Source organism: Tachypleus tridentatus, chromosome 13 (assembly GCF_004210375.1).
Source record: "Tachypleus tridentatus isolate NWPU-2018 chromosome 13, ASM421037v1, whole genome shotgun sequence".
Taxonomy (NCBI): domain Eukaryota; kingdom Metazoa; phylum Arthropoda; class Merostomata; order Xiphosura; family Limulidae; genus Tachypleus; species Tachypleus tridentatus.
In genome coordinates this window covers 269,215,362-269,337,257 of record NC_134837.1, presented here as the reverse complement: position 1 = coordinate 269,337,257, position 121,896 = coordinate 269,215,362, and the positions used below count along the sequence as shown (strand labels likewise).

General features: G+C 31.4%; 5 protein-coding genes across 5 annotated transcripts; all 5 read left to right on the top strand.

Moving 5' to 3' along the window:
• The first annotated feature begins 412 nt into the window (after positions 1 to 412).
• On the top strand, positions 413 to 55,107 carry LOC143236557 (uncharacterized). Its single transcript, XM_076474860.1, has 13 exons — positions 413 to 803; positions 15,631 to 15,779; positions 27,846 to 27,979; positions 33,731 to 34,019; positions 34,584 to 34,788; positions 43,101 to 43,188; positions 43,817 to 43,947; positions 44,547 to 44,631; positions 47,362 to 47,480; positions 49,490 to 49,639; positions 51,033 to 51,613; positions 51,925 to 52,727; positions 52,816 to 55,107. The coding sequence occupies exons 2-13, from the start codon at positions 15,701 to 15,703 to the stop codon at positions 55,105 to 55,107; spliced, it is 4,956 nt and encodes a 1,651-aa protein (XP_076330975.1). The 5' UTR covers positions 413 to 803; positions 15,631 to 15,700.
• Positions 55,108 to 55,159: 52 nt separating this feature from the next.
• LOC143236556 (uncharacterized) lies at positions 55,160 to 71,444 on the top strand. The gene is made up of 5 exons (XM_076474859.1): positions 55,160 to 55,375; positions 55,426 to 58,398; positions 66,772 to 66,886; positions 68,992 to 69,117; positions 70,459 to 71,444. Exons 1-5 carry the CDS (start codon positions 55,160 to 55,162, stop codon positions 71,442 to 71,444), a joined length of 4,416 nt encoding a protein of 1,471 aa, XP_076330974.1.
• A 2,122-nt stretch (positions 71,445 to 73,566) lies between these two features.
• LOC143236555 (uncharacterized) lies at positions 73,567 to 75,629 on the top strand. The gene has a single exon (XM_076474858.1). It carries the CDS (start codon positions 73,701 to 73,703, stop codon positions 75,627 to 75,629), a length of 1,929 nt encoding a protein of 642 aa, XP_076330973.1. The 5' UTR covers positions 73,567 to 73,700.
• A 1-nt stretch (position 75,630) lies between these two features.
• LOC143237649 (uncharacterized) lies at positions 75,631 to 79,735 on the top strand. The gene has a single exon (XM_076477139.1). The coding sequence runs from the start codon at positions 75,719 to 75,721 to the stop codon at positions 79,706 to 79,708; it is 3,990 nt and encodes a 1,329-aa protein (XP_076333254.1). The 5' UTR covers positions 75,631 to 75,718; the 3' UTR covers positions 79,709 to 79,735.
• A 15-nt stretch (positions 79,736 to 79,750) lies between these two features.
• On the top strand, positions 79,751 to 84,489 carry LOC143237650 (uncharacterized). Its single transcript, XM_076477140.1, has one exon. The coding sequence runs from the start codon at positions 79,762 to 79,764 to the stop codon at positions 83,704 to 83,706; it is 3,945 nt and encodes a 1,314-aa protein (XP_076333255.1). The 5' UTR covers positions 79,751 to 79,761; the 3' UTR covers positions 83,707 to 84,489.
• Positions 84,490 to 121,896: the final 37,407 nt, after the last annotated feature.

Genomic DNA, 121,896 nt, shown 5'->3' with positions numbered 1-121,896 from the left:
TGATTTTGTGCATAATAACGTTTGTTGTATTTGTAAATTCAAAGATTAAGTATAATGTTTATCCAATTGATTACCTAATATTAGAACTAAAAAATGTATCATTGTGAACATAAAGTATCATGTCCAACGATTTAATCAGATATTACGTATACATCTTGAACTAATTTATGCATTTTATTAACTGTATTTTTATGTATGTATGCGTTCAGTTATGAGTGTAATGTGAATAGCTACGAAATAATCTTATTTTTATTCGGTTATTAACAGAAAAAACACCAGCTGTCTGTTTTTCAAATCACGTCGGCGCTTTCATTCTTAGTTGTATGTATAGAGGGAGTTGTGTGAGTTTAGGGCGTTTGAATCAATACCAAAGAAGTGCGTGACATTTAAGAAGCTGCGTAGAATTCCGTCCAATACAAATAGTCGTTTGTGAAATGTATGTGCTATTGTGAATTTTGAGGTGCTCTTAAATGTTAAGTATTATGGTTATCTATATGCCATAACAAAGTAACAATAATAATTATTATATTCCAAAATGTGCTGAGTGAAAATTCTAATTTACCAGAATTAATAAAAATACTTGTGTAAAAGCAGGCAACGACAGCTAAGACTATATGCAACAAGAACAGTGGTAACCGTTACTATCTAGTTGTGTATCTAACTTGCAGTTACATTAAATGTTTGTGTTTGAAGTTTACGATTGAATTAAATATAGCACTTTAGCCACCGCTAAGTGGCTAGACAATTTTCAAATTTAAATGTTTAAATAATACACTTTGACATTCGTTCATCATAAAACAGAGGTAAGTACTAATACTTATCGTAAACAGTATCATAAGTAAATAAATGGTTGATTGTAGGGTTACGTCGATAACATACTTTCATTGTCACGGTTTCATAAACAGATAAAGAAATTAAGTTAACAAAAGTGTCGGTTTTAAATAAAATGTTTAAGTGAAAATAATTAGAATAAGTTTATAACTGTTCATTTTCATGATACATAATCTAGTCTTTATTAACCTTATAAGTAAAGTTTAAACTTGAGTATGTGACTGTCTCCAAACATCATTGGTGGTAACTAGCAGTGTTTACATCGTGCTTGTTACCATAGTTTCCAAAATAATTCGATGTGTGTAAGGTTTGTTTTTGTCGTATTATGAAAATTGTATGTGTATTAAAACTAAAACATTTGGGCCTAAGACTGTGCTTATTATATCTAAACTTGATGACGAGGAACCCACGTTTTAGAAAATAAAAGATTGAAAACGGGTTAAGAAGAAAACGACATTATAAATGTTCAACGTTTCGATAAGAATATGTCATAACCACGTACTTGTTTAATGGAGCACATGGTAATATTTCAACTTACCATTTTCGAAACGTGTGATTAAGTAGATATGCATTTTGTTTTATGAGGCAAAATGTTTACTCAACTTTTGTGCTACAGAATAAAACAAAATAATTTACTTTATTTGGGATAAAAGGTTCCAATGTTAACTACCAGATCTGATATATCCCTGTGTACTTGAAATCGTGATTGAGATTCGGTCCTAACATCCACGCCTGAGAAATATAGTGTGAACTTAAAAAACTGATTGGATTTTAGTCCTAACATCTATTTATGAGAAACCCAGTGTAAAGTTAATACATCAATTGGATTTCAGGCCTAACATCAAGTCTGAGAAGACCAGTATAACACAGTAATGAACGGATTTCAATCATAATATCAATTTCTAAGGGACCCATTGTTATTTCAACACACTGATTGAATTTCAGTCCTAAAATTCATGTCTGAAAAACCAATTGTATTTCATAAGAGTCTCAGAAACTAAATGAAACTTAACACAATGATTGGGTTTTAGTTCTAATATTCACATTTGAGAAACCTTGTGTGAACGTAAAACGCTGATTGAATTTTAGTCCTAACTTACATGTCTGAGAAACCCAATGCAAACTTAACACTGATTCATTTTTAGTCCTAACATCAATATGTCAGAAATCTACTATGAACGTAATACACTGACTGGGCCCGGCATGGCCAAGCGTGTTAAGGCGTGCGACTCGTAATCTGAGGGTCGCGGGTTCGCATCCCGGTGGCGCCAAACATGCTTGCCCATCAGCCGTGGGGGCGTTATAATGTGACGATCAATCCCACTATTCGTTGGTAAAAGAGTAGCCCAAGAGTTGGCGGTGGGTGGTGATGACTAGCTGCCTTCCCTCTAGTCTTACACTGCTAAATTAGGGACGGCTAGCACAGATAGCCCTCGAGTAGCTTTGTGCGAAATTCAAAAACAAACAAACAAACAAATACACTGACTGAGTTTCAATTACAAAATCCCAGCCTGAGAAAACAAATGTTAACTTAAAAGTTAATTTTATTTCAGTTCTGACATCCACGTCTAAAAACCCCACTGTGAAGTTAATACAGTGATTGGATTTCATTCGTAACATCCATGTCTAAGAAACCCAGTGTGACCTTAACATACTGATTGTTTTACAGTAATTATATTAGAGTTTCAGAAACCGAATGTGAATTTAACGCATTGACGGGGTTTCTGTCCTTACATCCGTGCCTGAAAAATCCAGTATAAACTTTAACAAACTGATTGTATTCCAGCCCTTAATATCTGGGCCTGAGAAATCCAGTGTAGACGTAATACATTTATTGGATTTCAATTCTAACAACCATGTTTGAGAAACTCATTGTGAACATAATAAGCTGATTGGATTTCAGCTCTAACATATATTTCGGATAAACCCAGTGTAACATAACACAAACTGATTGGGTTTCAAACCTAACATTAGGGTCTGAAAAAACCAAATATAAACTAAACACAGTATTTGTGTTTCAGTCTTCTCATCCACGACTGAAATCCAGCGTGAACTTAACACTGATTGAGATGTAGTCTCAACATCAATGTTTCAGAAGCTTGCTATGAGTTTAACACAATGATTGAGTTTCAATTAAAACATCAGTGTCTGAGAAACCTAACGTGAACTTAAGGAACTGATTGAATTTATGTCATAACATCCATGTCTTAATATCCCAGTGTGAACTAATCCAATGAATGAGTTTCAATTTTAATATTTGTGTCTGACATTCCCAGTGTAAACCTAATACACTGATATTATTTGAGTCCTGACAAACCCACTGTGAACTTAATAAACTGATTGAGTTTCATTCCTAATATCCATGTCTGAGAAACCCAGTGTGAACTTGACACAATGTTTGGGTTTCAGTCCTAACATCCATGTCTTAATATCCCAGTGTGAATTTAACACATTTATTAAATTTCAGTTACAATACCCATTTCTTATAAACCCAGTGTAAACTTAACACACCAATTGATTTCAGTTTTAATATCCATCTCTGAGAAACTCAGGATGAATTTAACAAACTGATTGGGTTTTAGTTCTGACATTCGAAGTTTTAGTTCTGAAGTTAACAAACATACTGAATGTCAAACATAACATCCGCTTCTGAGAAAACAAAAACGAACTTAATTCGCTGATTGGCTTTCATTTCTAACATCCCTATTTGAGAATCTCAGTGTGATATTAAGACACTGATTGGTCTGTATATTAAAATGTTAAAGGTAACAGATTTAAGCTAGTAAAAAGTAAATTAAAACCTTTGTTAGATAACATAAATAGTACATTGTTTCAGACAAAATGGGATATGTTGGTCTATCTCGACTTTTCCACAGTCTAAACTAAATTAACAGTCCGTCATGGCCAGGTGGGCTTAGGCGTTCGACTCATAATCTGAAGGTCGCGGGTTCGAATTCCAGTCGCACCAAACATGCTCGCCCTTTCAGCTGTAGGGGCGTTATAATGTTACGGTCAATTCTACTATTCGTTGGTAAAAGAGTAGCCAAAGAGTTGGCGGTGGGTGGTGACGACTAGCTGCCTTTCCTCTAGTCTTACACTGCTAAATTAGGGACGGCTAGCGCAGGTAGCCCTCGAGTAGCTTTGCGCGAAATTCTAAATTCTGTAATTATAAACTAAATTAACTTAAAAAACACAAAACTCAAAGCCATACCTTACCGATCTTATAGTTATCAGGATTTTGTTAAACTCATTTAAATTTACTTCCTCTACAACACCTGAAGGAAACCCATTCCAAAAGTCAACTAGCATGCTAGAAAAATAAAAATGTTTTAGGTAAAGACGAGTCCTACCCTACCAAAATGTATACTTGTGTTCTCCAGTCCTAATGTTCTCACTGCTAAGTATGAAACAAGTGATACATCAACACTATCAATTCCTTTTACCATCTAAGACATCTCAATCAAATCCAACTATTTACTTTTTACAAGATAAAGCAAGTTGAGATATTTCAGCCTCTCTTTATATGAAAACTTTTCTGTTTCAGGCACCTACAGTTTGATGTCTTTCCTAAAGTAAAGACCCAAAGACTGAACATAATATTTCAAATGTGGCCTAACCAATGGAATTTTAACCTCTTTAGGCTTGTATTCGGTATTTCTGTACATACAAACTGAAATCCTGTTTGACATACCACTAACAACAGCACACTGCTTCAATAGCTTTAGACACTCATTGACTCTTACACCGTAAGTTAAATCTGTAAACTTGTGTGACGTGCCTGATATTATATGTAAATGTGTACAAGACTTCCTTAACCTCTGGTTAGATCTATAAACTTGTAAGACTTGCCTGAGGTTGTATATAGTTGCTCACCAGTGGCGCAGCGGTATGTCTGCGGACTTATAATGCTAGAATCCGGATTTCGACACTCGTAGTGGGCAGAGCCCAGGTAGCCCTTTGTATAACTTTGTGCTGAATTAAAAGACAATTACATACATATATTTACGTATACACAATACTTGATCTTTAAATTGTAGTTAGATCTTTAAACTTGAGTGGCTCGTGTTACACGCTATCATTTATCTCGAACGAGTCTCCGATCTGTATTACGATTTCAAATAACCGGAAACTTTAATTTTAATTTAGAAGTTAATTACATATCGATATGTATTAAATATATGATACTTACCGACAAGATTGATACACAGTTTTCTTTCTTAACACATATATATTTTAATATACAAAAACAATACAATTTATAATATCGGTTATTACTAATAATGATTTATATACAAAAGTTTTACAAATTTAGAAACTATGCTGAGTCTTCTATCTGTTCTGGAACGTAATATTTTATCGACGGTTTAGGGAGAATGAATTAAACCTAATTTATATGGAAAAGTTTCACAAGCTTACACACAATATTAAGTCCTTTATTCAGTCTGAAACTGATTATTTTGTCAACGGTTCACGAGGTGCAGATTACATTTATGTGAATACACTTCATTTGACAGGAATACTAGCTAGCTATGTTCTTCGCACGTAAGTGTTTTCCCGACGAAAATATCTCATGTCTTCGTAGAAATACTTACGTCCGAAGTTAATTCACTGAAGTTTATAATATTCGAATCCTGTAAAAGTTCCTGGTTAGATAACTGTAGTTTTCCGATCATTAAGCGTTTATAGCAATTACGGCTTCCGAGGCTAATAGTAGTATATTGACTGTAGCGACCCAATACTATTATTTAACTGGATCTCCGTGTGTTGCGATTTATAAACTTTAAGGCGAGGTTCTAGAAAATTCATGTGATCCAACAATACTGATATTTATGTAGATATCTATATCTATATATATATTTGATTCTTACAATCTAGAAACTTGCACAAATTTAGAGGACAGGTTGGATTTTCGCGACACACATTTAACAATATTACTTAACATGCGTTTCTAATATATGTTAAACTGAAACATAGATATAAAATGAATACATAACAATAAATACGTTATGCCCCGCTCCTTAGAGAATTAAACATTGGCGTTAAAAATTTAAACTAAGATATTGAAATCAATGTATTAAATATAATTTAAAAATCGTAACAAATAACCTGACGATCACAAAATAACAGCACATGAAAGTGTTTCAACACAAAAGTTATCTTTTTGTGTTTAACACAATAATTACACGAGTGACATATTCTTTGAAAACTGGTATAGGTTTCAAAGGAGTAACAGGATTGTTTTGGTTAGGTTTTACAACCAGTTGACAAGTTTCACAAAACTGAGAATCGTCTTGTCTAATTTTAGGCCAAAAAATGTCTCGTAATTTTTTCACACTTACTCTTGATACTGAAATGAACGATATGCCTTTCAAACAACGATTTGATAAACTAAACTACAGCCCAGTCCTCGGAGGCTTGCAAATGTGGTTGTCCCCATTTTCTCATGACCATAACATTTTTAAAAGGTAACTATTTGAAACTTTCTCCAATTCATCTTTTGACGGTGCATATTTGAATAGTGAAGAGATTTGCAAACCCTTTTCTTGCTCAGCGATCAGTTTATTTCTAGCACATGGAACTTCGCTACGTGGACTATATCTCTCACGTTCATCATTGGCTCTTACCAATGAATTGTCATTAGGACTGTTATCCAGAAGATCCCAATCAGACCCCAAAATATCTGAGACAAATCCATAATATCGTCCTCTGAACAGTATCGTTTGTTTTTGGTTTAATTTCTAAGACGGAGTTCTGGTCACAATACACGAGGGAAGCACATCAGGATTCTCCTCAACAGCAATGCTATCATTAGATGAAACATTCATTAGCTTGCTAACCACCTTCGGTTCATAAACAACATTTCCACCAGCTAAATCATATCCCAACAGTAGTGATACACCCTTAATTGGCAGAGTAGGTTCTACTACAACAATAATTACATAGATACATTGAAAACATTACATAAACAATAATACCAAAATAATGACAGAATATAACATTCAACGCAAATAAACTAATGATCACAAAATACACAGCACGTTAAAGTTCTTAAACACAAATGTTATCATTTTTGGCTTAACACGGTCAATAATCACACGATCAAGGTGTGTGTATATATATACACACAATACTTTCTTTTAACCAATGTTTACATCTGCAGAGTTGTGTGAGTTTCATGATGATTTGTATATATAGAAATGTTCTTTATCAATATTTGGCTAGATCTATAAACTTGTGTGACTTTTTCTGATGTTTTGAGTATATATATATATATATATATAAGTCTTTCTTATTACTATTTATTTAGATATATAAACTTGTGTTGGTAACCAAGTACCATCAGTTCTAGCCAGAATTATTATGACACAAGTTGAAACACAGGCAATTACAGCATTACATCCACCACTATATTGGTACAGATATGTAGATGACACGATTGCGGGATTCACATCTACAGAACACACCCTTAATTTTTTCAATCACATTAACTCTATACATCCCAACATTAACTTCACATGTGAACAGGAAGAAAGCAATCAAATATCATTTCTTAACCTCAAAATTACAAGAACTGACACACAATTCAAAACAGAAATCCACCGAAAAATCACCCATACTGTACTATACATTCCTTGGGACTCAGCACACGAAACAAAATAAAATCTCAACATACTAAGAAACCAAATAAACACAGCCATAAAACTATGCTAACCAGATAAAATTAACGATGAATTAGACAAAATAAAACAATACTTCATCAACACCAATAAGTTTCTTTCACAAACCGTAGAAAACATTATATGCACACACCTAGACAGAAAGCAAAATGAACTAACAAAAGTAAATATATCCCATAAATTAAAACATCACGAGACCATATACTTCTGAATACCATATATTCCCGACATCAGCAGAAAAATAACCAATATTTGGCAAAAACTGGTAACAAAATATGACATTCCAGTTAATACAAAATTTATTCAAAAACCAGGCACAAAACTGAGGTCTATACTGTGTAAAAACTACATTGACAAACACCACACCAACATTATTTATAAAATACAATGTGATAACTACCACAACTTCTACATTGGAGAAACAAGTAGAAAAATAGAAACCAGATTTAAAGAACATAAAAAGTCACCTTCACACGTTTTCGAACACTGCAAATAAAATAAACACAACATAACCATAGAAAACACTCAAATACTAAATAAAGAAACAAATATAAACATATGTAAAATTAAGGAAGCCTTACTTATACAACAACTCAAGCCCAAAATAAACCAATACAAAGGAACACCTTTATACCTATATTAAGCATGCTCTCTACGTTCCTACACTCAATTACACAACCGCCTTCAAACGTGTGGTCAGCTAACGGTCAGTTTCCTCTTTCTTTCTTTGTGAACCTGACGATGACCGAAGAAGGTTTGTTTTGTTTTTATTGAATTTCCGCAAAGCTACTCAAGGGCTGTCTGCACTAGCCGTCCCTAATTTTGCAGTGTAAGACTAGAGGGAAGACAGCTAGTCATCACCACCCACCGCCAACTCTTGGGCTGCTCCTTTACCAACGAATAGTGGGATTGACCGCACATTATAACGCCCCCACGGCTGAAAAGTCGAGCATGTTTGGTGTGAGGGGGATGCGAACGCGCGACCCTCAGATTATGAGTCGCACCCCTTAAACCACCTGGCCATGCCGGGCCGACCAAAGAAGGTCGAAACGTTGTTTGCTTCTCTACATAGAGTTTTCTTTATCCATACCAACTGTTTTTACATATATAAAAGTTTTCTTCATTAACATTTGGCTAGATCTATAAACTTGTGTGACTCTCCTGATGCCTTCTGTATATAAAAGTTTTCTTTATTAATATTTTCTTACAAACGTGTGACTTTCCTCATGTTTTGTGTATATAAGTCTTCTTCATTAATATTTAGCTAGGTCTATAAACATCTACTACTTTCCTGATGTTTTGTATATATAAAAGTCTTCTTCATTAATATTTAACTAGGTCTATAAACATCTACTACTTTCCTGACGTTTTGTATATATAAAAGTCTTCTTCATTAATATTTAGCTAGGTCTATAAACATCTACTACTTTCCTGACGTTTTGTATATATAAAAGTCTTCTTCATTAATATTTCCTCAGATCTATAAACTTGTGTGACTTTCCTGATGTTTTGTATATATAAAAGTCTTCGTTAATATTTGGTTAGATCTATAAACTTGTGTGACTTTACTGACGTTTTCTATATATATATATAGAAGAATTCCTCATTAATATGTGATTAGATCTATAATCTTCTGTGACTTTCCTGAAGATTTGTATATATACAAATCTTCATGATTAGTATTTGTTTAGATCTATAAACTGCTGCGACTTTCCCGATGTTTTTTATATATATGTACAAGTCTTCTTCATTAATATTTGGTTTGATCTCTAAATTTGTGTGACTTTCCTGATGTTTTCTGCATATGAAAGTCTTCTTGATTAATATTTTGTTAGATCTATACACTTGTGTGACTTTCTGATGTTTTGTATAAAAATATTTAAAAGTCTTCCTTTTTAATATTTGGTTAGATCTACAATCTTGTATGACTTTCCAAGTGTTTTATATACACTTCATTAATATTTGGTTTGATCTATAAACTTTTGTGATGTTCCTAATGTATTATACACATAACGGTCTTCTTCGTTAATATCACTGCACAACAAAGTTTTTGCTTTTTGAACACTGTTGGATGTTCCTTATAGATTTTAGGCTGTTGGTCACGTAAATCACATACAAATTTGCCCATCACGTGCCGTTCCATCGAAATCTTCAGTTTTGTCATGTTTTTTCGTATATTTGTGTCCAAAACTTTTCGTTTCTGTAAGAGATCTGTGAACAATGTTTTGTGCAGTCTGAGCATGTCTAGGCATGAAATCAGGCCAGGTTGGAAGCTGTTCTGTGGAAGTATGCTGCCCTGGCAGGCCGGAGCCAGCTTTACACTGTCTCAGCAGGCTATAAAAGTGGCTTGCATACATAGATGCTGTTCATTGGATTAATATAGACCTTATAGTGTGTACGTATTGTTCCAGAATATAGCATTGCCTCAGTAGCATTGTAACAAGTAAGTTAGATGTTATAGACGTTTTACAGGACGACTGGTGTCGGTCAATATGTCTCGTCAATGTTGTAACAGCCGCGATACATCTGCTGTATTTGTGGCGAGTATACGCTTGTTCTTTAGAGACGCTCAATGACTGTTCTTGTGGAGAAAGCATATCATCTGTACTTCGGCTGTAAAATTGGTGATCAAGACCAAGAATGGGCGCCTCACATTTGTTGTGCGACATGTGCTGTCTGTCTGGGAGCTTGGCTCAGAGGCACTCGAAAGACAATGCCATTTGCTGTCCCAATGATATGGCTAGAACAGAAAGACCATGTGACGGACTGTTACTTCTGTTTGACTAATGTGTCTAGTTTCTCTGCCAAAAACAAGAAGTCAGTTGAATACCCTAATCTGCCTTCAGCAATGAGACCCTTGCCACATAACGGCAGTCTTCCAATTCCGAAACCACCAGAAGAATGGACCTTAGACGAACCAGATGAATAAACTGCAATGCAGAGAACTGGCAGTGACAATGATTCGGATTTTGAACCATGCTCCTCAGGTGATCCACATCTCATAACACAGTGATAATTAAACGGTCTGGTTAGAGATTTGAGACTGCAGGAATGGTGTTTGCTGTCACCAAGTATGAAAATTTCTGTTTTTTGAAGCCACCAAGATGATATAACCAAATTCTTTGCACAAGTTGACAGTCTCTGTTTCTGTATTGACATCGAAGGATTATTCTCTGCTTTGGGTTGTGACCATGACCCGCAAGAGTGGCGTCTCTTTATTGATTTATCAATGTTAAGCCTCAAAACTGTTCTGTTACACAATGACAACGTTTACCCTTCAATACCTGTTGGCTATGCAGCACACATGAAAGAAACCTACGAGAACATGGAAATGTTGCTGAAGCATATCCAGTACAACTGGAATATCTGTGGAGTTCTGAAAATCGTTGCTTTGTTATTGGGACTGCAGCTCGGCTATATAAAGTACTGTTGTTTCATCTGTGAATGGAATAATTGTGCCAGAGAGTTAGATTATTCTAGACAGAGCTGGCCAATCCGTAAAAAGTTAGTTCCAGGACAGAAAAATGTGGTGGATGAACCGCTTGTCGACCGGGCAAAGATTTTTTTGTCTCCTCTTCAAATAAAATTGGGACTTATGAAGAATTTCGTGAAAGCAATGAACAAAGAAGGCAAAGATTTTCATTATTTAAGACAGATGTTCCCAAGAATAACTGAGGCCAAGATCAAAGAGGGCATTTTTGTTAGCCCTCAGATCAGACATGTTAAAAGTGACAAGCGGTTTGAAGATCTGTTAGTTGGGTTGGAAAAGATTGCTTGGAAAGCCTTCAAAGACGTTGTTGACAATTTTCTTGGCAATTACAGAGCCCCACATTACTTTTAGTTGGTAGACAAACTTCTCAAAGCATACAAAACAATGCTATCAGTGACAAACACGGTGAAAGGTTTCACCAGGACATTGCTACAATGGGAAAACGATATCAGAGCAACTGGAATCCATCAATGCTTGCTGACTACTGTTGGACATTGCAATGTGATACACCGGACATTGAATACAAACGAAAATCAGGAGCAAACCACTTTTATTTATATTGAACTTAATAGCGTACTAGAAACATAAACGCAATTGAATACGTTATTGCCGGTAAACAGTTAACTGCCTATTTCTTAGAATTCCTACGTGATGAAGCAAAACCAAAACTATATTTGTGCATACCCACCAGGTACCTGTCACAATCAGCAAAAACTTTTCAGGAAGCAACATTCTTCAAAACATTGTTGTGCAGTGTATTTGGTTACATCTATAAACTTGTGTGGCTACATAAAATTTTGAATATATAAAGTTCTTATCCATCAATATTTGCTTAGATCTATAAACTTGTGTAATTTTCACGATGTTTTCTTCTATGAAAATCTTCGTCATTAATCTTTTGTTAGATCTGTAAACTTTTGTGACATTCATGTGGTTTTCTGTGTGTATGAAATTCTTCATTAATCATTGTCTCGATATACAAACTTGTGTGACATTCCTGTTGTTTTCTATGTATAAAAGGTCTTCATTAACATTTGCTTAGATCTATAAACTTTTGTGATTTCTTGATGTTTTCTGTTGATATACGTCTTCTTCATTAATATTTGGTTAGATGTATAAAGTTTTCTGACTTTCCTCATGTTCTGTATATATATACCAGTCTACTTCATTAATATTTAGTTAGACCTATAAACTTGTGTGACTTTCCTGATGTGTTCTATATATATATTTAAAAGTCTTCAATAATATCTCATCAGATCTATAAACTTTTGTGATTTTCCTTAGTTTCTCTCTCTATATATATACAAGTCTTCTTCATTAATATTTAGTGAGATGTATAAACTTGTGTGACTTTCCTGAAGTTTTGTGTGTGTGTGTGTGTGTGTGTATATAAGTATATATACAGAATATTCTTCAATAATATTTCGTTAGATCTATAAACTTTTGTGACATTCCTGATGTTTTGTATATATATATAGAACTCTTTCTTATTAATATTTGGTTAGATCTATAATCTTATGAGACCTTCCTGATGTTTTGTATATAAAAAGTCTTCTTCATTAATATGTGGTTAGATCTATAACCTTGTGTGACTTTCCTGACGTTTTGTACATATAAAAGTCTTCTTGATTAATATATATATATAGTAAAGACCTTATATATATATAAAAGTTTTCTTCATCAATATTTGGTCAGATCTATGAACTTGTGTTTTGTATATTTAAAAGTTTTCTCCGTTATTATTGGTTATGATCTATAAAATCGTTTGAATTTCCCGATGTTTTCTGCACATGAATGTCTTCTTCATTAATATTTGAATATATTTCTAAACATGTGACTTTCCTGTTGTTTTGTATTTATATACAAGTCTTCATTAATAGTTGGTTAGATCTATAAACTTGTGTGATTTTCCCGATGTTTTCTTCCATGAAAGTCTTAAACATTAACATTTCGTTAGACTTTCCTCAATTTTTCTTTCTCTATGTGTTTTCTTCATTAATATTAGGTTAGACCTATAAATTTGTCTGACTTTCCTCATGTTTTGTATATATACCAGTCTTTTTCATTAATATTTCTTTAGATCTATAGACTTCTGTGACTTTCCTTAGGTGTTATATATATACATACAAATCTTCTTCATTAAAAATTGCTTAGATCAATAAACTTGTGTGACTTCATAAAAATTTGTATATATAAAAGTCTTCATTAATATTTTGTTAGATCTATAAACTTGTGTGACATTCCTGTGGTTTTCTATGCATATAAAATTCTTTTTCATTATGTGACATTCCTGGTGTTTTGTGTATATATATATAGAAGTATTCTTAATTAATATTTTGTTAGATCAGTAAACTTTTCTGACATTCCTGAAGTTTTGTATGTATATAAAAGTCTTCTTCATTAATATTTGGTTAGACCTATAAACTTGTGTGACTTTCCTTATGTTTTATATATATACATACAATTCTTCTTCATTAATATTTGGTATGATCTATAAACTTGTGTGACTTTTCTGATTTTTGTATGTATATGTAGAAATCTTCTTTAATACTTCATTAGATCTATAAACTTATGTGACTTTTCTGATTTTTGTATGTATATGTAGAAACCTTCTTTAATACTTCATTAGATCTATAAACTTATGTGACTTTTCTGATTTTTGTATGTATATATAGAAATCTTCTTTAATACTTCATATAGATTTATAAACTTATGTGACTTTTCTGATTTTTGTATGTATATGTAGAAATCTTCTTTAATACTTCATTAGATCTATAAACTTGTGTGACTTTTCTGATTTTTGTATGTATATGTAGAAACCTTCTTTAATACTTCATTAGATCTATAAACTTATGTGACTTTTCTGATTTTTGTATGTATATATAGAAATCTTCTTTAATACTTCATTAGATCTATAAACTTGTGTGACTTTTCTGATTTTTGTATGTATATGTAGAAATCTTCTTTAATACTTCATATAGATTTATAAACTTATGTGACTTTTCTGATTTTTGTATGTATATGTAGAAACCTTCTTTAATACTTCATTAGATCTATAAACTTATGTGACTTTTCTGATTTTTGTATGTATATGTAGAAATCTTCTTTAATACTTCATTAGATCTATAAACTTATATGACTTTTCTGATTTTTGTATGTATATGTAGAAACCTTCTTTAATACTTCATTAGATCTATAAACTTATGTGACTTTTCTGATTTTTGTATGTATATGTAGAAACTTTCTTTAATACTTCATTAGATCTATAAACTTATGTGACTTTTCTGATTTTTGTATGTATATGTAGAAACCTTCTTTAATACTTCATTAGATCTATAAACTTATGTGACTTTTCTGATTTTATGTAGAAATCTTCTTTAATACTTCATATAGATTTATAAACTTGTGTGTCTTTCCTGAATTCTTCTATATATATATATATACAAGTCTTCTTAATTAATATTTGGTTCGATCTATAATCTTGTGTGACTTTCTTCATGTTTTATACATATATAACTTTTTCATCAATATTTCGTTAGATCTATGAAGTTGTTTGAATTTTCCGATGTTTTGTATGTATACAAGTCTTCTTGATTAATAATTGGTTAGATCTATAAACTTGTGTTATCTTCCTGATGTTTTTTATATATAGAAATCTTCTTCATTAATATTTGCTTAGAACTATAAACTTGTGTGACTTTCTTGATGTTTAGTATATATATTCAAGTCTTCTTCATTAATATTTGGTTAGATCTGTAAACTTCTGTGAGTTTCCTGATGTTTTGCACATATTCAATTTTTCATTAATATTTAGTTAGACCTATAAACTTCTGTGACTTTCATGATGATTTGTATATATACAGTTTGGTTTGATCTTAAAACTTGTATGACTTTTGAAATGTTTGATATATATAAAAGTTGTGAGTATTTAGTTACAACCAAAATGCTATTGGGTGTGTTACGTTACATCGAAAACCCTTTTTGGGGATATTATGTAATATGTTTTCCATCATATCTCTTTGTGGTGTTTCCTTTTCAAATTATCAAATAGATCACCTTGAGATTACAACCCTATGTGTACTATGTTCATTACAATAAAAAACACAAGTTATGTATGGTGCAGAAGATTTATCGAAGTATAAATCATTGATAAATATGTCAGATGTGAATCAAGTACTGGTCGTTATCTTGTATGTTCAAGTACACCAATACTCATTCTCCTGTCATTACTAGAGCAGAGAACCCATTTTTATCACAAATCCTTCATCCAAGTATGTTTGTTTTTCTTTAGGTTATCAATGCTCTGTGTGATAAGTAGATCACTTTATTGATGTGTATGTCTCTAGCTGCATTATTTAGTGTATATTGTATCTTTCAACAGTGAATGTTAATACATTTATTATACTGGGAATATACAAAGAAGTTTCATATCTCTTGAGATACATATACAGATATGATGCTTTTGGGTAGTTAAAGTCATGCTTTTTCTTGCTGTTATTTGTAGAGTTGACTGTCTTCCTTTGTACTTAGAATATGCTAAATAATAATTCAGTAGAGATCAGTTGAAAATTAGTCACTTGTGTGGTACTCTACAGATTTTATGAATGTCAGTTTTATGATTCTTTGTTTCAGGATGAAGATTTCATACACTAATGAACAAACTTCTCGTATTTGTTAATTGTGGTCCACACATCAGTACAACATGGTTAAAGAACTCTTGAAAGCAGTAGTATTCCTGGAAGTTTCTCTTTATTGGGGTTTTGCTAAACCTCTGAAATTAGGTTAGTACTAGTTTTTAATAACTTTCTGAATTGTGCTTTATTATATGACAATGAATCACTCTGCCATGTTTTTGTCTGGTTTTCTTTGTCATCAGACCTCAGGAGGAAAGGTAAAAATACCCTTGACCTACAGTGTTTACATGTCCCTTATCGTGAAAGTACCCTTGACCTGCAGTGTTGACATGTTCTTTATGGTGAAAGCATCCTTCACCTACAGTGTTGATGTGTTCTTCATGGTGAAAGTACCCTTGACCTACAGTGTTGATGTGAATGTGATGTTGTGCAACATGCTATATTAAATAAAAAAACATAAGTTGTTGGTGATTAAATACTTTTGTGTTCACCATGTTTGAAAAACATATATTCTTAGTGATCAAATACTTTAGTGTTCTCCATGTTTGAATAATGGATGTTCTTAGTGATCAAAATGTTTTGTGTTCTCCATGTTTGAATAATGGATGTTCTTAGTTATCAAATACTTTTGTGTTCTCCATGTTTGAATAACTGATGTTCTTAGTGATCAAATACTTTAGTGTTCTCCATGTTTGAATAAGAGATGTTCTTTGTGATCAAAACGTTTTGTGTTCACCATGTTTGAATAACTGATGTTCTTAGTGATCAAATATTTTAGTGTTCACCATGTTTGAATAACTGATGTTCTTAGTGATCAAATACTTTAGTGTTCACCATGTTTGAATAACTGATGTTCTTAGTGATCAAATACTTCAGTGTTCTCCATGTTTGAATAAAAGATGTTTTTAGTGATCAAAACGTTTTGTGTTCACCATGTTTGAATAATTGATGTTCTTAGTGATCAAATACTTTAGTGTTCTCCATGTTTGAATAACTGATGTTCTTAGTGATCAAAACGTTTTGTGTTCACCATCTTTTTATGTCAACAAGCAGTGTAAAGTAAGTGTATGTTTATATACATCCTGAAAGTTATGTGTGTACATCATACATTTCATGATTGACATCTGTTGTCTTAGTAACAGCTTACATATTCTGTCACCAAGGTCATCATGATAGACATCTGTTGTCTTAGTAACAGCTTGCATATTCTGTCACCAAGGTCATCATGATAGACATCTGTTGTCTTAGTAGCAGCTTGCATATTCTGTCACCATAGTCATCATGATAGACATCTGTTGTCTTAGTAACAGCTTGCATATTCTGTCACCATAGTCATCCTATAATTACAAAGTCCTGGCTCTTTCATTGATTTGCAAATTTAGATCGCAGATTAAATTGTTTAAAGTTTACATTAAAGGACAACTACAGTGGACTTCTTTGCTGTTTGGTAAACAGATCTTCAAACATCTGCCATGTACTTTTCTGCTATTTGGTAAACAGGTCTTCAAATATGTACCATGAACATCTCCATTGTTTGGTAAACAGATCTTCAAACATCTATTGTGAACATTTCTACTGTTTGGCAAACAGGTCTTCAAACATCTACCATGAACTTATATACTGTTTGGCAAACAGGTCTTCAAACATCTACCATGAACTTCTTTGCTGTTTGATAAACAGGTCTTCAAACATCTACCATGAACTCCTCTGCTATTTGGTAAACAGGTTTACAAACAACTATCATGCACTTCTTTGCTATTTGGTAAACAGGTCTACAAACATCCACCATGAACTTCTCTGCTGTTTGGTAAACAGGTCTACAAACATCCACCATGAACTTCTCTGCTGTTTGGTAAACAGGTCTACAAACATCCACCATGAACTTCTCTGCTGTTTGGTAAACAGGTCTACAAACATCCACCATGAACTTCTCTGATGTTTGGTATAAGGATGGATGAAGAAGATCATTGCATTGCACAAAACCTCCTGCAGTGGAAGCTGTGCTTTAGGGCAATGTTCTCTAACCAGGTCATCATGTTAGTGGTGGAAGAAGGATCTCAAGACCTAGGCACTCACACTTGTATCTTTACTATAGGTGTTAAACATCCTTCTGAACAGTTTATAGCACTTTCATACACTTATGGCACATGCTTCTGAATATTTTATATGATACAGTAGCCAAATTCTGTATTTTGAAATGACATATAGAAACATAAGTTATTTCCAATAATATTATTTAAAGGTTTGATATTAAAACCCGCACCATCTCTCAGCATCTTTCATCTAGTACTGGATGTTCTTGATATTAAAACCCACACCATCACTCAGCATCTTTCATCTAGTACCAGATGTTCTCGATATTAAAACCCACACCATCTCTCAGCATCTTTCATCTAGTACCGGATGTTCTTGATATTAAAACCCACACCATCTCTCAGCATCTTTCATCTAGTACCAGATGTTCTCGATATTAAAACCCGCACCATCTCTCAGCATCTTTCATCTAGTACTGGATGTTCTTGAAAATAAAACCAACACCATCTCTCAGCATCTTTCATCTAGTACCAGATGTTCTCGATATTAAAACCCACACCATCACTCAGCATCTTTCATCTAGTACCGGATGTTCTTGATATTAAAACCCACACCATCTCTCAGCATCTTTCATCTAGTACCGGATGATCTTGATATTAAAACCCACACCATCTCTCAGCATCTTTCATCTAGTACCAGATGTTCTCGATATTAAAACCCACACCATCATTCAGCATCTTTCATCTAGTACTGGATGTTCTCAATATTAAAACCCACACCATCACTCAGCATCTTTCATCTAGTACTGGATGTTCTCGATATTAAAACCCACACCATCTTTCATCTAGTACCGGATGTTCTTGATATTAACATCCACACCAACTCTCAGCATCTTTCATCTGGTACTGGATGTTCTTGAAATTAAAACCCACACCATCTCTCAGCATCTTTCATCTAGTACCGGATGTTCTTGATATTAAAACCCACACCATCTCTCAGCATCTTTCATCTAGTACCGGATGTTCTTGATATTAAAACCCACACCATCTCTCAGCATCTTTCATCTAGTACCGGATGTTTTTGATATTAAAACCCACACCATCTCTCAGCATCTTTCATCTAGTACCGGATGTTCTTGATATTAAAACCCACACCATCTCTCAGCATCTTTCATCTAGTACTGGATGTTCTTGATATTAAAACCCACACCATCTCTCAGCATCTTTCATCTAGTACCGGATGTTCTTGATATTAAAACCCACACCATCTCTCAGCATCTTTCATCTAGTACTGGATGTTCTTGATATTAAAACCCACATCCTTTCCCAGCATCTTTCATCTAGTACTGGATGTTCTTGATATTAAAACCCACATCCTTTCCCAGCATCTTTCATCTAGTACTGGATGTTCTTCATATTAAAACCCACATCCTTTCCCAGCATGTTTCATCAAGTACTGGATGTTGTTTGGTATTACAACCGACATCATTTCCCAATATATTTCATAAAGTACTGAATGTTTTCTGGTGTTAAAACCCACATCATTTTGTAGGATGTTTCATCTGGACTGGATGGAACTTTCAAGATATACTGGGATCACATCCTGTAGTTATTTTACCATAATAAATAAGAACATACACCATCAATAGGAATAATTAATTTTACTTTTGAAATCCACAAATTACCTTGTTTTTTTTTTAAGGTAATAATAAAATGTAACCTTTTCGTAATAATACAATGTGTTTATCAAATTTTAATATTTGACTTTTACCCTGAACTACATGTTTGCATCTTAAGAAACACGTTTACAAACTACAATAATTGTTAGCAACTAATGAAAGGTATGCTTACAGACTACAGTAAGTAGCAACTGATGAATGGTATGCTTACAGACTACAGTAAGTAGGAACTGAATAATGGTATGGTTACAGACTACTGCAAGTAGGAACTGATTAATGGTATGCTTACAGACTACAGTAAGTAGGAACTGATTAATGGTATGCTTACAGACTACAGTAAGTAGGAACTGATTAATGGTATACTTACAGACTACAGTAAGTAGGAACTGATTAATGGTATGCTTACAGACTACAGTAACTAGGAACTGATTAATGGTATGCTTACAGACTACAGTAAGTAGGAACTGATTAATGCTATGCTTACAGACTACAGTAAGTAGGAACTGATTAATGGTATGCTTACAGACTACAGTGAGTAGGAACTGATTAATAGTATGGTTACAGACTACAGCACGAAGTAACTGATAAATGGTACAGTTACACACTATAGTAATTAGCAACTAATGAATAGCCTTATCACAAATAACAGTAATTAACAACTAATGAATAGCCTTATCACAGACTATAGTAATTAACAACTAATGAATAGCCTTATCACAGACTATAGTAATTAACAACTAATGAATAGCCTTATCACAGACTATAGTAATTAACAACTAATGAATAGCCTTATCACAGACTATAGTAATTAACAACTAATGAATAGCCTGATCACAGATTACAGTAATTAACAACTAATGAATAGCCTTATCTCAGACTATAGTAATTAATAACTAATGAATAGCCTTATCACAGACTATAGTAATTAACAACTAATAAATAGCCTTATCACAGACTATAGTAATTAACAACTAATGAATAGCCTTATCACAGACTACAGTAATTAGTAACTAATGAATAGCCTTATCACAGACTATAGTAAATAAAACAACTAATGAATAGCCTTATCACAGACTACAGTAATTAACAACTAATGAATAGCCTTATTACAGACTACAGTAATTAACAACTAATGAATAGCCTTATCACAGACTATATTAATTAACAACTAATGAATAGCCTTATACACAGACTATAGTAATTAACAACTAATGAATAGCCTTATCACACACTACAGTAATTAACAACTAATGAATAGCCTTATCACAGACTATAGTAATTAACAACTAATGAATAGCCTTATCACAGACTATAGTAATTAACAACTAATGAATAGCCTTATCACAGACTATAGTAATTAACAACTAATGAATAGCCTTATAACAGACTATAGTAATTAACAACTAATGAATAGCCTTATCACAGACTACAGTAATTAACAACTAATGAATAGCCTTATCACAGACTATAGTAATTAACAACTAATGAATAGCCTTATCACAGACTATATTAATTAACAACTAATGAATAGCCTGATCACAGATTACAGTAATTAACAATTAATGAATAGCCTTATCACAGACTACAGTAATTAGTAACTAATGAATAGCCTTATCACAGACTATAGTAATTAACAACTAATGAATAGCCTTATCACAGACTACAGTAATTAACAACTAATGAATAACCTTATCACAGTCTATAGTAATTAACAACTAATGAATACCCTTATCACAGACTATAGTAATTAACAACTAATGAATTGCCTTATCACAGACTACAGTAATTAACAACTAATGAATAGCGTTTTTACAGACTATAGTAATTAATAACTAATGAATAGCCTTATCACAGACTATAGTAATTAACAACTAATGAATAGCCTTATCACAGACTATAGTAATTAACAACTAATGAATTGCCTTATCACAGACTACAAAAATTAACAACTAATGAATAGCCTTATTACAGACTATAGTAATTAACAACTAATGAATAGCCTTATCACAGACTGTAATAATTAACAACTAATGAATAGCTTTATCAGAGACTATAGTAATTAACAACTAATGAATAGCCTTATCACAGACTATAGTAATTAGCAACTAATGAATAGCCTTATCACAGACTATAATAATTAACAACTAATGAATAGCCTTATCACAGAATACAGTAATTAACAACTAAAGAATAGCCTTTTCACCGACTATTGTAATTAACAACTAATGAATAGCCTTATCACAGACTATAGTAATTAACAACTAATGAATAGCCTTATCACAGACTATAGTAATTAACAACTAATGAATAGTCTTATCACAGACTACAGTAATTAACAACTAATGAATAGCCTTATCACAGACTACAGTAAATAATAACTAATGAATAGTCTTATCACAGACTATAGTAATTAACAACTAATGAATAGCCTTATCACAGACTACAGTAATTAACAACTAATGAATAGCCTTATCACAGACTACAGTAATTAACAACTAATGAATAGTCTTATCACAGATTATAGTAATTAACAACTAATGCATAGCCTTATCACAGACTATAGTAATTAACAATTAATGAATAGCCTTATCACAGACTATAGTAATTAACAACTAATGAATAGCCTTATCACAGACTATACTAATTAACAACTAATGAATAGCCTTATCACAGACTACAGTAATTAACAACTAATGAATAGCCTTATCACAGACTATAATAATTAACAACTAATGAATAGCCTTATCACAGGCTATAGTAATTAACAACTAATGAATGGCCTTGTCACAGACTACAGTAATTAACAACTAATGAATAACCTTATCACAGACTATAGTAATTAGTAACTAATGAATAGACTTATCACAGACTATAGTAATTAACAACTAATGAATTGCCTTATCACAGACTACAGTAATTAACAACTAATGAATAGCCTTATCACAGACTATAGTAATTAACAAATAATAAATATCCTTAACAAAATCTACAAAATTGACAATGAATGAATAGCCTTATCACAGACTACAGTAAATAATAACTAATGAATAGTCTTATCACAGACTATAGTAATTAACAACTAATGAATAGCCTTATCACAGACTACAGTAATTAACAACTAATGAATAGCCTTATCACAGACTACAGTAATTAACAACTAATGAATAGTCTTATCACAGATTATAGTAATTAACAACTAATGCATAGCCTTATCACAGACTATAGTAATTAACAATTAATGAATAGCCTTATCACAGACTATAGTAATTAACAACTAATGAATAGCCTTATCACAGACTATATTAATTAACAACTAATGAATAGCCTGATCACAGATTACAGTAATTAACAATTAATGAATAGCCTTATCACAGACTACAGTAATTAGTAACTAATGAATAGCCTTGTCACAGACTATAGTAATTAACAACTAAAGAATAGCCTTATCACAGACTACAGTAAATAACAACTAATGAATAGTCTTATCACAGACTATAGTAATTAACAACTGATGAATAGCCTTATCACAGACTACAGTAATTAACAACTAATGAATAGCCTTATCACAGACTATAGTAATTAACAACTAATGAAGAGCCTTATCACAGACTATGGTAATTAACAACTAATGAATAGCCTTATCACAGACTATAGTAATTAACAACTAATGAATAGCCTTATCACAGACTATAGTAATTAACAACTAATGAATAGCCTTATCACAGACTATAGTAATTAACAACTAATGAATAGCCTTATCACAGACTATAGTAATTAACAACTAATGAATAGCCTTATCGCAGACTATAGTAATTAGCAACTAATGAATAGCCTTATCACAGACTATAGTAATTAACAACTAATGAATAGCCTTATCACAGATTATAGTAATTAACAACTAATGCATAGCCTTATCACAGACTATAGTAATTAACAATTAATGAATAGCCTTATCACAGACTATAGTAATTAACAACTAATGAATAGCCTTATCACAGACTATATTAATTAACAACTAATGAATAGCCTGATCACAGATTACAGTAATTAACAATTAATGAATAGCCTTATCACAGACTACAGTAATTAGTAACTAATGAATAGCCTTATCACAGACTATAGTAATTAACAACTAAAGAATAGCCTTATCACAGACTACAGTAAATAATAACTAATGAATAGTCTTATCACAGACTATAGTAATTAACAACTGATGAATAGCCTTATCACAGACTACAGTAATTAACAACTAATGAATAGCCTTATCACAGACTATAGTAATTAACAACTAATGAAGAGCCTTATCACAGACTATGGTAATTAACAACTAATGAATAGCCTTATCACAGACTATAGTAATTAACAACTAATGAAGAGCCTTATCACAGACTATAGTAATTAACAACTAATGAATAGCCTTATCACAGACTATAGTAATTAACAACTAATGAATAGCCTTATCACAGACTATAGTAATTAACAACTAATGAATAGCCTTATCGCAGACTATAGTAATTAGCAACTAATGAATAGCCTTATCACAGACTATAGTAATTAACAACTAATGAATAGCCTTATCACAGACTATAGTAATTAACAACTAATGAATAGCCTTATAACTGACTATAGTAATTAATAACTAATGAATAGTCTTATCACAGACTATATTAATTAACAACTAATGAATAGCCTTATCACAGACTACAGTAATTAACAACTAATGAATAGCTTTATCACAGACTATAGTAATTAACAACTAATGAATACCCTGATCACAGATTACAGTAATTAACAACTAATGAATAGCCTTATCACAGACTATAGTAATTAACAACTAATGAATAGCCTTATCTCAGACTATAGTAATTAACAACTAATGAATAGCCTTATCACAGACTACAGTAATTAACAACTAATGAATAGTCTTATCACAGACTACAGTAATTAACAACTAATGAATAGCCTTATCACAGACTATAGTAATTAACAACTAATGAATTGCCTTATCACAGACTACAGTAATTAACAACTAATGAATAGCCTTATTACAGACTATAGTAATTAATAACTAATGAAGAGCCTTATCACAGACTGTAATAATTAACAACTAATGAATAGCTGTATCAGAGACTATAGTAATTAACAACTAATGAATAGCCTTATCACAGACTATAGTAATTAGCAACTAATGAATAGCCTTATCACAGACTATAATAATTAACAACTAATGAATAGCCTTATCACAGACTACAGTAATTAACAACTAACGAATAGCCTTTTCACCGACTATTGTAATTAACAACTAATGAATAGCCTTATCACAGACTATAGTAATTAACAACTAATGAATAGCCTTATCACAGACTATAGTAATTAACAACTAATGAATGCCTTATCACAGACTATAGTAATTAACAACTAATGAATAGCCTTATCACAGACTATAGTAATTAACAACTAATGAATAGCCTTATCACAGACTACAGTAATTAGTAACTAATGAATAGCCTTATCACAGACTATAGTAATTAACAACTAATGAATAGCCTTATCACAGACTACAGTAATTAACAACTAATGAATAATCTTATCACAGACTATAGTAATTAACAACTAATGAATAGCCTTATCACAGACTATAGTAATTAATAACTAATCAATTGCCTTATCACAGACTACAGTAATTAACAACTAATGAATAGCCTTATCACAGACTATAGTAGTTAACAACTAATGAATAGCCTTATCACAGACTATAGTAATTAACAACTAATGAATAGCCTTATTACAGACTATAGTAATTAACAACTAATGAATAGCCTTATCACAGACTATAGTAATTAACAACTAATGAATTGCCTTATCACAGACTACAAAAATTAACAACTAATGAATAGCCTTATTACAGACTATAGTAATTAATAACTAATGAAGAGCCTTATCACAGACTGTAATAATTAACAACTAATGAATAGCTTTATCAGAGACTATAGTAATTAACAACTAATGAATAGCCTTATCACAGACTATAGTAATTAGCAACTAATGAATAGCCTTATCACAGACTATAATAATTAACAACTAATGAATAGCCTTATCACAGACTACAGTAATTAACAACTAACGAATAGCCTTTTCACCGACTATTGTAATTAACAACTAATTAATAGCCTTATCACAGACTATAGTAATTAACAACTAATGAATAGCCTTATCACAGACTATAGTAATTAACAACTAATGAATAGCCTTATCACAGACTACAGTAATTAGTAACTAATGAATAGCCTTATCACAGACTATAGTAATTAACAACTAATGAATAGCCTTATCACAGACTACAGTAATTAACAACTAATGAATAATCTTATCACAGACTATAGTAATTAACAACTAATGAATAGCCTTATCACAGACTATAGTAATTAATAACTAATCAATTGCCTTATCACAGACTACAGTAATTAACAACTAATGAATAGCCTTATCACAGACTATAGTAGTTAACAACTAATGAATAGCCTTATCACAGACTATAGTAATTAACAACTAATGAATAGCCTTATTACAGACTATAGTAATTAACAACTAATGAATAGCCTTATCACAGACTATAGTAATTAACAACTAATGAATAGCCTTATCACAGACTACAGTAATTAACAACTAATGAATAGCCTTATCACAGACTACAGTAATTAACAACTAATGAATAGCCTTATCACAGACTATAGTAATTAACAACTAATGAATAGCCTTATTACAGACTATAGTAATTAACAACTAATGAATAGCCTTATCACAGACTATAGTAATTAACAACTAATGAATAGCCTTATTACAGACTATAGTAATTAACAACTAATGAATAGCCTTATCACAGACTATAGTAATTAACAACTAATGAATAGCCTTATCACAGACTATAGTAATTAACAACTAATGAATAGCCTTATCACAGACTATAGTAATTAACAACTAATGAATTGCCTTATCACAGACTACAAAAATTAACAACTAATGAATAGCCTTATTACAGACTATAGTAATTAATAACTAATGAAGAGCCTTATCACAGACTGTAATAATTAACAACTAATGAATAGCTTTATCAGAGACTATAGTAATTAACAACTAATGAATAGCCTTATCACAGACTATAATAATTAACAACTAATGAATAGCCTTATCACAGACTACAGTAATTAACAACTAACGAATAGCCTTTTCACCGACTATTGTAATTAACAACTAATTAATAGCCTTATCACAGACTATAGTAATTAACAACTAATGAATAGCCTTATCACAGACTACAGTAATTAGTAACTAATGAATAGCCTTATCACAGACTATAGTAATTAACAACTAATGAATAGCCTTATCACAGACTACAGTAATTAACAACTAATGAATAATCTTATCACAGACTATAGTAATTAACAACTAATGAATAGCCTTATCACAGACTATAGTAATTAATAACTAATCAATTGCCTTATCACAGACTACAGTAATTAACAACTAATGAATAGCCTTATCACAGACTATGGTAGTTAACAACTAATGAATAGCCTTATCACAGACTATAGTAATTAACAACTAATGAATAGCCTTATTACAGACTATAGTAATTAACAACTAATGAATAGCCTTATCACAGACTATAGTAATTAACAACTAATGAATAGCCTTATCACAGACTACAGTAATTAACAACTAATGAATAGCCTTATCACAGACTATAGTAATTAACAACTAATGAATAGCCTTATCACAGACTACAGTAATTAACAACTAAAGAATAGCCTTTTCAGAGACTATAGTAATTAACAACTAATGAATAGCCTTATCACAGACTACAGTAATTAACAACTAATGAATAGCCTTATCACAGACTACAGTAATTAACAACTAATGAATAGTCTTATCACAGACTATAGTAATTAACAACTAATGAATAGCCTTATCACAGACTATAGTAATTTACAACTAATGAATAGCCTTATAACAGACTATAGTAATTAATAACTAATCAATAGTCTTATCACAGACTATAGTAATTAACAACTAATGAATAGCCTTATCACAGACTACAGTAATTAACAACTAATGAATAGTCTTATCACAGACTATAGTAATTAACAACTAATGAATAGCCTGATCACAGATTAGAGTAATTAACAACTAATGAATTGCCTTATCACAGACTACAATAATTAACAACTAATGAATAGCCTTATCACAGACTATAGTAATTAACAACTAATGAATAGCCTGATCACAGATTAGAGTAATTAACAACTAATGAATAGCCTTATCACAGACTACAGTAATTAACAACTAATGAATAGCCTTATCACAGACTACAGTAATTAACAACTAATGACTAGCCTTATCACAGACTACAGTAATTAACAACTAATGGATAGCCTTATCACAGACTACAGTAATTAACAATTAATGAATAGCTTTATCACAGACTACAACATTTGTTACAGACTCCTCTGCTGTGACTGAAACAGTACCAGTGGATTTGAAGATAATTCTTCCAGTGATAATAGCAGGAGTTGTATTAATAGCATTTATTGGAGTGCTTATTGGCTGTGTTTGCTGTCCAGGCCATGGTTTAAAGGTAGGTGCTGTTTTGTTTTCATCATTCAGTTGGCACATTACATTTTGTCAGACAGAATTTGTCATTTTCACTTCTATAATGTAGTTAATTTATTTCTTATTTTGTAGTTTGTAGGTATAATGTCAGCTGTATTTAAAAACATTTTCATTAATGTGTAAGACTATCGGAATGTGTCTTATATTAGGAATAATAAACTGCTATACAATATATTTCTGTAATATTACAGTTAATTGATATATTGTAATTATTATATTATAAAGTAGTTGAGCTGTAGAAGGTAGTAGTTGCTGGCCTTAGAAGTTTTTAGATTTCATTTCTATTGAACAGTTTTGTAAATATCATTTGTACTTTTAAACATGCATATTATAATCTGGTGCTACCATAAGGTGTAGTGGTTGAAGGTGATTCAACTTTGTTTTCCAAATAATCTACTTTAATTTTACCATGGTTAATTTTCCCTTATGCAGGATCAGTGCAGTTTTAGTTCTAAAGTATTTACAACTAATGTTCAGTAGACTATAAGAAAAGTTCTCATTACCTCTTTCACAGTATTAATATGATTAAAATTCTCAGCTGATTCTTATGAGCTCAGTTAATTTAAAGATTATCTATAGCTTCATCATATTTCCTAATCTCAGTTGAACTCTATTACAGTAAATAAATAAATTGTATTTCATTGTTTCTGTTTTGTGTACTGTAGAAGCCAAATGTTTTAAATGTTCATTCAATTTCTATTATAAGTATTCATAAATGTTGTGCACTGAGAAATTGTTATCTGGTCTTCATATTTATTTCTTACTTCAACTTAGCTAGAGAAAGGTTTTTATGTAAGCTGTTTCTATTGTGTACAGTTATGTAGAGACTGTTTTTGTATCTCATGATGGATGGTATGGGTATTAACACTTTTACTAATAAAGTAGATAACAGTGTTTTGACCTTATATTCAAACCTTTATATTGTGTATAGTTAGGTAAAGACTTGTGTTTGTTTGCAAGCTGTTTATATTGTATACAGTTAGGTAGAGACTGTTTTTGTTTGCATGCTGTTTATATTGTATACAGTTAGGTACAGACTGTTTTTGTTTGCATGCTGTTTATATTGTTTATAGTTAGGTAGAGACTGTTTTTGTTTGCATGCTGTTTATATTGTGCACAGTTAGGTAGAGACTGTTTTTGTTTGCATGCTGTTTATATTGTGCACAGTTAGGTAGAGACTGTTTTTGTTTGCAGGCTTGTTATATTGTATACAGTTAGGTAGAGACTGTTATTGTTTCCAACTTCTTTATATTGTGGACAGCTAGGTAGAGACTGTTTTTGTTTGCATGCTGTTTATATTGTGCACAGTTAGGTAGAGACTGTTTTTGTTTGCATGCTGTTTATATTGTGCACAGTTAGGTAGAGACTGTTTTTGTTTGCATGCTGTTTATATTGTATACAGTTAGGTAGAGACTGTTTTTGTTTGCATGCTGTTTATATTGTATACAGTTAGGTAGAGACTGTTTTTTTTTTGCATGCTGTTTATATTGTATACAGTTAGGTACAGACTGTTTTTGTTTGCATGCTGTTTATATTGTTTATAGTTAGGTAGAGACTGTTTTTGTTTGCATGCTGTTTATATTGTGCACAGTTAGGTAGAGACTGTTTTTGTTTGCATGCTGTTTATATTGTGCACAGTTAGGTAGAGACTGTTTTTGTTTGCAGGCTTGTTATATTGTATACAGTTAGGTAGAGACTGTTATTGTTTGCATGCTGTTTATATTGTATACAGTTAGGTAGAGACTGTTTTTGTTTGCATGCTGTTTATATTGTATACAGTTAGGTAGAGACTGTTATTGTTTCCAACTTCTTTATATTGTGGACAGCTAGGTAGAGACTGTTTTTGTTTGCATGCTGTTTATATTGTGCACAGTTAGGTAGAGACTGTTTTTGTTTGCATGCTGTTTATATTGTGCACAGTTAGGTAGAGACTGTTTTTTGTTTGCATGCTGTTTATATTGTATACAGTTAGGTAGAGACTGTTTTTGTTTGCATGCTGTTTATATTGTATACAGTTAGGTAGAGACTGTTTTTGTTTGCATGCTGTTTATATTGTATACAGTTAGGTACAGACTGTTTTTGTTTGCATGCTGTTTATATTGTTTATAGTTAGGTAGAGACTGTTTTTGTTTGCATGCTGTTTATATTGTGCACAGTTAGGTAGAGACTGTTTTTGTTTGCATGCTGTTTATATTGTGCACAGTTAGGTAGAGACTGTTTTTGTTTGCAGGCTTGTTATATTGTGCACAGTTAGGTAGAGACTGTTTTTGTTTGCATGCTGTTTATATTGTATACAGTTAGGTAGAGACTGTTATTGTTTCCAACTTCTTTATATTGTGGACAGCTAGGTAGATACTGTTTTTGTTTTCATGCTGTTTATATTGTGCACAGTTAGGTAGAGACTGTTTTTGTTTGCATGCTGTTTATATTGTGCACAGTTAGGTAGAGACTGTTTTTGTTTGCATGCTGTTTATATTGTATACAGTTAGGTAGAGACTGTTTTTGTTTGCATGCTGTTTATATTGTGCACAGTTAGGTAGAGACTGTTTTTGTTTGCAGGCTTGTTATATTGTATACAGTTAGGTAGAGACTGTTATTGTTTCCAACTTCTTTATATTGTGGACAGCTAGGTAGAGACTGTTTTTGTTTGCATGCTGTTTATATTGTGCACAGTTAGGTAGAGACTGTTTTTGTTTGCATGCTGTTTATATTGTGCACAGTTAGGTAGAGACTGTTTTTGTTTGCATGCTGTTTATATTGTATACAGTTAGGTACAGACTGTTTTTGTTTGCATGCTGTTTATATTGTTTATAGTTAGGTAGAGACTGTTTTGTTTGCATGCTGTTTATATTGTGCACAGTTAGGTAGAGACTGTTTTTTGTTTGCATGCTGTTTATATTGTGCACAGTTAGGTAGAGACTGTTTTTTTTGTTTGCAGGCTTGTTATATTGTATACAGTTAGGTAGAGACTGTTATTGTTTGCATGCTGTTTATATTGTATACAGTTAGGTAGAGACTGTTTTTGTTTGCATGCTGTTTATATTGTATACAGTTAGGTAGAGACTGTTATTGTTTGTAACTTTTATATTTGTGGACAGCTAGGTAGAGACTGTTTTGTTTGCATGCTGTTTATATTGTGCACAGTTAGGTAGAGACTGTTTTTGTTTGCATGCTGTTTATATTGTGCACAGTTAGGTAGAGACTGTTTTGTTTGCATGCTGTTTATATTGTATACAGTTAGGTAGAGACTGTTTTGTTTGCATGCTGTTTATATTGTATACAGTTAGGTAGAGACTGTTTTGTTTGCATGCTGTTTATATTGTATACAGTTAGGTACAGACTGTTTTGTTTGCATGCTGTTTATATTGTTTATAGTTAGGTAGAGACTGTTTTTGTTTGCATGCTGTTTATATTGTGCACAGTTAGGTAGAGACTGTTTTTTGTTTGCATGCTGTTTATATTGTGCACAGTTAGGTAGAGACTGTTTTTGTTTGCAGGCTTGTTATATTGTATACAGTTAGGTAGAGACTGTTATTGTTTCCAACTTCTTTATATTGTGGACAGCCAGGTAGAGACTGTTTTTGTTTGCATGCTGTTTATATTGTGCACAGTTAGGTAGAGACTGTTTTTGTTTGCATGCTGTTTATATTGTGCACAGTTAGGTAGAGACTGTTTTGTTTGCATGCTGTTTATATTGTATACAGTTAGGTAGAGACTGTTTTGTTTGCATGCTGTTTATATTGTATACAGTTAGGTAGAGACTGTTTTTGTTTGCATGCTGTTTATATTGTATACATTGTGGACAGTTAGGTACAGACTGTTTTTGTTTGCATGCTGTTTATATTGTTTATAGTTAGGTAGAGACTGTTTTTGTTTGCATGCTGTTTATATTGTGCACAGTTAGGTAGAGACTGTTTTTGTTTGCATGCTGTTTATATTGTGCACAGTTAGGTAGAGACTGTTTTTGTTTGCAGGCTTGTTATATTGTATACAGTTAGGTAGAGACTGTTATTGTTTGCATGCTGTTTATATTGTATACAGTTAGGTAGAGACTGTTTTTGTTTGCATGCTGTTTATATTGTATACAGTTAGGTAGAGACTGTTATTGTTTCCAACTTCTTTATATTGTGGACAGCTAGGTAGAGACTGTTTTTGTTTGCATGCTGTTTATATTGTGCACAGTTAGGTAGAGACTGTTTTTGTTTGCATGCTGTTTATATTGTATACAGTTAGGTAGAGACTGTTTTTGTTTGCATGCTGTTTATATTGTATACAGTTAGGTAGAGACTGTTTTTGTTTGCATGCTGTTTATATTGTATACAGTTAGATAGAGACTTTTTGTTTGCATGCTGTTTATATTGTATACAGTTAGGTAGAGACTGTTATTGTTTCCAACTTCTTTGTATTGTGGACAGTTAGGTAGAGACTGTTTTTGTTTGCATGCTGTTTATATTGTATACAGCTAGGTAGAGACTTTTTGTTTGCATGTTATTTATATTGTGTGTTAAATGTTTTTGTTTAGTAGCTATTCAAAATCTATACCATGTATTGTTACATACTGTTTTTTACATGTAGTTAGAAATTGATTTTACATGAATATTTTTATTGAACACTATAAAAAATATCACCCTTGGAAAGAATTATCACCAAAAACCAATACAAATGTCACTCAGATTACATAAACAACATTAGAATTATCACCAAAAACCAAGAAAAATGTCACTCAGATTACATAAACAACATTAGAATTATCACCAAAAACCAAGAAAAATGTCACTCAGATTACATAAACAACATTAGAATTATCACCAAAAACCAATAAAAATGTCACTCAGATTACATAAACAACATTAGAATTATCACCAAAAACCAACAAAAATGTCACTCAGATGACATAAACAACATGAGAATTATCACCAAAAACCAACAAAAATGTCACTCGGATTACATAAACAACATTAGAATTATCACCAAAAACCAATAAAAATGTCACTCAGATTACATAAACAACATTAGAATTATCACCAAAAACCAATAAAAATGTCACTCAGATTACATAAACAACATTAGAATTATCACCAAAAACCAATAAAAATGTCACTCGGATTACATAAACAACATTAGAATTATCACCAAAAACCAATACAAATGTCACTCAGATAACATAAACAACATTAGAATTATCACCAAAAACCAATACAAATGTCACTCGGATTACATAAACAACATTAGAATTATCACCAAAAACCAATACAAATGTCACTCAGATAACATAAACAACATTAGAATTGTCACTAAAACAAAATAAGAACATTCACTAAAACATAATAACAACTCTGACTAACACAACATTTGAAACGTCAGTAAAACAATAATTCTCACTGTAAGAGTCATCACTTTTACCACATCATACCAGGTGTTTCAACACAAATCATGTTGTAATACTTTGTTAGGATCAGTATATTTACCACATCATACCAGTTGTTCCAACAAAAATCATGATGTTAATACTTTATCTGCAAGGGCCAGTATGTTTACCACATTGTTTTCACATGACTGAAGTTCTGGAAATGTGGACAAGAACACATGGTTATTTCTGTTTAATTGACAAATAATGAAATTCTTGTTGTTGTTTTAAATGTTTTCTGTAGAATATAAAGTGTTTAAGGGAGATTTGTAGATGTTAAACTGAAATGTGATTTTATGTTTGATCCAGTCTTATGAACATCAAAATGGTGTGACCAGGCATCACTTGAACACCTCTAACTATACAAGGCAATCTGATACACCCATAGTGGATTCGGAATTTGCTATATTTCCTCCACCTTCTATACTGGTTGACCAATCCGTTCGCTTGTTAGATAAACATGAAGTTAGTTTTGAACCTTTACCTGAGATCCGTCCAAGAAGACAAGACAAGGATGTGTCATCTTCTAGGTATCCACTTCGACCAGCTTTTTTTACATATGGAGCTAAGAGAAACTTCTCCATTCGTGACTGGTTTGGTAATGTATTTCAAGGATATTTCAATGTGTTACACAAGTTGTTCTGTGAATACTAGTTTAGAAATTGAATGTTGAATTTTGAGCATATGAAATCTAATTTGTTATGAAAAAGAGAATAGGTTATCTGTTGTTACAATAGAAACAGGTAATGGAAGTTTGAGATTAAAATAGTTCAAGGACACAATAAACCTTAGACGGACAGTGAAAAGTGCAAGTCTTATAATGATATTTAAGTTATATAATTCAGATGTTTACTTACCATAATTAGATGTCCATTATTAGTAAAATTTTTTCTTATTGTCTTACTGGTAAATATTTGACAACAATAGGTTACTTTTAATGACATTTTGAGTCTAATAACAGGCTAGTTTGTTGTTGAATGTAGAAAGAAAAATGTATAGTAATGTGATTATTTGTTACACTAGCTAGATATCAGATATTTTAATAACTAATTTATAGTAAGTTTATAAAGTACATATCAACACTTTTGTATGTGTATATATATATTAGATATTTATATGTGCTTTCTCTCTAAAAATAATGGATAATTTCTTGTTCAAATAGTAGATGAGCCCCATAAACATTTTCCACGCAATCAGCTTCAGTATCTACAGGAAGTTGGTTTTGGATGGTTTGGCCAGGTTGTCGAAGGAGAAGCCCATAACATCAACCCTTGTGAAAGAAAAAGTAAAGTTATTGTAAAGATTTTACGGGAAGATGCCTCTCTGTCTGAACTGGCTTCCTTCCTGCATGAAGTTCAACTGTACAGGTACTTTTACTGTGCATGTCATACCATTAATGACAAGTTTTTAAATGTTTTTAATATTAATTAAACCATAATTTATGTGAACACTTTACAAGTGTTCAATGTACTTGATATTAACATCAATGAGTTTTACTTCCATTTCTTAAATCAAATTTTATATTTCATGAAATTAAATTGTGCCTAAATGTGGTATTTTATGATATTTTGTATGGCCTTGTTATATTTTGTAAAACATGACAGTTAATCAGATTAAAAGTAAACGTACACAATTGTAGAAGATATGTATCTTTAGCATGAACAATGTTTAAATTCTGTTATTGTACTTAGGTAGGTTAAAAAAACTTGTTTTGTTGTAGAATGTTTCAATCAAAAACTTATCCAAGAATTAAAAGAATATATAAAAAATGTCATGTTCCTTAGAAATAAGACACAAAGAACACCAAGGTCACAAGTATAGAGGTAAATTCCAGATACCTGCCTTAACATATCGTAAACATGAAACAGTTCACAGAATAAAATTCATCTTATTTACCAATCCAATAATAAATAATGAAAGAGAAAATATAGGAATCATCAAAGTAAATGATCTTAACTAAACCATAATCATGACTCTAGCAAGATCAGCCAGATTTGGAGAGGTCTGTTCATACACTTGACTACATTTGACCTCTACCTATATCCTGTCACCTGCTGATAACACTTCTGTCCCATTCAGTCCATGTGTCTCTTGTTTTTTCAAGAATATATATAAAACTTGGATTCCTTTATACTGAAGTGGACAGACCAATGTTTTGTAGAACACATAGTGTGTTCACCTATCAATAAAACTCTTCCATAAATCATTATATACCTACCTATTATTAATGCTTTGGAAACCATAAAAACAAATTCCCATTGAATTGGCTTGTTCTAAAGCCTTTCAAACTTTCCATTAGGTTCCTTTTATCTTCCCTACAGGAGTTCTGTCTGATTAATATTTTATAGAAAAATAAATTACCTCTCAGACCACATGAATTACTATACAGTGACAATTATAAACCTATATTTAGGGGCAGATATAAAAATTATAAACCTATACTTAGGGACAGATATAAAAAATTATAAACCTATACTTAGGGACAGATATAAAAAATTATGAACCTATACTTAGGGATAGATATAGAAAATTATAAACCTATACTTAGGGACAGATATAAAAATTGTAAACCTATACTTAGGGACAGATATAAAAAATTATATACCTATACATAGGGACAGATATAAAAAAATATAAACCTATACTTAGGGACAGATATAAAAAATTATAAACCTATACTTAGGGAGAGATATAAAAGATTATAAACCTATACTTAGGGACAGATATAAAAATATATAAACCTATACTCATATAATAATTACTACATATATGATTTCATACAGTGTAATACTTACTACATACACATTTTTTGAAAGTTGTTTATTTCCAGTATTATGTTTTTCTAAATTTATGTGGAGTTTCCATGAATAGAAATGCTAATTATACTGAATGAATTCTGGTCTGTTTAGTTTCCATGAATAGAAATGTTAATTATACCGAATGAATTCTGGTCTGTTTAGTTTTCATGAATAGAAATGTTAATTATACCGAATGAATTCTGATCTGTTTAGTTTCCATGAAGAGAAATGTTAATTATACTGAATGAATTCTGGTCTGTTTAGTTTCCATGAATAGAAATGTTAATTATACTGAATGAATTCTGGTCTGTTTAGTTTCCATGAATAGAAATGTTAATTATACTGAATGAATTCTGGTCTGTTTAGTTTCCATGAACAGAAATGTTAATTATACCAAATGAATTCTGGTCTGTTTAGTTTCCATGAATAGAAATGTTAATTATACCGAATGAATTCTGGTCTGTTTAGTTTCCATGAATAGAAATGTTAATTATACCGAATGAATTCTGGTCTGTTTAGTTTCCATGAATAGAAATGTTAATTATACCAAATGAATACTGGTCTGTTTAGTTTCCATGAATAGAAATGTTAATTATACGGAATGAATTCTGGTCTGTTTAGTTTCCATGAATAGAAATGTTAATTATACTGAATGAATTCTGGTCTGTTTAGTTTCCATGAATAGAAATGTTAATTATACTCAATGAATTCTGATCTGTTTAGTTTCCATGAATAGAAATGTTAATTATATGGAATGAATTCTGGTTTGTTTAGTTTCCATGAATAGAAATGTTAATTATACTGAATGAATTCTGGTCTGTTTAGTTTCCATGAATAGAAATGTTAATTATACTGAATGAATTCTGGTCTGTTTAGTTTCCATGAATAGAAATGTTAATTATACCGAATGAATTCTGGTCTGTTTAGTTTCCATGAATAGAAATGTTAATTATACCGAATGAATTCTGGTCTGTTTAGTTTCCATGAATAGAAATGTTAATTATACCGAATGAATTCTGGTCTGTTTAGTTTCCATGAATAGAAATGTTAATTATACTGAATGAATTCTGATCTGTTTAGTTTCCATGAATAGAAATGTTAATTATACTGAATGAATTCTGGTCTGTTTAGTTTCCATGAATAGAAATGTTAATTATACTGAATGAATTCTGGTCTGTTTAGTTTCCATGAATAGAAATGTTAATTATACTGAATGAATTCTGGTCTGTTTAGTTTCCATGAATAGAAATGTTAATTATACCAAATGAATTCTGGTCTGTTTAGTTTCCATGAATAGAAATGTTAATTATACCAAATGAATTCTGGTCTGTTTAGTTTCCATGAATAGAAATGTTAATTATACTAAATGAATACTGGTCTGTTTAGTTTCCATGAATAGAAATGTTAATTATACGGAATGAATTCTGGTCTGTTTAGTTTCCATGAATAGAAATGTTAATTATACTGAATGAATTCTGGTCTGTTTAGTTTCCATGAATAGAAATGTTAATTATACTGAATGAATTCTGATCTGTTTAGTTTCCATGAATAGAAATGTTAATTATACGGAATGAATTCTGGTCTGTTTAGTTTCCATGAATAGAAATGTTAATTATACTGAATGAATTCTGGTCTGTTTAGTTTCCATGAATAGAAATGTTAATTATACTGAATGAATTCTGATCTGTTTAGTTTCCATGAATAGAAATGTTAATTATACTGAATGAATTCTGGTCTGTTTAGTTTCCATGAATAGAAATGTTAATTATACTGAATGAATTCTGGTCTGTTTAGTTTCCATGAATAGAAATGTTAATTATACTGAATGAATTCTGGTCTGTTTAGTTTCCATGAATAGAAATGTTAATTATACGGAATGAATTCTGGTCTGTTTAGTTTCCATGAATAGAAATGTTAATTATACTGAATGAATTCTGGTCTGTTTAGTTTCCATGAATAGAAATGTTAATTATACTGAATGAATTCTGGTCTGTTTAGTTTCCATGAATAGAAATGTTAATTATACTGAATGAATTCTGGTCTGTTTAGTTTCCATGAATAGAAATGTTAATTATACCGAATGAATTCTGGTCTGTTTAGTTTCCATGAATAGAAATGTTAATTATACCAAATGAATTCTGGTCTGTTTAGTTTCCATGAATAGAAATGTTAATTATACCGAATGAATTCTGGTCTGTTTAGTTTCCATGAATAGAAATGTTAATTATACCGAATGAATTCTGGTCTGTTTAGTTTCCATGAATAGAAATGTTAATTATACTGAATGAATTCTGATCTGTTTAGTTTCCATGAATAGAAATGTTAATTATACTGAATGAATTCTGGTCTGTTTAGTTTCCATGAATAGAAATGTTAATTATACTGAATGAATTCTGGTCTGTTTAGTTTCCATGAATAGAAATGTTAATTATACTGAATGAATTCTGGTCTGTTTAGTTTCCATGAATAGAAATGTTAATTATACCAAATGAATTCTGGTCTGTTTAGTTTCCATGAATAGAAATGTTAATTATACCAAATGAATTCTGGTCTGTTTAGTTTCCATGAATAGAAATGTTAATTATACTAAATGAATTCTGGTCTGTTTAGTTTCCATGAATAGAAATGTTAATTATACTGAATGAATTCTGGTCTGTTTAGTTTCCATGAATAGAAATGTTAATTATACTGAATGAATTCTGGTCTGTTTAGTTTCCATGAATAGAAATGTTAATTATACTGAATGAATTCTGATCTGTTTAGTTTCCATGAATAGAAATGTTAATTATACGGAATGAATTCTGGTCTGTTTAGTTTCCATGAATAGAAATGTTAATTATACTGAATGAATTCTGGTCTGTTTAGTTTCCATGAATAGAAATGTTAATTATACTGAATGAATTCTGATCTGTTTAGTTTCCATGAATAGAAATGTTAATTATACTGAATGAATTCTGGTCTGTTTAGTTTCCATGAATAGAAATGTTAATTATACTGAATGAATTCTGGTCTGTTTAGTTTCCATGAATAGAAATGTTAATTATACTGAATGAATTCTGATCTGTTTAGTTTCCATGAATAGAAATGTTAATTATACGGAATGAATTCTGGTCTGTTTAGTTTCCATGAATAGAAATGTTAATTATACTGAATGAATTCTGGTCTGTTTAGTTTCCATGAATAGAAATGTTAATTATACTGAATGAATTCTGGTCTGTTTAGTTTCCATGAATAGAAATGTTAATTATACTGAATGAATTCTGGTCTGTTTAGTTTCCATGAATAGAAATGTTAATTATACCGAATGAATTCTGGTCTGTTTAGTTTCCATGAATAGAAATGTTAATTATACCAAATGAATTCTGGTCTGTTTAGTTTCCATGAATAGAAATGTTAATTATACTGAATGAATTCTGGTCTGTTTAGTTTCCATGAATAGAAATGTTAATTATACGGAATGAATTCTGGTCTGTTTAGTTTCCATGAATAGAAATGTTAATTATACTGAATGAATTCTGGTCTGTTTAGTTTCCATGAATAGAAATGTTAATTATACTGAATGAATTCTGGCCTGTTTAGTTTCCATGAATAGAAATGTTAATTATACTGAATGAATTCTGGTCTGTTTAGTTTCCATGAACAGAAATGTTAATTATACCGAATGAATTCTGGTCTGTTTAGTTTCCATGAAGAGAAATGTTAATTATACCAAATGAATTCTGGTCTGTTTAGTTTCCATGAATAGAAGTGTTAATTATACCGAATGAATTCTGGTCTGTTTAGTTTCCATGAATAGAAGTGTTAATTATACTGAATGAATTCTGGTCTGTTTAGTTTCCATGAATAGAAATGTTAATTATACTGAATGAATTCTGGTCTGTTTAGTTTCCATGAATAGAAATGTTAATTATACTGAATGAATTCTGGTCTGTTTAGTTTCCATGAACAGAAATGTTAATTATACTGAATGAATTCTGGTCTGTTTAGTTTCCATGAATAGAAATGTTAATTATACTGAATGAATTCTGGTCTGTTTAGTTTCCATGAATAGAAATGTTAATTATACCAAATGAATTCTGGTCTGTTTAGTTTCCATGAATAGAAATGTTATTTATACCGAATGAATTCTGGTCTGTTTAGTTTCCATGAATAGAAATGTTAATTATACCAAATGAATTCTGGTCTGTTTAGTTTCCATGAATAGAAATGTTAATTATACTGAATGAATTCTGATTTGTTTAGTTTCCATGAATAGAAATGTTAATTATACTGAATGAATTCTGGTCTGTTTAGTTTCCATGAATAGAAATGTTAATTATACTGAATGAATTCTGGTCTGTTTAGTTTCCATGAATAGAAATGTTAATTATACTGAATGAATTCTGGTCTGTTTAGTTTCCATGAACAGAAATGTTAATTATACCGAATGAATTCTGGTCTGTTTAGTTTCCATGAATAGAAATGTTAATTATACCAAATGAATTCTGGTCTGTTTAGTTTCCATGAATAGAAGTGTTAATTATACTGAATGAATTCTGATCTGTTTAGTTTCCATGAATAGAAATGTTAATTATACTGAATGAATTCTGGTCTGTTTAGTTTCCATGAATAGAAATGTTAATTATACTGAATGAATTCTGGTCTGTTTAGTTTCCATGAATAGAAATGTTAATTATACTGAATGAATTCTGGCCTGTTTAGTTTCCATGAATAGAAATGTTAATTATACTGAATGAATTCTGGTCTGTTTAGTTTCCATGAACAGAAATGTTAATTATACCGAATGAATTCTGGTCTGTTTAGTTTCCATGAATAGAAATGTTAATTATACCAAATGAATTCTGGTCTGTTTAGTTTCCATGAATAGAAATGTTAATTATACCGAATGAATTCTGGTCTGTTTAGTTTCCATGAATAGAAATGTTAATTATACTGAATGAATTCTGGTCTGTTTAGTTTCCATGAATAGAAATGTTAATTATACTGAATGAATTCTGGTCTGTTTAGTTTCCATGAATAGAAATGTTAATTATACTGAATGAATTCTGGTCTGTTTAGTTTCCATGAACAGAAATGTTAATTATACTGAATGAATTCTGGTCTGTTTAGTTTCCATGAATAGAAATGTTAATTATACCAAATGAATTCTGGTCTGTTTAGTTTCCATGAATAGAAATGTTATTTATACCGAATGAATTCTGGTCTGTTTAGTTTCCATGAATAGAAATGTTAATTATACCAAATGAATTCTGGTCTGTTTAGTTTCCATGAATAGAAGTGTTAATTATACTGAATGAATTTTGATTTGTTTAGTTTCCATGAATAGAATTGTTAATTATACCGAATGAATTCTGGTCTGTTTAGTTTCCATGAATAGAAATGTTAATTATACTGAATGAATTCTGGTCTGTTTAGTTTCCATGAATAGAAATGTTAATTATACTGAATGAATTCTGATCTGTTTAGTTTCCATGAATAGAAATGTTAATTATACTGAATGAATTCTGGTCTGTTTAGTTTCCATGAATAGAAATGTTAATTATACCGAATGAATTCTGGTCTGTTTAGTTTCCATGAATAGAAATGTTAATTATACCGAATGAATTCTGGTCTGTTTAGTTTCCATGAACAGAAATGTTAATTATACCGAATGAATTCTGGTCTGTTTAGTTTCCATGAATAGAAATGTTAATTATACGGAATGAATTCTGGTCTGTTTAGTTTCCATGAATAGAAATGTTAATTATACTGAATGAATTCTGGTCTGTTTAGTTTCCATGAATAGAAATGTTAATTATACTGAATGAATTCTGATCTGTTTAGTTTCCATGAATAGAAATGTTAATTATACTGAATGAATTCTGGTCTGTTTAGTTTCCATGAATAGAAATGTTAATTATACTGAATGAATTCTGGTCTGTTTAGTTTCCATGAATAGAAATGTTAATTATACTGAATGAATTCTGATATGTTTAGTTTCCAGGAATAGAAATGTTAATTATACGGAATGAATTCTGGTCTGTTTAGTTTCCATGAATAGAAATGTTAATTATACTGAATGAACTCTGGTCTGTTTAGTTTCCATGAATAGAAATGTTAATTATACTGAATGAATTCTGGTCTGTTTTTTTTGCCAAAGATATTTAAATACATCTGTATTTAAATCAAATCATAACGTGTTTAGGTTCCTTCCAGCAGTTTTCAGTACACACCTTGCATGTTTAAATGGATTTTATGTAGTTATTGGCATTTGATAGCACAATGAAATTTTCATTCGTTACCCATCTGTGGCATGATAAGTTTATTACAGACAGTTATGTTAGTTGGTCATTCAGTTTTGGTTTTAAGTTTCAGTTAGAATTACTTCCTGTTTAATGTTACATCTTTGTTGGATTTTCTCCTCTATTTAGATTGTTCAACATTTGTTAATTGATATGAATCTTGTACCAGAAGAATAGAGGCTAAGAGATTATACCTTACACCAGTTACTTAACTTTTAAAATAAACATCATTAAGAAATTCAGTGGAGTTGTAAAAATGTTGATATTAGTATAAGCAAGAATAGTATCATAGTGTTCTAAATATAAGTAAGTAAACAACTTGTAACATATCTTACAAACATTGTTCAAAAAACTAAAGATGTTCAAGGATCAACACCTGTATGATTTCATTCTATGGAAAACTTCTTTAAGTATGTATATTAAATTTGTGAGATAAGCATTCTGTGTAGATGAACTATTTCTAAGTTTTGATTACAAGTCACCAAACTTATACTAGTGTTCTGTCATCAAGTCACCATACTTATTCTAGTGTTCTGTCATCAAGTCACCATACTTATACTAGTGTTCTGTCATCCATTTTTATTGTCTCTTCCCTTCTAGAGATCTTAAACATCCAAATATTTTACGGCTCCTAAATCAATGTCTCGAATCTAATCCTTTTCTTCTTATTATGGAACATTGCACACAGGTCAGTGTGACATTTTGTTTGACCTTAAAAATTTATGTTTCAGTTTAGATACAAGTATTTTCTTATATCATAAAATCATTTATCTTAATAGTCATGTATGTAATTGTCACATTCACATAATGAATTTATTAACTTTGTTCCTTTTGATTTTTCACATTTTGTAAACAATTTAATTTTTGCATTTCATGTGGTTATTAAAAAACTATTTTCTTATAATTGTTGAATTCAAACCATCCATACCTCTAATTCCCTTTTGTTACTGTGATAACATTTTTAACCCTAATTCCTTTTTGTTACTGTGATAACATTCTTAACCCTAATTCCCTTTTGTTACTGTGATAACATTCTTAACCCTAATTCCCTTTTATTATTTTATTCTATTCTCCTGTTCACCCATGGACAAGAAAGGTGAATCCTTTGAAACTACTCAGGTTTAAGGATTTTTATCCTTTCCCTTTCATTGCTGTAATTATTTCTTATAACTGTTGAAATATTACAAGACTTGTCTCACTTCCCTTTAAATAATAATGTAACTATGCAGCTATATCACAGAAACATGTGAAAATTCACTTGAGTATGATTTTCATAGGTATGTTTGTGTAATTCATAACGTTTTATTCTTTATCAGGATATGAAACAGTTTTTGATTGAGCATTGCAACGACTCAGAGCTGCTGATAAAAGGAGGACAGATTTTAAGCATGATGTGTGATGTTGCTGTTGCTATGAACTTCATGCACAAACATGGATTTATAAGCAGGTAACATGGTTTATCTAGACAACCAGAAGCAGCATGCTTCATAAGTAGGTAACATGGTTTGTTTAGACAACCTGAAGCAAACATGATTCATACATAGGTAACATGGTTTATCTAGACAACCAGAAGCAACATGCTGCATAAGTAGGTAACATGGTTTATCTAGACAACCTGAAGCAAACATGATTCATACATAGGTAACATGATTTATCTAGACAACCAGAAGCAAATACGATTCATATGCAGGTAACATGGTTTATCTAGACAACCAAAAGCAAACATGATTATATGTAGGTAACATGATTTATCTACACATCCAGAAGCAGTCATGATTCATAAGCAGGTAACATTGTTAACAAATAATTAATTGTTTATGTTGTGAATTGAAGTTGCTATATTGATTAATGGCTAATTAATAACTTAATTAATTAACTGTTTATGTTGTAAATTGAACTAACTATAAGAATTAATGGTTAATTAATTTTTTAACTAATTAATTGTTTATGTTGTAAATTGAAGTAACAATATTGATTAATGGCTAATTAATAACTTAACTGATTAATTGTCTATATTATTAAAGGTATTTTTTTTCTCATTGTTAGGGATCTCGCAGCTAGAAATTGTTTTGTCACCTCTGGCCTAACTGTAAAGTTAGGAGACTATGGAACATCCATTCAGAAGTACAAGGTAATTTAAGTTTATATTCTCCTATGAAGCTTATTTCATTATAATCTTTTATCTGTTGTTGTAGAAGATATAAAAAGTTTCAGTGGATGTAATAACACTGAAAACTATGTCGTTCTTTATCTGCTTTGTGATTATCTATCTTCAATAGAATCGTTCTTTATCTGCTTTATGATTATCTATCTTCAATAGAATCGTTCTTTATCTGCTTTGTGATTATCTATCTTCAATAGAATCGCTCTTTATCTGCTTTGTGATTATCTATCTTCAATAGAATCGTTCTTTATCTGCTTTGTGATTATCTATCTTCAATAGAACTTCAATGTTCTGAAAGATATACAAGGTTTTCAGAAGTCTGATCATCATGAAGTAGACTTTAAGTTTAACTTCATACTAAGATAACACACACTTCCTGTTTTATTGTAGTTGTTCCTATAACACACTACACTTGGAAGAAAAAGGCTTTATTTGCTATTTTGTAATGCTTTAAATACAAACTATATTTCCTGTCCTTTCTTTTGTTTTTCAAATACTGTATTTAATACAAGATGTGTATTTACAGCCATTTTCTTTCTGCTCTTTAATAAAATGTTACATTTCATACCTGTATGTATTTTTACTGTTCTTACTTCAGCTCATTTAATAACACTTTACACTTCATATCAAGTCATATTTGTTGTCATTTTCATTTCAATACAGCATGTTCTATCTGCTAAAAATAGCTTTTTGACTTGTACTGCCCTCAATTGAGGCAAAGTTTCACTTGCCACTAGTTTTGTTATTCAAACTTGTTAGCTACAGACTAATATACAAATGATCATCCAGCAACCCTCCACGAATAGGAGTGTGACACTACCTCTGTCTTAACTAGCACTTCTCTCTAATCATACACGTCAGTAAACGTGTTAGTTAACTTATCACACGTTTTACTTTCAGTTAATTTGTTGTTTTATGTTCTTTGGAGAGTTATGATTCATTTTATTTATCTTCTCTTTCACTTTTGGTAGCTCTGCATAAACAGTTTCAGTCACAACTACAACTGCTCTTTCTGCAGCACTGGTATTCTCAACCACATCTAAGGGGTCGATCAACACCATGATTCTTGGCTCATCAAGTGACAGCTCTGGTTAATCTGGTGTTGATTACTTCCATGCAACAAAGAGAACACACTTATTATTGTCCTTACATGGTTTTCTGTGATTTTTTACTGGGCACTCTTTCCTCCCACCTCTCAGTCACATGTTATTAAGGGGAGTTGCTGAGAGCTTTCTCCCATTTGAGAGATTTTTTTATTCAAGTATTATATTCTGTACTTATCTTCAATTTCCTGTATTCCTCCCCTACCATTCTGAAATGTTTTAATCCCAACAACTCTTTTAGTTAGGTTACAGCTCTTCAGGGATGTATTACGTGTGCTGCTCCTTTTGTGCTACACAAGTCTATTTGTTTCTTCCAATAAAATTTTCACCTTTCCCATGACCTTTTCTCAGCAACCTTTGGCTTTAATTTACCAGTTAATTCCCTTCCCTTGCTCTTGCTAAGTATCACTTTTGTCAGATCCATCACCTTAATGTTGTACATTTCTATCTTTCCTTGGGAGATAACATCACTGCTGTAACTGTTTATGTATGATGATAAGTGCCCGTTTTACAACATATTTGGATGCCACTCTGTGTTGAGTGTTGCCTGACCAGGTATTCTTAGTCTTAGCCTCACACTATAAGACCTGTGAATACACCAGATGACTGTGACTTGAAGACACCTTGTACTATGGACCTAATATACCATTCCAGATGTTGCCAAATGTTGATTGAGAGTGGCCTTTCTTTGTTATCAATATTGGTTTGATATATTGTTCATGGAAGAGGGACCATTATCCCCTTGTAATTCCAAACCCAGAGTAGTCCCATAACATATAACATACTAAACTTCACATCAAGATTTATATTTAATGTTGTTACTTCTACTGTTTTATAACGTTCTAAACTTCATATGAAGATTTATATTTAATGTTGTTACTTCTACTGCTTTATAACATACTAAACTTCACACCAAGATGTATATTTAATGTCTTTACTTCTACTGTTTTATAACATACTAAACTTCACACCAACATGTATATTTAATGTCTTTACTTCTACTGCTTTATAACATACTAAACTTCACACCAAGATGTATATTTAATGTCTTTACTTCTACTACTTTATAACATACTAAACTTCACACCAAGATGTATATTTACTGTCTTTACTTCTACTGTTTTATAACATACTAAACTTCACACCAAGATGTATATTTATGTTTTAATGTCTTTACTTCTACTGTTTTTTATAACATACTAAACTTCACACCAACATGTATATTTAATGTCTTTACTTCTACTGCTTTATAACATACTAAACTTCATATCAACATGTATATTTAATGTCTTTACTTCTACTGCTTTATAACATACTAAACTTCACACCATATGTAACATGTATATGTTTTAAACATGTTTCACACCAAAATGTTACTTCTTCTACTGCTTTATAACATACTAAACTTCACACCAAGATGTATATTTAATGTCTTTACTTCATCTGTTATATAACATACTAAACTTCACACCAAGATGTACATTTAATGTCTTTACTTCTACTGTTTTATAACATACTAAACTTCACACCAACATGTATATTTAATATCTTTACTTCGACAATGTTATAACCTGCTAAACCTCATGATTTACAGGACGACTACTACTTCCTTGGTGACATTGCTCTCCCAGTTCGCTGGTGTGCACCTGAATCTGTGTTTTGTACAAAAACAACCATAGAAACTAAACAACTTTCAAAAGAAGCAAATGTGTGGTGAGTTTAATAATTACAATATGGTCTTTTTTTCCAATGCAATTACAGTAAGTAACATGGCATCAATTAAATGTATTTATCATAACAAGATACTGAGTTGTTCACGTTTATAATCCTAGTGTATTATGTAATTAAATGTATTTATCATAACAAGATACTGTGTTGTTCAAGTTTATAATCCTAGTGTATTATGCATTTAAATGTATTTATCATAACAAGATACTGTGTTGTTCAAGTTTATAATCTTAGTGTATTATGTTATTAAATGTATTTATCTTGACAAGATACTGTGTTGTTCAAGTTTATAATCTTAGTGTATTATGTAATTAAATGTATTTATCATAATAAGATACTGTGTTGTTTAAGTTTATAACCTTAGTGTATTATGTAATTAAATGTATTTATCATAACAAGATACTATGTTGTTCAAGTTTATAATCTTAGTGTATTATGTAATTAAATGTATTTATCATAACAAGATACTGTGTTGTTCAAGTTTATAATCCTAGTGTATTATGTAATTAAATGTATTTATCATAACAAGATGCTTTGTTGTTCAAGTTTATAATCCTAGTGTATTATGTAATTAAATGTATTTATCTTGACAAGATACTGTGTTGTTCAAGTTTATAATCCTAGTGTATTATGTAATTAAATGTATTTATCATAACAAGATACTGTGTTGTTCAAGTTTATAATCCTAGTGTATTATGTAATTAAATGTATTTATCATAACAAGATACTGTGTTGTTCCAGTTTATAATCCTAGTGTATTATGTAATTAAATGTATTTATCATAACAAGATACTGTGTTGTTCAAGTTTATAATCTTAGTGTATAATGTAATTAAATGTATTTTTCATAACAAGATACTGTGTTGTTCAAGTTTATAATCTTAGTGTATTATGTAATTAAATGTATTTATCATAACAAGATACTGTGTTGTTCAAGTTTATAATCTTAGTGTATTATGTAATTAAATGTATTTATCATAACAAGATGCTGTGTTGTTCCAGTTTATAATCCTAGTGTATTATGTAATTAAATGTATTTATCATAACAAGATACTGTGTTGTTCAAGTTTATAATCTTAGTGTATTATGTAATTAAATGTATTTATCATAACAAGATACTGTGTTGTTCAAGTTTATAATCTTAGTGTATTATGTAATTAAATGTATTTATCATAACAAGATACTGTGTTGTTCAAGTTTATAATCTTAGTGTATTATGTAATTAAATGTATTTATCATAACAAGATACTGTGTTGTTCAAGTTTATAATCCTAGTGTATTATGTAATTAAATGTATTTATCATAACAAGATGCTTTGTTGTTCAAGTTTATAATTCTAGTGTATTATGTAATTAAATGTATTTATCTTGACAAGATACTGTGTTGTTCAAGTTTATAATCCTAGTGTATTATGTAATTAAATGTATTTATCATAACAAGATACTATGTTGTTCAAGTTTATAATCTTAGTGTATTATGTAATTAAATGTATTTATCATAACAAGATACTGTGTTGTTCCAGTTTATAATCCTAGTGTATTATGTAATTAAATGTATTTATCATAACAAGATAATGTTGTTCAAGTTTATAATCTTAGTGTATTATGTAATTAAATGTATTTATCATAACAAGATACTGTGTTGTTCAAGTTTATAATCTTAGTGTATTATGTAATTAAATGTATTTATCATAACAAGATACTGTGTTGTACATGGTTTTTAATGCTAGTGTATTAAGTAATTAAATATATTTATCATGACAAGGTATGTCACTAGTTGAAATGTTTCTGTGTTACTTTCGTGAAATGATTTTCCTTCATTTTACCAAGCTATTTTTGAAACATGTTTTTGTCAAACTGGCCAATCCTTTTGGATGTGTTTATAAAAAAATGCTGTTTTCATTTTACCCTCTTACACACTTGCTATATTCTCAAGTTCCACAGATATTACTCTAACATTTAATAAGAAAATTATATATGTTATAATATTTTCCAGGTCATTCGGAGTTTTGCTATGGGAAATTTTAGAGTTTGGAAAGCAACCATATTCAGAGCTCACAAACGATGAAGTATTGGAACTAGTTCTTAGTCAACAAACAGTGAAGTTGGAGAAACCTCAAACTCCCTGCTCTCATGCTGAAAGACTGTACGTATCTGTGACGTTTATATTCTTATTGTTAGTGTTTTTCCACTACTATAGAACTTTAATTAACTATGCAACTTATGTTATGATACACTTGGTAAGCAGTAAGTGGTTGAAGTGACCAAGACTTATCAATCACTAGAAAGTACCAGTAAGTGTCAGATGTGTACTTGTATAATGTCATACATAATCAGATAAATGTTGGAGGTGTACTTGTACGATGTCATACATAATCAGATAAATGTTCAAGGTGTACTTGTACGATGTCATACATAATCAGATAAATGTTGGAGGTGTACTTTTACAATATCACACACAATCAGATAAATGTTGGAGATGTACTTGTACGATGTCATACATAATCAGATAAATGTTGGAGGTGTACTTGTACAATGTCATACATAATCAGATAAATGTTGGAGATGTACTTGTACAATGTCACACACAATCAGGTATATGTTGGAGGTGTACTTGTACGATGTCATACATAATCAGATAAATGTGTGCTTTTGAGTTGCAATGTATATTCAGTTATCTGCTACAGATGTACTTGTTAATTACAATGTATATTCAGTTAACTACTACAGATGTACTTGTTAGTTATGATATATTTTCAGGTAACTGCTATAGGTGTACTTATCAGATGTTGTGCATAATCTCCATCTTACCCTTACTACTACTAGCTGTCTCTCTTATCTTGAACAGTTAATTGTTTATCTTTCATTTAACCACAAAGTATCTATTTCATGCATTTAATATTACCTGTCTGGTTCTTATCTTTAATCACTATTTATTTCTTATCTTACCACAACATCTGTTTTACCTTTTACATGTCTCTTTTTGCCTGGTACCGCTATTACATTCTTACTTGAACAAGTAATTATGTATTTCCTGTCTATTTTATCACTAACTGTTTCTTTATTACCCTGTTTTACCACTGTCATTTTTATCTTTCATGTTAACTGTCACTGAATTTTGTTCCTTCAGCATACTTATAAGTACTAAACAAACCTTTTAATTAGATATATGTAAAAAAGTTGTAACCACAAGTTTTTAACTGTAAAAATCGTTCATTTCTTATCCTTATTTTAACTTAAACCATGATGATTTATTGTTGTAACATTTTTCTCTCTTTTTACATTTTTGTTTCTTTTTGAATTAATATGTTACTTCTAGTGTGGTAATTCTTTAAATTTGTTTTTTTTTCTCAAGTTAAAGATCAAAATCTGTATTTTGAATAAATTGATTCATTTTTGCTAAGTTTAAAATATTTTAAATTACTGTAGCACAGTATTCTTCAGAAATTCTATTTGTGGCACTGTTGTTCTCTGTTGTTAACTTTTTTATTTTCTTAGATGTGATAGAGTTAAAGCTTAGAAATGTACTTTTGTCTCAGATATGAAGTAATGAAATCTTGCTGGGAGACATTTTACCAACGACCCCTGATTGAGAAAGTGGCAGTTCTTTTGAAACATTTATATGAAAGTAGAGACATACCAGCAGAATCAGTGACATTTGAAGATCAGCAGAACACCTTACAACCCATTTTTAACTATGATAACACAACATCACACTTTAAAACACATGGGCAGTTTGAAAGTGATTTTACTGTGTATCATTCACTAGAAGAAATACCTTCTTCACAGGGTTCTTTTTCTACTTCATATGAAGTTGGATTTGAGCCAAAGACCCACATTTCTCCAAGCTTGCAGAACCAGAAAGGAAGTCTTGAAGACCTGAGCTTATTGAAAGAAAAACATTGTGAGAGCTCAGAGGGTTTAAAATATTCATCAGTAAAGACTAAGCACTTGAAATCCCTTGAGAAAAGCTCAGAACAAGGTATTACAGACCAACAGATCACAGATGCAATTAAGGACCTAGACACCATACTTGCAAATGAAGTCTCATCGTCATCAGCTGAAACTTCTAAGAGGACATCTCCTGACAGAAGTCGACAAGAAATTGCTGAATTTTTAGGTAAGTTGGCAGTCAACATAGAGTTTCTAGATAAAGAATCACCACTTAGTAGTCTTAATTTTGAGAAAGACACCAACCATACTAAAGTAAACAATTTGTTGTTGGAATGTTCAAATACAGTAATTGAAATTGAAACCAGTTGTAATTCTGACAGTCTTCCTTTTTGGTTCGTTCAAGAAAACAAATATTTGTTAAAATCCAGAGAGGCCAAGGATAAAGTAATTTAGCTTGTGTGTATCAAGAAACACAACAATTAGACATTACAAGTTGTTTATCATCTAGTGACATTTGTATCTTATCACACATTATAGAACACGGAAGTGATTCTCAGATACCATCAGCTCTTTATAAGGAAGAAGGACATCAAGATGATTCTCAGATACCAGCAGCTCTTTATAAGGAAGAAGGACATCAAGATGATTTTCCGATACCAGCATCTCTTTATGAAGAAGAAGGACATCAAGATGATTCTCAGATACCAGCATCTCTTTATGAAGAAGAAGGACATCAAGATGATTCTCAGATACCAGCAGCTCTTTATGAAGAAGAAGGACATCAAGATGATTCTCAGATACCAGCATCTCTTTATGAAGAAGAAGGACATCAACATGATTCTCAGATACCAGCAGCTCTTCATAAGGAAGAAGGACATCAAGATGATTCACACATACCAGCAGATCTTTATAAGGAAGAAGGACATCAAGATGATTCTCAGATACCATTAGCTCTTTATAAGGAACAAAGACATCAAGATGATTTTCAGATACCATCAGCTCTTTATAAGGAAAAAGGACATCAAGATGATTCTCAGATACCAGCAGCTCTTTATAAGGAAGAAGGACATCAAGATGATTCTCGGATACCATCAGCTGTTTATAAGGAAGAAGGACATCAAGATGATTCACAGATACCATCAGCAGATCTTTATAAGGAAGAAGGACATCAAGATGATTCTCAGATACCATTAGCTCTTTATAAGGAACAAAGACATCAAGATGGTTTTCAGATACCATCAGCTCTTTATAAGGAAAAAGGACATCAAGATGATTCTCAGATACCAGCAGCTCTTTATAAGGAAGAAGGACATCAAGATGATTCTCGGATACCATCAGCTGTTATAAGATGATTCCCAGATACCATCAGCTCTTTATAAGGAAGAAGGACATCAAGATGATTCTCAGATACTATCATCTCTTTATAAGGAAGAAGGACATCAAGATGATTCTCAGATACAAGCATCTCTTTATGAAGAAGAAGGTCATCAAGATGATTCTCAGATACCGGCAGCTCTTTATAAGGAAGAAGGACATCAAGATGATTCTCAGATACCAACAGCTCTTACCTTTCCACAAGTGAGGGGAAATCCTCTGTCTAATCAGAATTTTAGTGAGTTAAATGAACAGGCTGTTTGTTTAATCCATATAGCAGGTGATCAGCAAGTTTCAAGAAATGAACATCTTGGAGATATCAATAATCTTCAAAAGAAAACATCAGTTACTGAAAATCCATCATCTGAAATAGATGAAGATACATTGGAAAGAAAGTGGTCTTCATCAATTACCTTAAAAAGTACAAATATTCTCTCTGGAAATGATAACACAGATGAAGAACCAATGTCAGTAGCAGGAGTAAGTACTTCTTATAGTTGTTGTGCTTCTCAAACTCTAACATATCCTGTTCTTACCTCTTCTGTCTCTAGCTCCCTCAGCCCTTCTGACCCAGCTGGTGGTACTGTTGCATGTTCACCTTCTGCTGTAGCAAAGACTAGCAACCTTGATTGTTTACCCAAAATTAATCAAGACCAGAGGTTTTCATTCATCCCCAAAGACTCTGATCTGACCTCCTCTGGTACTGAAGTCAACTCCCACTTTGATTCACTTTGTAATTCAAAGTTTATATATAATGACAGTAATTCTTTTTGTGTGCTGAATTCCAGATTGACCATCAGTGGTTCAAGAGAGTATCCAGAAGGAAATGACTGTAATTTAGGTTCTTATTACGATACAAAAACTGGCAATATAAGTAAAGCAGAAGAAATACGTTGTAATGAACCACCAGAGGTTATTGGTGATAATACTGTATTTATAGATATCAGTAGTGGGTTTTCCACTGAAGCTACTAACATATCAGTTCATCCTTTGAACCAAAGTGATCGAAGTGTTTGTGGCGTGACAGCCACAAATAATGTGTATCAAGATATTCAGACTACTGATGAAGAAAATACACAATGTTATACATGTGATGATATAGTTGATCATAATGAGATATTTATTTCTCAACTGAAAGAAGATAAAACTATAGATAATCAAGAAACCACGATGGCTGGAACTGAGAATCTTGTATTTAATCCTGTGCTAGATGATGTTGGTTTGAATAGAAATGAATATCTTTCAGGTTTCCAGATCCAAATTTCAAAAGGCAGTAAAAATACTAACTTTTGCTCTAATAAAATTGAATCTAAAAATATACATAATCCATATGAAAATGACCGGAACTTTTTCTGTGTCAACAGTTCTTCTAGTAATTATTCCCATAGTGAGTGTATTGTATCCCAAGCTAACAAGAATTCCTTCCCTAATTATTTTACTAGGTCCCAAACTGAGGAAAGTACTTCCCCTTGTAAGTGCTTTACTTTGGAAGCAGAGGGGAATGAAACACTTGTCAGCAACGAGGAATTTAAAATTTGTCAGAATAGTCCTCACCTTACTTGTACTTTATCATCAGATGATTCACCAGAGAATGTGGCCACAGACAATGATGTTAAGAACAATGGCCACTCTTCAGTGTACCGTGATATTACCAACATGTGTCACGTACAGTTTCTCAATAAATCAGAAGATAATCTGTTTGAGCTGGAATTATCTTCAGAACAAAACATTTCTGAAGAAAATTTAGCTGCATCAGTTGCTGAGATTGAAGGGCAACTTCTTACAATCCCAGCAAATGATGTCATGAAGAATGGCAGAGATTTATTGTCTTCCCATGATGGCTTCATCACACTTACAAAACTTGTCAAAGATTCTTATAGTCTAGAAAAAACAAAGACAAGTGTTGAAGATTTACAGCCTGTAACAGGTGACTCAGTACTCATAGAACCTGAAACAAAACAACTTATTAAAGAAACTAGACTTAATAAAAGTTGTGAGTATGTGAACCAAAGATCACCAAGACTCATAACTAATAACTTGGATGAAGTAGGGAGGTGTGATTTGAGTAACCTTACTTCTGCAGTATTGAAGGTCTCACCAGCTATTTATGGTCCTAAAGTTGAGAAGAAAGAAGTGCCTGTCATTGTGGAGAAAACTGATTCTGGTAATGAAGAATTAGATGTTAACACTTTAACTGAGGATAAAGTCTTAAAGAAAGATGAAGATATAGAGAGCCACGACTACAAACCTAAACCTGACTCTGGTAATGAAAAATTAAATGTTAACACTCTAACTGAGGATAAAGTCTTAAAGAAAGATGAAGATAAAACTACACTACAAACCTAAACCTGACTCTGGTAATGAAAAATTAGAAACACTTTAATTGATTCTGAAAGTAATGAGAGAATTAGACTCTGTTAACACTTTAACTGAGGATAAAGTCTTAAAGAAAGATGAAGATATAGAGAGCCAAGACTACAAGCCTAAACCTGACTCTGGTAATGAAAAATTAAATGTTAACACTTTAACTGAGGATAAAGTCTTAAAGAAAGATGAAGATATAGAGAGCCAAGACTACAAACCTAAACCTGACTCTGGTAATGAAAAATTAGACGTTAACACTTTAACTGAGGATAAAGTTAACACTTTAAACTGAGGATAAAGTCTTTAACTGAGGATAAAGTCTTAAAGAAAGATGAAGATATAGAGAGCCAAGACTACAAACCTAAACCTGACTCTGGTAATGAAAAATTAGACGTTAACACTTTAACTGAGGATAAAGTCTTAAAGAAAGATGAAGATATAGAGAGCCAAGACTACAAACCTAAACCTGACTCTGGTAATGAAAAATTAGACGTTAACACTTTAACTGAGGATAAAGTCTTAAAGAAAGATGAAGATATAGAGAGCCAAGACTACAAGCCTAAACCTGACTCTGTTAATGAAAAATTAAATGTTAACACTTTAACTGAGGATAAAGTCTTAAAGAAAGATGAAGATATAGAGAGCCAAGACTACAAACCTAAACCTGACTCTGGTAATGAAAAATTAGATATTAACACTTTAACTGAGGATAAAGTCTTAGAGAAAGATGAAGATATAGAGAGCCAAGACTACAAACCTAAACCTCACTCTGGTAATGAAAAATTAGACGTTAACACTTTAACTGAGAATAAAGTCTTAAAGAAAGATGAAGATATAGACAGCCAAGACTACAAACCTAAACCTGACTCTGGTAATGAAAAATTAAATGTTAACACTTTAACTGAGGATAAAGTCTTAAAGAAAGATGAAGATATAGAGAGCCAAGACTACAAACCTAAACCTGACTCTGGTAATGAAAAATTAGACGTTAACACTTTAACTGAGGATAAAGTCTTAAAGAAAGATGAAGATATAGAGAGCCAAGACTACAAACCTAAACCTGACTCTGGTAATGAAAAATTAGACGTTAACACTTTAACTGAGGATAAAGTCTTAAAGAAAGATGAAGATATAGAGAGCCAAGACTACAAGCCTAAACCTGCCTCTGGTAATGAAAAATTAAATGTTAACACTTTAACTGAGGATAAAGTCTTAAAGAAAGATGAAGATATAGAGAGCCAAGACTACAAACCTAAACCTGACTCTGGTAATGAAAAATTAGATATTAACACTTTAACTGAGGATAAAGTCTTAGAGAAAGATGAAGATATAGAGAGCCAAGACTACAAACCTAAACCTCACTCTGGTAATGAAAAATTAGACGTTAACACTTTAACTGAGAATAAAGTCTTAAAGAAAGATGAAGATATAGACAGCCAAGACTACAAACCTAAACCTGACTCTGGTAATGAAAAATTAGACGTTAACACTTTAACTGAGGATAAAGTCTTAAAGAAAGATGAAGATATAGAGAGCCAAGACTACAAACTTATAACTTTTGAAAATGATTTTTATAACCATTTTCTTGAGAATAGTATAGACATGTTGCAGCAAGAAAGGTTAAAACATTCCTTACATCTTGTTGTCAATGTTGAAAGAGGAACTGGTGAAGAAGGATTAGCTGTGTATTTTCCATCTGATACTCAAGACATAAACTGTAATGAAGATCACGATGGTGGTTATTCTTTGGGTGATGACGATGAAGGCAGTGTTACTATGGAAGATCTCGAAACCGGGGAAAAACAAGTTTTTTTAAATTCAGCATCCAAAATAGAGGTTTTAGAGGATGAAGATGTTTTAATTATTGATACAATAACAAATGAGGCGATTCTTGTTGAATCAACAGCTCCTGCAAAAAATTCTGAATTTTTAAAAACTCCTGTAATTCCAGAAATTGAAGATAGAACAGTTGGGAGATCTGATCAACTGTCTGATGCTGTAGTAGAAGAACCAGTTCTTGGAATAGAAGGACAGTCCCCATCAAGCAGCAGAGATGAAATTTCATCTGTTCAGAGTAATTCTGAAAGCACAGATTTGGATTTTAGTGGTGAAGTTTTATCAGACACCGAGCCTCATTCTGTGTCTGATGTTTTATCAGACACTGACCCTCATTCAGTGTCTGATGTTTTATCAGACAGCAGAGAAGTTGAACCTAGTTACTTTCCTGGAGATCATGTCAGTAATGTGCTCAAACATTTGGGTGAAAAAGAATTTGTTTCTAAGACTGAAAACAGAACTGCACTGCATGCTGCTTTTAACAATAAGGGCAACCAAGACAGTAAAGTAGAACTACTGTGTACTCTAGATGAACATTGGGAGCCTGCAGCTGAATCTCTACAGATAGGAAGGTCAAGAGAAAATGGTGAATTTTCAAGTTCCTTGTGTTCCAATGTTGAATACATTAACCAATTCAGTACTGACATAAATATTCTGTTGAAAGAGAATGTGTCTCCTGAAAATGAGAAAAACAAAAGTACTGAAACAAGTGAAGATAAAACAAGTAATGTACCATATGTATCTTGGATCAGTCAGGATGATGTTAAGATGCATGAATCTTTGAGCTCTATTAGATCAGATAAGCAAAAGAATAGAAGTCTTTTGAAGCAAGACAATTCCATTCAACCTCTATTACCATATGAAGATAAAGAAAACCATGTCAAAATACCCAATTTTCTTTACTCTCTATCTGCAGATCAGAATGATAGAAGAGACTTAACATTTACATCTAACATCTCAATGGTAGCTGAAAAGGAAGGAAGTTTGCTAGAAACATCAAGCTGTGTTAATCAGAGAACTGAAGACATTAGTCGACAGACATACACGCCAGATTTCGACAGTGACACTGAAGATTCTGCAGATATTGGATCTTCATGTAGTTCAACATCTGGCTCATTTGAATGTCTAAAAGGTTTAGGGTCATCATCAAATGTGCACTCTGTTCCAGAAAAACCAAGTCAGGGTGCCACACTGTGGGTTTCTGACAGCAGCTACTCTGAACACAATGTCTTCAAGAAATCTGTTTATTCTCAAAGACACAATCACCCCCAAGAACCCGAAAGAAGTGATATCTCATGGGAAACTGGTGTTTTACAAGAATTTAAAGATAGAGATGCATCACCCAAAAATTTTAATTACCAAGATTCCAAAGAAGGAACTGGTCCAGAAAACAACTTCTCCTTCAAAATTCAGAAGAATACATCAGTGCAAACTGTGGTAAGTTAAATAGTTCTAACAATTAACATTTGTTTAGCCAGGAATTAACCTGAAGAACAATGTTTCCCACACACAAAGATATATATGGCATATGTATTCCAGTTGGTGCATTGAATAAGAAGAAAATAAATAAGCATTTAAAAACTATCATTTAGCAAGTTAAGTTTGTGGCCAGATGTTATAGATTAATAGCATTTAGCAAATTTTGAGGTAATGATGTCCACAAAATGTATGTCAATTTTAAGTTGAATCTGTAGTTGTGTTCTTAATTTTACAAGACAACAAATCTGCAGGTTTATTAAAGAAGCAATAGAACATGATTACTTGTGAGGATGCACTGAATTTGAAAACATTTTATATTGGTACAACTTGGTAGTTTACTAATTTACCATTTATTTCTTCTAATGATATATTATTAGTTAGTATTTTCATCCAGTCTGCATACATTAAATAAGATTATAAAAGTTATTTCTTGTTTTATTAAAATGATACTTCCAAAGACGTTTCCTCTCACAGAATAACTTTTCTCAACTTGTGCTGCCCTCTGTATGTAAAACTTTTGCTTGACACTAGCCTTGATCATCCCATCTACTTTCACATAACGTTCCATGGTGTATCTGTGGTATAACATACCAGTGAACTTGTGACAACTCTCTACAAGAAGGAGCTCAATATACCCTTCTAATGCAGCTGACTTCACTTGTTGAGCATTGTCATCTTTTCTTGACTTGGCATTCCATTTTACAGATATATGCAATTTGTGTTCTCTACTTACAGTTCTTGTGTGCACTTTTGGTTAGTTCTAAGGGGCTGTGACATCTCTGAGTTTGTTGTCATATATTTGTGGCTTACTTAGTATTTGTGGAATAAGTGCCTGCTACATCTCAGGAACCATGGCCAGTTCTATATCTGGTCTTGATGAAGAGGATTTGAATAGCCTTTGCTGTGCCTTCTTGTCTCTAGATTTCCCTCGTCCTTTTGGTGTGTCACCTATTTGTGCTTAACCCTGTTTTTTATTATCCCTCCTTCATTATGCACCATCATCAAATTATTTGATTTCCCCCTATATGCTCGCTTGTGTTTGGCATGCCTTGACCACTACATTTTTCTGAATCGTATCATTGGTCAGAATTTATATTTTTAGATTATCATACCTTGGAATCTCTGCTTTAGATGTGGAATTGATGCCCCATCATTGATCTCTCCAACCTCAACCAATTCACTGCCTTCCTGTGATTCATCGTAGAATCTTTCCGTTACCTTTCTTGCACGTTCACTACAGGTTTTTGGATGACAAAGTTCGACATCTCAGATGCTTACCTCCATATCCCCATCACTCTAGCATCCAGATGTTACATTCAGTTTGATAACAAGGGTCAAGTATTTCAGTTCTGCATCTTGACACTAGCTTTAGCGTTAGTACCGTACTTTTTCTATTATGTGGTCAGAACCTTTTTCTGCAACCTTCACACTTTCTGATTCCATAAGTATATAGACGACTGGCTCATTTTAGCACAATTTTAACAAGTCTCTCACAATCATATCCGTTTCCTCCTATGGGAGGCTGCTTATGTGGGATGGCTTGTCAAGCTGAAAAAGTCCTATCTCCCTCCCAAACAGTATCTTATACATTTTGGGGGTGTTTTGCAACATTTATCTCATCATCTTCTCTTCATTTGAGGGTAATGGATGTTTTGATTTCCAAAACCAACTTCTGTTTTTTTTTCTTTACATGAGGTTCTATCTCTTTTGGGGACTTGGGCTTTCATCGAAACCTTCATGGCCTGGAGTCATGTACATATCCTCAGTGAGATTTGCATGATCAATGGAATCTGATTCAAGATCCCTTGCACTCTAGCACTTTCCACCTTACAAGGTCGTTTTGTCTAATGGATTGACAAAGACAACACCTTGGCTGGTATTCTTCTTTCTCCTTCATGTCTCAGTTGGCATCATTTTACAAATGTTTCTCTTACATGGGGGGAAGAAAGCATATCTGAATTTTTAGGAGATCTCTGGTACATAAACACTGGTCAAATCTTTTCTCTATATCAGCCTTTTGAAGCTTTTTGCAGTTTGTTGAGCTGTGGATAACTTCCTACTTTTAGTACAAGGCCATTTGGTCATGACAATTTGACAGTTGTATCTCACATCAGTTGACAAGAGGGCGTCCATTCCTCTTCACTTTGCTTTCAAACATTGGTCTCCATTTCTGGGCCCTGTCTCAGCAAGTCTGTATCTTTGCTTGTCACATTCAGGGTGTTCTGAATCATGAGCAAATTATATATCTATTCCTGACATAATTATACCTGAAGAATGGCTCATGTCTCCTTAAGTATTTTGATAGTTATGCTCCTTGTTTGATACTCACATCCTATCCTTCTCTCAGAATCAGACCAATATTTACTTTTTTGCTTATTCTCCTGTCCCTCTTCTTCCCTGTGTTCTCTCTCTCAACCAAGCCACTGTATGTTGAATCCCATTCTGGCATTTTTCATCCATGATTTCTATTCTTGAACCTTCTACGACTATCTCAATTCTGTCAACCTCAGTCTGTCATCACCATACTCCAGCTTCATGCATGGATTTTGTCTTGTTCCTTGCGAGATGGTACAGACTCTAAAGTGAGTAATTATTTTTTTCTTTCTTACTCAGTGTGCCTGTCTTCTTTAACTTTTACCAAATGAAATAGTGCACTTTCTGGAATTGGTCTTTGTGCCATGGCACACCTTACTGACCTAGTGTATCCTACCTTTGGCAGTGTTTTATCAGTTTCCCAGATTGTGAGTAATACCTTTCATTGTATTGTTTTCTCCCCTGTTTTGCTACCTTCATCTGATTTGTCCATTTGATTCCCCTACCATATTGGAATCTCAGTGTGGTCCTTTGCACTCTTAACCTTCCTCCCATTGAACCATTTGCTCATTGTACAACCCTCCTTTATCCAGATTGAAGCTTTCCCCAAGATTTCAGTGGTGTTTGAAGGAGATATCATCTTCACTCCTATTTCTCTCCTACTCATCTCTCATTTTTATTCCTGTTCTGAAAGTTTTCTTTGTCTTGTACCTGCTCTATATTTTGTCACTACACTGCTTTGTTTCATGGATCCAATTCCAATATTTTATACAATGAAATACTTCCTCTACTTGTGATCTTTATCCTATTACCCTATGTGTGCCAGCTTATTCATCTTGCTTATGCATCCCTATCTAAGGACTGTCATTGCATTTTCCAAGTCTTCTCCAACCAAATATGTCATCTCATGTTTTTCCTTTAGAAAAGTTTGTGCAGGCTGGTGTGCAGACCATAACTCACATATTTATATCTCTCTACCTGCACCACTTGGTCCTCTTCTCCTTATCAGGCTATCACTTCCTTTGCCACTCATCATCATTCTTCACACAACATTTTGACTCTGAAAGAGTAAGTTCTTCCTTTTATATCTTCCCTTTTCAGTGGTTCTTCCTCCCTTCCTGAGTCCCACTCTGCACTGAGTAGTGCCTGTTGAAATATACTTAAATGTATATTTACACCATATGACCATCCAGCTGTATAATGCTTACTGAAGAAATGGGGTGTTTCACCACTAGAGGTTGTCTCATGATATCTTGCTTCATAAATACAATCTGCACTAGACTGGACTGTCATGAGTAGTGCCAGGATTTCTGCCATAGTCTCTGGTCATGGTAAATTCAATTAGGACCAGCCTTCTTTTCAAAATGCGAATTTTTTGGTCACCTATTGCACTGTCTTATGCATTGCTCCAGACTCTCTACTGCATTGTCCACCCTTTTCCAGTGGAGTACGGGAGTCCTTGCCTCTCCATTTCCTAGCCACTGATGTGGCAGACCATTATGGTTTCCTCCTGAATATGACCAATTCCATTCAGTTGAGAGTAGGGTGGTGGTATACATGGTAAGTACTCTCATCCTACCATGGATGGGAAAAAAATTAATGATTCTGCTTGGTTTGGGGGTGGATTAGTCCACTACATGCAGTTCACCCCTTAACTGGTTCTGCCTGGATGTAAGTTTCCGTGTACTATTATACTGGCACAAAACCAGCCAAAATAAGTCCTCAGAAGTTAATAGTGACCCTCCTTCGACTGTGAAACAGATAATGAATTCACAGTGCTACCCTTTACATTTGCATGCCCCCTTCCTACCATTGCCCAAATGCCAGAGGGCCAATGTTTGTTGTGCCCTGCGTGTATTGTCAGAAGAAAAGTAATATTTTTCCTTCAGCTTTCTGGTTATTGAGATGAAGGCAGTTAGGACCCATGTCCTACTTACCCCCTTCTCACTTCCAGTACATCTTTTGTTCCTAATCTCAAATTAACAGTAGTGCTGTACAAGTCAGCAGTATTAGGAGAATATGTAACGTTCATGTGGTGGAGAGTTGTCACATGTTCATTTGCATGTTATAGCACATGAGAAATTATGTTATCATAGGTGAGATAATCAAGGCTAATAGTGAGTGAAAATTGTTTATATAGAGGGCACCACAAGTCAAAACTATTATAGGACAGGATGTAAGTATTTATCACAAATACATTTTCAGTGTAAGAAAATGTTGACATTTAGGCTTTTTTTCACATAGTAAGGAATTTATGAGACACTGCTTAGACACTGATTTCATTAGGCAAGGGTTAAAGACTATATGTTTTTATCCACTATATATCAAATAGTTATCATTAGGTACAGTAAAAAGATCTCACAACAAAATATTTCATACTTACAAGCTGTAGCAACAGTTGTACATGTATTAGTTAGTTATGGCACATAACCACAGTTGTACATGTAGTAGTTAGCTATGGCACATAACCACAATTATACATGTAGTAGTTAGTTATGGCACATAACCACAGTTTTACATGTAGTAGTTAGTTATGGCACATAACCACAATTATATATGTAGTAGTTAGTTATAGCACATAACCACAGTTGTACATGTAATAGTTAGTTATAGCACATAACCAGAGTTGTACATGTAATAGTTAGTTATAGCACATAACCACAATTGTACATGTAATAGTTAGTTATAGCACATAACCACAGTTGTACATGTAGTAGTTAGTTATGGCACATAACCACAGTTGTACATGTAGTAGGTAGTTATAGCACATAACCACAGTTGTACATGTAGTAGGTAGTTATAGCACATAACCACAGTTGTACATGTAATAGTTAGTTATAGCACATAACCACAATTGTACATGTAATAGTTAGTTATGGCACATAATTATCCACAGTTGTACATGTAGTAGTTAGTTATGGCACATAACTACAATTATACATGTAGTAGTTAGTTATAGCACATAACCACAGTTGTACATGTAGTAGTTAGTTATAGCACATAACCACAGTTGTACATGTAATAGTTAGTTATAGCACATAACCACAATTGTACATGTAATAGTTAGTTATGGCACATAACTACAATTATACATGTAGTAGTTAGTTATAGCACATAACCACAGTTGTACATGTAATAGTTAGTTATAGCACATAACCACAATTGTACATGTAATAGTTAGTTATAGCACATAACCACAATTATACATGTAGTAGTTAGTTATAGCACATAACCACAGTTGTACATGTAATAGTTAGTTATAGCACATAACCACAGTTGTACATGTAGTAGTTAGTTATAGCACATAACCACAGTTGTACATGTAATAGTTAGTTATAGCACATAACCACAGTTGTACATGTAGTAGGTAGTTATAGCACATAACCACAGTTGTACATGTAATAGGTAGTTATAGCACATAACCACAGTTGTACATGTAACAGTTAGTTATAGCACATAACCACAATTGTACATGTAATAGTTAGTTATGGCACATAATTATCCACAGTTGTACATGTAGTGGTTAGTTATGGCACATAACTACAATTATACATGTAGTAGTTAGTTATAGCACATAACCACAGTTGTACATGTAGTAGTTAGTTATAGCACATAACCACAGTTGTACATGTAATAGTTAGTTATAGCACATAACCACAATTGTACATGTAATAGTTAGTTATAGCACATAACCACAGTTGTACATGTAGTAGTTAGTTATGGCACATAATTATCCACAGTTGTACATGTAGTAGTTAGTTATGGCACATAACTACTATTATACATGTAGTAGTTAGTTATAGCACATAACCACAGTTGTACATGTAGTAGTTAGTTATAGCACATAACCACAGTTGTACATGTAGTAGTTAGTTATGGCACATAACTACAATTATACATGTAGTAGTTAGTTATAGCACATAACCACAGTTGTACATGTAGTAGTTAGTTATAGCACATAACCACAGTTGTACATGTAATAGTTAGTTATAGCACATAACCACAATTGTACATGTAATAGTTAGTTATAGCACATAACCACAGTTGTACATGTAGTAGTTAGTTATGGCACATAACCACAGTTGTACATGTAGTAGTTAGTTATGGCACATAACCACAGTTGTACATGTAGTAGTTAGTTATAACACATAACCACAGTTGTACATGTAATAGTTAGTTATAGCACATAACCACAGTTGTACATGTAGTAGTTAGTTATAGCACATAACCACAATTATACATGTAGTAGTTAGTTATGGCACATAACCACAGTTGTACATGTAGTAGTTAGTTATAGCACATAACCACAATTATACATGTAGTAGTTAGTTATGGCACATAACCACAGTTGTACATGTAGTTGTTAGTTATAGCACATAACCACAGTTGTGCATGTAGTAGTTAGTTATAGCACATAACCACAGTTGTACATGTAATAGTTAGTTATAGCACATAACCACAGTTGTGCATGTAGTAATTAGTTATAGCACATAACCACAATTATACATGTAGTAGTTAGTTATGGCATATAACCACAGTTGTACATGTAATAGTTAGTTATGGCACATAACCACAGTTGTAGTAATTAGTTATGGCACATAACCACAGTTGTACATGTATTAGTTAGTTATGACACATAACCACAATTATACGTGTAGTAGTTAGTTATAGCACATAACCACAGTTGTACATGTAGTAGTTAGTTATAGCACATAACCACAGTTGTACATGTAGTAGTTAGTTATAGCACATAACTACAATTATAGATGTAGTAGTTAGTTATGGCACATAACCACAATTATACATGTAGTAATTAGTTATGGCACATAACCACAATTATACATGTAGTAGTTAGTTATGGCACATAACCACAATTATACATGTAGTAGTTAGTTATGGCATATAACCACAGTTGTACATGTAATAGTTAGTTATGGCACATAACCACAGTTGTAGTAATTAGTTATGGCACATAACCACAGTTGTACATGTATTAGTTAGTTATGACACATAACCACAATTATACATGCAGTAGTTAGTTATAGCACATAACCACAGTTGTACATGTAGTAGTTAGTTATAGCACATAACCACAATTATACATGTAGTAGTTAGTTATGGCACATAACTACAATTATACATGTAGTTGTTAGTTATGGCACATAATTATCCAGAGTTGTACATGTAGTAGTTAGTTATGACACATAACCACAATTATACATGTAGTAGTTAGTTATAGCACATAACCACAGTTATACATGTAGTAGTTAGTTATAGCACATAACCACAGTTGTACATGTAATAGTTAGTTATAGCACATAACCACAATTGTACATGTAATAGTTAGTTATAGCACATAACCACAGTTGTACATGTAGTAGTTAGTTATGGCACATAACCACAGTTGTACATGTAATAGTTAGTTATAGCACATAACCACAATTGTACATGTAGTAGTTAGTTATAGCACATAACCACAATTATACATGTAGTAGTTAGTTATGGCACATAACCACAGTTGTACATGTAGTAGTTAGTTATAGCACATAACCACAGTTGTACATGTAGTAGTTAGTTATAGCACATAACCACAATTATACATGTAGTAGTTAGTTATGGCACATAACTACAATTATACATGTAGTTGTTAGTTATGGCACATAATTATCCAGAGTTGTACATGTAGTAGTTAGTTATAGCACATAACCACAATTATACATGTAGTAGTTAGTTATGGCATATAACCACAGTTGTACATGTAATAGTTAGTTATGGCACATAACCACAGTTGTACATGTAGTAGTTAGTTATGGCACATAACCACAGTTGTACATGTAGTAGTTAGTTATGGCACATAACCACAATTATGCATGTATTAGTTAGTTATGGCACATAACCACAGTTGTACATGTAGTAGTTAGTTATGGCACATAACCACAATTATACATGTAGTAGTTAGTTATGGCACATAACCACAGTTGTACATGTAGTAGTTTTATTTATTCTTTCTTGTATTAGAACTCTGTAGAAGAGGTTTCAAACAGCCACCTGATTCAATCTATGAAGACTGTTCTACCACATGATGACAACAATTTTGAAAAGCATGTTTGCATACTGTCTGGAATTTCTGAAGGTGATAACATTTTTTTTGAAGCTGTTTGCTATAATTCTTTCTCTGTTAAGAAATGCATTAGGTTTAGATACTGTGATAGAAGTTCTGGATACAATCTTGTTGAATAACACTGTTTAGCTTTACATGTTTGACTTACGTTTGATGTTACATATGTATAGCTTAAACCTAGACTCTCTTGTGCAGGTTAATCAAATACATAAAACAATTCTTAAAAAGTAACTTTCATAACTTAAACTAAGAAATGTCTCAACTGACCCAAAATTGATCTCAAACTCTAAGTTTAGAATTTTAAACCTATTCACAAAAATAATTTTTCTATTTCACTATTTTCATTACCAGGGAACATATTGTGTATTAGACCTTGCTCTTTGCCAAGCAGTGCCTTTCCACATATACTAATGCATACATTTGAACTGTATGGCCTTTATGTTCTGTAACACCCAATGTTGAGATAGGGTGTTTCCTAGAGCTGCTAGTGGTCTCCTTGTGGTTATTTTGCACCATAAATATGCCCATCCAAAACAGTACCAACTCATGAGTAAAGCAGTGTCAGATAGCAGTCCTGGATGATTAAATCAAAACTCACCTACTTTTAAAAATGGGGTTTCACAATCATTCATTACACCTTCTCCAATATTGTGTTCTTCCAGATTCACCATCATGTTATTCCTCTCTCATCAAGTGGAGTATTGGAGCCCTTGCCATTTACCAGCTTTTAGTTGCTGGGGTGGTGGACCATGGAAACAACCTTCTGAATATGCTCAGTCCTATTCAGTTGGTAATAGACCAGTGGTATTCTGTTGTTGCAGATGGTATGAACCTTCTTCCTTCCATGGACTGGAACACAGATACATTACACTGCCTGAAGTTGATCCATCACATAAATAGAGTTCACTCCTCAGACTACCACCTACTGGATGTCAATTCCCAAGTGTTCTGGTGTTTGATCAGGTCTAGTCTAGCCATCATAAGTTTTCACACATGTGATAGGAAGCCCTTATTTTACTCTGGGCTAGACAATAATTTCCTAATGGAATCAAGTGAATCACCCATTGCATTTCCTTTCTTACCATTGTACAGATGATGTGTTGCAGGGTGTTGTGTTTTGGGTCTGTACACATGTGCCCTGTTTTGGTGGTTGAAACAGAAGTTGTTTTCCTTCTGCTTCTTTAGCTTGAGGTGTAACTTTCTTCCTACTGCAAACTGGAAGACAAACACCTGATGCTGCTTGGTTTGGTATGTTCAACTGAGTATTAGATGTGCTCATTTTCTGGCCAATTTAGTGACACATATCTTCAAAATGGGCTAAAAGTATACAGATGTGCAGTCTCCTGTGGGTGTGTTCTTTTACAGAGCTGTCCCACTACATGTGCTTTCTTCTGACACTTTCACACCACTGATTATCTTAGTTAATTTTTCACTCGTTCCTTTAATGTGGAATTTTATCTATTTCATGAAAGGAAGCAAGGAATCATATTGAAAGTTATAAGTTTCCTACAATCAAGAGGTATGTCTGAGAGGTACGTCCAATAGATACGTCCACTTACACTGAGGTATGTCGGAAAGGTACGTTCAATAGATACGTCCACTTACACTGAGGTATGTCTGAATGGTATGTCCAATAGATACGTCCACTTACACTCTCTTACCCCATGTTTCGTGCATCTTTTTTTATTGCCTAATCTCACAATGAAGATTGGAGTTTATAGTATAGAGGGAACCACCTGTGTTAGGAGGGTATGCCACACTCCTGTGCTTATTTGCATACCACACTGGAGCTGTAACATAGCTAAGTATGTGGGGGTGCTTCAAAGTATCAAGGCCAGAGGTGAGAAGTTATTTATATAGAGGGCAGCACTGAATGAGAAATTAGGAAAATTATAACTTTGAAACTTGACATTTTGACAGGGATTTGTTTAATATTGATTTATGAAAAAGTCATATGTATTCCTTACATCTACATAACCCACAGTGCTTGCAATGGGTTTTTAATGCTAAAGACTACACACATTTAACAAGGAAGAGCATAAGTTTAAGTTTCTACTGTGGTGAAATGGTCTGAAGGATCTTCTAAGTAAATTATATCATTGAAATGTTTGAAACAGAATCTCAGATAGCAGAAATGGGTAATGAGGAAATTCCTGAAGACGTGATTGATGTACAAAATCCAGAAGAGGACGATGAAGATCTGTCTCTTCAATTTCAGCCTTTGAATGTTTCACTGAGTGATGGTAAGTTACAGAACCTAACCAGGATCTTGGATATTTCTACATTTGTAGGTCAGTGCTTTGATGTATAGTGCAAACATTTTTATGTTAGTTTTATGTTCTGTTAAATCAGTTAACTGTGAACGCATTAAATACTATGTATAATCAAGAATCTTTAGAAGTTTCACTAGAATATGTCTGTGTTCTTTACCAAACTTGAATTAATTTGTTAAAAAAGTACAAGCAGATCTAACGTAATAAAACTGACTGAAACACACATATAATCACTTACATCAAAACCTTAATAGTAAGTTTAGTACTCTTTGTTAATCTACAAACATGTTCCATCAAATGAATCTCATTGTGTCCAGTCTGTATAACATATAGTTGACATGCTCCTCTGTACCTAAAATCACCTTTGCTCTATCAGTGCCATTGACCTTACCTTGTTCCACTGTCGTATGTACCATGAGTAGTGTGATAATTATGTTATATAATAATAAACTAGATATTATCCATCATCAGTAAGCTACACTTATGATTCTTTACTTTCATATTCTGTTTAATATCCCCATTTGCACAGTCTTGCTTTCTTCTTTGGCTGAGTGAGGCCCAGAAATTATAATACTTTGAGGATGTGGATGCACTACATTACACACTATATGACCTTGATATGTGTCTTTCTTTCCTCAGATTGATCTAGCCTTACATTTACCGCTAAATGATCTTGATACAGGTAGTTTGTTTTTTTCTTGAGTTCTGTCTCTCATCTCATTTAGCAGTGAATGATCTTGATAAAAGTTCAAGTTATCTACTAGTCACGATTGTTCTTTATCTGCTTTACAACATTGAAAAAGTGGGATGCTTTTCTCTTGAAAATTTCTTCATCACATCTCATTTATTCATAACACAAATATGGTATATACATTATATTATCTGCAACCAGTGACCTCATCCTTGAATATACATTCATTCTTTTCTGCAGTGCCATATTCTGGCTACAGGTTTGATGCTTCTCACTGGCCATACATGCTCTCTTCTATTATAATTACACAGATATTTTGCCAGAACTTTGAGGACATTTCTAGTTTTTGTTGTGATACAAAGTAAAAAGAAAGCATGTACTCCCTGTTACTTCATGTTGTGTACTTCTTGATGTAACAATATGGTCACATTCTTTGACTATAATTGAACATGTTCAGATTCTGACTGATCATTAGCTTCTATGGTATTGTTCTTGCACCACACAGGTTTATTTTCAAACATCAAAGCTGCAATGCAAACAACCACACTTAACCTCAAACTATCAGCCAAAAATGTTCATATATTAATTATTTTGTTGTTTTTTCTTTCTACCATTATCAGAACTTAATGAAGCAACTAGCTTGAAAACTTCTGAAGAAAGAACTGATGTAAACTGTGTACAAGGAGAGGGAAACTTACAGGAAATCATCAAAATGGGTTTAGAAAGTGAAAGCTGTGATAAACTAGGTAGGTATTCTTTGGATGGATCAGGAGCTTCTTCAAACAACCATCATCCTAATTTCCAGACAATCAGTGAAGAGCCGTTTAATCTCATGTTTCTTGATGAGAAGTGGGAAACAGAAGACACCAGTGAAAGTAAAACTAAATCTTCTTGGAACATATCTTGTGACAGAGAAACCCACCACAATTCACTTCAAGAACTGATATCTCGAGGTGGACACAGGCCTAGTTTTGAAACAAATTTGCTTCAGGACATTGAACCTTCTCACTCACTTGAGGGATTACCTGAGTTAACAACTGACCCTGTACCGACATCACATTTTAGGTCTTTCAAAGTCTTTACCAGAACTGGAAACTCAGAAGTTTCAAATAACAGTTATATAAACGGCTCAGAAGATGTTGGGAAAACAAAGGACACACTTGAAGCTAGAAATGAAAATACAGATTGCAAATGTACAGAAGATAACTTACTAGAGGTAGATGAAAACGTTGAATCTCAGAGTGTAAAAGATGAAAGAGAAAAACTTAAACATTCAAGGCCATGTGAAAAAGATGAAGAAGAGGAGCTTTCTCCCAAGGATGATTTTGGACACTTCATTATCAGAGATTCCGTGTCATGTATCAGAGACTTAGTGTCGTGTACCCACTCTGTGAAAGAGATATCACATTTAACTTCTAGCAAAACTCCTGTAGAAGAAATCGAACATGAGTTGTGGAAATTGGAGTTTGATCCAGACATTAGTGATGATGATGATGATATTCTATATGGAGGCCCTTCTTTACAGAAAAACTACAAGGAATTAGAAATCCTATGTTTGTTACGGAAGTCCTCCCAGAAAATGGAAGCATTAATAGTGAATGTTTAGACTGTGAAGAAACTCCACAACTTTCCGATTATAATCATAGTAATGTTTCTTTAATGATATCTGAAAACATTGATTTTGATGATGAAAACAATCAGAGAGTCATCAGTCCCAAACAAATAGACTTACAGCTGCCTCCAGGAGATTCATTGGATACTTATGTGTACGATCTTCCAATCATTGATGTAATGGATACAATTATTGAAGAATCTGAAGATGAGAGATGTTTTAGCCCAGGTGAACTTGAAGATGGTGAGTTACCAACTTTAGACTACGAGTTAAGAAGTGCTTATGGAAGCCAAGGTTCATTAGCAAATGCTGACAATAAAAGTGTTACTTTGGATACAGAACAAATATTCTCTCTACAAGCCAGAAAATATGTTACTTCTTTTGAAGAAGAAATGTGCATTCAGGGCAAAAATTGCTCTGTAGAGGTTCAGATTGGTGGACCTGACAACAACAATGAACTTACATATAATAATATAATGACAGAAAAGAAGTGGTTTACTGTTAAAGAACAAAGTAACAGTTCAAATGTTGGGAACAGTCCAGTAGAAGACACTGACAAATGTCTTTCATTATATCTTGAAAATAATGAATCCATGTATAACAATATAGAAAACCAGAACTTCTCTGTCAACCTAATTACTAACACTTCTAATTTTAAAAATTACAAAGAAAATGATTTGGATAAATCTTACTTATTGTCTGTTAAAAATATCAGACAGAAAGAAACCATATACAATAATGAGGTAACAGAATATAATAAACAAAATAAAACCATACATGACAATGGTGTAACACAAGATGATGGAACAACAAGTGATAGCAAAGTATCAGAAAGTGATAATAAGAGTACAGCATCAAATGATGATGAACTAACAGAAGATGATGAATACAATATAGTATCGAGTGATGATGAACTAACAGAAGATCAAAAGAATAGAAATACATATATTAATGAGGTAACAACAAAAAGTGAACACGACAAAACCACATATAATAATAAACCAAGAGATGGCAATGAACACAATCAACTTTCACAAGATAATGACCAAATAAATAAAGATGAACACAGCAACAATACAACAAATAATGATGTAACAAACAACAGTGAACACAATCACACAATCCATAACATTGAATTAACAGAAGATGATAAAAGAATGATACCACACTTCATCATAAAGTAATAGAAGTTGGCAAAGGAAATGAAACCACAACTAATAACAATATAAAAGAAAATCATGAACAAATTAACAACACAACTAATAATAAGATAACAGAAGAGGTCAAACAGAATGACACAGCAAGTGATAATGTGGTAACAGAAGAAGATGAACGAAATAAAGCAACAAGTGCTAATAAGGTAACAAAAGATGATGAACATAAAGAAGCCACAACTGATAATGAACCAAAGGATGATGACAAGTTCAATGAAACCACAAATCATCAAGAGATAACAGAAGGTAATGTTACCACGCTCCATAATAAGGTAATAGACTTTAATCAAGAGAATGAAATCACAACTAATAATGGTATTAAAGATCATTTTCAGCAAATTCACACCATTACTAATAATAAGGTAATAGAAAATGATGAAAACAATAAAACAACAAGTAATAATGAGGTGACAGAAGAAGATAAACAAATTGATGCCATTACTAATAACAAGGTAACAAATGATGATGAACAGAATAAAACAGCAGGTGGTAATGAGGTGATAGAAGAAGACGAACACAAAGAAACCACAAATGACAATGAGGTGTCAGAAGGTGATGAACAGAAAGAAACCACATGTGATAATAAGGTAATAGACAATGATGAACAGTATGAATCCACATGTGATAATGAGGTAACAGAATTTCATGAACAGAATGAATCCACAAGTGGCAATTGCGTAATTGCAGATAATGAATACAAAGAAATCACAAGTGACAATAAGGTAACAGCAGATGATGAACTGAATGAAGCCACTTATGATAAAGACGTAAAGGAAGATAACAAACAGTATGAAGCCATATGTGATAATGAGGTGATAGAATATGAAGAACAGAAAGAAGCTACAAGTGATAATGAGGAGACACAAGATGATAAACACAATGAAGCCACAAGTGATGGGGGGTAATAAAAGATGATGAAGACAAAGAAACCACAAATGATAATGGCATAAAAGAAAATGATGAAAAGAAAGAAGCTACAAATGATAATGAGGAAATAGAAGATGATGAACAGAAAGAAACCACAAGTGATAATTACATGTTAGAAGATGATGAACACAAAGAAGCTACAAGTGATGATGAGGAAATAGAAGATGATGAACAGAAGGAAATCACAAGTGATAATTACATGAAAGAAGATGATGAACACAAAGAAGCTAGAAGTGATGATGAGGAAATAGAAGATGATGAACAGAAGGAAATCACAAGTGATAATTACATGAAAGAAGATGATGAACACAAAGAAGCTACAAGTGATGATGAGGAAATAGAAGATGATGAACAGAAGGAAATCACAGGTGATAATTACATGAAAGAAGATGATGAACACAAAGAAGCTAGAAGTGATAATGATGTAATAGAGTTTGATGAACAAAATGAATCCACTTCTGATAATGATCTAATAGAGTTTGATGAACAAAATGAATCCACTTCTAATAATGATGTAATAGAGTTTGATGAACAAAATGAATCCACATGTGATAATGATGTAATAGAGTTTGATGAACAAAATGAATCCACTTCTGATAATGATGTAATAGAGTTTGATGAACAAAATGAATCCACTTCTGATAATGATGTAATAGAGTTTGATGAACAAAATGAATCCACTTCTGATAATGATGTAATAGAGTTTGATGAACTAAATGAATCCACTTCTAATAATGATGTAATAGAAGATAATGTACAGAAAGAAGCCACAAGTGATAATGAAGTGACAGAAGATGATAAACACAATAAAGCCACAACTCATAAGGTAACAGAACAATATGAGGAGAATAAATCCACAAGTGATATTGAGGTAAAAGAAAATTATGAACATAGTTACACCATTACTAATAACAAGATAACAGAAGATGATGAAGAGAATAAAACAGCAAGTGATGATGTTGTGACAGAAGATGATGAACAAAAGGAAGTCATAAGAGGTAATGAGGTGATAGAAGATGATGAACAGTATGAAGCCACTTCTGATGATGTAATAGCGGATGATGAACAGAAAGAAGCTATAAGTTATTGTGAGGTGATAGAATATAATGAACACAATGAAACAATGAGTCACATTAGGTTAATAGCAGATAATGAAAAGAATGAAGTCACAAGTGATAATGAGGTAGTAGAATATGATGAACACAAAACACCAACAAGTGATAGTGATGTAATAGCAGGTAATGAACCAAAGGAAAATACAAGTGATAATGAGGTAACAGATGATGATGAACAGAAAGATACTACCAGTGATAGTGAGGTAACAGAATTTGATGAACAGTATGAATCCACATTTGATAATGATGTAATAGAAGGTATTGAACAGAGAGAAATCACAAGTCATAATGAGGTCACAGAAAATGATAAACACAATGAAGCCACAACTCACATGGTAACAGAACAAGATGAAGAAAATCAATCCACCACTGATACTGAGGTAACAGAACAAGATGAAGATAATGAATCCACAACTAACATTGATATAAAGGAAAATTATGAACAAATTGACACCATTACTAATAATAAGATAACAGAAGATGATGAAGAGAATAGAACAGCAGGTGGTAATGAGGTGATAGAAGAAGACGAACACAAAGAAACCACAAATGACAATGAGGTGTCAGAAGGTGATGAACAGAAAGAAACCACATGTGATAATAAGGTAAAAGACAATGATGAACAGTATGAATCCACATGTGATAATGAGGTAACAGAATTTCATGAACAGAAAGAATCCACAAGTGGCAATTGCGTAATTGCAGATAATGAATACAAAGAAATCACAAGTGACAATAAGGTAACAGCAGATGATGAACTGAATGAAGCCACTTATGATAAAGACGTAAAGGAAGATAACAAACAGTATGAAGCCATATGTGATAATGAGGTGATAGAATATGAAGAACAGAAAGAAGCTACAAGTGATAATGAGGAGACACAAGATGATAAACACAATGAAGCTACAAGTGATGGGGGGTAATAAAAGATGATGAAGACAAAGAAATCACAAATGATAATGGCATAAAAGAAAATGATGAAAAGAAAGAAGCTACAAATGATAATGAGGAGATGGAAGATGATGAACAGAAAGAAACCACAAGTGATAATTACATGTTAGAAGATGATGAACACAAAGAAGCTACAAGTGATGATGAGGAAATAGAAGATGATGAACAGAAGGAAATCACAAGTGATAATTACATGAAAGAAGATGATGAACACAAAGAAGCTAGAAGTGATGATGAGGAAATAGAAGATGATGAACAGAAGGAAATCACAAGTGATAATTACATGAAAGAAGATAATGAACACAAAGAAGCTAGAAGTGATAATGATGTAATAGAGTTTGATGAACAAAATGAATCCACATGTGATAATGATGTAATAGAGTTTGATGAACAAAATGAATCCACTTCTGATAATGATGTAATAGAGTTTGATGAACAAAATGAATCCACTTCTGATAATGATGTAATAGAGTTTGATGAACAAAATGAATCCACTTCTAATAATGATGTAATAGAAGATAATGTACAGAAAGAAGCCACAAGTGATAATGAAGTGACAGAAGATGATAAACACAATAAAGCCACAACTCATAAGGTAACAGAACAATATGAGGAGAATAAATCCACAAGTGATATTGAGGTAAAAGAAAATTATGAACATAGTTACACCATTACTAATAACAAGATAACAGAAGATGATGAAAAGAATAAAACAGCAAGTGATGATGTTGTGACAGAAGATAATGAACAAAAGGAAGTCATAAGAGGTAATGAGGTGATAGAAGATGATGAACAGTATGAAGCCACTTCTGATGATGTAATAGCGGTTGATGAACAGAAAGAAGCTATAAGTTATTGTGAGGTGATAGAATATAATGAACACAATGAAACAATGAGTCACATTAGGTTAATAGCAGATAATGAAAAGAATGAAGTCACAAGTGATAATGAGGTAGTAGAATATGATGAACACAAAACACCAACAAGTGATAGTGATGTAATAGCAGGTAATGAACCAAAGGAAAATACAAGTGATAATGAGGTAACAGATGATGATGAACAGAAAGATACTACCAGTGATAGTGAGGTAACAGAATTTGATGAACAGTATGAATCCACATTTGATAATGATGTAATAGAAGGTATTGAACAGAGAGAAATCACAAGTCATAATGAGGTCACAGAAAATGATAAACACAATGAAGCCACAACTCACATGGTAACAGAACAAGATGAAGAAAATCAATCCACCACTGATACTGAGGTAACAGAACAAGATGAAGATAATGAATCCACAACTAACATTGATATAAAGGAAAATTATGAACAAATTGACACCATTACTAATAATAAGATAACAGAAGATGATGAAGAGAATAGAACAGCAGGTGGTAATGAGGTGATAGAAGAAGACGAACACAAAGAAACCACAAATGACAATGAGGTGTCAGAAGGTGATGAACAGAAAGAAACCACATGTGATAATAAGGTAAAAGACAATGATGAACAGTATGAATCCACATGTGATAATGAGGTAACAGAATTTCATGAACAGAAAGAATCCACAAGTGGCAATTGCGTAATTGCAGATAATGAATACAAAGAAATCACAAGTGACAATAAGGTAACAGCAGATGATGAACTGAATGAAGCCACTTATGATAAAGACGTAAAGGAAGATAACAAACAGTATGAAGCCATATGTGATAATGAGGTGATAGAATATGAAGAACAGAAAGAAGCTACAAGTGATAATGAGGAGACACAAGATGATAAACACAATGAAGCTACAAGTGATGGGGGGGTAATAAAAGATGATGAAGACAAAGAAATCACAAATGATAATGGCATAAAAGAAAATGATGAAAAGAAAGAAGCTACAAATGATAATGAGGAGATGGAAGATGATGAACAGAAAGAAACCACAAGTGATAATTACATGTTAGAAGATGATGAACACAAAGAAGCTACAAGTGATGATGAGGAAATAGAAGATGATGAACAGAAGGAAATCACAAGTGATAATTACATGAAAGAAGATGATGAACACAAAGAAGCTAGAAGTGATGATGAGGAAATAGAAGATGATGAACAGAAGGAAATCACAAGTGATAATTACATGAAAGAAGATAATGAACACAAAGAAGCTAGAAGTGATAATGATGTAATAGAGTTTGATGAACAAAATGAATCCACATGTGATAATGATGTAATAGAGTTTGATGAACAAAATGAATCCACTTCTGATAATGATGTAATAGAGTTTGATGAACAAAATGAATCCACTTCTGATAATGATGTAATAGAGTTTGATGAACAAAATGAATCCACTTCTAATAATGATGTAATAGAAGATAATGTACAGAAAGAAGCCACAAGTGATAATGAAGTGACAGAAGATGATAAACACAATAAAGCCACAACTCATAAGGTAACAGAACAATATGAGGAGAATAAATCCACAAGTGATATTGAGGTAAAAGAAAATTATGAACATAGTTACACCATTACTAATAACAAGATAACAGAAGATGATGAAGAGAATAAAACAGCAAGTGATGATGTTGTGACAGAAGATAATGAACAAAAGGAAGTCATAAGAGGTAATGAGGTGATAGAAGATGATGAACAGTATGAAGCCACTTCTGATGATGTAATAGCGGATGATGAACAGAAAGAAGCTATAAGTTATTGTGAGGTGATAGAATATAATGAACACAATGAAACAATGAGTCACATTAGGTTAATAGCAGATAATGAAAAGAATGAAGTCACAAGTGATAATGAGGTAGTAGAATATGATGAACACAAAACACCAACAAGTGATAGTGATGTAATAGCAGGTAATGAACCAAAGGAAAATACAAGTGATAATGAGGTAACAGATGATGATGAACAGAAAGATACTACCAGTGATAGTGAGGTAACAGAATTTGATGAACAGTATGAATCCACATTTGATAATGATGTAATAGAAGGTATTGAACAGAGAGAAATCACAAGTCATAATGAGGTCACAGAAAATGATAAACACAATGAAGCCACAACTCACATGGTAACAGAACAAGATGAAGAAAATCAATCCACCACTGATACTGAGGTAACAGAACAAGATGAAGATAATGAATCCACAACTAACATTGATATAAAGGAAAATTATGAACAAATTGACACCATTACTAATAATAAGATAACAGAAGATGATGAAGAGAATAAAACAGCAAGTGATAATGAGGAAGTGAAAGATGTTGAACAGAAAGAATCCACAAGTGGCAATGAGGAAAAAGCAGATGATGAACTGAATGAAGCCACTTCTAATGAAGATATAATAGAAGATAACAAACAGTATGAAGCCATATGTGATAATGAGGTGATAGTATATGAAGAACAGAAAGAAGCTACAAGTAATAATAAGGAAATGGAATATGGTAAACAGAATATAACAAGTGATAATGAGGAGACACAAGATGATAAACACAATGAACCCAAATCTCATAAGGTTACAGAACAAGATGAGGTAAAAGAAAACTATGAACAAATTGCCACCATTACAAATAATAAGGTAACAAAAGATGATGAACAGAATGAAACAGCAAATGATAATGCCACAATAGAAGATGATGAACACAAAGAAGCCACAAGTGATACAGAGGTAATAGATGATGATGAAGCCACAAGTGATAGTGTGATAATAGAAGATGATGAACACAAAGAAGCCACAAGTGATACAGAGGTAATAGATGATGATGAAGCCACAAGTGATAGTGAGATAATAGAAGATGATGAACACAAAGAAGCCACAAGTGATACAGAGGTAATAGATGATGATGAAGCCACAAGTGATAGTGAGATAATAGAAGATGATGAACACAAAGAAGCCACAAGTGATACAGAGGTAATAGAAGATGATGAAGCCACAAGTGATAGTGAGATAATAGAAGATGGTGAACTGAAAGAAGCCACAAGTGATACAGAGGTAATAGATGATGATGAAGCCACAAGTGATAGTGAGATAATAGAAGATGGTGAACTGAAAGAAAGCCACAAGTGATACAGAGGTAATAGAAGATGATGAAGTCACAAGTGATAGTGAGATAATAGAAGATGATGAACACAAAAGAAGCCACAAGTGATACAGAGGTAATAGATGATGATGAAGCCACAAGTGATAGTGAGATAATAGAAGATGGTGAACTGAAAGAAGCCACAAGTGATACAGAGGTAATAGATGATGATGAAGCCACAAGTGATAGTGAGATAATAGAAGATGGTGAACTGAAAGAAGTCACAAGTGATAATGAGGAAGTGGAAGATGAGAAACAGAAAGAAATCACATGTGATACTGAGATAATAGAAGATGGTGAACTGAAAGAAGTCACAAGTGATACTGAGGTAACAGACGACAAAAAACAGAAAGAAGTCATAAAGGATAATGATGTAACAGAAGATGATGAACTGAAAGAAGTGACAAGTGACAATAAGGAAGTGGAAGATGAGGAACAAAGAGAAACCACAAGTGATACTGAGGTAATAGATGATGATGAACAGAAGGAAGTCACAAATGATAATGAGGTAAGAGAAGGTGATGAACAGAAAAAAACAACATGTGATACTGAGATAATAGACAATGTTGATCAGTATGATTCGTCATGTGATAATGATGTAATAGAGTTTGATGAACAAAATGAATCCACATGTGATAATGATGTAATAGAACTTGATGAACCAAATGAAGGCACAAGACATAATGAGGTGATAGAAGATGATGAACTAAATGAAACCAATTCTGATAATGATGTAATAGAAGATAATGAACAGAAAGAAGCCACAAGTGATAATGAAGTAATAGAACTTGATGAACCAAATGAAGGCACAAGACATAATGAGGTGATAGAAGATGATGAACTGAATGAAACCACTTCTGATGATGATGTAATAGAAGATAATGAACAGAAAGAAGCCACAAGTGATAATGAAGTGACAGAAGATGATAAACACAATAAAACCACAACTCATAAGGTAACAGAACAAGATGAAGATAATGAATCCACAACTAACATTGAGATAAAGGAAAATTATGAACAAATTGACACCATTACTAAAATTAAGATACCAGAAGATGATGAAGAGAACCAAACAGCAAGTGATAATGAAGTGACAAGTAATAATAAGGAAATGGAATATGTTGAACAGAATATAACAAGCAATAATGAGGAGACACAAGATGATAAACACAATGATGCCACAAGTGATAGAGGAGTAATAAAAGATGATGAAGACAAAGAAACCACAAATGATAATGACATAAAAGAAAATGATGAACAGAAAGAAGCTACCAGTGATAATGAGGAAATAGAAGATGATGGACAGAAAGAAACCACAAGTGAGAGTGAGGTAACAAAAGTTGATGAACTGAAGAAAACTACAAGTGATAATTACATGAAAGAATATGAAGAACAGAAAGAAGCTACAAGTGATGATGAGGTGATAGAAGATGATAAACAAATTGACACCTTTACTAATAACAAGGTAAAAGAAGATGATGAACAGAAAGAAACCATAAGTGATAGTGAGGTAATACCAGGTGATGAACCAAACAAAACTACAAGTGATAATGACATAAAAGAAGACAATGAACAGAAAGAAACCACAAATAATAATGACATGAAAGATGATGAACATAAAGAAGCTACTAGTGATAATGAGGAAATAGAATGCAATAAACAGTATGAATATACATGTGATAATGAGGTGATAGAAGATGAAGAACTGAATGAAGCCACTTCTGATAATGACATAATAGAAGATAATGAACAGTATGAAGCCATATGTGATAACGAGATGACAGGAGATGATGTACACAATAAAACAGCAGGTGATAATGATGTGACGGAAAATGATGTACAGTATGAAGCAACTTCTGATAATGGTGTAATAGCAGATGAACAGAAAGAAGCCGTAAATGATTATGAGGTGAAATGCAATGAAACCACAATTTACATTCAGGTAATAGCAGGTAATGAACAGAATGAAGTGACAAGTGATAATGAGGTAGTAGAAGATGATGAAGAGAATGAAGCCACAAGTGATAGTGAGGTAACAGAAGATGATGAACTGAAAGAAGTAACAAGTGATAATGAGGTAGTAGAAGATGATGAACAGAAAGAAGCTACCAGTGATACTGAGGTAATAGAACTTGATGAACCAAATGAAGGTACAAGACATAATGAGGTGATAGAAGATGATGAACTGAATGAAACCACTTCTGATAATGATGTAATAGAAGATAATGAACAGTATGAAGCCATATGTGATAATGAGGTGATAGAAGACGATGAACAGAATAAAACAGCAAGTGATAATAAGGTGACAGAAGATGATAAACAAACTGACACCATTACTAATAATAACGTAGCAGAAGGTGATGAACAGAAAGAAACTAGAAGTGATAGTAAGGTAAGAGCAGGTGATGAACCAATAGAAACTACAAGTGATAATGACATAAAAGAAGACGATGAAGAGAATGAAGCCACAAATGATAGTGAGGTAATAGAAGATGAACTGAAAGAAGTCACAAGTGATAACGAGGAAGTGGAAGATGAGGAACAGAAAGAAAACACAAGTGATACTGAAGTAACAAATGATGATGAACAGAAAGGAGTCATAAATAATAATGAGGCAACAGGAGATGAGGAACAGGATGAATCCACATGTGATAATGAAGTAACAGAATTTGATAAACAAAATGAATCCATGTGTGTCAATGACATAAAAGAAAATAATGAACAGAAAGAAGCCACAAGTGAAAGTGAGGTGACAGAAGATGATAAACACAATGAAGCCACAACTCATATGGTAACAGAACAAGATGAAGAAAATAAATCCACAACTGATATTGAGGTAAAAGAAAATTATGAAGAAATTGACATCATTACTAATAATAAGATAACAGAAGACAATGAAGAGAATAAAGCAGCAATAAAGAGAATAAATGAGGTGACAGAAGATGATGAACAAAAAGAAGTCAGATGTGATAATGAGGGAGTGGAAGATGATGAACAGAAAGAATTCACAAGTGGCAATTGCATAATTGCAGATAACGAACGCAAAGAAACCATAAGTGACAATGAGGTAATAGCAGATGATGAACTGAATGAAGCCACTTCTAATGAAGATATAATAGAAGATAACAAACAGTATGAAGTCATATGTGATAATGAGGTGATAGAATATGAAGAACAGAAAGAAGCTACAAGTGATAGTGAGGTAATAGCAGGTGATGAACTGAAGGAAACTACAAGTGATAATGATGACGTAAAAGAAGAAGATGAACAGAAAGAAGCTACCAGTGATAATGAGGTAACAGAAGATGATGAACAGCAAGAAGCCAGAAGAGATAATGAGGTAATAGTAGATGATGGAGAGAAAGAAGTCATAAATGATAAAGACGTAATAGAAGATATGGAACAGAAAGAAACCACAAATGATACTGAGGTAATAGATGATGATGAAGAGAATGAAGCCACAAATGATAGTGAGGTTATTGATGATAATGAACAATATGAATGCACATATGATAATGAAGTATTAGAATTTGATGAACAAAATGAAACTACAAAGGATAATGAGGTGATAGAAAATGATGAACTGAAACAAACTACAAATGATAGTGACTTAAAAGAAAATGATGAACACAAAGAACTCATAAGTGATAATGAGGTAATAGATGATGAGGAAGAGAAAGAGGCCATAAATGATAATGAGTTAATAGAAGGTAATGAACAAAAAGAAGCCACAGATGATGATACAATAATGCAAGATGATGAACATAATGGATCAGTAAGAGATGGTGAGGTAACAGATGATGGTGAACATTATGAAATGACACATAATAATGTGATACCTTTTGGCTACAATAAGAATGGGTCAACAAGTGATAGTGAGGTAACAGTTGATGAACAGAATAGAAACACGTGTAATAAGGTTGTAAATTGTGGTTATATAGAGAATGGGTCAACAAGTGATACTGATGTTACAAATAATGAATAAAATAGAACCAAATGCAATAATGTGGTAATGAGAGATGTTTTATTACTAAGGAATATGGTATTTTTTCTAGTGGTTTCTCAAAACAGTATAAGAAGAACTAGCGGCAACAAACTCTTGGAGGAACATGATGTGAGATAAGAACCAGAAGCCACTGAGACATGCCTTCACTACTTCTTACTTATGAGAATAATGAGCTGGTAAAAGGAACACATCATGTATGGATCAATCTTATCTGTAGATGTTCAGAAATACTTATAAATTAAGACCTTGTGAACCATTAATTATGGAAAACCACCATGAATAACTAACTTTTAGATTTTCTTTCTTGTAAGAAATAAGTTCCACATATTTTAACATTGGTGAAGCTCCAGAAACGTTTTATCAGAACACTATTGACTTGTAATATGATAAAAACCCTTCTGGTAACGGTGTAAACTATTGAACCTCAGTCATTAATAAACCATATTTAATATTAGGAAAACACTTCATCAAATGAGTTTAATTTCATCTTGTTTCATTTGTTTCTATCTAAAATTAAAAATATGGGATAATATAGTATTTGGAATAGGTTATTATTATTAATTATATCTCATGTTTTAAGGAATTTCAGTTTTATGACTAGATTGAAATATAGGAAGAATGCAAATACTTCTCTGGCATTTTGAGAATATACATGTATAATAAACCTTCATTAATTATTATTTGATGTTACAATGGTATGCTTTAACTAAAGGTGACAAATTACTCTATCAGGTGTGTCACATGAGTTTGACAAAAACTGTAATAAAACTATTTCCAAAATAAGACAATAATATACTTAATGCACAAAACAGTAAAGCTAAAACCATTCCTTAACATAGAAATAGAGTTATGTTTAAATATTGTGAAAGTAAAGAGTTTCTTACTGATTGTCTAACCATAACTAAAGAATTATTAATAATTACGTTATTTTAGTAATTCTTATGTTCAAAGAACACTCTAATAATATCTACAACAACAGTACAGATATTCATGTTGTACTGTTCCTATTAATTATGTAATAAAATACATATCTATAGAGGTTCACAACAACAGTACAGATATCCATGTTGTAAACAATGTTTAACTGATTCATTCAAAACAAGTACTTAAGGTCACAAATGTTTAAATGATTTATTCAAAACACGTACTTAAGGTCAACATTGTTTAACTGATTAATTCAACACAAGTAGTTAAGGTCAGCAATGTTTAACTGATTCATTCAACTACTTAAGGTCAGCAATAATTAATTGATTCATTCAAAACAAGTACTTAAGGTCAGCAATAGTTATTTCATTCAGTCAAAACAAGTAAATAAGATCACCAATGTTTAACTAATTCATTAAAAACAAGTACTTAAGATCAGCATTGTTTAACTGATTCATTCAAAACAAGTACTTAAGGTCAACAATGTTTAAATGATTTATTCAAAACAAGTACCTAAGGTCAACAAGGTTTAATTGATTCTTTAAAAACAAGTACTTAAGTTCAGCAATGGTTAATTCATTCATTCAAAAGAAGTACATAAGGTCAGCAATGTTTAATTGCATCATTCAAAACAAGTACTTGAGGTCAGCAATGTTTAGATCATTTCTCCAAGACAAATAAATGAGGTCACACGAATGTTTAATTGATTCATTCAAAACAAGTACTTAAGGTCAGCAATGTTTAACTGATTCATTCAAAACAAGTACTTAAGGTCAGCAATGTTTAAATGATTTGTTCAAAACAAGTAATTAAGATTACCAATGTTTAACTGATTCATTCAAAACAAGTACTTAAGGTCAACAATGTTTAACTGATTCATTCAAAACAAGTACTTAAGGTCAACAATGTTTAGATGATTCATTCAAAACAAGTACTTAAGGTCAGCAAAGTCTGACTGATTCATTCAAAACAAGTACTGTAGGTCAGCAATGTTTGACTGATTCCTTCAATAGAAGTACTGTAGGTCAGCAATGATTAACTGATTCGTTCAAAACAAGTGCTTAAGGTCAGCAATGTTTAACTGATTCATTCAAAACAAGTACTTAAGGTCATCAATGTTTAACTGATTCATTCAAAACAAGTACTTAAGGTCAACAAGGTTTAATTGATTCTTTAAAAACAAGTACTTAAGTTCAGCAATGGTTAATTCATTCATTCAAAAGAAGTACATAAGGTCAGCAATGTTTAATTGCATCATTCAAAACAAGTACTTGAGGTCAGCAATGTTTAGATCATTTCTCCAAGACAAATAAATGAGGTCACGAATGTTTAATTGATTCATTCAAAACAAGTACTTAAAGTCAGAAATGTTTAATGATTTATTCAAAACACGTACTTAAGGTCAACATTGTTTAACTGATTCATTCAACACAAGTACTTAAGGTCAGCAATGTTTAACTGATTCATTCAAGTACAAGTACAATTAAGGTCAAGGTCAGCAATGCAATGTTTAACTGATTCATTCAAAACAAGTACTTAAAGTCAACAATGTTTAACTGATTCATTCAAAACAAGTACTTAAGGTCAACAATGTTTAGATGATTCATTCAACACAAGTACTTAAGGTCAGCAAAGTCTGACTGATTCATTCAAAACAAGTACTGTAGGTCAGCAATGTTTGACTGATTCCTTCAATAGAAGTACTGTAAGTCAGCAATGATTAACTGATTCGTTCAAAACAAGTGCTTAAGGTCAGCAATGTTTAACTGATTCATTCAAAACAAGAACTTAAGGTCATCAATGTTTAACTGATTCATTCAAAACAAGTACTTAAGGTGAACAATGTTTAATTGATTCATTCAAAACAAGTACTTAAGGTCAGCAATGCTTAAATGATTTGTTCAAAAAGAGTAATTTAGATCATCAATGTTTAACCGATTCATTTAACACAAGTACTTACGGACAAGCAATATTTAACTGATTCATTCAAAACAAGTACTTAAGATCAGCATTGTTTAACTGATTCATTTAAAACAAGTACTTATGGTCAGCAATGTCTGACTGATTCATTCAAAACAAGTACTGTAGGTCAGCAATGTTTGACTGATTCCTTCAATAAAAGTACTGTAGATCAGCAATGATTAACTGATTCGTTCAAAACAAGTGCTTAAGGTCAGCAATTTTTAACTGATTCATACAAAACAAGTACTTAAGTTCAGCAATGGTTAACTGATTCATTCAAAACAAGTACTTAAGATGAACAATGTTTAAATAATTCAATCAAAACAACTACTTAAGTTCAACAATGTTAACTGATTCATTCAAAACATGTAGTTAAGGTCAACAATGTTTAATTGATTCATTCATAACAGGTACTTAAGTTCAGCGATGGTTAATTCGTTCATTCAAAAGAAGTACATAAGGTTAGCAATGTTTAATTGCATCATTCAAAACAAGACTTCAGATCAGCAAAGTTTAGATGATTTCTCCAAGACAAATAAATGAGGTCACCAATGTTTAATTGATTCATTCAAAACAAATACTTAAGGTCAGCAATGTTTAACTGATTCATTCAAAATAAGTACTTAAGGTCAGCAATGATTAACTGATTCATTCAAAACAAGTACTTAAGGTCAGCAATGTTTAACTGATTCATTCAAAACAAGTACTTAAGGTCAGCAATAATTAACTGATTCATTCAAAACAAATTCTTAAGGTCAACAATGTTTAAATGATTCATTCAAAACAAGTACTTAAGGTCAACAATGTTTAACTGATTCATTCAACACAAGTACTTAAGGTCAGCAATGTTTAAATGATTCATTCAAAACAAGTACTTAAGGTCAGCAATGTTTAACTAATTCATTCAAAACAAGTACTTAAGGTCAACAATGTTTAACTGATTCATTCAAAAAAAGTACATAAGGTCAGCAATGTTTAACTGATTTTTTCAAAACAAGTACTTAAGTTCAGCAATGTTTAACTCATTCATTCAAAAGAAATACATAAGGTCAGCAATGTTTAATTGCATCATTCAAAACAAGTACTTAAGGTCAGCAATGTTTAACCATTTCTCCAAGACAAACAAATGAGGTCACGAATGTTTAATTGATTCATTCAAAATAAATAATTAAGGTCAGCAATGTTTAATTGAATCATTCAAAACAAGTACTTAAAGTCAGAAATGTTTAATGATTTATTCAAAACACGTACTAAAGGTCAACATTGTTTAACTGATTCATTCAACACAAGTACTTAAGGTCAGCAATGTTTAACTGATTCATTCAAAACAAGTACTTAAAGTCAACAATGTTTAACTGATTCATACAAAAGAAGCACTTAAGGTCAACAATGTTTAACTGATTCATTCAACACAAGTACTTAAGGTCAGCAGTGTCTGACTGATTCAGTCAAAACAAGTACTTAAGGTCATCAATGTTTAACTGATTCATTCAACACAAGTACTTAAGGTCAGCAATGTTTAACTGATTCATTCAAAACAAGTACTTAAGGTCAGCAATGTTTAACTGATTCATTCAAAATTACTTAAGGTCAGCAATTTTAACTGATTCATTCAAAACAAGTACTTAAGGTCAGCAATGTTTAAATGATTTGTTCAAAACAAGTAAATAAGATCACCAATATTTAACTAATTCATTCAAAACAAGTACTTAAGGTCAACAAAGTTTAACTGATTTTTTAAAAACAAGTAGTTAAGTTCAGCAATGGTTAATTCATTGATTCAAAAGAAGTATATAAGGTCAGCAATGTTTAATTGCATCATTCAAAACAAGTTCTTGAGGTCAGCAATGTTTAGATCATTTCTCCAAGACAAACAAATGAGGTCACGAATGTTTAATTGATTCATTCAAAACAAATACTTAAGGTCAGCAATGTTTAATTGAATCATTCAAAACAAGTACTTAAAGTCAGAAATGTTTAATGATTTATTCAAAACACGTACTTAAGGTCAACATTGTTTAACTGATTCATTCAACACAAGTACTTAAGGTCAGCAATGTTTAACTGATTCATTCAAGTACTTAAGGTCAGCAATGTTTAACTGATTCATTCAAAACAAGAACTTAAAGTCTACAATGTTTAACTGATTCATTCAAAACAAGTACTTAAGGTCAACAATGTTTAACTGATTCATTCAAAAGAAGTACTTAAGGTCAACAATGTTTAACTGATTCATTTAAAACAAGTACTTAAAGTCAGCAATGGTTAATTGATTCATTCAAAAGAAGTACTTAAGGTCAGCAATGTTTAACTGATTCGTTCAACAAAAGTACTTAAGGTCAGCAATGTTTAACTGATTCATTCAACACAAGTACTAAGGTCAGCAATGTTAAACTGATTCATACAAAACAAGTACTTAGGTCATCAATGTTTAAATGACTCATTCAAAACAAGTACTTACCGCTAACATTGATTAAATGATTCATTCAAAACAAGTACTTAAGGTCAACAATGTTTAATTGATTCATTCAAAAGAAGTACTTAAGGTCAACAATGTTTAACTGATTATTCAAAACAAGTACTTAAGGTCAACAATGTTTAACTGATTCATTCAAAACAAGTACTTAAAGTCAGCAATGGTTAATTGAATTCATTCAAAACAAGTACTTAAGGTCAGCAATGTTTAACTGATTCATTCAACACAAGTACTTAAGGTCAGCAATGTTTAACTGATTCATTCAAAACAAGTACTGTAGGTCATCAATGTTTGACTGATTCCTTCAATAGAAGTATTGTAGGTCAGCAATGATTAACTGATTCGTTCAAAACAAGAGCTTAAGGTCAGCAATTTTAACTGATTCATTCAAGTACTTAAGGTCAGCAATTTTAACTGATTCATTCAATTACTTAAGGTCAGCAATGTTTAAATGATTTGTTCAAAACAAGTAAATAAGATCACCAATATTTAACTAATTCATTCAAAACAAGTACTTAAGGTCAACAAAGTTTAACTGATTCATACATAAAAGTACATAAGGTCAGCAATGTTTAACTGATTTTTTAAAAACATGTACTTAAGTTCAGCAATGGTTAATTCATTCATTCAAAAGAAGTACATAAGGTCAGCAATGTTTAATTGCATCATTCAAAACAAGTACTTGAGGTCAGCAATGTTTAGATCATTTCTCCAAGACAAACAAATGAGGTCACGAATGTTTAATTGATTCATTCAAAACAAATACTTAAGGTCAGCAATGTTTAATTGAATCATTCAAAACAAGTACTTAAAGTCAGAAATGTTTAATGATTTATTCAAAACACGTACTTAAGGTCAACATTGTTTAACTGATTCATTCAACACAAATACTTAAGTTCAGCAATGTTTAACTGATTCATTCAAGTACTTAAGGTCAGCAATGTTTAACTGATTCATTCAAGTACTTAAGGTCAGCAATGTTTAACTGATTCATTGAAAACAAGAACTTAAATTCTACAATGTTTAACTGATTCATACAAAACAAGTACTTAAGGTCAACAATGTTTAACTGATTCATTCAAAAGATGCACTTAAGGTCAACAATGTTTAACTGAATTATTCAAAACAAGTACTTAAGGTCAACAATGTTTAACTGATTCATTTAAAACAAGTACTTAAAGTCAGCAATGGTTAATTCATTCATTCAAAAGAAGTACTTAAGGTCAGCAATGTTTAACTGATTCGTTCAACAAAAGCACTTAAGCTCAGCAATGTTTAACTGATTCATTCAATACAAGTACTAAGGTCAGCAGTGTCTGACTGATTCAGTCAAAACAAGTACTGTAGATCAGCAATGTTTGACTGATTCCTTCAATAGAAGTACTGTAGGTCAGCAATGATTAACTGATTCGTTCAAAACAAGAGCTTAAGGTCAGCAATTTTAACTGATTCATTCAATTACTTAAGGTCAGCAATGTTTAAATGATTTGTTCAAAAAAAGTAAATAAGATCACCAATGTTTAACTAATTCATTCAAAACAAGTACTTAAGGTCAAGCAATGTTTAACTGATTCATTCAAAACAAGTACTTAAGGTCAACAATGTTTAACTGATTCATTCAAAACAAGTACTTAAGGTCAACAATGTTTAACTGATTCATTCAAAACAAGTACTTAAGGTCAACAATGTTTAACTGATTCATTCAAAACAAGTATTTAAGGTCAACAAAGTTTAATTGATTCATTCAAAACAAGTACTTAAGGTCAGCAATGTTTAAATGATTCATTCAAAACAAGTACTTAAAGTCAGCAATGGTTAATTCATTCATTCAAAATAAGTACATAAGGTCAGCAATGTTTAACTGATTCATTCGAAAGAAGTACTTAAGGTCAGCAATATTTAACTGATTCATTCAAAACAAGTACTTAAGGTCAGCAATGTTTAACTGATTCATTCAAAACAAGTACATAAGGTCAGCAATGTTTAACTGATTCATTCAAGTACTTAAGGTCAGCAATGTTTAACTGATTCATTCAAAACAAGTACTTAAGGTCAACAATGTTTAACTGATTCATTCAAAAAAGCACTTAAGGTCAACAATGTTTAACTGAATTATTCAAAACAAGTACTTAAGATCAACATTGTTTAATTGATTCATTCAACACAAGTACTTAAGGTCAGCAATGTTTAACTCATTCATTCAAAACAAGTACTTAAAATCAACAATGTTTAACTGATTCATTCAAAACAAGTACTTAAGATCAACAATGTTTAACTGATTCATTTAAAACAAGTACTTAAGGTCAGCAATGTTTAACTGATTCATTCAAAACAAGTACTGATGGTGAGCAATGTTTAACTGATTCATTCAAAACATGTTCTTCAGGTCAACAATGTAACTGATTCATTCAAAACAAGTACTTAAGGTCAGCAATGTTTAACTGATTCATTCAAAACAAGTACTTAAGTTCAGCAATGGTTAACTGATTCATTCAAAACAAGTACTTAAGATGAACAATGTTTAAATAATTCAATCAAAACAACTACTTAAGTTCAACAATGTTAACTGATTCATTCAAAACATGTAGTTAAGGTCAACAATGTTTAATTGATTCATTCATAACAGGTACTTAAGTTCAGCGATGGTTAATTCGTTCATTCAAAAGAAGTACATAAGGTTAGCAATGTTTAATTGCATCATTCAAAACAAGACTTCAGATCAGCAAAGTTTAGATGATTCCTCCAAGACAAATATATGAGGTCACCAATGTTTAATTGATTCATTCAAGACAAATACTTAAAGTCAGAAATGTTTAACTGATTCATTCAATGTAAGTACTTACGGTCAGCAATGATTAACTCATTAATTCAACACAAGTAGTTAAGGTCAGCAATGTTTACTGATTAATTCAACTACTTAAGCTCAGCAATAATTAACTGATTCATTCAAAACAAATGCTTAAGGTCACAAATGTTTAAATGATTTATTCAAAACACGTACTTAAGGTCAACATTGTTTCACTGATTAATTCAACACAAGTAGTTAAGGTCAGCAATTTTTAAATGATTCATTCAACTACTTAAGGTCAGCAATAATTAATTGATTCATTCAAAACAAGTACTTAAGGTCAGCAATAGTTAATTCATTCAGTCAAAAGAAGTACATAAGGTCAACAATGTTTAACTGATTCATTCAACACAAGTACTTAAGGTCAGCAATGTTTAACTCATTCATCCAAAACAAGTACTTAAAATCAACAATGTTTAACTGATTCATTCAAAATAAGTACTTAAGGTCAGCAATGTTTAACTGAATTATTCAAAACAAGTACTTAAGGTCAACAATGTTTAACTGATTCATTCAAAAGAAGTACTTAAGGTCAACAATGTTTAACTGACTCATTCAAAATAAGTACTTAAGGTCAACAATGTTTAATTGATTCATTCAAAACAGGTACTTAAGTTCAGCAATGGTTAATTCATTCATTCAAAAGAAGTACATAAGGTCAGCAATGTTTAATTGCATCATTCAAAACAAGTACTTGAGGTCAGCAATGTTTAGATCATTTCTCCAAGACAAACAAATGAGGTCACGAATGTTTAACTGAATCATTCAAAACAAATACTTAAAGTCAGAAATGTTTAATGATTTATTCAAAACACGTACTTAAGGTTAATATTGTTTAACTGATTCATTCAACACAAGTACTTAACGCCAGCAATGTTCAACTGAATCATTCAACTACTCAAGGTTAACAATATTTAATTGATTCATTTAAAACAAGTACTTAAGATCAACATTGTTTAACTGATTCATTCAACACAAGTACTTAAGGTCAGCAATAGTTAATTCATTCAGTCAAAAGAAGTACTTAAGGTCAGCAATGTTTAACTGAATTATTCAAAACAAGTACTTAAGGTCAACAATGTTTAACTGATTCATTCAAAATAAACACTTAAGGTCAACAATGTTTAACTGATTCATTCAAAACAAGTACTTAAGGTCAGCAATGTTTAACTGATTCATTCAAAAGAAGTAATTATGGTCAGCAATGTTTAACTGATTAATTCAACACAAGTAGTTAAGGTCAGCAATGTTTAACTGATTCGTTCAAAACAAGTGCTTAAGATCAGCAATTTTAAATGATTCATACAAAAAGGTACATAAGGTCAGCAATGTTTAACTGATTCTTTAAAAACAGGTACTTAAGTTCAGCAATGGTTAATTCATTCATTCAAAAGAAGTACATAAGGTCCGCAATGTTTAATTGCATCATTCAAAACAAGTACTTGAGGTCAGCAATGTTTAGATCATTTCTCCAAGACAAATAAATGAGGTCACCAATGTTTAATTGATTCATTCAAAACAAATACTTAAGGTCAGCAATGTTTAATTGAATCATTCAAAATAAGCACTTAATGTCAACAATGTTTAACTGACTCATTCAAAATAAGCACTTAAGGTCAACAATGTTTAACTGACTCATTGAAAACAAGTACTTAAGGTCAGAATTAATTAACTGATTCATTCAAAACATGTTCTTCAGGTCAACAATGTAACTGATTCATTCAAAACAAGTACTTAAGGTCAGCAATGTTTAACTGATTCATTCAAGTACTTAAGGTCAGCAATGTTTAAATGATTTGTTCAAAACAAGTAAATAAGATCACCAATGTTTAACTAATTCATTCAAAACAAGTACTTAAGGTCAACAAAGTTTAACTGATTCATACGAAAAAGTACATAAGGTCAGCAATGTTTAACTGATTTTTTAAAAACAAGTACTTATGTTCAGCAATGGTTAATTCATTCATTCAAAAGAAATACATAAGGTCAGCAATGTTTAATTGCATCATTCAAAACAAGTACTTGAGGTCAGCAATGTTTAGACCATTTCTCCAAGACAAACAAATGAGGTCACGAATGTTTAATTGATTCATTCAAAATAAATAATTAAGGTCAGCAATGTTTAATTGAATCATTCAAAACAAGTACTTAAAGTCAGAAATGTTTAATGATTTATTCAAAACACGTACTAAAGGTCAGCAATGTTTAACTGATTCATTCAAGTACTTAAGGTCAGCAATGTTTAACTGATTCATTCAAAACAAGTACTTAAAGTCAACAATGTTTAACTGATTCATACAAAAGAAGCACTTAAGGTCAACAATGTTTAACTGAATTATTCAAAACAAGTACTTAAGGTCAACAATGTTTAACTGATTCATTCAAAACAAGTACTTAAAGTCAGCAATGGTTAATTAATTCATTCAAAAGAAATACTTAAGGTCAGCAATGTTTAACTGATTCGTTCAACACAAGTACTTAAGGTCAGCAGTGTCTGACTGATTCAGTCAAAACAAGTACTGTAGGTCATCAATGTTTGACTGATTCCTTCAATAGAAATACTGTAGGTCAGCAATGATTAACTGATTCGTTCAAAACAAGAGCTTAAGGTCAGCAATTTTAACTGATTCATTCAATTACTTAAGGTCAGCAATTTTAACTGATTCATTCAATTACTTAAGGTCAGCAATGTTTAAATGATTTGTTCAAAACAAGTAAATAAGATCACCAATATTTAACTAATTCATTCAAAACAAGTACTTAAGTTCAGCAATGGTTAATTCATTGATTCAAAAGAAGTATATAAGGTCAGCAATGTTTAATTGCATCATTCAAAACAAGTTCTTGAGGTCAGCAATGTTTAGATCATTTCTCCAAGACAAACAAATGAGGTCACGAATGTTTAATTGATTCATTCAAAACAAATACTTAAGGTCAGCAATGTTTAATTGAATCATTCAAAACAAGTACTTAAAGTCAGAAATGTTTAATGATTTATTCAAAACACGTACTTAAGGTCAACATTGTTTAACTGATTCATTCAACACAAGTATTTAAGTTCAGCAATGTTTAACTGATTCATTCAAGTACTTAAGGTCAGCAATGTTTAACTGATTCATTCAAAACAAGAACTTAAAGTCTACAATGTTTAACTGATTCATACAAAACAAGTACTTAAGGTCAACAATGTTTAACTGATTCATTCAAAAGATGAACTTAAGGTCAACAATGTTTAACTGATTCATTTAAAACAAGTACTTAAAGTCAGCAATGTTTAATTGATTCATTCAAAAGAAGTACTTAAGGTCAGCAATGTTTAACTGATTTGTTCAACAAAAGCACTTAAAGTCAGCAATGTTTAACTGATTCATTCAACACAAGTACTAAGGTCAGCAGTGTCTGACTGATTCAGTCAAAACAAGTACTGTAGGTCATCAATAATTAATTGATTCATTCCAAACAAGTACTTAACGCCAACATTGTTTAAATGATTCATTCAAAACAAGTACTTAAAGTCAACAATGTTTAACTGATTCATACAAAAGAAGCACTTAAGGTCAACAATGTTTAACTGATTCATTCAAAACAAGTACTTAAAGTCAGCAATGGTTAATTAATTCATTCAAAACAAGTACTTAAGTTCAGCAATGGTTAATTCATTGATTCAAAAGAAGTATATAAGGTCAGCAATGTTTAATTGCATCATTCAAAACAAGTTCTTGAGGTCAGCAATGTTTAGATCATTTCTCCAAGACAAACAAATGAGGTCACGAATGTTTAATTGATTCATTCAAAACAAATACTTAAGGTCAGCAATGTTTAATTGAATCATTCAAAACAAGTACTTAAAGTCAGAAATGTTTAATGATTTATTCAAAACACGTACTTAAGGTCAACATTGTTTAACTGATTCATTCAACACAAGTATTTAAGTTCAGCAATGTTTAACTGATTCATTCAAGTACTTAAGGTCAGCAATGTTTAACTGATTCATTCAAAACAAGAACTTAAAGTCTACAATGTTTAACTGATTCATACAAAACAAGTACTTAAGGTCAACAATGTTTAACTGATTCATTCAAAAGATGAACTTAAGGTCAACAATGTTTAACTGATTCATTTAAAACAAGTACTTAAAGTCAGCAATGGTTAATTCATTCATTCAAAAGAAGTACTTAAGGTCAGCAATGTTTAACTGATTTGTTCAACAAAAGCACTTAAAGTCAGCAATGTTTAACTGATTCATTCAACACAAGTACTAAGGTCAGCAGTGTTTAACTGATTCAGTCAAAACAAGTACTGTAGGTCATCAATAATTAATTGATTCATTCCAAACAAGTACTTAACGCCAACATTGTTTAAATGATTCATTCAAAATAAGTACTTAAAGTCAACAATGTTTAACTGATTCATACAAAAGAAGTACTTAAGGTCAACAATGTTTAACTGATTCATTCAAAACAAGTACTTAAAGTCAACAATGTTTAACTGATTCATTCAAAAGAAGTACTTAAGGTCAACAATGTTTAACTGAATTATTCAAAACAAGTACTTAAGGTCAACAATGTTTAACTGATTCATTCAAAACAAGTACTTAAAGTCAGCAATGTTTAATTGATTCATTCAAAAGAAATACTTAAGGTCAGCAATGTTTAACTGATTCATTCAAAACAAGTACTTAAGGTCAGCAATGTCTGACTGATTCATTCAAAACAAGTACTGTAGGTCAGCAATGTTTAACTGATTCATTCAATAGAAGTACTGTAGGTCAGCAATGTTTAACTGATTCGTTCAAAACAAGAGCTTAAGATCAGCAATTTTAACTGATTCATTCAAAACAAGTACTTAAGGTCAGCAATTTTAACTGATTCATTCAATTACTTAAGGTCAGCAATGTTTAAATGATTTGTTCAAAACAAGTAAATAAGATCACCAATATTTAACTAATTCATTCAAAACAAGTACTTAAGGTCAACAAAGTTTAACTGATTTTTTAAAAACAAGTACTTAAGTTCAGCAATGGTTAATTCATTGATTCAAAAGAAGTATATAAGGTCAGCAATGTTTAATTGCATCATTCAAAACAAGTTCTTGAGGTCAGCAATGTTTAGATCATTTCTCCAAGACAAACAAATGAGGTCACGAATGTTTAATTGATTCATTCAAAACAAATACTTAAGGTCAGCAATGTTTAATTGAATCATTCAAAACAAGTACTTAAAGTCAGAAATGTTTAATGATTTATTCAAAACACGTACTTAAGGTCAACATTGTTTAACTGATTCATTCAACACAAGTACTTAAGTTCAGCAATGTTTAACTGATTCATTCAAGTACTTAAGGTCAGCAATGTTTAACTGATTCATTCAAAACAAGAACTTAAAGTCTACAATGTTTAACTGATTCATACAAAACAAGTACTTAAGGTCAACAATGTTTAACTGATTCATTCAAAAGATGCACTTAAGGTCAACAATGTTTAACTGATTCATTTAAAACAAGTACTTAAAGTCAGCAATGGTTAATTCATTCATTCAAAAGAAGTACTTAAGGTCAGCAATGTTTAACTGATTCGTTCAACAAAAGCACTTAAAGTCAGCAATGTTTAACTGATTCATTCAACACAAGTACTAAGGTCAGCAGTGTCTGACTGATTCAGTCAAAACAAGTACTGTAGGTCATCAATAATTAACTGATTCATTCAAAACAAGTACTTAACGTCAACAATGTTTAAATGATTCATTCAAAACAAGTACTTAAAGTCAACAATGTTTAACTGATTCATTCAAAAGAAGCACTTAAGGTCAACAATGTTTAACTGAATTATTCAAAACAAGTACTTAAGGTCAACAATGTTTAACTGATTCATTCAAAACAAGTACTTAAAGTCAGCAATGGTTAATTAATTCATTCAAAAGAAGTACTTAAGGTCAGCAATGTTTAACTGATTCATTCAAAACAAGTACTTAAGGTCAGCAATGTTTAACTGATTCATTCAAAACAAGTACTTAAGGTCATCAATGTTTAACTGATTCCTTCAATAGAAGTACTTAGGTCAGCAATGATTAACTGATTCATTCAAAACAAGAGCTTAAGGTCAGCAATTTTAACTGATTCATTCAATTACTTAAGGTCAGCAATTTTAACTGATTCATTCAATTACTTAAGGTCAGCAATGTTTAAATGATTTGTTCAAAACAAGTAAATAAGATCACCAATATTTAACTAATTCATTCAAAACAAATACTTAAGGTCAACAAAGTTTAACTGATTCATACATAAAAGTACATAAGGTCAGCAATGTTTAACTGATTCTTTAAAAACATGTACTTAAGTTCAGCAATGGTTAATTCATTCATTCAAAAGAAGTACATAAGGTCAGCAATGTTTAATTGCATCATTCAAAACAAGTACTTAAGGTCAGCAATGTTTAGATCATTTCTCCAAGACAAACAAATGAGGTCACGAATGTTTAATTGATTCATTCAAAACAAATACTTAAGGTCAGCAATGTTTAATTGAATCATTCAAAACAAGTACTTAAAGTCAGAAATGTTTAATGATTTATTCAAAACACGTACTTAAGGTCAACATTGTTTAACTGATTCATTCAACACAAATACTTAAGTTCAGCAATGTTTAACTGATTCATTCAAGTACTTAAGGTCAGCAATGTTTAACTGATTCATTCAAAACAAGTACTTAAGGTCAGCAATGTTTAACTGATTCATTCAAAACAAGAACTTAAATTCTACAATGTTTAACTGATTCATACAAAACAAGTACTTAAGGTCAACAATGTTTAACTGATTCATTCAAAAGATGCACTTAAGGTCAACAATGTTTAACTGAATTATTCAAAACAAGTACTTAAGGTCAACAATGTTTAACTGATTCATTTAAAACAAGTACTTAAAGTCAGCAATGGTTAATTCATTCATTCAAAAGAAGTACTTAAGGTCAGCAATGTTTAACTGATTCGTTCAACAAAAGCACTTAAGCTCAGCAATGTTTAACTGATTCATTCAATACAAGTACTAAGGTCAGCAGTGTCTGACTGATTCAGTCAAAACAAGTACTGTAGATCAGCAATGTTTAACTGATTCCTTCAAAACAAGTACTGTAGGTCAGCAATGATTAACTGATTCGTTCAAAACAAGAGCTTAAGGTCAGCAATTTTAACTGATTCATTCAAAACAAGTACTTAAGGTCAGCAATTTTAACTGATTCATTCAATTACTTAAGGTCAGCAATGTTTAAATGATTTGTTCAAAAAAAGTAAATAAGATCACCAATGTTTAACTAATTCATTTAAAACAAGTACTTAAGGCCAAGCAATATTTAACTGATTCATTCAAAACAAGTACTTAAGGTCAACAATGTTTAACTGATTCATTCAAAACAAGTACTTAACGCCAACATTGTTTAAATGATTCATTCAAAACAAGTACTTAAGGTCAACAAGGTTTAACTGATTCATTCAAAACAAGTATTTAAGGTCAACAAAGTGTAATTGATTCATTCAAAATAAGTACTTAAGGTGAGCACTGTTTGAATGATTTATTGAAAACAAGTACTTAAAGTCAGCAATGGTTAATCATTCATTCAAAATAAGTACATAAGGTCAGCAATGTTTAACTGATTCATTCGAAAGAAGTACTTAAGGTCAGCAATTTTTAACTGATTCGTTAAACACAAGTGCTTAAGGTCAGCAATTTTTAACTGATTCATACAAAACAAGTACATAAGGTCAGCAATGTTTAACTGATTCATTCAAGTACTTAAGGTCAGCAATGTTTAACTGATTCATTCAAAACAAGTACTTAAAGTCAACAATGTTTAACTGATTCATACAAAAAAAGCACTTAAGGTCAACAATGTTTAACTGAATTATTCAAAACAAGTACTTAAGATCAACATTGTTTAATTGATTCATTCAACACAAGTACTTAAGGTCAGCAATGTTTCACTCATTCATTCAAAACAAGTACTTAAAATCAACAATGTTTAACTGATTCATTCAAAATAAGTACTTAATGTCAACAATGTTTAACTGACTCATTGAAAACAAGTACTTAAGGTCAGCAATAATTAACTGATTCATTCAAAACAAGTACTGATGGTGAGCAATGTTTAACTGATTCATTCAAAACATGTTCTTCAGGTCAACAATGTAACTGATTCATTCAAAACAAGTACTTAAGGTCAGCAATGTTTAACTGATTCAATCAAAACAACTACTTAAGTTCAACAATGTTAACTGATTCATTCAAAACATGTAGTTAAGGTCAACAATGTTTAATTGATTCATTCAAAACAGGTACTTAAGTTCAGCAATGGTTAATTCATTCATTCAAAAGAAGTACATAAGGTTAGCAATGTTTAATTGCATCATTCAAAACAAGACTTCAGATCAGCAAAGTTTAGATGATTCCTCCAAGACAAATATATGAGGTCACCAATGTTTAATTGATTCATTCAAGACAAATACTTAAAGTCAGAAATGTTTAACTGATTCATTCAATGTAAGTACTTACGGTCAGCAATGATTAACTCATTAATTCAACACAAGTAGTTAAGGTCAGCAATGTTTATCTGATTAATTCAACTACTTAAGCTCAGCAATAATTAACTGATTCATTTAAAACAAATACTTAAGGTCATAAATGTTTAAATGATTTATTCAAAACACGTACTTAAGGTCAACATTGTTTAACTGATTAATTCAAAACAAGTAGTTAAGGTCAGCAATTTTAAATGATTCATTCAACTACTTAAGGTCAGCAATAATTAATTGATTCATTCAAAACAAGTACTTAAGGTCAGCAATAGTTAATTCATTCAGTCAAAAGAAGTACATAAGGTCAACAATGTTTAACTGATTCATTCAACACAAGTACTTAAGGTCAGCAATGTTTAACTGATTCATTCAAAACAAGTACTTAAAATCAACAATGTTTAACTGATTCATTCAAAATAAGTACTTAAGGTCAGCAATGTTTAACTGAATTATTCAAAACAAGTACTTAAGGTCAACAATGTTTAACTGATTCATTCAAAAGAAGCTCTTAAGGTCAACAATGTTTAACTGACTCATTCAAAATAAGCACTTAAGGTCAACAATGTTTAATTGATTCATTCAAAACAGGTACTTAAGTTCAGCAATGGTTAATTCATTCATTCAAAAGAAGTACATAAGGTCAGCAATGTTTAATTGCATCATTCAAAACAAGTACTTGAGGTCAGCAATGTTTAGATCATTTCTCCAAGACAAACAAATGAGGTCACGAATGTTTAACTGAATCATTCAAAACAAATACTTAAAGTCAGAAATGTTTAATGATTTATTCAAAACACGTACTTAAGGTTAATATTGTTTAACTGATTCATTCAACACAAGTACTTAACGCCAGCAATGTTCAACTGAATCATTCAACTACTCAAGGTTAACAATATTTAATTGATTCATTTAAAACAAGTACTTAAGATCAACATTGTTTAACTGATTCATTCAACACAAGTACTTAAGGTCAGCAATAGTTAATTGATTCATTCAAAACAAGTACTTAAGGTCAGCAATGTTTAACTGATTATTCAAAACAAGTACTTAAGGTCAACAATGTTTAACTGATTCATTCAAAATAAACACTTAAGGTCAACAATGTTTAACTGACTCATTGAAAACAAGTACTTAAGGTCAGCAATAATTAACTGATTCATTCAAAACAAGTAATTATGGTCAGCATTGTTTAACTGATTAATTCAACACAAGTAGTTAAGGTCAGCAATGTTTAACTGATTCGTTCAAAACAAGTGCTTAAGATCAGCAATTTTAAATGATTCATACAAAAGGTACATAAGGTCAGCAATGTTTAACTGATTCTTTAAAACAAGTACTTAAGTTCAGCAATGGTTAATTCATTCATTCAAAAGAAGTACATAAGGTCAGCAATGTTTAATTGCATCATTCAAAACAAGTACTTGAGGTCAGCAATGTTTAGATCATTTCTCCAAGACAAATAAATGAGGTCACCAATGTTTAATTGATTCATTCAAAACAAATACTTAAGGTCAGCAATGTTTAATTGAATCATTCAAAATAAGCACTTAATGTCAACAATGCTTAACTGACTCATTCAAAATAAGCACTTAAGGTCAACAATGTTTAACTGACTCATTGAAAACAAGTACTTAAGGTCAGAAATAATTAACTGATTCATTCAAAACATGTTCTTCAGGTCAACAATGTAACTGATTCATTCAAAACAAGTACTTAAGGTCAGCAATGTTTAACTGATTCATTCAAGTACTTAAGGTCAGCAATGTTTAAATGATTTGTTCAAAACAAGTAAATAAGATCACCAATGTTTAACTAATTCATTCAAAATAAGTACTTAAGGTCAACAAAGTTTAACTGATTCATACGAAAAAGTACATAAGGTCAGCAATGTTTAACTGATTTTTTAAAAACAAGTACTTATGTTCAGCAATGGTTAATTCATTCATTCAAAAGAAATACATAAGGTCAGCAATGTTTAATTGCATCATTCAAAACAAGTACTTGAGGTCAGCAATGTTTAGACCATTTCTCCAAGACAAACAAATGAGGTCACGAATGTTTAATTGATTCATTCAAAATAAATAATTAAGGTCAGCAATGTTTAATTGAATCATTCAAAACAAGTACTTAAAGTCAGAAATGTTTAATGATTTATTCAAAACACGTACTAAAGGTCAAAACACGTACTAAAGGTCAACATTGTTTAACTGATTCATTCAACACAAGTACTTAAGGTCAGCAATGTTTAACTGATTCATTCAAGTACTTAAGGTCAGCAATGTTTAACTGATTCATTCAAAACAAGTACTTAAAGTCAACAATGTTTAACTGATTCATTCAAAACAAGTACTTAAGGTCAACAATGTTTAACTGATTCATTCAAAACAAGTACTTAAGGTCAGCAATGTTTAACTGATTCATTCAAAACAAGTACTTAAGGTCAGCAATGTTTAACTGATTCATTCAAAACAAGTACTTAAGGTCAGCAATGTTTAACTGATTCATTCAAAACAAGTACTTAAGGTCAGCAATGTCTGACTGATTCATTCAAAACAAGTACTGTAGGTCAGCAATGTTTGACTGATTCCTTCAAAAGAAGAGCTTAAGGTCAGCAATTTTAACTGATTCGTTCAAAACAAGAGCTTAAGGTCAGCAATTTTAACTGATTCATACAATACAAGTACATAAGGTCATCAATGTTTAACTGATTCATTCAAAACAAGTACTTAAGGTCATCAATGTTTAACTGATTCATTCAAAACAAGTACTTAAGTTCAGCAATGTTTAACTGATTCATTCAAAACAAGTACTATAAGGTCAGCAATGTTAATTCATTGATTCAAAACAAGTATATAAGGTCAGCAATGTTTAATTGATTTCATTCAAAACAAGTAAATGAGGTCAGCAATGTTTAACTGATTCATTCAAAACAAACACTTAAGGTCAGCAATGTTTAATTGATTCATTCAAAACAAGTACTTAAGGTCAGAAATGTTTAATGATTTATTCAAAACACGTACTTAAGGTCAACATAGTTTAACTGATTCATTCAACACAAGTACTTAAGGTCAGCAATGTTTAACTGATTCATTCAAAACAAGTACTTAAGGTCAGCAATGTTTAACTGATTCATTCAAAACAAGTACTTAAGGTCAGCAATGTTTAACTGATTCATTCAAAACAAGTACTTAAGGTCAACAATGTTTAACTGATTCATTCAAAACAAGTACTTAAGGTCAACAATGTTTAACTGATTCATTCAAAAGAAGTACTTAAGGTCAGCAATGTTTAACTGATTCATTCAAAACAAGTACTTAAGGTCAGCAATGTTTAACTGATTCATTCAACAAAAGTACTTAAGGTCAGCAATGTTTAACTGATTCATTCAAAACAAGTACTTAAGGTCAGCAATGTTTAACTGATTCATTCAAAACAAGTACTTAAGGTCAACAATGTTTAAATGATTCATTCAAAACAAGTACTTAAGGTCAACAATGTTTAACTGATTCATTCAAAACAAGTACTTAAGGTCAACAATGTTTAACTGATTCATTCAAAACAAGTACTTAAGGTCAGCAATGTTTAACTGATTCATTCAAAACAAGTACTTAAGTTCAGCAATGGTTAATTGATTCATTCAAAACAAGTACTTAAGGTCAGCAATGTTTAATTGATTCATTCAAAACAAGTATATAAGGTCAGCAATGTTTAATTGCATCATTCAAAACAAGTTCTTGAGGTCAGCAATGTTTAAATTTCAAGACAAACAAATGAGGTCAGAATGTTTAATTGATTCATTCAAAACAAATACTTAAGGTCAGCAATGTTTAATTGAATCATTCAAAACAAGTACTTAAAGTCAGAAATGTTTAATGATTTATTCAAAACACGTACTTAAGGTCAACATTGTTTAACTGATTCATTCAACACAAGTACTTAAGGTCAGCAATGTTTAACTGATTCATTCAAGTACTTAAGGTCAGCAATGTTTAACTGATTCATTCAAAACAAGTACTTAAAGTCTACAATGTTTAACTGATTCATTCAAAACAAGTACTTAAGGTCAACAATGTTTAACTGATTCATTCAAAAGATGAACTTAAGGTCAACAATGTTTAACTGATTCATTTAAAACAAGTACTTAAAGTCAGCAATGGTTAATTCATTCATTCAAAAGAAGTACTTAAGGTCAGCAATGTTTAACTGATTTGTTCAACAAAAGCACTTAAAGTCAGCAATGTTTAACTGATTCATTCAACACAAGTACTAAGGTCAGCAATGTTTGACTGATTCATTCAAAACAAGTACTTAGGTCATCAATATTTAATTGATTCATTCCAAACAAGTACTTAAGGTCAACATTGTTTAAATGATTCATTCAAAACAAGTACTTAAAGTCAACAATGTTTAACTGATTCATACAAAAGAAGCACTTAAGGTCAACAATGTTTAACTGATTCATTCAAAACAAGTACTTAAAGTCAGCAATGCTTAATTGATTCATTCAAAAGAAGTACTTAAGGTCAGCAATGTTTAACTGATTCATTCAACACAAGTACTTAAGGTCAGCAATGTCTGACTGATTCATTCAAAACAAGTACTGTAGGTCATCAATGTTTGACTGATTCCTTCAATAGAAGTACTGTAGGTCAGCAATGATTAACTGATTCGTTCAAAACAAGAGCTTAAGGTCAGCAATTTTAACTGATTCATTCAATTACTTAAGGTCAGCAATTTTAACTGATTCATTCAATTACTTAAGGTCAGCAATGTTTAAATGATTTGTTCAAAACAAGTAATAATAAGATCACCAATGTTTAACTGATTCATTCAAAACAAGTACTTAAGGTCAACAATGTTTAACTGATTCATTCAAAAAAGTACATAAGGTCAGCAATGTTTAACTGATTTTTTAAAAACATGTACTTAAGTTCAGCAATGGTTAATTCATTGATTGAAAAGAAGTACATAAGGTCAGCAATGTTTAATTGCTTCATTCAAAACAAGTACTTGAGGTCAGCAATGTTTAGATCATTTCTCCAAGACAAACAAATGAGGTCACAATGTTTAATTGATTCATTCAAAACAAATACTTAAGGTCAGCAATGTTTAATTGAATCATTCAAAACAAGTACTTAAAGTCAGAAATGTTTAATGATTTATTCAAAACACGTACTTAAGGTCAACATTGTTTAACTGATTCATTCAACACAAATACTTAAGTTCAGCAATGTTTAACTGATTCATTCAAGTACCTAAGGTCAGCAATGTTTAACTGATTCATTGAAAACAAGAACTTAAAGTCTACAATGTTTAACTGATTCATACAAAACAAGTACTTAAGGTCAACAATGTTTAACTGATTCATTCAAAAGATGCACTTAAGGTCAACAATGTTTAACTGAATTATTCAAAACAAGTACTTAAGGTCAACAATGTTTAACTGATTCATTTCAAACAAGTACTTAAAGTCAGCAATGTTTAATTCATTCATTCAAAAGAAGTACTTAAGGTCAGCAATGTTTAACTGATTCGTTCAACAAAAGTACTTAAGGTCAGCAATGTTTAACTGATTCATTCAACACAAGTACTAAGGTCAGCAATGTCTGACTGATTCATTCAAAACAAGTACTGTAGATCAGCAATGTTTGACTGATTCCTTCAATACAAGTACTGTAGGTCAGCAATGATTAACTGATTCGTTCAAAACAAGAGCTTAAGGTCAGCAATTTTAACTGATTCATTCAATTACTTAAGGTCAGCAATTTTAACTGATTCATTCAATTACTTAAGGTCAGCAATGTTTAAATGATTTGTTCAAAAAAAGTAAATAAGATCACCAATGTTTAACTAATTCATTTAAAACAAGTACTTAAGGCCAAGCAATATTTAACTGATTCATTCAAAACAAGTACTTAAGGTCAACAATGTTTAACTGATTCATTCCAAACAAGTACTTAACGCCAACATTGTTTAAATGATTCATTGAAAACAAGTACTTAAGGTCAACAAGGTTTAACTGATTCATTCAAAACAAGTATTTAAGGTCAACAATGTGTAATTGATTCATTCAAAATAAGTACTTAAGGTGAGCACTGTTTGAATGATTTATTGAAAACAAGTACTTAAAGTCAGCAATGTTTAACTGATTCATTCGAAAGAAGTACTTAAGGTCAGCAATTTTTAACTGATTCGTTAAACACAAGTGCTTAAGGTCAGCAATTTTTAACTGATTCATACAAAACAAGTACATAAGGTCAGCAATGTTTAACTGATTCATTCAAGTACTTAAAGTCAGCAATGTTTAACTGATTCATTCAAAACAAGTACTTAAAGTCAACAATGTTTAACTGATTCATACAAAAAAGCACTTAAGGTCAACAATGTTTAACTGAATTATTCAAAACAAGTACTTAAGATCAACATTGTTTAATTGATTCATTCAACACAAGTACTTAAGGTCAGCAATGTTTAACTCATTCATTCAAAACAAGTACTTAAAATCAACAATGTTTAACTGATTCATTCAAAATAAGTACTTAAGGTCAGCAGTGTTTAACTGAATTATTCAAAACAAATACTTAAGGTCAACAATGTTTAACTGACTCATTCAAAATAATCACTTAATGTCAACAATAATTAACTGATTCATTCAAAACAAGTACTGATGGTGAGCAATGTTTAACTGATTAATTCAAAACATGTTCTTCAGGTCAACAATGTAACTAATTCATTCAAAACAAGTACTTAAGGTCAGCAATATTTAACTGATTCATTCAAAAGAAGCACTTAAGGTCAACAATGTTTAATTGATTCATTCAAAACAGGTACTTAAGTTCAGCAATGGTTAATTCATTCATTCCAAAGAAGTACATAAGGTTAGCAATGTTTAATTGCATCATTCAAAACAAGTCTTCAGATCAGCAAAGTTTAGATGATTTCTCCAAGACAAATAAATGAGGTCACCAATGTTTAATTGATTCATTCAACACAAGTACTTAACGTCAGCAATGTTCAACTGAATCATTCAAAACAAGTACTTAAAGTCAGAAATGTTTAATGATTTATTCAAAACACGTACTTAAGGTTAACATTGTTTATCTGATTCATTCAAAATAAGCACTTAAGGTCAACAATGTTTAACTGATTATTGAAAACAAGTACTTAAGGTCAACAATGTTTAAATGAATAATTCAAAACAAGTACTGAAGAACAACATTGTTTAACTGATTCATTCAACACAAGTACTTAAGGTCAGCAATGTTTAACTTATTCATTCAAAACAAGTACTTAAAATCAATAATGTTTAACTGATTCATTCAAAACAAGTATTAAGGTCAGCAATGTTTAAATGATTTATTCAAAACACGTACTTAAGGTCAACATTCTTTAACTGATTAATTCAACACAAGTAGTTAAGGTCAGCAATAATTAATTGATTCATTCAAAACAAGTACTTAAGGTCAGCAATAGTAAATGCATTCAGTCAAAAGAAGTACATAAGTTCAACAATGTTTAACTGATTCATTCAACACAAGTACTTAAGGTTAGCAATGTTTAACTCATTCATTCAAAACAAGTACTTAAAAACAACAATGTTTAACTGATTCATTCAAAACAAGTACTTAAGGTCAGCAATGTTTAAATGATTTATTCAAAACACGTACTTAAGGTCAACATTCTTTAACTGATTCATTCAAAACAAGTACTTAAGGTCAGCAATGTTTAATTGATTCATTCAAAACAAGTACTTAAGGTCAGCAATGTTAATTGATTCATTCAAAACAAGTACATAAGTTCAACAATGTTTAACTGATTCATTCAAAACAAGTACTTAAGGTCAGCAATGTTTAACTGATTCATTCAAAACAAGTACTTAAGGTCAACAATGTTTAACTGATTCATTCAAAACAAGTACTTAAGGTCAGCAATGTTTAACTGATTCATTCAAAACAAGTACTTAAGGTCAAAATGTTTAACTGATTCATTCAAAACAAGTACTTAAGGTCAACAATGTTTAACTGATTCATTCAAAAAAAGTACTTAAGGTCAGCAATAATTAACTGATTCATTCAAAAGAAGTACTTAAGGTCAAAAATGTTTAACTGATTCATTCAAAACAAGTACTTAAGGTCAACAATGTTTAACTGATTCATTCAAAACAAGTACTTAAGGTCAACAATGTTTAACTGATTCATTCAAAATAAGCACTTAAGGTCAACAATGTTTAACTGATTCATTCAAAACAAGTACTTAAGGTCAACAATGTTTAATTGATTCATTCAAAACAAGTACTTAAGGTCAACAATGTTTAACTGATTCATTCAACACAAGTACTTAAGGTCAGCAATGTTTAACTGATTCATTCAAAACAAGTACTTAAGGTCAACAATGTTTAACTGATTCATTCAAAACAAGTATTAAGGTCAGCAATGTTTAAATGATTTATTCAAAACACGTACTTAAGGTCAACATTCTTTAACTGATTAATTCAACACAAGTAGTTAAGGTCAGCAATAATTAATTGATTCATTCAAAACAAGTACTTAAGGTCAGCAATAGTTAATTCATTCAGTCAAAAGAAGTACATAAGGTCAACAATGTTTAACTGATTCATTCAAAACAAGTACTTAAGGTTAGCAATGTTTAACTCATTCATTCAAAACAAGTACTTAAAAACAACAATGTTTAACTGATTCATTCAAAACAAGTACTTAAGGTCAGCAATGTTTAAATGATTTATTCAAAACACGTACTTAAGGTCAACATTCTTTAACTGATTAATTCAACACAAGTAGTTAAGGTCAGCAATAATTAATTGATTCATTCAAAACAAGTACTTAAGGTCAGCAATGTTAATTCATTCATTCAAAAGAAGTACATAAGTTCAACAATGTTTAACTGATTCATTCAACACAAGTACTTAAGGTTAGCAATGTTTAACTCATTCATTCAAAACAAGTACTTAAAAACAACAATGTTTAACTGATTCATTCAAAATAAGTACTTAAGGTCAGCAATGTTTAACTGAATTGTTCAAAACAAGTACTTAAGGTCAAAATGGTTTAACTGATCTATTCAAAAGAAGCACTAAAGGTCAACAATGTTTAACTGACTCATTGAAAACAAGTACTTAAGGTCAGCAATAATTAACTGATTCATTCAAAAGAAGTACATAAGGTCAAAAATGTTTAACTGATTCATTCAAAACATGTTCTTAAGGTCAACAATGTTTAACTGATTCATTCAAAACAAGTGCTGAAGGTGAGCAATGTTTAACTGATTTATTCAAAACATGTTCTTAAGGTCAAAAATGTTTAACTGATTCATTCAAAACAAGTACTTAAGATCAGAATTGTTTAAATGATTCATTTAAAACAAGTACTGAACGTCAACATTGTTTAAACGATTCATTCAAAACACGTACTTAAGGTCAACAATGTTTAACTGATTCATTCAAAACAAGTAATTAAGGTCAACAATGTTTAAATGATTCATTCAAAAGAATTACTTAAGATCAGCAATGTTTGACTGATTTATTGAAAACAAGTACTTAAGGTCAGCAATGGTTAACTGATTCATTCAAAACAAGTACTTAAGGTCAGCAATGTTTAACTGATTCATTCAAAACAAGTACTTAAGGTCAGCAATGTTTAACTGATTCATTCAAAACAAGTACTTAAGGTCAGCAATGTTTAACTGATTCATTCAAAACAAGTACTTAAGGTCAGCAATTTTAACTGATTCATTCAAAACAAGTACTTAAGGTCAGCAATGTTTAACTGATTCATTCAAAACAAGTACTTAAGGTCATCAATGTTTAACTGATTCATTCAAAACAAGTACTTAAGGTCAGCAATGCTTAAATGATTTGTTCAAAAGAAGTACTTAAGGTCAGAAATGTTTAACTGATTCATTCAAAACAAGTACTTAAGGTCAACAATGTTTAATTGATTCATTCAAAACAAGTACTTAAGGTCAGCAATGTTTAACTGATTCATTCAAAACAAGTACTTAAGGTCAGCAATGTTTAACTGATTCATTCAAAACAAGTACTGAGGGTGAGCAATGTTTAACTGATTCATTCAAAACAAGTACTTAAGGTCAACAATGTAACTGATTCATTCAAAACAAGTACTTAAGGTCAGCAATGTTTAACTGACTCATTGAAAACACGTACTTAAGGTCAGCAATAATTGACTGATTCATTCAAAACAAGTACTGAGGGTGAGCAATGTTTAAGTGATTCATTCAAAACATGTTCTTCAGGACAACAATGTAACTGATTCATTCAAAACAAGTACTTAAAGTCAGCAATGTTAATTGATTCATTCAAGTACTTAAAGTCAGCAATGTTTAAATGATTTGTTCAAAACAAGTAAATAAGATCACCAATGTTTAACTAATTCATTCAAAACAAGAACTTAAGGTCAGCAATGCTTAAATGATTTGTTCAAAAGAAGTACTTAAGGTCAGCAATGTTTAACTGATTCATTTAACACAAGTACTTAAGGTCAGCAATGTTTAACTGATTCATTCAAAACAAGTACTTAAGGTCAGCAATGTTTAACTGATTCATTCAAAACAAGTACTTAAGGTCAGCAATGTTTAACTGATTCATTCAAAACAAGTACTTAAAGTCAGCAATGTTTAACTGATTCATTCAAAACAAGTACTTAAGGTCAGCAATGTTTAACTGATTCATTCAAAACAAGTACTTAAGATCAACAATGTTTAACTGATTCATTCAAAACAAGTACTTAAGTTCAACAATGTTTAACTGATTCATTCAAAACAAGTACTTAAGGTCAACAATGTTTAAATGATTCATTCAAAACAAGTACTTAAGGTCAGCAATGTTTAATTGATTCATTCAAAAGAAGTACATAAGGTCAGCAATGTTTAATTGATTCATTCAAAACAAGTACTTAAGATCAGCAATGTTTAATGATTTCTTCAAAACAAATAAATAAGGTCAGCAATGTTTAACTGATTCATTCAAAACAAGTACTTAAGGTCAGCAATGTTTAACTGATTCATTCAAAACAAGTACTTAAGGTCAGCAATGTTTAACTGATTTATTCAAAACAAGTACTTAAGGTCAACAATGTTTAACTGATTCATTCAAAACAAGTACTTAAGGTCAACAATGTTTAACTGATTCATTCAAAACAAGTACTTAAGGTCAACAATGTTTAATTGATTCATTCAAAACAAGTACTTAAGGTCAACAATGTTTAACTGATTCATTCAAAACAAGTACTTAAGGTCAGCAATGTTTAACTGATTCATTCAAAACAAGTACTTAAGGTCAACAATGTTTAACTGATTCATTCAAAACAAGTACTTAAGGTCAGCAATGTTTAACTGATTCATTCAAAACAAGTACTTAAGGTCAACAATGTTTAACTGATTCATTCAAAACAAGTACTTAAGGTCAGCAATGTTTAACTGATTCATTCAAAACAAGTACTTAAGGTCAGCAATGTTTAACTGATTCATTCAAAACAAGTACTTAAGGTCAGCAATGTTTAACTGATTCATTCAAAACAAGTACTTAAGGTCAGCAATGTTTAACTGATTCATTCAAAACAAGTACTTAAGGTCAACAATGTTTAACTGATTCATTCAAAACAAGTACTTAAGGTCAGCAATGTTTAACTGATTTATTCAAAACAAGTATTCAAGGTCAACAAAGTTTAACTGATTCATACAAAACAAGTACTTAAGGTCAGCAATGTTTAACTGATTCATTCAAAACAAGTACTTAAGGTCAGCAATGTTTAACTGATTCATTCAAAACAAGTACTTAAGGTCAACAATGTTTAACTGATTCATTCAAAACAAGTACTTAAGGTCAGCAATGTTTAACTGATTCATTCAAAACAAGTACTTAAGGTCAACAATGTTTAACTGATTCATTCAAAACAAGTACTTAAGGTCAGCAATGTTTAACTGATTCATTCAAAACAAGTACTTAAGGTCAAAATGTTTAACTGATTCATTCAAAACAAGTACTTAAGGTCAACAATGTTTAACTGATTCATTCAAAACAAGTACTTAAGGTCAGCAATGTTTAACTGATTCATTCAAAACAAGTACTTAAGGTCAACAATGTTTAACTGATTCATTCAAAACAAGTACTTAAGGTCAGCAATGTTTAACTGATTCATTCAAAACAAGTACTTAAGGTCAACAATGTTTAACTGATTCATTCAAAACAAGTACTTAAGGTCAACAATGTTTAACTGATTCATTCAAAACAAGTACTTAAGGTCAACAATGTTTAACTGATTCATTCAAAACAAGTACTTAAGGTCAACAATGTTTAACTGATTCATTCAAAACAAGCACTTAAGGTCAACTATGTTTAACTGAATCATTGAAAAGAAGTACTTAAGGTCAGCAATGTTTAACTGATTCATTCAAAACAAGTACTTAAGGTCAGCAATGTTTAACTGATTCATTCAAAACAAGTACTTAAGGTCAGCAATGTTTAACTGATTCATTCAAAACAAGTACTTAAGGTCAGCAATGTTTAACTGATTCATTCAAAACAAGTACTTAAGGTCAGCAATGTTTAACTGATTCATTCAAAACAAGTACTTAAGGTCAGCAATGTTTAACTGATTCATTCAAAACAAGTACTTAAGGTCAGCAATGTTTAACTGATTCATTCAAAACAAGTACTTAAGGTCAGCAATGTTTAACTGATTCATTCAAACAAGTACTTAAGGTCAGCAATGTTTAACTGATTCATTCAAAACAAGTACTTAAGGTCAGCAATGTTTAACTGATTCATTCAAAACAAGTACTTAAGGTCAGCAATGTTTAACTGATTCATTCAAAACAAGTACTTAAGGTCATCAATGTTTAATTGATTCATTCAAAACAAGTACTTAAGGTCAGTAATGCTTAAATGATTTGTTCAAAAGAAGTACTTAAGGTCAGCAATGTTTAACTGATTCATTCAAAACAAGTACTTAAGGTCAGCAATGTTTAACTGATTCATTCAAAACAAGTACTTAAGGTCAGCAATGTTTAACTGATTCATTCAAAACAAGTACTTAAGGTCAGCAATGTTTAACTGATTCATTCAAAACAAGTACTTAAGGTCAGCAATGTTTAACTGATTCATTCAAAACAAGTACTTAAGGTCAGCAATGTTTAACTGATTCATTCAAAACAAGTACTTAAGGTCAGCAATGTTTAACTGATTCATTCAAAACAAGTACTTAAGGTCAGCAATGTTTAACTGATTCATTCAAAACAAGTACTTAAGGTCAGCAATGTTTAACTGATTCATTCAAAACAAGTACTTAAGGTCAGCAATGTTTAACTGATTCATTCAAAACAAGTACTTAAGGTCAACAATGTTTAACTGATTCATTCAAAACAAGTACTTAAGGTCAGCAATGTTTAACTGATTCATTCAAAACAAGTACTTAAGGTCAGCAATGTTTAATTGATTCATTCAAAACAAGTACTTAAGGTCAGCAATGTTTAACTGATTCATTCAAAACAAGTACTTAAGGTCAGCAATGTTTAACTGATTCATTCAAAACAAGTACTTAAGGTCAACAATGTTTAACTGATTCATTCAAAACAAGTACTTAAGGTCAGCAATGTTTAACTGATTCATTCAAAACAAGTACTTAAGGTCAGCAATGTTTAACTGATTCATTCAAAACAAGTACTTAAGGTCAGCAATGTTTAACTGATTCATTCAAAACAAGTACTTAAGGTCAGCAATGTTTAACTGATTCATTCAAAACAAGTACTTAAGGTCAGCAATGTTTAACTGATTCATTCAAAACAAGTACTTAAGGTCAACAATGTTTAACTGATTCATTCAAAACAAGTACTTAAGGTCAACAATGTTTAACTGATTCATTCAAAACAAGTACTTAAGGTCAGCAATGTTTAACTGATTCATTCAAAACAAGTACTTAAGGTCAGCAATGTTTAACTGATTCATTCAAAACAAGTACTTAAGGTCAGCAATGTTTAATTGATTCATTCAAAATTAAGCTCAAGTACAAAACAAGTACTAAGGTCAGCAATGTTTAACTGATTCATTCAAAACAAGTACTTAAGGTCAACAATGTTTAACTGATTCATTCAAAACAAGTACTTAAGGTCAGCAATGTTTAACTGATTCATTCAAAACAAGTACTTAAGGTCAGCAATGTTTAACTGATTCATTCAAAACAAGTACTTAAGGTCAGCAATGTTTAACTGATTCATTCAAAACAAGTACTTAAGGTCAACAATGTTTAACTGATTCATTCAAAACAAGTACTTAAGGTCAGCAATGTTTAACTGATTCATTCAAAACAAGTACTTAAGGTCAACAATGTTTAACATGATTCATTCAAAACAAGTACTTAAGGTCAGCAATGTTTAAACTGATTCATTCAAAACAAGTACTTAAGGTCAGCAATGTTTAACTGATTCATTCAAAAAAACAAGTACTTAAGGTCAACAATGTTTAACTGATTCATTCAAAACAAGTACTTAAGGTCAACAATGTTTAACTGATTCATTCAAAACAAGTACTTAAGGTCAACAATGTTTAACTGATCATTCAAAACAAGTACTTAAGGTCAAAAATGTTTAATTGATTCATTTTCAAAACAAGTACTTAACAGCAATGTTTAACTGATTCATTCAAAACAAGTACTTAAGGTCAGCAATGTTTAACTGATTTATTCAAAACAAGTACTTAAGGTCAGCAATGTTTAACTGATTCATTCAAAACAAGTACTTAAGATCAACAATGTTTAAATGATTCATTCAAAACAAGTACTTAAGGTCAGCAATGTTTAACTGATTCATTCAAAACAAGTACTTTAAGGTCAGCAATGTTTAACTGATTCATTCAAAACAAGTACTTAAGGTCAGCAATGTTTAACTGATTCATTCAAAACAAGTATTTAAGGTCAGCAATGCTTAAATGATTTGTTCAAAACAAGTACTTAAGGTCAGCAATGTTTAACTGATTCATTCAAAACAAGTACTTAAGGTCAGCAATGTTTAACTGATTTATTGAAAATAAGTGCTTACAATCAGCAATTAACTGATTCATTCAAAACAAGTACTTAAAGTCATCAATGTTTAACTGATTCATTCAAAACAAGTACTTAAGGTCAACAATGTTTAACTGATTCATTCAAAACAAGTACTTAAGGTCAGCAATGTTTAACTGATTCATTCAAAACAAGTATTTAAGGTCAGCAATGTTTAACTGATTCATTCAAAACAAGTACTTAAGGTCAGCAATGTTTAACTGATTCATTCAAAACAAGTACTTAAGGTCAGCAATGTTTAACTGATTTATTTAAAACAAGTACGTAAGGTCAACAATGTTTAACTGACTTATTCCAAACAAATACTTACCGCTAACATTGTTTAAATGATTCATTCAAAACAAGTACTTAAGTTCAACAATGTTTAACTGATTCATTCAAAACAAGTATTTAAGGTCAACAATGTTTAACTGATTCATTTAAAACAAGTACTTAAGGTCAGCAATGTTTAACTGATTCATTCAAAACAAGTACTGTAGGTCAGCAATGTTTGACTGATTCCTTCAATAGAAGTACTGTAGGTCAACAATGTTTAACTGATTCATTCAAAATAAGCACTTAAGGTCAACAATGCTTAACTGACTCATTCAAAACAAGCACTTAAGGTCAGCAATGTTTAATTGATTCATTCAAAACAGGTACTTAAGTTCAGCAATGGTTAACTGATTCATTCAAAACAAGTATTTAAGATGAACAATAATTAAATAATTCAATCAAAACAAGTACTTAAGTTCAACAATGTTTAACTGATTCATTCAAAATAAGCACTTAATGTCAACAATATTTAACTGACTGATTGAAAACAAGTAATTAAGGTCAGCAATAATTAACTGATTCATTCAAAACAAGTACTTAATGTCAGAAAGAGTTAATTCATTCAGTCAAAACAAGTACATAATGTCAACAATGTTTAACTGATTCATTTAAAAGAAGTACGTAAGGTCAACAATGTTTAACTGACTCATTCCAAACAAGTACTTACCGCTAACATTGTTTAAATGATTCATTCAAAATAAGTACTTAAACAAACATTAATTTGAAAATGTTTCAAATCTGCATACAGATACAAATATTTTTCGGAAATTTTTCAAATCTACATACAGACACAACCATTGATAAAAAGTGTTACAAATCTAAATACAGATACAACCATTCATAGGAAGTGTTAAAATCCAAACACAGATACAACCATTTATAGGAAATATTTCAAATCTACATACAGACACAAACCATTAATAGAAAACGTTTCAAATCTACATACAGACACCACAATTCTAGAAGTGATACAAGTCTAAATACAGATACAAGAATCACAGGAAATGTTTCAAATCTACATATAGATACCACAATTCTCAGGAAATGTTACAAATCTACAAAGAAGTATTGAGGTTCAGCAATGTTTAATTGAGTCATTCAAAAGAAGTACTTGAGGTCAGCAATGTTTACATGATTTCTCCAAGACGAATAATTGAGGTCACCAATGTTTAACTGATTCATTCAAAACAAATACTTAAGGTCAACAATGTTTAACTGATTCATTCAAAACAAGTACTTAAGGTCAACAATGTTTAACTGATTCATTCAACACAAGTACTTAAGGTCAGCAATGTTTAACTGATTCATTCAAAACAAGTACTTAAGGTCAGCAATGTTTAACTGATTCATTCAAAATTAGTACTTAAGGTCAGCAATGTTTAACTGATTCATTCAAAACAAGTACTTAAGGTCAGCAATGTTTAACTGATTCGTTCAAAACAAGTACTTAAGATCAGCAATGTTTAACTGATTCATTCAACACAAGTACTTAAGGTCAACAATGTCTGACTGATTCATTCAAAACAAGTACTTAAGGTCAGCAATGTTTAACTGATTCATTCAACACAAGTACTTAAGGTCAACAATGTCTGATTGATTCATTCAAAACAAGTACTGTACGTCAGCAATGTTTGACTGATTCCTTCAATAGAAGTACTGTAGGTCAGCAATGATTAACTGATTCGTTCAAAACAAGAACTTAAGGTCAGCAATTTTAACTGATTCATTCAAAACAAGTACTTAAGGTCAACAATGTTTAACTGATTCATTCAAAATAAGTACTTACAATCAGCAATTAACTGATTCATTCAAAACAAGTACTTAAAGTCATCAATGTTTAACTGATTCATTCAAAACAAGTACTTAAGGTCAACAATGTTTAACTGATTCATTCAAAACAAGTACTTAAGGTCAGCAATGCTTAAATGATTTGTTCAAAAAAAGTACTTAAGATCACCAATGTTTAACTGATTCATTTAAAACAAGTACTTACGGACAAGCAATATTTAACTGATTCATTCAAAACTAGTACTTAAGATAAGCATTGTTTAACTGATTCATTTAAAACAAGTACGTAAGGTCAACAATGTTTAACTGACTCATTCCAAACAAATAGTTACCGCGCAACATTGTTTAATGATTCATTCAAAACAAGTACTTAAGTTCAACAATGTTTAACTGATTCATTCAAAACAAGTATTTAAGGTCAACAATGTTTAATTGATTCATTCAAAACAAGTATTTAAGTTCAGCAATGTTTAATTGAGTCATTCAAAATAAGTACTGTAGGTCAGCAATGTTTAACTGATTCATTCAATACAAGTACTTATGGTCAGCATTGTTTAACTGATTCTTATAAAAAGGTACATAAAGTCAGCAATGTTTAACTACTTCTTTAAGAATAAGTACTTAAGTTCAGCAATGGTTAATTCATTCATTCAAAAGAAGTACATAAGGTCAGCAATGTTTAATTGCATCATTCAAAACAAGTACATGAGGTCAGCAATGTTTAGATCATTTCTCGAAGACAAATTCACCAATGTTTAATTGATTCACAAAACAGGTCAGCAATGTTTAATTGATTCATTCAAAACAAGTACTTAAGGTCAGCAATGTTTAATTGAATCATTCAAAACAAGTACTTAAAGTCAGCAATGTTTAACTGATTCATTCAATATAAGTACTTACGGTCAGCAATGTTTAACTGATTAATTCAACATAAGTTAAGGTCAGCAATGTTTAACTGATTCATTCAAAACAAGTACTTAAGGTCAGCAATGTTTAACTGATTCATTCAAAACAAGTACTTAAGGTCAGCATTGTTTAACTGATTCATTCAAAACAAGTACTTAAGGTCAGCAATGTTTAACTGATTCATTCAAAACAAGTACTTAGGTCAACAATGTTTAACTGATTCATTCAAAACAAGTACTTAAGGTCAGCAATGTTTAACTGATTCATTCAAAACAAGTACTTAAGGTCAGCAATGTTTAACTGATTCATTCAAAACAAGTACTTAAGATCAGCAATGTTTAACTGATTCATTCAAAACAAGTACTTAAGATCAGCATTGTTTAACTGATTCATTTAAAACAAGTACTGTAGGTCAACAATGTTTAACTGATTCATTCAAAATAAGCACTTAAGTCAACAATATTTAACTGATCATTCAAAACAAGTACTTAAGGTCAGCAATGTTTAACTGATTCATTCAAAACAAGTACTTAAGGTCAGAAAGAGTTAATTCATTCAGTCAAAACAAGTACATAATGTCAACAATGTTTAACTGATTCATTTAAAACAAGTACGTAAGGTCAACAATGTTTAACTGACTCATTCCAAACAAGTACTTAACGCTAACATTGTTTAAATGATTCATTCAAAACAAGTACTTAAACAAACATTAATTGGAAATGTTTCAAATCTGCATACAGACACAAACCATTGATAAAGAAGTGTTTAAATCTACATACAGACACAAACTTTCATAGAAAACGTTTCAAATCTACACAGACACAACAACAATTCATAGGAAGTGTTACAAATCTAAATACAGATACCACAATTTAGAAATGTTACAAATCTACAAACAAGTATTTAAGTTCAGCAATGTTTAATTGAGTCATTCAAAAGAAGTACTTAAACAAACATTAATTTGAAATGTTTCAAATCTGCATACAGATACAAATATTTTTCGGAAATTTTTCAAATCTACATACAGACACAACCATTGATAAGAAGTGTTACAAATCTCTATACAGATACAACTATTCATTGGAAATGTTTCAAATCTACATAGAGAACAAATAATTCATAGGAAGTGTTACAAATCTAAATACATATACAACCATTCATAGGAAGTGTTAAAATCTAAACACAGATACAACCATTCGTAGGAAATGTTTCAAATCTACATACAGACACAACCATTCATAGAAAACGTTTCAAATCTACATACAGACACAACAATTCTTAGGAAGTGTTACAAATCTAAATACAGATACAAGAATTCACAGGAAATGTTTCAAATCTACATATAGATACCACAATTCTTAGGAAATGTTACAAATCTACAAAGAAGTATTTAAGTTCAGCAATGTTTAATTGAGTCATTCAAAAGAAGTACTTGAGGTCAGCAATGTTTAGATGCTTTCTCCAAGACAAATAAATGAGGTCAAGAATGTTACATGATTTCTCCAAAACAAATAATTGAGGTCACCAATGTTTAACTGATTCATTCAAAACAAATACTTAAGATCAGCAATGTTTAACTGATTCGTTCAACACAAGTACTTACGGTCAGCAATGTTTAATTGATTCGTTCAACACAAGTACATAAGGTCAGCAATGTCTGACTGATTCATTCAAAATAAGTACTTATGGTCAGCATTGTTTAACTGATTCGTTCAAAACAAGTGCTTAAGATCAGCAATTTTTAACTGATTCGTTCAACACAAGTACTTAAGGTCAGCAATTTTAACTGATTCATTCAATTACTTAAGGTCAGCAATATTTAAACGATTTGTTCAAAAAATGTAAATAAGATCACCAATGTTTAACTAATTCATTTAAAACAAGTACTTAAGGTCAAGCAATGTTTAATTGATTCATTCCAAACAAGTACTTAACGCCAACATTGTTTAAATGATTCATTCAAAACAAGTACTTAAGGTCAACAAGGTTTAACTGATTCATTCAAAACAACTATTTAAAGTCAACAAACTTTAATTGATTAATTCAAAATAAGTACTTAAGGTCAGCAATGTTTAACTGATTCATTCAAAACAAGTACTTAAGGTCAGCAATGTTTAACTGATTCATTCAAAACAAGTACTTAAGGTCAGCAATGTTTAACTGATTCATTCAAAACAAGTACTTAAGGTCAGCAATATTTAACTGATTCATTCAACACAAGTACTTAAGGTCAGCAATGGTTAACTGATTCATTCAAAAGAAGTTCATAAGATCAACAATGTTTAACTGATTCATTCAAAACATGTACTGAAGGTGAGCAATGTTTAACTGATTCATTCAAAACATGTTCTTAAGGTCAAAAATGTTTAACTGATTCATTCAAAACAAGTACTTAAGATCAGAATTGTTTAAATGATTCATTTAAAACAAGTACTGAACGTCAACATTGTTTAAACGATTCATTCAAAACACGTACTTAAGGTCAACAATGTTTAACTGATTCATTCAAAACAAGTATTTAAGGTCAACAATGTTTTATTGATTCATTCAAAAGAATTACTTAAGATCAGCAATGTTTGACTGATTTATTGAAAACAAGTACTTAAGGTCAACAATGGTTAACTGATTCATTCAGAATAAGTACTTAAGGTCAGCAATGTTTAACTGATTCATTCAAAATAAGTACTTAAGGTCAGCAATGTTTATCTGATATACTCAACGTAAGTACTTACGGTGATCAATGCTTAACTGATTAATTCAACACAAGTAGTTAAGGTCAGCAATGTTTATCTGATTAATTCAACTACTTAAGCTCAGCAATAATTAACTGATTCATTCAAAACATATACTTAAGGTCAGCAATAGTTAATTCATTCAGTCAAAAGAAGTACATAAGGTCAACAATGTTTAACTTATTCATTCAAAACAAGTACTTAAGGTCAGCAATGTTTAACTGATTCATTCAAAACATGTATTTAAGGTCAACAATGTTTAATTAATTCATTCAAAAAAAATACTTAAGTTCAGCAATGATTAATTAATTCATTCAAAAGAAGTACATAAGGTTAGCAATGTTTAATTGCATCATTCAAAACAAGACTTCAGATCAGCAAAGCTTAGGATGATTTCTCCAAGACAAATAAATGAGGTCACCATTGTTTAATTGATTCATTCAAAACAAATATTTAAGGTCAGCAATGTTTAACTGATTCATTCAAAACACGTATTTAAGGTTAACATTCTTTAACTGATTCATTCAACACAAGTACTTAACGTCAGCAACGTTCAACTGATTCATTCA

Coding starts and splice junctions, on each gene's coding strand:
- LOC143236557 (XM_076474860.1), top strand. CDS start 15,701: ATGGTTAAAGAACTCTTGAAAGCAGTAGTATTCCTGGAAGTTTCTCTT. Junction 15,780..27,845: donor TGCTAAACCTCTGAAATTAG/GTTAGTACTAGT, acceptor CATTTGTTACAG/ACTCCTCTGCTGTGACTGAA. Junction 47,481..49,489: donor TCAAAAGAAGCAAATGTGTG/GTGAGTTTAATA, acceptor AATATTTTCCAG/GTCATTCGGAGTTTTGCTAT.
- LOC143236556 (XM_076474859.1), top strand. CDS start 55,160: ATGAGAGAATTAGACTCTGTTAACACTTTAACTGAGGATAAAGTCTTA. Junction 58,399..66,771: donor ATACATCAGTGCAAACTGTG/GTAAGTTAAATA, acceptor TTCTTGTATTAG/AACTCTGTAGAAGAGGTTTC. Junction 66,887..68,991: donor ACTGTCTGGAATTTCTGAAG/GTGATAACATTT, acceptor TGTTTGAAACAG/AATCTCAGATAGCAGAAATG.
- LOC143237650 (XM_076477140.1), top strand. CDS start 79,762: ATGATGAACACAAAAGAAGCCACAAGTGATACAGAGGTAATAGATGAT.
- LOC143236555 (XM_076474858.1), top strand. CDS start 73,701: ATGTTAGAAGATGATGAACACAAAGAAGCTACAAGTGATGATGAGGAA.
- LOC143237649 (XM_076477139.1), top strand. CDS start 75,719: ATGGAAGATGATGAACAGAAAGAAACCACAAGTGATAATTACATGTTA.